The sequence below is a fragment of the Bos indicus x Bos taurus genome, chromosome 9 (assembly GCF_003369695.1).
Source record: "Bos indicus x Bos taurus breed Angus x Brahman F1 hybrid chromosome 9, Bos_hybrid_MaternalHap_v2.0, whole genome shotgun sequence".
Classification (NCBI taxonomy): domain Eukaryota; kingdom Metazoa; phylum Chordata; class Mammalia; order Artiodactyla; family Bovidae; genus Bos; species Bos indicus x Bos taurus.
The window spans coordinates 55,955,177-56,099,355 of NC_040084.1; positions in this window are offsets into that span (position 1 = coordinate 55,955,177).

Below are 144,179 nucleotides of genomic sequence, written 5' to 3' on the forward strand. Positions count from 1 at the left end.
CCATAAGTAAACATGCTTCTAGATGGTTGAAAATGTGCTTTTGTGCCTCTATTGCATATATTTGTGTTTGTGTTCCACACTATAAGTCATTAAAAACTGAGATGAAATATACTGAATGTGGATAAGTGAGCCAGAGAATGTGACTAGTTTATCCTCTGCATATTTCAGTGTTAGTGGACAGAGGAATCTGTATCCTAATTTTAAAATGGGGACACTTGAATAGACATTTTTCCAAGGACACATATTGATGGCCAACAAAGACATAAAAGATGCTGAACATCACTGATCATTAGGGGAATGCAAATCAAACCCACAGTGAGGGTATCACCTCACATCTATTCTATTGGTTGTCAGAAAGACATAAAACAGGAAATATTGGTGAGGATGTGGAGAAAACAAAATCCATTATGCACTGTTGGTGGGTATATAAATGGATATAAACTCTATGGAAAAACGTATGGAGTTTCCTGAAAAAAATTTAAAAATAGAACTACTATAACATCTAACAGTTCTACTTCTTGTTATTTATATGAATAAATCAAAAACACTAATTTGAAAAGGTGTATGTATCTCTATGTTCATTGCAACACTATTTACATGACCCAAAGTATGGAAGCAAACTAAGTATCCAAGAACAGATAAGTGGATAGAGATGTGATATATATATATATATATATATATATATATATATATATATATAAATAGAATATTAGCCATAAAAAAGGATGAAATATTGTCATTTGCTGCAGCATGGGTGGACATAGAGGCTACTATGCTAAGAAATGTCAGACAAGGAAAAGCAAACATCATATTTTTCCATTTATATGTGGAATATAAAACTCAACATAAATGAACAAACAAAACAGAGACAGACTCAAAGATAAAGAGAGCAAACTAGTGGTTGTCAGAGGGTAGATGGGTATAAGGATGAATGGCATAGATGAAATTGTGTATATTCATCGGGTATTCTTGTATACTTTTCAAGTTTTCTTTTTTGTCACTTTATTCATCAAGTTCTTAACTTTTTCTTAATAATTTGAATTATATCTGCAAATGTAGGTATGTGACAATTTGTTATATTCTACTATTCTCAAATTTTAATTTGCATTTAGTTAAATATGCTGGAATACAGGTAATTTTACATTTAAGACACAATCTTTTAAAATTTATTACTTCTGAAGTTACTGCTAAGTTTTAAAAGTACTCACACATTAAAAATTTTGATTAAATTAATTTCTATTCTAGCTTTTAATATTTAAGTTCTTTATATTAAATTATCAGCCAACTATAATTTCAAGTAAGCTACTTAAACATTAAGAATTCAACATTTCAAACATATGATTATCATTCCTTGACCCTTCAGAATTTTAGGGGATTTATTAGCTTATCAAAAGTGATTTTCTAATTCAAACTTGGCTCAGCTTGTGAAATCTAAAGATGATAACCAAATAAAAGGTATTTTTCACAGACACTGAAAAGATATAGAAAACATTTTTGATCAAGGGCCACCTTAAATAAGGGCCTTCTGGGTGGCTCAGTAGATAAAGAATCTTTCTGCAATGCAGGAGACCTGGGTGTGATCCCTGGTTGGGGAAGATCCCCTGGAGAAGGAAATGACAACCTACTCCAGTATCCTTGTCTGAGAAATCCCATGGTCAGTGGAGCCTAGTAGGCTACAGTCCATGGAGTCGCAAAGAGTCAGACACAATTTGGCAACTAAACCACCAGCCACCATCACAGATGGCTCAGTGGTAAAGAATCTGCCTGCCAATGCAGAAGACACAAGAGGCACAGGTTTGATCCCTGGATTGGGATGGTCTCCTGAAGTAGAAAATGGCAGCTCACTCCAGTATTTTTGCCGGAAAATTCCATGGACAGAAGAGCCTGAGTGGCTACAGTCCATGGAATCAGAAAGAGTTGGACAGGACTGAGCTGCTGAGCATGCATGCACCACCTTATATAGTCTAGCTCAGCATAAGAATCCTACCCTTAGATCTGCTTCCATTATTCTCCATAATTTTAGTTTTATTCTCTCCTTTTAATTTTGAATTCACGGATTTTCTCAAAACTCTGAGCCAGTAGTTGCAAGATCATGTTTAGCTTAATGGAAGAAAAGTGAGCAGAGGACAACCTCTGGGTTTTTATAGTCAAGTAGTTTACATATTGTTCAGATTTATTTATGTCTGTGTGTAGTCGCTCAGTCGTGTCTGACTCTTTGTGACCACATGGACTGTAGCACACCAGATTCTTCCATCCATGGAATTCTTTAGGCAAGAATACTGGAGTAGATTGCCATTTCCTTCTCCAAGAGTTATCTATAGTTGATTTATAATCACCTTTTAATGGCAGTTCATATGATTATTTAATAAGGAATCTACTCTTTTGGTGACAAAGAAAGTAAGCTTTAAAACAATTTGGAATTAGCACACTATCAGTCATTAAAAACTGAGATGAAATATAGTGAATGTGGATAAGTGAGCCGGAGAATGTGACTAGTTTACCCCCTACATATTTCAGTGTTAGTGGACAGAGTAATCTATATTTTCTTTTCTGTAATAAGAGAGTCTTACATTTCCTATCGTTGCCAGGAAGTGAATTCTAGCAATAGAATCTTTGTCTTAGTAGGCCAATCATGTCTGATTTTGCCATTGCCCTCATTGCATACACCTGCTAATGGAAATTTAATATACTAAGCAACACACCTCCTTTTTCCGGTTGCTTCCAGTTGGATTGCGTACATTTGCATTGAACTCAGAAGGCTGTCAAATTATGTGCAACAGTTTAGATTGAGCATAGTTTAATCACATCCAGAGATGATTAAAAGAAAATGTTATCATCTATTTCCTTAGTTTGACTTAATTTCTTATTAAGTTGGTACTTTGTCTTACATTTCATTTTTACTCATTTTTACTGAATATTCTATATAACTTTAACATTTTCTACTTAAGAGAATGGAACATTCTTTAGAAATATGTTAATGTGATGGCAATAGGGATGCAGTTACAAGAGCTTTGCAATCATTCTTATTCTTTCTTTAGACTGCACTGTTCGTAACAACCCCTTTGACCTCATAAGATTCAACAAGTTTCCTTCAAGTATGTTTCTTTCCCCCTCTCATTTCCAGAATGCTAAGTTGAGACCATTAACATCTGGCTCAGATGCCCCTGAAGTTCTACAAACATAAATTTTCCCTCAAAGCTAATAGTACAGGTGTAATAACAAAGGCAGTTTTTTAAAAATATATAGAATTTATTGTTTTCTGGTTTTCTCTCCTGACATGATACCATTTTATAAGAGATTATTTTACATGATTTTTTTTTCCAAGTGAGATTCCACTTATGAAGTTGTTTTTAATTGTATGGTTTTCAAAACTAAGATTTGTTTAAGACAGTTTAATTTCCATTAAATTAAGTCCATTAGTAGTTTACCCATATTTTTGAACAGTATTTAGTAATTGCTTTTTTCATGCCATGGACATAAAAATGGAAGTTTATATGAAAAAAGTGTATGATTGAAAATTCATAAAAGAAATTAAACTGTGGTAGAAACAAAACAAAGTCACTCTCAAAAATTAGATATACCTATTCCTGATAATTTGACAAATATTTAAGCAAGAGAAAGAGGGAAAAACATTCTTCCTTTCTCCTTTACACATTGGCTTTTTGCTGAGACTCTTCATCACTTGGCCAGGCCATTTTCACCTCTGCCTTCACTCATTTGCATTGTGTCTAGAGATCACCCAAAGCTTAGAGTTGGTTTCAGATATTTTTTTCTGAGTGCAAATGCATGCATGTGTCTCTATACTCCTTGGTATACAGGGACACTTTTAAATGCCTTAATTCCCCCAAATTTTCTGCCCAGCTCTTCTGAGTAGGCTCTCCAAGCTCTTTGTATCCTCAAGGATGTAATCTTTTGACTCAGGCTGCTGTGGGTTATTCATTTATCTTCCAACTGTGTTTTTGAGAAACACAGTTCGCTCATCTTGAGTAGGTTCTTAGTTAGGCTAAACAAAGACAAGTGCTTTGCATTGTCTTTCAGGTAATGCCCAGACTGGCTGGAAATGAAAAATACAATTGCTTGTAAATAAGGTCTTCTCTATTCCCTTCATATAACTGCAGCACCAGGGTGGGGGTAGAGAAAGGGCAAATCAATCACAGAGCTTCCCCACTCTTTAAGTTGATTTTCCTTGATTCAACATTTGCTAGTTTGCTATAAACCTTTGCCTATTTTTTCCAGAGTTCTTAGAAAGTTGATTCTATCAGTTTTTATTTGATTTTTTAGGCATGTTTCTCAGAGAGACATATAGTTTAGAGCTTCTTACTTCATTTTCACTCATTACTCCCTACTTCTTTATATTCTACATTTTAAGTTGTATGCTAAATATTGTGGATGATCCACTCACTGTGTTGAGCTTTGTTCTGACGAGGAGTTATATTAGTGGAAAATTCTCTTGACCCTGTGTTTGTGTGTTTTTTCCTGTGATGAGTCTATTTTTATTTTTGTCTTTAGTTTTGGGTCATATTCCCTAAAGCGTGGTGATGCCTAAAATGTTGCCTCTCTGAGTCTCACCCAAATGTCTGAGTTACTGTGCTTTTATTCCTACAACTTCTGAGTCTGCTCAGCTGTTTGTTCCAAGCAGTCTCTCCTTATAAGCCTTTGCAGAGTCCTGCTGCACATATTCACAGCCCTGTCTTTGGTAGAGGACTTAGAGAGATTTCCCACATAGGCTTCTGAGTTATTTTCACCTACCTACCGTGAGTCTTGCTCATGTCCAATGTCCCTCCCTGAAAATTCCAGCCATTACAGTCATCAAAAATATATCTGTTCCTCTTTAACTCAGAAAAGAATGTTCTCTCTTTGGACACTATCTCGCTGCATGGTAATCTGAAAGTATTTGCAAGTGGAAACCTATGATAATTGTGGAGCTCATATTTCCCTTCCTTCCAGTATTCCACCTAGTTCTCTTATTTAATTCCTGGAAATAGTTGCTTTATAGATTTTGTCTATTCTTACATGACACACATTCTGTCTTGAAGGGAAGTAAATGTCAAAGACACTCATTTTTTTGTCTTCCAATACAGTAATCTTGTAGGAAATATACAGAAATTTTCATGATGTTATGTGCTCAGATCAATTCACTACAGTTGTTAATGTTTTAAAATTTAAAGCAACCTATGTTATGTATGGGCTTCCCAGGTGGTGATAGTGGTAAAGAATCTGCCTGCCAATGCAGGAGACATTTGAGACTCGGGTTCAATCCCTGGGTCAGAAAGATCCCCTGGAGGAGGGCATGGCGACCCACTCCTGTATTCTGGCCTGGGGAGTCCCATGGACAGAGGAACCTGGCGAGCTATAGTCCATAGGGTCGCAAAGAGTTGAACATGACTGAAGCAACTTAACACATGTGTTATATGTAAAATATATGATGTTAGTAAATGGCCCTTATTCCTTTGATTATTTACTTCTACACTATCATTTTCACTGAAAATCATTAGTAGTGTAGAAAATATCCATGTTACGTTAAAGATCAATAAATAATGTATGCAGTATGAGCCAATATTATTAAAATGTTTGTCTTGGGGTGTATGTGTCTATATTTACATGCATAAAATTTATTCATGTGTACCACCTTTTTGTCATAACAAGTATAATCAGATGAGTTATTTAAACATTTTTAATTCTTCCCTGTTATTTACTATAAAATTAACTGTCTAAATATATAAACTTCTTTCCTTAGCATTTCAGTCAAAGTCTCATTTTGTTTTTTCTTTGCTTCTGATGACTCGCCTAAAAGCAAACTGCATCTCTTCAATAAAATTGGTCAGTTTTACTAGGATATTCAATATTTTCCATTAGTATTTTTGTCACTTATGGCTGAATTATCCCCTAAATCTTGGTCTACAAAAATCCTGCCTATTCTTTAATTACTATTTCAAAGACACTACTTTAATAAACTCAAAACTCTATTTTTTTCCATACCTGCTAAACTTATGAAGTATTTTTGGTTTTTGTTTGCAGCATTTACTACATTCTACCTTGTACTGTAGCTGTTAATCTGCTATGTTTTATTTCTTTGCTACTTTATAAGCTTTATAAGAAAGGAAGCAACGTCTTATTTTTCCCCAAGGTCCTCACAATAGTAGGCCACTGAGTAAATACTGAATGTGTTTTATATCTTTATCTTACATTCTGAACCATTATATCTATGGTCTATTGACCAGTCCTCTTTTTTTGTCTCCCTTACTAATTTGTACCTACTTTTCAACACTCAAGTAAATTATTTTCTTCTTCAAGTATTCTCTAAACACCTAGTAGTGTAATTTTAGTGGTTAATGCCATGCAGTTGCGCTCATCTCACACACTAGCAAAGTAAATCTCAAAATTCTCACAGCCAGGCTTCAACAGTACCTGAACGGTGAAATTCCACACATTCAAGCCAGATTTAGAAAAGGCAGAGGAACCAGAGATCAAATTGCCAACATCCATTGGATCATCAAAAAAGCAAGACAGTTCCAGAAAAAAATCTACTTAATCATTTCCTGTTTGTGTGAAGTTAGAAAAATATAAAGAAAATACTAGCAAGAACTAGCAAGAACTGGAGAAGGCAATGGCACCCCACTCCAGTACTCTTGCCTGGAAAATCCCATGGATGGAGGAGCCTGGTAGGCTGCAGTCCATGGGGTACCTAAGAGTCGGGCACAGCTGAGTGACTTCATTTTCACTTTCCTGCATTGGAGAAGGAAATGGCAACCCACTCCAGTGTTCTTGCCTGGAGAATCCCAGGGATGGGGGAGCCTGGTGGTCTGCTGTCTCTGGGGTCGCACAGAGTCAGACACAACTGAAGGGACTTAGCAGCAGCAGCAGCAGCAGCAAGAACTATCCTTTACTTTCTCTATTTGAAAGTGAAAGTGAAAGTCACTCAGTCCTGTCCTACTCTTTTTGTGGCCCCATGGACTATACAGTCAATGGAATTCTCAAGGTCAGAATACTGGAGTGGGTAGCCTTTCCCTTCTCCAGGGGATCTTTCCAACGTAGGGATTGAACCCAGGTCTCCCACATTGCAGGCAGATTGTTTACCAACTGAGCCTCAAGGGAAGCCCAAGAATACAGTAGTGGGCAGCCTATCCCTTCTCTAGCACTCCAACTTTTAGAATACTATTAACTTTGGATATATATTGTCATAAAAATGGGGGAAGGCAGGGTTATGGATTCTGATTAAAAATAACATTTATTTATGCAAAAATTTTGACATACATATCTATATAATACACCAGCATGAATTTTTTAACTTTTGTGGGTCATTTAGTTTACCTTTCTTTGATTTTTAGCTACATTTCTGCTGTTCATAATATAGACATCTTACTTTTAAAGTTTAACTTTTTATAATATTGAAAATATTCATCAGATAATCATGAGTCTATGATTATCAGTACAATAGATTCTAAAGTGTTTTTTATAGTCGTGCAATAGCATTTACCAACTGATGGAGTCAGTTTTCGTACTTAAAAGTTAACTATGTCAATCTGAGTTATTTTTAGAAAGAAAAAAATTACAATAAAAAGGTTAGATTTTTTTTAAGTTGATTCCAATGTATAATTCTAAAACATTTATCTGCCTGGGTATCTGATATTTAATTGCCTGGACTGACAGCAGCACTGAAGGAGGACCATTTGTCATTGAGATTGAGAACAGAAAGATCCTGAAAAGAAGTCAAAGTGATGTCCCTCATAGGTCTGCCACCATGTCTCCCTACTGTGATCCACCGTATATTTCTTAATAACTGAAATGGCATTGTACCTGCAACTCACCAAGTTAATTATCTTTTCACTCTTATCTAGCCAGGCCAGGAATAGAATAAGAAAATAAATGACAATCTTTGTTGTTAATGATATTTAAGCAAATTTCCTAGATGACAGTTTCTCCTGAAGGAAAGAAATCATATTGAACCTCTGTCACAGGAAGGCTCAGAGGAAAACTCAGATTTGAGTCTCACTTGTGTGCTTGCAAATAATTGCATCCCTTTTCAGCTAGGAGGCTTAAAAGCATGCATATTTCTTTTATACCTCTTTTAACATGATGGTGGTAAATCAACATAAACATTTCTTTATAAACTTTACCAGTTAAGAAATACCTTTAATTGAACAACCCAAAGTGGGAAGATAGGGATCTAATGAGTAAAGGGAAAAAAGGTGCGAGTTGCTCTGAAGAGAAAGTGAGCAAGGGAGAAAGTCCATGAAAAGGAAACTTTTCAGGTGTATCCTCATCAAAATCAATGAGCATTTTTAAGACCTTGATCAGTGAATGCATAACTACGGTTCACTATAAGTTGGCTATAATTGTTAGTTTTATTTTAAGCCTTAAGCTTGTATATTTATTTCTGTATTTTAAAAAGTCAGAAATCATGGGAAATCAATGTCAATGAGAAATTATTTTATTTGGGAATAATAATTATTGTTCTCTTAGAAATATGATTTACGGACCCAATATAGGATGTCTTCCCTTTACAGGGTAATACAAACAGCAGTAATGACCTGTGCTGAAACTGTGCAAAGCAATCTTAATAATCAATGGTAAAAATGAAAATTATTCTGTGACTTTTAAAAATTTTATCAAAATATTAAAATTTATTTTATTGTCAGTTATGTGTATAGGGAAACAAAAAAAGAGTAAAACTAATATTTATTAAATTGTATTTAAAACATTAGTAATATTTTAAATTAGAGGGTTATTTATTTGCAAAAACGATCAAAAGTTTTTTGAAAAATACTTGCTATCTTCATCTTATCATATAACTTTTAATATGGAGTGAAAATCTTTGCCTTGGCACATTGTCACAGTCCTTTCTAAGTCTGAATCATCTCTCGACATTTTATACGCTGCACTTTCAATGTCATGAAATATCTTTGATACTTTGTTTAATGCAAAGTATTTTTGCAGGGCTACTTCCTCTCAAATTTTTTTTTTCTTTTTTATTACAACTATTTTCCTCATTTATTGGCACTCAAAAAAATACAACAGATTTAGTGGAAAACAATACTGTTTTGTTACTTAAACAATGAACACATCTCATAAATAATTTATTATAGGGATTAGAAGAAAAAAAATTAAAGCTTCCTTAGTCTCAAAAGGACAATAGTAAATATTGTATCTGAGAAATTGGAGCATATATCAAGTTGCTATGGAAACAAATACTAGAAAAGTAAATGTGTAAAACAAAAAATTTAAATAAAACAAATGTAAAACATTTTATGCAAATTAATGAAGAAAAAAATTAACACTAAGGAAAATCAAGTCAGTAATTTTGAGAAAAAATCCTGAAGTAAATCTCACAAAAAATGAGACAGAAATAGAGGAAAGAATCAAAAATTATCTGATATAATGATTTGAATGGAAACAAGAGAGACATGAAGACAACTTTCTAGAGCTGATAAAGTCTTAAATATATGGATTGAATACCATATTTTAGAAAAAAAGCCAGACAAATAGTAAACTCAACATCAGAAAAAATTTAGATATAAGAAAATGAGCATAAATTAGGAAAACATATTTTCTCTCATTTAGAAAAGATTCAAATAAAACAAAGTCATAATAAAGCAAAATATGATAGTATTTGCAGTGAAACTGAAACCAACCTGGCCTCAGGTACTCTGCAGCACTCAATGCCAGAAGACAATAAGTAACATTTATATATTCTTGAGGGCAAATATTATGCCATAATTTTTAAGAACTATATTAAATTTCACATTTGAATGTCAAGAAAGAGAATCTCACTTATAAAACTAATACAATCATAAATAATCTATCTGATTTTTTAATTGCTTAAATGTATGATCTAGTGAATCAACAGGTTAAATAAGTCACAAATTCAGAATTGATTATCTGAGGTATGAATAATGAGAAAGTCAACTCCAAAAATCGTTGTCAATTGTGTTGCAATTTGACTGGATCATTTAGCTCTTTGGACATCACTGTGTGCCCGCAATTAGTCGCTCAGTCGTGTCTGACTCCTTGCAACACTGTGGACTGTAGCCTGCCAGGCTCTTCTGTCTCTGGGGTTTCCCAGGCAAGAATACTGGAGTGGGTTGCCATTTCCTCCTCCAGGGGATCTTTCCGATCCAGGAATCCAATCCGGGTCTCCTGCATTGCATGCTTATTCTTTACTCTCTGAGCCACCAGGTAAGCCCTTGGGCAATGTTGCTGCTGCTGCTGGTAAGTCGCTTCAGTCGTGTCCAACTCTGTGCGACCCCATAGATGGCAGCCCACCAGGCTACCCTGACTCTGGGATTCTCCAGGCAAGAACACTGGAGTGGGTTGCCGTTTCCTTCTCTAATGCATGAAAGTGAAAAGTGAAAGTGAAGATGCTCAGTCGTGTCCGACTCTTCACAACCCCATGGACTGCAGCCCACCAGGCTCCTCCATCCATGGGATTTTCCAGGCAAGAGTACTGGAGTAGGGTGCCATTGCCTTCTCCTGGGCAATGTTAGAGTCTAGCAATAGTATAGTGGTATATTTACTCACAGGAGTGCTTGGGCTTTGTTACTCCTATATTTGTGCCTTAACATATGCTATATGACATTGAAGAAAACTATAAAATAATGGTGACAATATGTAATTTGAGTGTGACATAGATAATGCAATTACATAAACAAAAATGAGTGATAGGATAAGTGGTCCCCTTCCCTATATCCCTGTTGTTATATATAGAAGCTGTTGCCCCAGAATGACTCACACTTGAGACTGACCAATACTGTGGACTAGGGCTGGCACAATCTATATGCTCATCTTCTTTTGTTCTAGTCCTTCAACATTGCCTTTTTGCCTCAAGATGTCTCTTAAATATATCCTCTTTGATGAATCTCTGCTGTTGTTTTAGTTGTTCAGTCACCTAGTTGTGGATGACTCTTTGCGACCCCATCGACTGCAGCACACCAGGCTTCCCTGTCCATCACCATCTCTACATACTAATATAAGATCTCTTACTTGGACTTCAGTAGCCAAGCACCTACTCCATCCATCAATTATGGCATGAAAGATCCACATTTCCATTCCATTCAGCCCTAATCTTCATACTGATATAGAGCCTTCCTTTAAGAATTAAAATATGATGGTCTATACTTGCTTACTTCTTCTTCTTTTCTGGCAAACTGTATACTTTATGAAGTATATAAAATACATTCTATTACTTTTCTTCTGATGTATGAGGATTTTTAAGCCATGATCATAGCAGCTTATAAAAGTGTAAATGTATTATTTCATTGTTTCCACTGGTCAAGAATCCAGCTCAACATGGTTCGTTCTCTTTAGGTTTAAAATCAAGGTGACATCAGAATATCCCTTCATCTAGAAGCTCAACCAAGGCCACTTACAAGCTATCTCAGCTTGTTGACAGCATTTATTTCTGTATGATTGCATTGCTGAGGTCTCTGTTTGCTCACTGGCTGTTGGTCAGGCCAAGCCTTCAGCTAGCTCCTAGATGTCACTCTCAAGTCTTTGCGATGTGTATGCTTCTATTGGCCCTCATAATTCCATTCTGTTTTATGTTGCCTGAACTTAAATGCCCCCTCTTGTCAAGAAAGGTCCAGTCCCTTTTGGAGTCCCTTGATTAGGTAAGGCTCATCTTTTTTAAAAACAAACTGAGCAGTATAACATAACATAACCATGAGGGTGATTATTTTTGCTGTTCAGTCACTAAGTCGTGCCTGACTCTGTGACCATATGGACTGTAGCACACTAGGATACTCTGTCCTTCGCTATCTCCTGGAGTTTTCTCAGATTCATGTCCATTGAGTTGATGATGGTATCTAACTATCTCTTCCTCCACTACCCTCCTCCTCTTTTGCCTTCAATCTTTCCCACTTTTCTAATGAGTCAGCTCTTCGCATCAAGTGGTCACAATATTGGAGCTTCAGCTTAAGCAACAGTCCTTCCAGTGAATATTCAGGGTTGATTTCTTTAGGACTAACTGTTTTGATCTCTTTGCAGTCCAAAGGACCCTCAAGAGTCTTCTCCAGCACCACAATTAGAATCAATTCTTTGACAGTCAGCCTTCTTTATGGTCCAACTCTCACATCCGTATGTGATTCCTGGGGGTTATATCCATCATATTTATAGATACCACCACATTCAAAAGAAGGAGATTATACAGGATATATAGATTGTGGGATAAGGATCTTCATGGCCTTTTTAGAATTTTGCCTACCATGAACATACTATTTCTCACCATTTTATTACCAGCAGTCATCATAGTGCCTGGCCTAACGTAAGTTTTTAATACAGATATTTTTACCTCAAATCTCTTTACTGAGTTCCAACTTGTATACCCATCTGCTAGGTTCACTTCTGGGAGATGGTGAAGGACAGGGAAGCCTGGTGTGCTGCAGCCCATAGGGTCACAAAGAACTGGAGACAGCTGAGCAACTGAACAACAACTACTACTTCACTTCTCCATGTGGATGCCTTGTAGTCATGTATCATTATTAGGACCAAATTAGAATGTTTAATTACGTCCCTTACTTCTCAAGTCTTGCACAGGCCAGGACATTGTATTACTATTCAGTTGCTTCTCAAGTCAAAACTTCAGCCTCATTTCTAGTTCCTTCCTTCCATTTCATCTCATATCAATTCATTCACAAATTCTGTAAACTTTATTTCTAAAATTTATGCTAAATCTGACACTTCATTGTTTCCCCCTTGTTGTTATCCTAATCCAATTTATGTTGCTCTCTGAAAACAAGCGATTTCACTGTTTCCATGCTCTACCCCCACACCTCCTTTCCATCTGTTTTCTAGTGAGATCTTTTTAAATGAAGATGCAATCATTTTTTTCCAATCTCATTCTAGTCCTCTTGTCCTATTTTCTTATGATCCAGGCTCTATGGTTTTTATTCTTTCTCTCAGACACCAGGTGTGTTCCTGCTTTAGCAGCTTTTTCCTTCATGATACCTATTTATATGTTTGTCTCCTTTTTGCTGATATTCCAGTTCAAGTGTTTCTTGTGCAGAATCACTTCTCCTGATTTCTTAAACTGAAGTTCTTTACAACTTTGTCATTCTCTATCAAATTACCCATTTAGTTTTCTTTTGATCACTCATTGCTCTCTGAAATAATCTTGGTTATATGCCACAGGACTGGAAAAGGTCATTTTCATTCCCAGTCTCAAAGAAGGGCAATGCCAAAGAATGGTCAGACTTACCATACAGTTTTGCTCATTTCACATGCTAGTAATGTTATGCTCAATATCTATCAAGCTAGGCTTCAGGAGTATATGAACCAGGAACTTCCAGATGCACAAGCTGTGTTTAGAAAAAAAGGAGAGGAACCAGAGAGCAAATTGCCAATGTTCCTTGGATCATAGAGAAAGCAAAGGGATTCCAGAAAAACATCTAGTTCCTTCATTATCTACACTAAAGCCTTTGACTGTGTAGATCACAACAAACTGTGTAGAATGCTTAGAGAGATAAGAACACTAGACCACCTTACCTGTGTCCTGAGAAATCTGTATGCAAGTCAAGAAGAAACAGTGAGAACCAGACATGGAACAACTGACATGTTCCAAATTGAGAAAAAAAGTACAACAAGGCTGTATATTATCACCCTGCTTATTTAACTTACATGCAAAGTATATCATGCAAAATGCTGGGCTGGATGAAGCTGGAATCAAGATTGCCAGGAGAAATATCAATAACTTCAGATATGCAGATGATACCACTTTAATGGCAGAAAGTGAAGAGGAACTAAAGAGCTTTTTGATAAGAGTGAAAGAGGAGAGTGAAAAAGCTGGCTTAAAACTCAACACTAAAAAACTAAGATCATGGCATTCAGCCCCATAACTTCATGGCAAATTGAAGGGAAAAAAGTGGAAGCAGTGGCAGATTTTATTTCTTGGGCTGCAGAATCACTGTGGATGGTGACTGCAGCCATGAAATTAAGACTCTTCTTCCTTGGAAGGAAAACTATGACAAACCTAGAAAGCATATTAAAAAGCAGAGACGCCACTTTGCTCACAAAGGTGTATATTGTCAAAGCTATGGTTTTTCCAGTAGTCATGTATAGATGTGAAAGTTGGACCATAAAGAAGGCTGAGCACCAAAGAATCAATGCTTTCAAATTGTGGTGCTGGAAGAGACTCTTGAGAGTCTCTTGGACTTCAAGAAGTTCAAACCAGTCAGTCCTAAAGGAAATCAATCTTTAATATTCATTGGAAGGACTGATGCTGAAGCTGAAGCTTCAGTACTTTGGCCACCTGATGTGAAGAGCCACTCATTGGAAAGGCCCCTGATGCTGGGAAAGATTGAAAGCAAAAAGAGAAGGGGACTGCAGAGGAAAAGATAGTTAGATTACCATCTCAGTGGACATGAATTTGAGCAAACTCCAGGAGATAGTGAAGGACAGAGGAACCTGGTGTGCTGCAGTCCGTGGAGTCATAGTCAGACAAGACTTAGCAACTGAACAACAATATTTGTATTTATGAGTTGACTTTCTGATTTTAGTTACAACATTGACCTATACATAATAAGTGTGCAATAAAAATAGGTTGAATAAATTGATACTACCATGATAGGACTTTAATAGATTTTAAAGGGCCTTCTGCTTATCATTCTGTATAGGCTTGACCTTTCTAATATTAGACTGCCATATGCCTTAACTAACAATGGAAGAAGGGAAGCACCATCCCTTGGAGAATGCTGTGAAAATACTAACTGGTACAGTGTGCAGTCTGGCTGCATGGTTTCAATAGAATGGACTAATTCCTGAAACAACCTACTCAATTACTAAAAGTAACTGTGTATTAAATTTGAGGGTCAGTTTGGGGACTCATGACAATAATCATTCCTAAAAAGTTCTCCAATATGTAGAATATCCAGGATAAAGCAAATTGCGCCATTTAACATAAACATAAAATGCTATCCTGATATAGGAGAAATGATGTACTTCCGATGCAAAAGTTTTGGGAAAGTGAGTAGCAATTATTAGAGCTGACCACTTTATGCACGTTATTTCATATATAATGTACTATTATTTTTCCTCATTTTGCTGTGGAGAAAACTGAGTTAGAAAAGGGGTAAAGACTTGGCCAAGGTCCTACAACAAGTAATTAGTGGAGCTGGTATTTGAACCCAGGAAGTAAAATCCAGAGCCAGAGCATTCTTAACTATCATATTACACTCAGTGTGGAAACAACAGGAAGTAAACATTTTTTCCTACAGTAGTTCCGTTATTATAATAGCATGCTTAATGGAGAAATGCAATTAAATCAGAATTTCCCAAAATGTGCTTCATAAAACACTAATAACTCTATATAGTCTGTGAGGGGAAAAATATTTTAAAGTAAGATCATTTAAAAAAAAAAGTCCATATAATTGTAATGCTTTTCTCTGGAAATTCTTATCAGTCTTATGAGAGCTCATCTGGTACTGAAGACTCAAAAGTACTGAAAGAGAACATCCCCACATTATTTTTACAAAGGAATGAGTCCCCCCCCCCCATTCTTTTTTTTTTTTTTTTAACTTTATTGATATCCCAAGAGATAAAACACATGTTTGGGAACCTTTTTTAAGATGAATTCTTTGGACGCTCCAAACATTTGGCAGAACTGGCAGCAGAATATCAGAAAAGAGAATGGGGGTGGTTTTGTTGCACTTTCATCTATTAAAGGCTATCAGCATTAGCTGACTGAAAATGCTTAGTCCCCACTTTACTGATAGGCTATTAATGTACAAAGAAACATCTACTTGTGGTGTGCTCGTGTGAAGTCAGTCAGCCACACTTAGGAACACAGATCTCTGTGTGGGTGTGCATATGGGCTGTGAGGAGGGAGAAGCAGGGCAGCTGAGAGGAAAAAAAGAAGCTTAGTTACATACATATTTAAAAGTCAAGAGGATGTGGTGCTTAATTTTTTTTCTTGGATTCATTACATCTCTAATCCCTGACTTTGTTACTTTAATTTTGTTGATTAAAAGATGTTATGCGAGTAGGTGAGCACTGTGGTCTTACTGAACGAGTAGGCAGTAGCTACAGTCCTTTTTTTTTTTTTTTTTTGCAACAAGAGAATTAAAAATGTAATCAGCTTTGAAAAGTGATGGGTAAAAAGAGAGACCATGAATAGATATAGATCTAAATAACTGCCTGACTAGCAGACAGTCATTGCACATCTCTAGAATTTGGATAAATTCTTTTTAAAGTTTAGAGAAGAGTCAGATTAGGAAAGAGATAATTTTTCTGATCATTGCATCCAAAAAGGCTTGACTTATGCATTTTGAAACAGAACACAATGTAAAAGCTGAAAAATAAACCATAAAATACAATGCTGAAAATTTCCATATCACAGCTGCCCAGAGTGCATAACAAGAAGGATATTCGTAATGTCCAGATGTACATAAGTCTATAGGGATGCCTCTTGCCAACAGCAAAATGAAAGGAATGACAATGTCAATCACATCCAATAGACTATGTTAATGTTTTTCAAACAGTTCTTTCACACTCAGAAATAGTACTCATTAATAATGGATAGTACTGTATGAAGGAGAGGGAATGTTGCCTACAAAACTGATGGAATTCATTGTTCATTACTCATCTCCTCTCAACAGTGAACTACATTTCTGCAGGATGATTTTTCTTTTGTCTTTAAAACTATGTCAAAATAGGTTTCAAACCTTTTAAGCTAATTGATCTCTTTCTTTTCTGAACATTTCACATGTGGCACTAATGCATTGCCCGTTCTCACACTTCCCTCTTCATCCCTACCTGTCCCTATTTCACATCACTCCTTTTTAATCATAGTTTTTGACTAGTACAGTTGAAATGTGCAGGAAAGTTCTCAAGTTTCAAAACTGCCTTGAAATCCTGATGGTAAAATCAATATTGAATTTTTTTTTTTTAATTCTACTGTTCCCTTCCTCTGCTTGCTTGTTCAAGCAGCTATCAGTAGGGCCTGTGGATTTGCTGATATATTTGAAGGTTTCCAGATTATATAATCAAATATAAGAACTGAAAAACCACTGATTTCAGAAGGTTACCAGTTCCATGGAGATTAATTTCCTAATATGTCACTTTCTTTTGGGAAGCACCTAATTATCTCTCTTAGACTAAGAAGCCATTTGGAGTTATTTTTGTATAATGACCTCCACTTTTAATATGTTTTAAGCAAATGCTTTTTTGAAATAACTTTGAATATCAGACCAACAGCCTAGTATGTTGTTCACATTAAAAGCTACCTTTTAGCAATATATTGGAAAGCTCATGTATAGAAATATTCACAAGATACAAATTGGAGCTATGCTGCTGCTGCTGCTGCTGCTAAGTCACATCAGTCGTGTCTGACTCTGTGCGACCTCATAGACAGCAGCCCACCACGCTCTCCTGTCCCTGGGATTCCACCAGGCAAGAATACTGGAGTGGGTTGCCATTTCCTTCTCCAATGCATGAAAGTGAAAATTGAAAGTGAAGTCACTCAGTCATGTCCGACTCTTCGCGACCCCATGGACTGCAGCCTACCAGGCACCTCCGCCCATGGGATTTTCCAGGCAAGAGTACTGGAGTGGGGTTCCATTGCCTTCTCCAAATTGGAGCTATAGAAAAATCATACTAAACCCCACTTAATGATAACGCTTTCATATAAAACAGTGCATGTCAGATGAAAATGACAATTTACATTAACATATATAGCAATAAAAATATAAATTCTATCTTTGTTCATAGATCCAACTGCCACTTAGTTGAGAAATTCAAATTTGATTAAGTTCTTCCCACTTCTATAATTTAATTACAAGGGTGATTTCTTGTCAGTTGAGATTCATTTGCCTCAGTTATGTCTTATCAAAGGAAAGAATATTTAATTATCCCATATCCAAATAATAAAGAACACATATGGGGTAGACAAAATAATTATCAAACCTCCCTCCCCTGCCAAGGTTGTCAAAATTCAAATTCATACTACCTGTGACTGTGCTATGTTGCATAACAAAGGGAGATTAAGGATGTAGAGGGAATAAAGGGTGCTAATCACCTGCCCTTAAAATAAAAAAAAAAATATTATCTTGCATTATCTGGTCCAACACAATCACAAGAGCCGTACAAGTGAAAGAGGAAAGCAGGAGAGAAAGTCATGCCTTATAAGAAGGACTTTGCATGCCATTGCTAGCTTTGAAGATGAACGAAGGGGACCAAGAGCCAAGGAATGCAGTGGCTTGTAAAAGCTGAAATAGGCAAAGAAAAGGATTCTCCTCTAGAGCCTCCAGGAAGGAACTGATTTCAGTTACTACCTTGATTTTAGCACAGTGAAAGCTGTGTTGTACTTCTAATACACAGAACTGTAAAATAATAAATTTGTGTTGCTTTAAGTCACTATGTTTGTAGTAATTTGTTATAGAAGTCATATAAAAGTAATATAATATATATGAAATTTAGGGGATAGTCATGTCTGTCTTTGCCTTTCCTTGCTAAGTAGCTCTGATTAGTATTCCTTATATTTATCAAGGTTCATCCAAAGGGACAGAAAAAATACATGATATATGGATATATAGACTATACAAGGATTTGGCTTATCCAGTTGTGGGGGCTGGCTAAACAAGTTCAAAGTTTACAGGGCAGGCAATCAAGAAGGAAGGATTACAAACAGATTGAAATCCCATAAATAAAAGCCAATCCCTGTTGCTCACTAATGGCCCTCTCTTTTTCTCAGGGAAAGTTTGTGTCCTGTTTTAAAGGAGTCACAACTGATTGAGTCAGACATACCCAAGATAAACTATTAAATTAAATTGATTAGGAATTGCATCTGCAAAATCTCTTCAAAGCTACAACTAAAGATGCTTGGTGTTTGATTTGTGTTTGGTTAAAAAGCTGGGAGAAGTTGTGTGTGTGTGTGTGTGTGTGTATGCATTGTTACTTTCTTTCCTCAGACAATTGGAAGAGAGTATCTTTTGAACTGTTCTTTATCCCCTATCCAGACATATACTAGAAAGGGAATTCTTGGGAGCATAGTTTAGCCTAGATAAATTAACACACTAGAAAGTGATTACTGACCCTCAGTTTGGGATGCGTCTTTCCTAATTATTCTGCATCTATCAGTCTCCTTTCAATTTCTGTTCCTAGGAGAATATACAATGTCTTACTACCATGTATATTTTGCTCCATTTAGAATACCAATAATAGAAAGAGTATCATGAATCTGAAGGATAACTAGTGGTCTAGGATAGTGAGGACTTTACTGTGCGTAGTTCTTAATGATAAACAAAAACAGATAATGTTTAACATTTCACTTTGAGTGGGATCTTATATCTTCTTTAAATTTATCCCTTTGAGAGAGTCAATTCCTAGGTGGGTTGATAAGAAGTCCAGGGGCTCCCCCCGAGGAGAGAGGGGTCTGGGGTTCTCAAGCCGGAAGAAGGGACAATGTTTATTTCTCTACATTCCTTAGTCTTAGTCACACAAAACGGTTTTTTTCCTTTAAGCCTGGAACTGATTATTACACAATTCAGTTTAAATTCTGTACTAGGGATTATATAACAACAATGTATCCTGCTTGAGGACAGTTTCTCCTTCCTAAAAACCTTCTGACTAATCCTGATATTTTAGAGTATATATTATGGGAATGGGTCTGGTAGGGTCTTTCTATTGTTAAATTCTAATCCTGTTATCCTAAAATGTAAATTGTGGGAGTGGGTCTGGTTAAATTTTTACAACCTTGAGACACTCTTGAGTTATTGTAATAACTAATTACAAAAGTATATAATTCCCTTGCTAACACTAGCGAGGGGTGCATTCTGCATACCCCTTCTAATGTCTATGTCAGAAGCTTTCTCTGTCCCTTTCATACTTTAATAAAACTCTGCTATACAAAAGCTCTTGAGTGATCAATCCTGGTCCCTGGCCCCGAAGCTAAATCTTTTTCAGAGATCACGAATCTGACACCGTTCACCATAAGCTACCACCTTTCCATGGTTATTGTTTACTGAATGTCTTGCTGCCAAACTGAAAACATTTGTCTGTTTCCCACCTTTGCCCATTCCATTCCCCTAATCCAGGGTGTTGGCTTCAGAATTTCACAGGACTTTCTTCACTGATTCAATCAGATGGGCCCTTTGATCACATCCATGTTGTTCACTCTTTATACCTTCATGCTGCTGCTGCTAAGTCGCTTCAGTCGTGTCTGACTCTGTGCGACCCCATACACGGCAGCCCACCAGACTCCTCCGTCCCTGGGATTCTCCAGGCAAGAACATTGGAGTGGGTTGACATTTCCTTCTCCAAAGCATGAAAGTGAAAAGTAAAAGTGAAGTCATTCAGTCGTGTCCAACTCTTTGCGACCCCTTGGACTGCAGCCTACCAGGCACCTCCGTCCATGGGATTTTCCAGGCAAGAGTACTAGAGTGGGTTGCCATTGCCTTCTCCATTATACCTTCATACTTTGTTCTTATTCCTAGAACCAATTACTATCTTAAATTTCATTATACATTGGCTTACTTCATTATTTTCTGCTCTCCCTGTGCAATTAAATTTCCTTGAAAGTGGGAGCCGTCTCTCTGTAGTTCAACATAGTATGTCTAGCAATCAGAACAGTACTTAGCACTGTCAATAGAATTTGTTTCATTATGAGGTTTAGCTTAAATGAATGTGTAATAAAAAATAATGGAAGAATTCCTGGGCATTTATATATCTTAATATGGAACAGATAACTTAAAATTTTTCAATGAATAAATATGTCACTAATGCTCCTAAGACAACTGAAGGCAGTTTTTTTTTTTTTATATTAAAAAGACAAAGTTCACAATGATTCATGTTTTGTAAAGTCTTTTGTTTTGAAAAGTCTTTTGAGTATAGAATGAGGGTTTATTTGTCGTTGGGATTTTTTCTTTTTTTTTATAGAACAGTCTTTTGGACTCTGGGAATTTTCAATATGCTAAATAATAACTCTGAGATGGACAAATTCATAGACTCAGGTTGGATTGTAGTTCAATCACATCTCAGCTGTGTGGCTGTGGACAAAATTAGGTTTTTATTGTCTTTCAAGTGAGGATAATATTGGATCCACGGATTTTAATGAGGATTTCATGAGGTCCACATAAAGGAAATCCTTAAAAAATGCTATCTACCTATTCAATTCTTACCAGTGATAACATAGATTTTTCCATGGACAATACATATAGTCTTATTTAATAATCAGTATTTGGGGTAGAGCTGCCATGATCAAAAACAAAAATTCTTGCATCTATGCATGCGGGATCATTTTGGTTGTGTCCAACTCTGTGACCCTATGGACTGTGTCCTACCAGGCTTTTCTGTCAGGGGATTCTCCAAGCAAGAATGCTGGAGTGGGTTGACACACCTTTCTAGAGCACTGTGTTTCCTGCTACCCTAGCGGTCAACTCCCCTGAGCAGCTGGTGCTGCCAGGGCCACAGCAACCTATGCAGCTGCACCACCTCCACACCTGGCACTCACTGGGGAAGACCCAAGTCCTCCAGGGCAGCTTCAAGAACAAACCCTAGTGGATGACCCACATGCAGAGGTGGGGATAAAACCACAATTGAAACTCAGGGGCAGTGTGGCTGCCCCAAAACCTTCCCATCAGCTGTATAAGCTGCAGATTAAATCCACATGGTCAGCTAGGCAGACTCTGTGTTAATGGAATATATAAAAAGGCATTGAGCGCTCCCACAAAAGAAAACACACTAGTTCTGGCAGCTACAGACATTGGAGGCAAGAACACACAGGAGGAGGACCAGATTAGAGTCTGAGCTGGCCCCACAACAGGTCCAGAGACTAGCGCAGTATTGGAGGGCATCCTAGGGAGGTGAAGTGGACCGTGACTCCCTGGAAAGGGAAAAGGATGCTGACAGCAGAGACTGAAGAAAAGCATTTATTATTCTTATATTTTGACTTGTTCTGTAGTTTCATTTGGATTTTGTTGTTGTTGCTGTTGTTATTTTTTCCTTTTCTGCCCACCTCTGTTGTAGTTATCGATTTTATTAGCACTATGAAATCTATTTAAGCTTTTGAGTTTTTATTTAAACCACACTTTTTGTTTCTGTTACAAACTTCTGCCTCTATGTTAGCCTTATGTGGTTCTATAGAATTTCCTTTCTCTCTCTCTCTTTTTAATTTTAATTTTTTAAATCTTAAAATGTATTATTATTTTTCTACATTTATTCCTTTATTTGTTTTCCTACTGTTCTTTTCCTCTTGCAATTAATCTTTAACATACAGAAATCTTCTTTACCTCTATTTAACTTTTCACTTCTGTTCTTTCTTTCCTTTCTTTTTCTCACCATATTTGTTAGTTTTGTTTTTATTGCTTTATCCCCCAGTTGGTAACTTGCTTTAGTTTTGTTTTCCAGTTTGTGCTTTAGTTAGTTTTGTTCTTAATTGGTGGATATCATTTTTGGTTTCCTTTGCTCACTGAGTCAATCTATTGTACTTTACTTTTATTGGATGTTTTTGATTTTGCTTATGGGTATATATGTATGTGTGTATATTCCATTATTTTGATTTTTATTTACATGATTTTTAATTGTCATTTGTCTGGGTTTTTTCATTTTTGGGTATTTGTTTTAATCCATTTAATGCCATAACAAACCACCTGTGGAATCTCTGTTCCTGGCCAGAGAACAAGCTCTGAACCTTTGGAGTGAGAGCACTGATTCCAAGACCCTAGACTACCAGAGAACTCCTAACCCTAGAGAGTATCAAATAGTGAGAACTCCCAGGCAACCACTTATATGTAAGACCTGGCATCACCTAACTACCTGTGCCAATCACACTGCGCAATCACAGACCTGTACCAATCATCCTGTGTAGGACGCCTCATCTAAACAACAAACAAGACAAAAATACAAACCCAATCATCAGCAGACAGGATTACCAACTCACTCAGCCTTGCCCATCCAGGGTAGGGGGGGATTTCACCTCCTCCCACCGAATGCAAGCACAAGTGACACTCTACACAAAACTTACACAAACCACTGAATCAACCTTATGAGGGCAATGACCAAAAGAAAGAAAGAATTCAACTTTGAAGCCTGGAAAAAGGAGACCTCAAACACCATATGCCAATAATAATAATAACAATAATGAAAATGAAGAGAAATACTGCACAAAAAAGGAACAAACTAGAGACACAAGAGTCCAAATAAATGAAGAGGAAATAGGCAAAGTACCTGAAGAAGAATTCAGAATAATGATAGTAAAGATGATCCAAAACCTTGAAAATAAAATGAAGAAAATGCAAGATTCAATCAACAAAGACATAGAAGAATTAAAAAATAAACATACAGAGATAAACAACAAAAATACTGAAATTGAAAATACGCTAGAAGGAATCAATAGCAGAATATCTGAAGCAAAAGAACAGATTAGTAGGCTGGAAGATAGAATGGTGGAAATAACTGCTAAAGAGCAGAATAAAGTAAAAAGAATGAAAAGAACTAAATATAGTCTCAGAGATCTCTAGAACAATATTAAATGCACCAACATTAGAATTATAGGGGTCCCAGAAGAAGAAGAGAAAAAGAAAGGCTATGAGAACATTTTTGAAAATTACAGCTAAAAATTTTCCAAACATGGAAAAGAAAATAATCAAGTAAGTCCAAAAGGTGCAGAGTCCCATACAAGATAAACTTAAGGAGAAACATGTCAGGACACATACTAATCAAACTAACAAAGATTAAACACAAAGAAAGAATATTAAAAGGAGCAAGGGAAAAGCAACAAGTAGCATACAAGTAAAATCCCATACATTTAACAACTGATCTTTCAGCTGAAATTCTGCAGGCCAGAAGGGAATGGAAGGATATATTTTAAGTACTGAAATGCCAAAATCTACAACCAAGATTGCTCTAACTGGCAAGGAGCTTATTCAAAATTGATGGAGAAGTCAAAAGCCTTGCAGACAGGCAAAAGTTAAGAGAATTCAGTACCACCAAACCAGCTTGACAACAAATGTTAAAAGTCAAGAAATACAAGAGAAGAAAAAGATCTACAAAAACAAACCCCAAACAATTAAGAAAATGACAATAGGAACATATATATTAATAATTACGTTATATGTAAATGGATTAAGTGCCCCTAGCAAAAGACACAGACTGGCTGAAAGGATACAAAACAAGACCCATATATATGCTGTCTACAAGAAACCCATTTGAGACCTAAAGACACATATAGACTGAAAGTGAGAGGATGGAAACATATATTCCATGCAAATGGAAATCAAAAGAAAGTTGGAGTAGAATTCCCCATATCAGACAAAATAGACCTTAAAATAAAGAACATTACAAGAGAAAAGGAAGGATACTACATAATGATCAAGGGATCAATCCAAGAGGAAGATATAACAATTGTAAATATCTATCCACCCAAAATAGGAGCTCTTCAATACATAAGACAAATAGTAACAGACATAAATGGAGAAACTGACAGGAACACAATCATAGTAGAAGACTTTAACACCCCACTTACACCAATGGACAGATCATCAAAACAGAAAATTAATAAGGAAACAGTCTTAAATGATACATTAGAAGAGATGGAGCTCACTGATATTTTCAGATCATTTTATCCAAATGCAGAAGAATACACCTTCTTCTCAATTGCAGATGGAACATTCACCAGGAAAGACCACATCTTGGGTTACAAATCAAACCTCAGTAAATATAAGAAAATTGAAATCATATCAAGCATCTTTTCTGACCACAACACTATGAGACTAGATATCAATTACAAGAAAAAAACTGTAAAAAACACAAACAAATGAAGAATAAGCAATACATTTCTAAATAATGAACAAGTTACCAAAGAAATCAAAAGAGAAATCAGAAAATTCCTAGAAACAAATGACAATGAAAACATGACAACTCAAAACCTATGGGATGCAGCAAAAGCAGTTCTAACAGCAAAGTTTATAGCAACACAATCCTACCTCAAGAAACAAGAAAAACATTGAGCAGACAACCTAACTTTGCACCTAAAACAACTGGAAAAAGAAGAACAAAAACACTGAAAATTAGCAGAAGGAAAGAAATCATAAAGATCAGAGCAGAAATAAATGAGAAAGAAATGAAAGAAACAATGATAAAGATTAATAAAATTAAAATCTGGTTATTTGAGAAGATAAACAAAATTGACAAACCTTTAGCCAGACTCATCAAGAGAAAGAGTGAAGAATCAAGTCAACAAAATTAGAAATGAAAAAGGAGAGGGTATAACAGACAATGCAAAAACACAAAGGACTATAAGAGAGTATTATGAGCAACTGTATAGCAATAAAATGGATAACCGGGAAGAAATGGACAGATTCTTACAAAAGTTCAATCCTCCAAGACTGAACCAGGAAGAAATAGAAATTATGAACAACCCAGTTACAAGCACTGACATCGAAACTGTGATCAGAAATCTCCCAAAAAACAAAAGCCCAGGACCAGATGGCTTCACAGGTGAATTCTATCAAACATTTAGAGAAGAACTAATGCCTAGCCTTCATGGAAGGAGCATTCCAAACTCATTCTATGAGGCCATCATCACCCTGATACCAAAACCAGACAAAGACAAGAGGAAAAAGAAAACTACAGGCCATATCACTGATCAACATAGATACAAAGAACCTCAACCAAATTCTAGCAAAAAAAATTCAACAACACATCAAAAAGCTCATACACCATGATTGAGTTTGGTTTATTCCAAGAGGCAAGGATTCTTCAGTATATGCAAATAAAACAATGTGATACAGCATATTAATAAATTGAAACACAAAAGCCATATGACAATCTCAGTACAAAATTCAGCACCTATTTATGATTAAAGCTCTTCATAAAATGGACATAGAAGGAACCTACCTCAATATAATAAGGGCCATATATGATAAGCCCATAGGAAACATTATTCTCACTGGTAAAAAACTGAAAACATTCCTCCTAAGATCAGAAACAAGACAATGGTGTCCACTCTCACCATTATTATTCAACATAGTTTTGGAAGTCATAGCTACAGCAATCAGAGAAGAAAAAGAAATAAAAGGAATCCATAAAAAGTAAAGCTCTTACTGTTTGCAGATGACGTGATATAGTACACAGAAAACCCTAAAAATACTATCAAAAAATTACTACAGCTAATCACTGAATTTAGCAAAGTCACAGGAAACAAAATCAATACACAGAAATCACTTGCATCCCTTATACTAACAATGGAAAATCAGAAAGAGAAATTAAGGAATCGATCCCATTTACCATTGCAACAAAAAGAATAAAATATCTAGCAATAAACCTAAGGAGACAAAAGAACTGTATACAGAAAATGATAAACCTGATAAAAGATCAAAGATGATATAAACACATGGAGAGATACGCTATGTTCCTGGGCAGGAAAAATCAATATTGTGAAAATGGCTATACTACCAGATGTAATCTACAGATTCAATGTGATCCCTATCAAATTACCGATGGCATTTTTCACAGAATTAAAACAAAAAATTTTACAATTCATTTGGAAACACAGAAGATCCCATATAGCCAAAACAATCTTGAGAAAGAAGAATGGAGCTGGAGGAATCAACCTTCCTGACTTCAGATCATATTACAAAGATACAGTCATCAAGATAGTATGATGCTGGCACAAAAACATAAATATAGACCAATGGAAAAAGACAGAAAGCCCAGAAATAAACCCATGTAACTATAGGTACCTTATTTTTGACAGAGAAGGCAAGAATATACAATGGGGCTAAGTTAACCTCTTCAATAAGTGGTTCTGGGAAGACTGGACAGTTACATGTAAACGAATGAAGTTAAAACACTTTCTAACCTCCTACACAGAGATAAAGTCAAAAGGCCTAAATGTAAGACTAGAAACTATAAAACTCAGAGGAAAACATAGGCAGAACACTCGAAGACATAAAGCAAGATCCTTTATGACACACCTCCTAGAGTAAAGGAAATAAAAACAAAAATAAACAAGTGGGACCTAGTTAAACTTAAAATCTTTTGCACAGAAAGGGAACTATAAGCAAGGTAAAGAGACAACCCTCAGAATGGGAGAAAATGAAACCAACTGAAACACCTGACAAAGGATTAATTTCCGAATATACAAGCAGCTCATACAACTCAATACCAGGAAAACAAACAATCCAATCAAAAAATGGGCAAAAGACCTAAACAAACATTTTTCCAAATAAGACATACAGGTGGCTAACAAACACATGAAAATATGCTCAACATTGCTCATTATTAGAGAAATGCAAATCAGAACTACAGTGAGATATCACTTCACACTGGTCTGAATGGCCAACATCAAAAAGTCTATAAACAATAAATGCTGGATAGGCTGTGGAGAAAAGGGAGCACTCTTGCACTGTTGGTGGGAATGTAAATTGATACATCCACTCTGGGAGACGGTATGGAGATTCCTTAAAAAACTAGGAATAAAATCACCATATGACCCAGCAATCCCACTCCTAGGCATATGCCCTGAGGAAACCAAAATTGAAAAAGACATGCATACCCCACTATTAATTGAAGCACTATGTACAATGGCTAGAACATGGAAGCAACCTAGATGTCCATCAACAGATGAATGGATAAAGAAGAAAGAAGTTGTGGTACATATACACAATGGAATATTGTTGTGAAGTCGCTCAGTTGTGTCCGACTCTTTGTGACTCCATGGACTGTTGCCCACCAGGCTCCTCCATCCATGGAATCTTCTAGGCAAGAGTACTGGAGTGGGTTGCCATTTCCTTCTCCAAGTGGAATATTACTCAGCCATAAAATGGAATGCATTTGAATCAGTTCTAATGAGATGGATGAACCTAGAACCTATTATGCAGGGTGGAGTAAGTCAGAAAGAGAAAGATAAATATCGTATGCTAATAGATATATTTGGAATCTAGAAAGATGGTACTGATGAATTTATTTGCAAAGAAGCAGTGGAGAAACATACAACACAGACTTAATGGACACTGGGAGAGAAAAGGAGAGGGTGAGATGTATGGGGAGAATAACATGGAAACTTAATTATCATATGTAAACTAGATAGCCTATGGGAATTTGCTGTATGTCTCAGGGAACTCAAACAGGGGCTCTGTATCAACCTAGAGGGGTGCGATGGGGAGGCAGATTCAAGAGGGGAGGCAGGTTCAAGAGGGAGGGGACATATGTACACCTAAGGCTGATTCATATTGATGTTTGACAGAAAACAACAAAATTCTGTAAAGCAATCATCCTTCAATTAAAAAATAAATAAAAATAATAATCAGTATTTAGCACTGACTTTTTTAAAAATAGGAATAACAGCATCCTCTCATTGCATTAAATATTTAGTTTTCAACAATATGCTTTGTTTTATTTTTTACTAAAACATATTTTTATAACACAACCATAAAAACGGTAAATTAAAAGAAATATTAGAAAAAACATGTCACTGCTAAATGACAAGAATATGAAGCTAACTAGATATTCACCCAAAGGCCTTATATGCCATAGTGCTGTGATACTCTAGGGTGACACCTGTTGTTATGGTGTAAGCAATAGCATCCCCTTTCATTCTCAAAGGTCTATTATGAATTTTATTGTTGACCTAATTGAAATAAACAATATGAAGGAGTTGAAGAGAGACTTAACTACAGATATTTCAGAATTTAAAAGAGAGAAAAGAGTCCTTAAAAAACTGGAAATAGAACTGCCTTATGATCCAGCAACCCCACTGCTGGGCATACACACTGAGGAAACCAGAAGGGAAAGAGACACATGTACCCCAATGTTCATCGCAGCACTGTTTATAATAGCCAGGACATGGAAGCAACCTAGATGTCCATCAGCAGATGAATGGATAAGAAAGCTGTGGTACATATACACAATGGAGTATTACTCAGCCATTAAAAAGAATACATTTGAATCCGTTCTAATGAGGTGGATGAAACTGGAGCCTATTATACAGAGTGAAGTAAGCCAGAAGGAAAAACATAAATACAGTATACTAACACATATATATGGAATTTAGAAAGATGGTAACAATAACCCGGTGTACGAGACAGCAAAAGAGACACTGATGTATAGAACAGTCTTATGGACTCTGTGGGAGAGGGAGAGGGTGGGAAGATTTGGGAGAATGGCAATGAAACATGTAAAATATCATGTAGGAAATGAGTTGCCAGTCCAGGTTTGATGCACGATGCTGGATGCTTGGGGCTGGTGCATGGGACGGCCCAGAGGGATGGTATGGGGAGGGAGGAGGGAGGAGGGTTCGGGATGGGGAACACATGTATACCTGTGGTGGATTCATTTTGATATTTGGCAAAACTAATACAATTATGTAAAGTTTAAAAATAAAATAAAATTAGAAAAAAAAAAAAGAAAAAAAAAGAGAAAAAAATATTAAGTGGAAAAAAAAAAAAGAGTATTGTGTACAATTGACTACCTGTGTATTAGAGAACTTAGATGAAACAGATATATTCATTTAAAGACAATGTATTAAAATTGGCAACTATATATATAAAATTCTATAAATGTAAAACATAACTGTATACTTATATATATAATATATAGCATGTACATACACACCTAATATATATAGTATACATATACAATTTGAATAGTACTAAAAGCCTTTAGAGAAGTTGAATGTGTTAAACATCTTCTGACAAATAAAACACACCTGACTTAGATGGTAGCATCAAAGAATAAATAATCCAATTTTAATATATCTCTCATAGAGAGAAAAGTAATCTTAATGAAGCAAATATAATTTTAAAAGCAACATTAGATACTGTGTTCCTGTGTTAGTCACTCAGTCGTGTCCAACTCTTTGTGACCCCACAGACTATAGCCCGCCAGGCTTCTCTGTCCATGGAATTCTCCAGGCAAGAATAAGTGGATTGCCACTCCCTTCTCCAGAGGACTTCCCAACCCAGGTATTGAACCCTGGTCTCCTGCCTCACAGGCAGATTCTTTACCATTTGAGCTACAGGGAAATCTAACATTAGATAAGTATAACATGTTACATAGATAGGTAGATAGATAGATAAGTATAATATGTTTATATATATATATATATATATAAACATTACATAAGTATTACATTACAACAACAAAAGAAGAGAAACTTAAGAAAAACTCTTACTTGAGAACATAGTTACAAAACCCTAAGCAAAATATAGGCAAAGCAAATATAAATGATTTTCTTCATAAAAAAATCAAAGGGATGAACTAATGGACGTATACAACGTGTGTGTGTGTGCATGCACGTGCATGTGCTCAGTCATTCAGTCAAGTCTGACTCTTTGAGATCCCATGGACTGTAGCCCTCCAGTCTCCTCTGTCCATGGAATTTTCTAGGCAAGAATACTGGAGCAGGTTGCCATTTCCTATGCCAGGGGATTTTCCTGACCCAGGGATCAAACCTGAATCTTTTGAGTCTCCTGCATTGACAGGCAGATTCTTTACCATTGTATCACCTGAGAAGCCCATATAACACGTAACTCCTTCCAAATCAATAACTAATTGCTTATCACTAGTGTAAGTCTTACCTTTTTGTCTTTCCATACTGTTAAAAAAGGTAAGACTTTTCATTTCACACAAAGATGAGCACAATAAAGGACAGAAAACACATGGACCTAACAGAAGCTAAAGATATTAACAAGAGGTGGCAAGAACACACAAAAGGACTATATTAAAAAGATCTTCATGACCCAGATATACATGATGGTATGATCACTCACCTAGAGCCAGACATCCTGGAATGCAAAGTCAAGTGGGCCTTAGGAAGCATCAGTATGAACAAACTAGTGGAGGTGATGGAATTCCAGTTGAGCGATTTCAATTTCTAAAAGATGATGCTGTGAAAGTGCTGCACTCAATATGCCAGCAAATTTGGAAAACTCAGCAATGGCCTCAGGCCTGGAAAAGGTCAGTTTTCATTTCAATCCCAAAGAAAGGCAATGCCGAAGAATGCTCAAACTACTGCACAATTGCACTCATCTCACAGGCTAGCAAATAATGCTCAAAATTCTCCAAGCCAGGCTTCAACAGTATGTGAACCATGAACTTCCAGATACTCAAGCTAGATTTAGAAAAGACAGAGGAACCAGAGATAGAACTGCCAACATCTGCTGAATCATCAAAAAAGCAAGAGTTCCAGATAAACATCTACTTCTGCTTTATTGACTATGCCAAAGCCTTTGACTGTGTGGATCACAACAAACTGTGGAAAATTCTGAAAGAGATGGGAATACCAGATCACCTGACCTGTGTTCTGGGAAATCTATTCAGGTCAAGAAACAACAGTTTGAACCGGACATGGAACAACAGACTGGTTCCAAATAGGGAAAGGAATATATCAAGGCTGTATATTGTCACCCTGCTTATTTAACTTATATGCAGAGTACATCATGAGAAACGGTGGACTGAAAGAACCACAAGCTGGAATCAAGATTGCCAGGAGAAATATCAATAACCTCAGATATGCAGATTACAGCACCCTTATGGCAGAAAGAGAAGAAGAACTAAAGAGCTTCTTGATGACTGTGAAATAGGAGAGTGGGAAAAGTTGGCTTAAAACTCAACATTTAGAAAATGAAGATCAATGGCATCTGATCCCATCACCTAGTGGCAAATAGATGGGGAAACAATGGAAACAGTGACAGTCTTTATTTTGGGGGGCTCCCAAAATCACTGCAGATGGTGACTGAAGCCATGAAGTTAAAAGGCTCAGAAGAAAAGCTCGGAAGAAAAGCTATGACCAACCTGGACAGCATATTAAAAAGCAGAGACATTACTTTGCCAGCAAAGGTCCATCCAGTCAAAGCTATGGTTTTTCCAGTAGTCATGTATGGATGTGAGAGTTGGACTATAAAGAAAGCTGAGCACCGAAGAATTGATGCTTTTGACCTGTGGTGTTGGAGAAGACTCTTGAGAATCCCTTGGACTGCAAGGAGATCCAACCAGTCCATCCTGAAGGAAATCAGTCCTGAATATTCATTGGAAGGACTGAAGCTGAAGCTCCAATACTTTGGCCACCTAATGGGAAGAACCCACTCATTGGAAAAGACCTTGATGTTGGGAAAGATTTAAGGCAGTAGGAGAAGGGGACAGTTGGATGGCATCACCGACATGATGGACATGAGTTTGAGTAGGCTCCGGGAGTTGGTGAAGGACAGGGAAGCCTGGTGTGCTGGAATCCCTGCAGTCTCAAAGAGACAGATACTACTGAGAGACTGAACTGAACTGAGGATAAGTCTTTCCTCTTACATAAAATCCACATATTAAATTCTTCACTATAGTGATCTAACTGGATAAACCCATAGACCCATCATATCAGAATTTCCCAAACTTCATTTATATGATGATATTTATTAAATCTTTCTCACTTCCTCTTTTTCCTATCAATACATTAATCAGTTCACCAAGCAAGAACTCTTGAAGTCATCATAAACTATTTTTATCCCTGAACTAAAAGCTTACAGTTGATTACTGAGTCCTGCCAGTTCTGTTGTTGACAGGGCTCCATCTTCGGTGATAATCACCATGTAGAGAACTGCAGCCACCTTTGATGTCATCGTATTCTTACCCATCTTACCCAGTTTCAGTGATACTGCAGATTTATCTCTTTAACATGTGAATCTGATCATTGCTATCTACTTAAAACTTTGTTGTGTTTTTCTATCCACTTCAGTATTAAAATCTAATGTCGACATAATATCTGTGTTTCTGGCCCCTGACTTCTAGATGTTACCATATTCCTATACACTATGCTCTATTAATGCTAAATTGCTTGCAGCACTTACATAACACCTTAGTATGTTTCTTTGCCTTTACAAATATTTCTTCTTTTGCTTGTAACATTTTTTTTTCTTTCTTAAATGGTTGATCCATACTTTCTTCAAAGAAGACAATCACATGAGACATCTACTTTGAGATTCTTCCCACCTACTTTTTACCTTTCTCATGAAACCTCCTCTCCCCCTTTACCATTTCTACTGTACTTATTACACTGTAGTTTAATTTTCATTTTATTTATTTTTTCCTACCTAGACTGAAAATTCCTTGAAAGAAGGATCACGGCTTGATCTCTGTCATAGTGCCTAGCATATGCACTCAGTGAAGCTTTGTTAAAGAAGTGACAAACGAATGTATGGAAGTAGAATGTAAAAGCATAGGTACTAGTATGCATATGTACACTCAAAATTTTGAAAGTGATTCTTTTTGTTTCGACTAAATGTGAGATAATTTTTCCTTGTAGTACCCTTCTTAGTTTATATTTTGAGAAATAATGTGCACATGCAGTTCCTAAGGTGGACAAATCATTAATATAAAGATTCACTGTTGAATGAGTTAAAAATATGTGTTTGGACTTTTTGTGTTCTTTTGGGTTGCTAAAAAACTTTAATACTTATTCAAACACTTGAAACAAAAAGAAACAGTAATCTGTAGAAACTACACCACACTTTGGCATGTGGTATGCATTTGCTGAAGCAGAGGCCTGCCATATGCCATATGTGATGTGCCACCCAACTTTGCCATCATGTCAGTGAATTCATTGTATCCTGCAGCCAAGCCACATGGGTACGACATGCCTTACACTTCAGTATTTCTATAAACATTTTTCCACTTAATTCTGTCACACATGGTATCCATAATCTGTTAGGATGAATTCTGCCCATTTTGTCACCTTTAACATCTGAAAGCTCTTATGAGGGTGCCAATTGATTGTTCTTCTGATTTGACTCAGATGTGAGTCATTCTGGGCAAAATTTTTAAAAGGATTTCCAGTAGTCACTTTTCCATGAAAATTGAAACAAGAATGGGTAATGACACATACAAGAGATCACTTGGACTGTGGTTAATTACATAAGAGATTATTTTTTACTCACATATACATGACCAAATATTTCTTGAACCTCTATGATGTGCCAAGCACTGTGCTATAGGCTGAGGAAGAAAAATAAGAAAAAGTACTAAACCAGGATTCTCCTCCTCAAGAAAGTTGTAGGAAAATGAAAAAATAAAATAAATTATAGTGAAGTTTTTCTTTTATTCAATTCATATTATCTTGTTATTTAAAAGTGATCTTTAAATAAATGTCCACTCACATTTTCTTCTTGCCAATTCAACAAAGGCAAAATACAACCTATAATAGAGCTATTTATTTTTTCAAGACAGAATAACATACAGTAATTTAGAATTGTAGAGAAGAATCAGGAAAATTTTGTGTGCAAATAAAGCAAACAAAAACTGTGTACCCATTTTTGTGCATATATTTTCTATAGAAGTCATTGGGGACTTTGACAAAAAAGACTGCGTGAAAAAATCTACTACCAAGGCTTTATGTATGTTATTTAGAAGAAAAGAGGGTTTTTTAAACCTTTTTTTAAAAAACATTTGTTTTGGTGGTCATATTAAGAAAAAGTACTGTCCTCAAAACAAATATAAAATAAACACTGAAGACATTTGCCTTTTTCAAAGAATATCATAATTAGTAAGGAAATGAGTATAGCCTGAAATAATGGCATAGGCAATTTCTTAAACTAATTTTTAAATTAAGATGGGAATGTGTGTGAGCTAGTTAAAATTTGTGAATAACCATTGCTTATGAATGGAAAAGACTAATTTTCGCAGACCTTGACATTGCATGCCAATCAGAATTGAATTTCTGAACATAGGAACTTTGCTTACTATTCCCTGTATATTTCCATAGGCATTCATTCAATTTTGACTGTCTGACACTTATGAAACTGTGTTAGCATATTTTTATCATAATGAGAATTGCTTTAAAGTTGAAGGTAGATTTTTGGTTTGAATGATTATTTGTCCTATCAAAAATATTAACAAACATGATTATTTAATTTTTTATCAATCATCTAGAGTTATAATGTAATAAAAATATTTGACAATAAGCTGATTCCCATTAATTGGTTCCTAATGGTTAGTTAATCTTATATTAAGAGCATGGCATATAGGCAAAAATTAGAAAAGATGGACCTTCCTGGATTAAAGTGAGAAAGCTATTGAATTCAATAAGACATAAAGTGAAAGTCGTGTCTGACTCTTTGTGACCGCATGGACGATAGAATCCACTGAATTCTCCAGGCCAGAATACTGGAGTGGGTAGCCTTTCTCTTCTTCAGGGGATCTTCCCAACCCAGGGATCGAACCAAAGTCTCCTGTATTGTGGGCAGATTCTTTACCAACTGAGGTATCAGGGAAGCCCATAATGAAATCATAAAAGAAATGTTAGGATTTGAAGGGCATGGTTAATATTTTATATAAAAAGCAAATTGAGAGTTAATGAATTAACATTTGTTGAATTCTTTCAAGTTCTCAATGGTATTATTGACATCATACATTTAACCTGAGTCTCCTTCACACATACTCAGAAATAATTTCACAAGTTAAATAAGGGAAAATTAATAGTATAATTTTTTGAGGAGAAAATATTTATATCCTAGTTTTAATTAATGTAAGACACCTCAGTTCAGTTCAGTTCAGTCGCTTAGTCATGTCTGACTCTTGGTGACCCCATAAATTGCAGCATGCCAGGCCTCCATGTCCATCACCAGCTCCCTGAGTTCACTCAAACTCACGTCCATCAGGTCCGTGATGCCATCCAGCCATCTCATCCTCTGTCATCCCCTTCTTCTCCTGCCCCCAATCCCTCCCAGCATCAGAGTCTTTTCCAATGAGTCAACTCTTTGCATGAGGTGGCCAAAGTATTGGAGTTTCAGCTTCAGCATCAGTCCTTCCAATGAACACCCAGGACTGATCTCCTTTAGAATGGACTGGTTGGATCTCCTTGCAGTCCAAGGGACTCTCAAAAGTCTTCTCCAACACCATAGTTCAAAGGCATCAATTCTTCAGCACTCAGTTTTCTTCACAGTCCAACTCTCACATCCATACGTGACCACTGGAAAAACCATAGCCTTGACTAGACAGACCTTTGTTGGCAGAGTAATGTCTCTGCTTTTGAATACGCTATCTAGGTTGCCTTCAGAGAAGGCAATGGCACTCCACTCCAGTACTCTTGCCTGGAAAATCCCATGGACGGAGGAGCCTGGTAGGCTCCAGTCCATGGGGTCACTAAGAGTTGGGCAGGACTGAGTGACTTCACTTTCACTTTCACTTTCTTTGGTCATAACTTTTCTTCCAAGGAGTAAGCGTCTTTTAATTTCATGGCTGCAATCACCATCTGCAGTGATTTGGGAGCCCAGAAAAACAAAGTCAGCCACTGTTTCCACTGTTTCCCCGTCTGTTTCCTATAAAGTGATGGGACCAGATGCCATGATCTTTGTTTTTTGAATGTTGAGCTTTAAGCCAACTTTTTCACTCTCCACTTTCACTTTCATCAAGAGGCTTTTGAGTTCCTCTTCACTTTCTGCCATAAGGGTGGTGTCATCTGCATATCTAAGGTTATGGATATTTCTCCTGGCAATCTTGATTGCAGCTTGTGCTTCCTCCAGCCCAGCATTTCTCATGATGTACTCTGCATATAAGTTAAATAAGCAGGGTGACAATGTGCAGCTTTGATATACTCCTTTTCCTATTTGGAACCAGTCTGTTGTTCCATGACCAGTTCTAACTGTTGCTTCCTGACCTGCATACAGATTTCTCAAGAGGCAGGTCAGGTGGTCTGGTATCCCCATCTCTTTCAGAATTTTCCACAGTTTATTGTGATCCACACACTCAAAGGCTTTGGCATAGTCAATAAAGCAGAAATAGATGTTTTTCTGGAACTCTCTTGCTTTTTTGATGATCCAATGGATGTTGGCAATTTGATCTCTGGTTCCTCTGCCTTTTCTAAAACCAGCTTGAACATCTGGAAGTTCACGGTTCACGTATTGCTGAAGCCTGGCTTGGAGAATTTTGAGCATTACCTTACTAGCATGTGAGATGAGTGCAATTGTGCGGTAGTTTGAGCATTCTTTGCCATTCTCACTTCCACTGTATAATCATAGGGATTTGAATGAAAAATGACCTTTTCCAGTCCTGTGGCCAGTCCTGTGACTAGATCTATCAGATCTAGTCCCTTAAATCTATTTCTCACTTCCACTGTATAATCATAGGGATTTGAATGAAAAATGACCTTTTCCAGTCCTGTGGCCACTGCTGAGTTTTCCAAATTTGCTGGCATATTGAGTGCAGCACTTTCACAGTATTTCAGGATTTGAAATAGCTCAACTGGAATTCCATAACCTCCACTAGCTTTGTTTGTAGTGATGCTTCCTAAGGCCCACTTGACTTCACATTCCAGGATGTCTGGCTCTAGGTGAGTGATCACACCATCGTGATTATCTTGGTCATGAAGATCTTTTTTGTACAGTTTTTCTATGTATTCTTGCCACCTCTTCTTAATCTTCTGCTTCTGTTAGGTCCATACCATTTCTGCCCTTTATCGAGCCCATCTTTGCATGAAATATTCCCTTGGTATCTCTTAATTTTCTTGAAGAGCTCTCTAGTCTTTCCCATTCTGTTGTTTTCCTCTATTTCTTTGCACTGATCGCTGAGGAAGGCTTTCATATCTCTCCTTGCTATTGTTTGGAACTTTGCATTCAGATGCTTATATTTTTCCTTTTCTCCTTTGCTTTTTGCTTCCCTTATTTTCACAGGTATTTGTAAGGCCTCTCCAGACAGCCATTTTGCTTTTTTGCATTTCTTTTCCATGGGGATGGTCTTGATCCCTGTCTCCTGTACAATGTCACAAACCTCTGTCCATAGTTCATTAGGCACTCTATCTATCAGATCTAGTCCCTTAAATCTATTTCTCACTTCCACTGTATAATCATAAGGGATTTGATTTAGGTCATACCTGAATGGTCTAGTGGTTTTCCCTACTTTCTTCAATTTCAGTCTGAATTTGGCAATAAGGAGTTCATGATCTGAGCCACAGTCAGCTCCTGGTCTTGTTTTTGCTGCCTGTATAGAGCTTCTCCATCTTCGGCTGCAAAGAATATAATCAATCTGATTTTGGTGTTGACCATCTGGTGATGTCCACGTGTAGAGTGTTCTCTGGTGTTGTTGGAAGAGGGTGTTTGCTATGACCAGTGCGTTCTCTTGGCAAAACTTAATAAACATGATATACATGCTTAAAAAATAAAAACAATTGCCCAATGCCATTTTGATAAAACCAAATACCAAATATTCTCTAGACTCTCACAACTCTAGGAAACTTATTTTTAGATGAATATTTATAATAAGATAACTTTTTTAACCAAAACATATAATTTCTACCTGTCCCTGGTACCTCTAGTCAATTTTATGCATAACATAATCAGCACACTAATTGAATTGGCAATAATACAGGAGCAATAGTAAAATTCAGGCAGCTATAGACACAGAAAATATTTCAATCTATTTAATAAAGATAGAAGCAGTAATGGGTTCATAAAGCAATTTGTAATAGCTAGGGCTGTGAAACTGGCTAAATCAAACCTCTGTCACACAGTCTCACCAATGGCCATACTGAGTTTTCATTTCTGTCAAAATGAGCAAGACAAACATTTACAAATTCATTATTGTCTATTACTGTCTTCCTTCAGAAATACTGCTTCAATTTCATATATCTCTATAGATATTTTAGTGATCCCTGAATAAACTGATGTAGTAGAAAGATCACTGGCTTTGGAATTGTGAGACTTGGGTCGTTGACATTAAATATATCTAGGATCTTGGAAAAGTTAGCATCTTGGTATGTTAATTTCCTATTCTGCAACAGGAGAAACTTTGTAGATGACACTTATGATAGTCTATATGTCTAACATTTATAACTATATCAATGATCAGAAAGCACTTTATAGTAGTATTACTATTTATAATTATGTATAATAGCTTTAGATATATGCATGTAGGCAGAGCTGAAACCTAAGCACTGAGAGCCTCATCCTTACTATCCACTGTGCTCACCTTCATAGTTTCTTTCCTTCCTTTGTTCCTTTTCATCTTTCCTTCCAGTTCTGTAGAGTAGAACAAAATGTAGGAATTTAATTTTTTATTTTGGTATATTGGTGTGTGTGTGTGTGTGTGTGTACATGTGTGAGGGAACTGACCATAGACATTTGCATCAGCTTCCCTAGTGATGATGGTGGGAAATTTCAAACACATAAAAATTCCTTCTGAGTTTTCTTTAACGCATGCAGTCTCGGTTTTTTTGTTTCCTATTCTCATGTCACACCTAGATGTTATTTTTTTTCTATTCTTTCCTAAATTTTAAATTAGATACCTCCTGCTGGTTGGGTATAGAATTCATCTGATGTACGGAAAAGGAAAGATTCTGGTGATACTAGGGAACTTAAATGATTAACACTGTAATCATGGTTTCCTGCCTTACCAGAAGTAAAATTATTAAAACTTTGAAGAGGTAACTACTTTTGGATAACTCATCAATGATTTTAAGTTTTGGGGATTAAAAAAAGAACAACAACTCATAGAAAGTGAAAGTGAAGTCGCTCAGTCGTGTCCAACTCTTTGCGACCCCATGGATTATAGTTTACCAGCCTCCTCCGTCCGTAGGATTTTCCAGGCAAGAGTACTAGAGTGGGTTGCCATTTCCTTCTCCAGGGGACCTTCCAGACCCACGGATTGAACCCAGCTCTCCTGTATTGTGGGCAGACGCTTTACCATCTGAGCCACCAGGGAAGTGTAAACATCTCATAGACCTTAGCTGAATTACTTGGGTAAGTATTTGCTCATCCACATTTTTAATATTTTAGACAAAAGATTAAATTTACTTCTTGAAACTGAGAAATCTCTTTTCTGCAAGTATAGCTCTGTTTTGAAAACAGAAAATAAGGAAATGTTATCCTGATGTGTCCTCATATCTTCTCCCTTTTTCCTCCAATGAAACCAGGCTCATCTTTTTTAAGGTAAATATTTACAGACTTATCAAGAATAGCCATTTTCTATATGATCACACTTACCAGAGTTCATAGTTAAATCATCAAAAAGCCAAGAGTTTGTCGTCAAGAGGTTTCAGATGGGTTTCGAGTTGTAGGGCAGTAACCGGCATTTAGAAATCTTTAGTAGACTCCATTCACATAATTAAACTCAAATAAGGATCCATCTATGGTATCATGCATAAATTTCTATTTATTGTAACACATTTTGATGTGAAATTGACTATCAGCAAAATCCTTTTTGGAGAGGTTGATAAGTCAGCAATGAATACTATTGTGGTCCTTATTTATAGCAGACCTTAACAGCATATTAAAAAGCAGAGACATTACTTTGCCAACAAAGGTCCATCTAGTCAAGGTTATGGGTTTTCCAGTGGTCATGTATGGATGTGAGAGTTGGACTGTAAAGAAAGCTGAGCACGGAAGAATTGATGCCTTTGAACTGTGGTGTTGGAGAAGACTCTTGAGAGTGCCTTGGACTGCAAGGAAATCCAACCAGTCCATTCTAAAGGAGATCAGTCCTGGGTGTTCTTTGGAAGGACTGATGCTAAAGCTGGAACTCCAATACTTGGGCCACCTCATGCGAAGAGTTGACTCATTGGAAAAGACCCTGATGCTGGGAGGGATTGGGGGCAGGAGGAGAAGGGGATGACAGAGGATGAGATGGCTGGATGGCATCACTGACTCAATGGACGTGCGTCTGAGTGAACTCCGGGAGTTGGTGATGGACAGGGAGGCCTGGCGTGCTGTGATTCATGGGGTTGCAAAGAGTCAGACACGACTGAGCAACTGAACTGAACTGAACTGAAGGTACTGTGAGTTCGCTTCCAGACCACCACAATAAAGTAAATATCACAATAAAGCTAACCTCACAAACTTAGTTTCCCAGTGCATATAGAAGTTATTTTTACACTATGGCATGACACATTAATTATGCAATAGCATTAAATCTAAAAAAAGTGTGCATACCTTAATTTAGGATAACTGTTATCTGAGACTTTAGCAAACCATAACATTTACACTGATGGTTAGTCTTACCCTGGAGAAGGCAGTGGCACCCCACTCCAGTACTCTTACCTGGAAAATCCCATGGGTGGAGGAGCCTGGTAGGCTGCAGACCATGGGGTCGCGAAAAGTCGAACATGACTGAGCGACTTCACTTTCACTTTTCACTTTCATGCATTGGAGAAGGAAATGGCAACCCACTCCAGTGTTCTTGCCTGGAGAATCCCAGGGACGGGGGAGCCTGGTGGGCTGCCGTGTATGGGGTCACACAGAGTCGGACACGACTGAAGCGACTTAGCAGCAGCAGCAGCAGCAGTCTTACATTAGACACTTCCCAGGTGGTGCAGTGGTAAAGAATCTGCTTGCTGCAGGTGACGGGTTTGATCCCTGGATCAGGAAGATTCTCTGGAGTAGGAGATGGCAATGCACTCCAGTATTCTGGAGTACTCTCCACTCCAGAACCTGACGGGTTACAGTTCATGGAGTCACAGAGTTGAACACAACTGAACATGCACGTACAAGCCTTACCTTAAGGTCAATGTGCTAAGTAACTTCCGTAGTGTCCACCTCTGTACTACCCTGTTGGGCTATAGCCTGCCAGGTTCCTTTGTCCATGGGATTCTCCTAGCAAGGATACTGGAGTGGGTTGCCATTTCCTCCTCCAGGGGATCTTTCCAACCCAGGGATCGAACCTGCGACTCTGTTTCCTGTATTGGCAGGCGGGGTTCTTTACCACTAGCACCACCTGGGAAGTCCAGGTCAGTGCCTGAGGGTTATTCAGGATAATAGTTGCTGAATGTTAGGTTGACTGTGAATTTTTAAAATAAAACAACAATGAAGTCTGCCACATTGATTGAGTCTTTCTTTAGTAAGTAATTTCTCTGTGGCATGCACTGCTGTTTGATGATAGCACTTACCTACAGAGAACTTCTTTCAAAACTGGAGTCAATCCTCTTGAAGCCTGCAGCTGCTTTATCAACTAAGTTTCTGTAATATTCTAAATCTCCCCTTCTTGTCATTTTACCAACCTTCAAAGAATCTTAACCAGAAATATATTCCATCTCAAGAAACCACTTTCTTTGCTCTTCCACAGGTAGCAATTCTTCATCCATTATTGAGAGATAACAGTTGATTTGGTCACATCTTTAGGCTCCATGTCTAATTCTAGTTCTCTTGCTATATTTCTACCACATCTGCAGTTACTTTCTCCATTGAAGCCTTGAACTGAACCCCCTCAAAGTCACCTGTGGGGTTGGAATCAACTTCTTTCAAACTCCTGAGATTGTTGATATTTTGACGTCTTCCCATGAATCATGGGTGTTCTTCATGACTTCTTAGAATGGTGAATCATTTTCAGAAGATTTTAAATTTACTTTTGCCATATCCATCAGAGGAATCATTATCTATAGCAACTATGGCCTTGTGAAATGTATTTCTTTAATAATAAAGCATGAAAGTTGAAATGGCACCTTGATCCATGGGCTGTACAGTGGATGTTGTGTTATTAGTAGCAGGCATGGAAATAGCATTCATCTTGTCTTATAATTCCATCAGAGCTTTTGAGTGACAAGGTTCATTGTCATTGAGCAGTAGCTGTAAGTCTCAACAATGGGCTTAAAATATTCAGTAAACCATGCTATAAACAGATTTGCTGTTATGTAGGCTTTAGTGTTCCATTTATAGAGCACAAGCAGAGTAAATTTAGCATAATTCTTATGGACCCTAGGATTTTCACAATAGTAAATTAGTGCTGACTTCAGCTTCAAGTCACCAGCTGCATTATTCACCCCTTACAAGATCATTTGAAGTTTTAAAGCCAGACATTGACTTCTTTATGGCTATAAAAGTCCTGCTGCTGCTGCTGCTAAGTCGCTTCAGTGGTGTCCGACACTGCGACCCCATAGATGGCAGCCCACCAGGTTCCCCCCTCCCTGGGATTCTCCAGGCAAGAACTCTGTAGTGGGTTGGCATTTCCTTCTCCAATGCGTGAAAGTGAAAAGTGAAAGTGAAGTCGCTCAGTCATGTCCAACTCTTAGCGACCCCATGGTCTGCAGCCTACCAGGCTCCTCCGCCCATGGGATTTTCCAGGCAAGAGTACTGGAGTGGGGTGCCATTGCCTTCTCCATAAAAGCCCTAGGTAGCATCTTTTTTTTTTTTTTTAATTGAGACTGTTTTGTTTACATTGAAAATATGTTGTTTAGTGTAGCCACCTTCATGAATTGTCTTAGCTAGATCTTCTGGATAACTTGGTGCAAGCTTAGCATTTGGCTGCTTCACCTTGTACTTTTATATGTACTTTTGTGTTCTATAGACAGCTTCTTTCCTTAAACCACATGAAACAACCTCTGTTACCTTGCAATTTTTTTTCTGCGTTTTCCTCACCTCTCTCAGCCTTCATAAAATTGAAGAGAGTTGAGGCCTTGCTCTAGATTAGGCTTTGGTTTAAGGGAATGTGGCTGGTTTAATCTATCTAGACTACTAAAATGTTTTTCATATCAGCAATAAATTTGTTTTGCTTTCTTATCATTCAAGCATTTATTGGGGTAGTAACACTTAATTTTCTTTATAATTTTTTTCTTTATAAATAAAAGTAACACCTTTATTTCTTTCAAAATAAGAACTTTCATTTTGCATTTACAACCTGTCTACCTGTTTAACCCAAGGGGCCTAGCTCTTAGCGTATTTTGTGCTTTTGACATGTCTTCCACACTAAGTTAATAATTTTGAGCTTTTGAATTAAGATGAGAGATGCATGACTTTCCCCTTCACTTGATCACTTAGAGGCCACTGAAGGATTATTAAATGTCCTGCTTTCAATATTATTGTATCTCAGGAAATGGAGAGGCTTGTGGAGAGGAAGAAAAAGGGAATGGCCAGTTGGTGGAGAAATCAGAACACACACATTAATCAGTTAAGTTTACTGTCTTATCTGGGTTCAGTTTGTGGTGCCCCAAAACAATTACAATACTAATATCAAAGATCACTGATTACACATTACCATAACAAATATAATAATAATGAAAATTTTTAAATATTGAAAGAATTACTAAAATATGGCAGAGATTCGAAGTGAGTAAATGCAGTTAAAAAAATGGCACTAATAGACTTGATGTAGGCTAGTCACAAAACTTCAATTTATATACAAAAAAAAAATGGTCTGTGAAGAACAATAAAGCAAAATGTAATAAGACAAGTTATGACTGTATACTGTTTTGCCAAATGACATCAAAGAAAAAAAATGAATTAATATTACATAATTCCTTTTATCCCCTAAATTTTGATCAGTCCTTTAAAGTTATGTAGAATCTAGGCTCTCATCACTTGTAAAGGGATACTAAATTAGTTGTGGCTTGCTTATTCTCTAAGTGAACCTTTAAGCTACAGTATAAATAAATGGCATATATAATCATAATATTTTCAAGTTATAGTTTCTATTCATTGCTTTTCTAATCTAAAAATATATTACACACAGGTAGGTAGACCACTCTAACCACTGAAATGCTTTAAAAATAATTATGTATAGAAATTTCCGGATGTGATTTAATGAGTGAGAACATCATTGGGTTTTCAGATTGAGAGACAAAAGCTCATTATTAATTAGCCAAAAACTAGGAATTTGAAAACACAAATGAGTTTATTTTCCCTTGATTCCTTTTATCCTTAACTGAAGCTTGGATACATAGAACTGAATTTATAACAATATTTGGTTCATGATATATGGATATATCCATAACTTTTTTAATGATGAATTTTGATATTTCATTCACATACTTCATAGTATATTCAATCATCATGAACATACTGTCCAACCTCAAAATTAGTTGCACTCTTTATTACTTGCAGGTAAATTCTATAAACCTTCTCTAATTCATCCCTAAGACTTTCCTTTAGAAATAACTATTATTACTGTCATTTTTTCACATATATAATTTATGAAGAAAAAATTATGGTTAGTTTTTACTTGTTTTCAATCTATATAAAAGAAATATGGCACATATTTTCTACTCAGAATTTCTCTTCCATCACAAATATGTTAAAAAGATTTATCATTGTTGAGTATGCCTGCTGTTCATTTATTTTTACTTTTGTATATTATTGAATCAGTATACTTTATTTGGTATACTTTATTTTTTATCTATTTTCAGTCAATGAGAATTTCAATTTTTATGGTTTTCTAGTAATGCATAGATCACTGCCATAAAAAAATCTTATTCATGTTTTCTGTTTTACAGTACCTGAAGTTGTTGTTTTATGAGATTCAACTTTATAAAATATTGCCAAATTGTTTTAGAAAAAAATTATTGAAAACTTTCACTATAAACTTTAAACAATACAAACTGTGTACAGACCCTCAAGCCTTTGATAAGGTCAGCCGATTTAGACTATGCTACTCAAATTTTTTAAACTGGTATCTCTTTTATGTTTTTTTTTTTTTTTTTGCTTAATAATGAAATTGAACATCTCTTAATAAGATTTGAATCATAAATATTGTATACTATTCATTCATGGTTAGTAACTTTCTTCTATTGTCTCACTAGTTTTTTAATATTACATATTATGTATTGCTCTACACATTTTTTGTGAATATGTATTATAAATATCTTTTCTTTAATAGTGTCTTTCTCTTTCTTTAGATGTTTTTTAAGAAATTAATTTTAAATTTAATGATATGTTTATTATTTTCCTTTCTGATTAATTTTGTATTTAAGTATATTTCCAAAGTCAGAGAGATACACACTATATTTTTTTCTACATATTAAAAAAATTCTTTTCATATTCAAATTATTAAGTCAGTTAGTGTTTATTTTTCTGTGTGAGATGAGTTAGAAATTTTTTTAAACTCCATTTGTTGAATAATTTCTTATTTTTCTAGTGATTTTCCATTCAACTGGTATTATTTCTCAAAGTTTTAACTAAATGTGAGTCTGACTGTAGGCTCTCACTGGGCTCCATGATCAATTTAGTCTATCCCTTCACCAGTACTACTCCATCATAGTTATAATATTTTATAGTAACTTATAAGGTAAGTACTTCCTTATTATTGTTGTATGTTAGTAGTTCTTTATGGCACTTTACTTCTCCTTTTATGATTTAGGTTATCCTTTCATTTAAGGAATGAATCCTTAAGGAATTAACAAATCCTTTTCATTTTTCTGGACAATTTATTTTATCTAAATGTTGTTTCTACTTTTATCTTCCACACCTCTTAAATTTTACCTTTTATCTTTCTTTATCCTATTTTCTTCTGAGAGAGTTTCTTAATATGATCAACTGAACTTGATCCTCAGCTAAATTTTGTCTACTGTCCCCGTTAATCTTTTTATTATACTTACATTAGTTATATATTTATATATAATATATAATTATATTTTTAATATATGCAATATATAGTTATATATAATATATGCTGTTGCTGCTGCTGCTAAGTCGCTTCAGTCGTGTCCGTCTCTGTGCGACCCCAGAGATGACAGCCCACCAGGCTCTGCTGTCCCTGGGATTCTCCAGGCAAAAACACTGGAGTGGGTTGCCATTTCCTTCTCCAATACATGAAAGTAAAAAGTGAAAGTGAAGTCGCTCAGTCATGTCTGACTCTAGCGATCCCATGGACTGTAGCCTACCAGGCTCCTCTGTCCAGTGGGGTGCCATTGCCTTCTCTGATATATAATATATAGTTATGTATAATATATATAATATATATACAGTTATATATAAAATATAGTTATATATATAATATAGTTATATAAATATATTAGTTATATAATATATAGTTATACATATAAATATATTAGTTATATGTGATATATAGTTATATATATATTAGTTATATGTAATATATAGTTATATATATATTAGTTATATATAATATATAGTTATATATTTAAATATATAGCTATATATAATATATAGTTATATATTTAAATATATTAGATATATATAATATATAGTTATATATATAATATACATTTTAGTTATATATTTACAACTAATATTTTCACCTGGGTATTTATAAATCAGTTCATTATTCTCTTTGAAATTTGTATTTGCTAACATAACTCATTTTTAAAATTTTAGTCTGAGTATCCTCGCAAAGAGTCGGACACGACTGAGCGACTGATCTGATCTGATCTGATCCTAGTATTTCTGCTTCAGATGTATATAATGTCCAGTCTTTTTTCTTTGGAGGGGAACAATTCTCTAAGTGTTTAGGTTTTCTTTTTATTCCAGGAGTTCTTATTTTCCTGACTCTATCATGTATTCTTGTAATATGTTTTAAGAGATTGAAAGCTAGAAATTAGTTCAAGTGAGGTCAAAGAGGCCATGGAAATAAGTCCATAGGTGGAAAGCTCCAGCCCATAAAACCATTATTAATTGCCTATGTTTCTTATCATTTCCATAAGATCGAGTTTAGGTTGCAGAGAGTCAGACATGACTGAGTGAGTGAACTGACTGATTGACTATGCATACCAATGTATAGGAAGTGAAACTTATTTACTTACAAAAAGATAAATAATATAAAGTGATCAATCATATTTGTGAGAAAGCATCAGTTCAGTTCAGTTCAGTCACTCAGTTGTGTCTGACTCTTTGCAACCCCATGAACCACAGCAGGCCTCCCTGTCCATCACCAACTCCCAGAGTCTACCCAAACCCATGTCCACTGAGTCGGTGATGCCATCCAACCATTTCATCCTCTATCGTCCCCTTCTCCTCCTGACCTCAATCTTTCCCAGCATCAGGGTCTTTTCAAATGAGTCAGCTCTTCGCATCAGGTAGCCAAAGTATTGGATTTTCAGTTTCAACATCAGTCCTTCCACTGAACAGCCAGGACTGATCTCCTTTAGGATGGACCAGTTGGATCTCCTTGCAGTCCAAGGGACTCTCAAGAGTCTTCTCCAACACCACAGTTCAAAGGCATCAATTCTTAGGCACTCAGCTTTCTTTATAGTCCAACTCTCACATCCATACATGACCACTGGAAAAACCATAGCCTTGGCTAGATGGACCTTTGTTGGCGAAGTAATGTCTCTGCTTTTTAATATGCTATCCAGGTTGGTCATAACTTCCCTTCAAAGGAGTAAGTGTCTTTTAATTTTATGGCTGTATTCACCATCTGTAGTGATTTTGGAGCCCAGAAAATAAAGTCAGCCACTGTTTCCCCATCTACTTGACATGAAGTGATGGGACTGGATGCCATGATCTTCATTTTCTGAATGTTGAGCTTTAAGCCAACTTTTTCACTCTCCTCTTTCACTTTCATCAAGAGGCTCTTTAGTTCACTTTCTGCCATGAGGGTGGTGTCATCTGCATATCTGAGGTTATTGATATTTCTCCCGACAATCGTGATTCCAGTTTGTGCTTCCTCCAGCCCAGCATTTCTCATGATGTACTCTGATATAAGTTAAATAAGCAGGATGACAATATACAGCCTTGACAACTCCTTTTCCTATTTGGAACCAGTATGCTGTTCCACGTCCAATTCTAACTGTTGCTTCCTGACCTGCATACAGGTTTCTCAAGAGGCAGGTCAGATGGTATCTGGAGCTTTGGAGAAAAGAAAAAAGAACAAAACAGTATCTGGTCATTTGTATTTTTCAAAAAATTTCAAGATAATTCTGATATGATCTGGATATTAAAAAGTGATTACAGGTTTTTCCATTTAATGGTAATTTTGGTGATTTAGAACTTTATTTTCTATTGACCAATCATGATACAATGTTATTAAGTAATAGTTGCATAATCATAATAGTAAAAGATGTTTATTAGTTTTCACAATCAGTAGTCAGACAAAAAAGAAAAGATAATTACAATTTCAAGTCATAATGGGAACACGATCAACCTAACAATATAAAATAATTACATACAGTTTGGTCTATGTCTTTTGATTGGTGCATTTAATCCATTTACATTTAAGGCAATTATTGATATCTATGATCTTATTACCATTTTCTTAATTGTTATGAGTTCTTTTTCTTTAGGTCTTTTCCTTGTCTTGTTTTGTGTCTAGAGAAGTTCCTTCAGCATTTGTTGTAAAGCTGGTTTGGTGGTGCTGAATTCCCTTAGTTGTTGCTTATTGGAAAAGCTTTTAATTTCTCCATCAAATCTGAATGAGAGTCTTGCTGGGTAGGGTATTCTTGGTTGCAGGTTCTTCCCTTTTGTTACTTTAAATATAGCATGCCATTCCCTTCTGGCTTGTAGTGTTTCTGTGGAGAGAAATCAGCTGATAATCTGGTAGGAGTTCCTTTGTAATGTCATTTTTCCCTTGTTGCTCTTAATATTTTATTTTTGTCTTTAATTTTTGTCAGTTCGATTACTATGTGTCTCATTGTGTTCCTCCTTGGGTTTATCCTGTCTGGTACTTTCTGTGCTTCCTGTACTTGGTTGACTATTTCCTTTCCCATGTTAGGGAAATTTTCAGCTATTATCTCTTCAAATATTTTCTCAGGTCCTTTCTCTCTCTCTTCTCCTTCTGGGATCTCTAAAATGTGAACGTTGGTGCATTTAATGTTGTCCAAGAGGTCTCTTAGGCTGTCTTCATTTCTTTTCATTCTTTTTTCTGTATTCTGTTCTGCAGCAGTGATTTCCACCATTTTGTCCTGCAGGTCATTTATTTGTTCTTCTGCCTCAGTTATTCTGCTATAGATTCCTTCTAGTGTATTGTTCATCTCTGTTTGTTTGTTCTTTAGCTCTTCTAGGTATTTGATAAACATTTATTGCATCTTCTTCTCCATTTTTTCCCCCAGATTCTGGGTCATCTTCACTATCATTATTCAGAATTCTTTTTCTGGAAGGTTGCTTATCTCCATTACATTTAGTTTTTTTTTTTTTTGGGGGGGGGTTGTTTATCTTTCCCCTTCATCTGGGACATTGCTTTCTTCTTTTTCATCCTGATTAACTTTTTGTAATGTGGTTTTTGTTCTAGGCACTGTGGGATTGTGGTTTTTCTTGCTTCTTCTGTCTGCCCTCTGATGGAGGAGGCTAAGGAGCTTGTGTAAGTTCCTGATGGGAGGGACTTGCAATGGATGGCTGGGTCTTAGTCTGGTGGGCAGGGCCTTGCTCAGTAAAGCTTTAATCCAATTACCTACTGGTTTGTGGGGTTACATTCCTTCTCTGTTAGTTATTTGGCCTGAGGTGACCCAGCCCTGTGGTGTATGGGCTCTATGGTAGGGTTAATGGTGATTTCCAAGAAAGCTTATATCAAGGGGGATCTTCCAAGATTGGTGCTGCTAGTGTTCCCATGCTGGTTGTAAGCCCCTGCCAAATACCAAAGATAAATCGGAAAGAACTAATGTATTTGAAAATTAAGAAATATACTTAGAAAGAGTTAATATTATACAATAAAATGCTTATTAAATATTTATTCAGGCCTCCTTGTTGGCTCAGACAGTAAGGAATCTGTCAGCAATGCAGAAGACCTGGATTTAATCCCTAGCATATGATGTTAAATTTTGAAATTTGTTATTTTATTTTATAGAATACAACTCTGGATTTTGTACTTTAAAGTTAAATAATATATTCATTAGGTCTGCATCAACATTGCCTTATTCTGTACACTTTTAAATTCTCATTTCCATTAGTTGGAATCATTCTCAGGAAGTTTTCTGATTCGTGTAACATGTCCATTGCCTGGAACCAGGCTTTTCCTCCTAACCTCTCAACAACCCATTAACTTATTTAGCATTTATGTTCTTTAGCTATTTAGTTCGCTGTTCAAAAAAACTTAAAAAAAATAAATTGAAGTATAACTTAGTACAGAAAAGTGTGTAAGCTTAGATATACCTCTATGTGTGCAGATCAGTGTATAGTGAGTACAGACTATATAACCATCACCTGGCCAAGAATTGGAACATGGACAGCATCGTGAAGCCCTTAATAGCTCCTATGGGTCAAAGGAGCAATCAAGGTGGATATTAGGAGATACTGATCATAATACAAATCAAATTTTGCATAATGAACTTAAACACTATGATTAAAAGACAAACAATCTTGGACATAGCCTGGAAACTCATCAGTGGGATATTATCTAAAATTTTGAGCCATAACCTTGTACGGTAACCTTGCATGGTATTTAAAGAAGCTTAAATAGGCATTAAGGAACTGCAGTCAATAAATTCAAATATAAAATTATTTTAGTAGCTTAGAAGTGAGGCTTTTATATACAGATAGAGAGACACAGTGAAAGATGGAAAGGAGATGGTCTCAAAAGATGTAAAGAAATTGTTAACTGTAATATGTCAATTACTTGGCTGATGGTGAAGGAGTGAAAAGGTAGCATTACGACTTTGTTCCTGAGTGGCAGCGACATTTGAGAGAAATAAAGAAGCAGAAAAATGAGTTTAGATAGATGGACATTAACTACTTACTTTGTCTCAACCTCTTGGTTATAATAATTTATTTTTGTCATTAAAACAACAAAATAGATTTGTGTCTGATAATAAATTAGCATCATATAGAAATCTTTAAAAAATATTTTTTAAAAGTGGTTTGGTCTTTCTGTACAAAGAAGAAAGTCTGCAGTACACACTGAGTGACTGTATTTAGATCATCCACCCTCAACCCAATTAGAATGTACAGTGTAATAGTTTACACAAATATCAGAAATGTTTAAACTCAAAACCACTTATGACAATTGACTGAGGTAATTCTTAAACTGGAATCACATTCACATTTACTACGTATATTTCTTTGGTTACTTACCAACTGGAATGCAATCCTGAGAAAAAGTGAGTGGCAGTTTTCAGAGAGGCTTTAAATATATATGGTCCACAGGAGTTGTTAGAGGAGCAGTCTTCTAATTTGTATCTCTCTGTAGTTGCTATTTGAGATGTGAAAATGATAGGGTCATTTTTGTAGATCTTAATACCCTGGAAACTTCTCTCTGTACTTGGAAAAGCATCAGACGATTACATTAGGAGACAACTTAGGGAGAACAGTTTCAGGCCTGTTATTTGTATGCTGCTTCTGAACAGGATCAGGTTTTGCTACTTTTGAAAATAAGGGTCAATTGATACATTGATGGAATGTGCTTGGTCTTCTGACTGTTTAAGATCACTTTCTTCTACTTCACATGAGACTTCTGTTTGGCACTAACATTGATTTAATTATTTGGATACCCCTCTCCTTTTTTTTTCCTTAATTAGTTGTTGTTGTTGTTCAGTCACCAAGTCTTATTGGACTCTTCATGCCGTATAGACTGCAGCATGCCAGGCTTCCCTGTCCTTCACCATCTCCCAGAGTTTGCCCAAGTTCATGTCCATTGAATCAGTGATGCCATCCAACTATCTCATTCTCTGTTGCCCCTTCTCCTTCTGCCTTCACTCTTTCCCAGCATCAGGGTCTTTTCCAATGAGTTGGGTCTTCCCATCAGGTAGCCAAAGTATTGGAGCTTCAGCATCAGTCCTTCCAATGAATATTCAGGGTTGATTTTCTTTAAGATTGAATAGTTTGATCTTCTTGCTCTCCAAAGGACTCTCAAGAGTCTTCTCCAGCACCACAGTTCTTCGGCACTCAGCCTTCTTTATTGTCCAGCTGTCACATCTGTACATGACTACTGGAAAGGCCATAGTCTTGACTATGTGGACCTTTGTCAGCAAAGTTATTTATTTGCTTTTTAACACACTGTCTAGATCTGTCATAGCTTTTCTTCCAAGAAGCAATCAGCTTCTAGTTTCATGTCTGTAGTCACCATCTGCAGTGATTGTAGAGCACAAGAAGAGGAAATCTGTCACTGCATTCACCTTTGCCCCTTCTACTTGTAACCTTGTTTTCTAATTTTGTTTTTCAAATTCTACAACTTCCATTTCAGTATCATGTGTGTACAAAGATCTTATGTGTGAGAAAAATGTGGCTTGGGTACATAGGATAGAGGAGTTGATGGTTAAATTGTCAATCTTGCAACTCTGATACTTTTTCTTCAAAATAGGAAATTGTTTTATTTTGAATAAATTCAGTTAAGTTAATAAGGAATTTAAATATAAATATATTGATTAAAATTATTTTAAGTTAAAAATTTATGAAAATGTACCTAAATTGCTTTGAGTGACTAGAGTTTTTATTTCCATGAAAGTATACAAAGCAATTCTTCTAAAAATTGATAATGTTGATATAACATAATATATAATATATAATTGGTATAAATGTATTATCTTTAGTTATAAATAATAGGAAAGATTATAGATCTTGGTCTGCATTATCACAGAGTTCAAATTAATAATTTTAATTCACGAGTTCTTGCTGTGTAATTCTTTAAAAAATAAAGTTTGAATTTTGAGGAACTTCATTTTATACAGTAACCAGTGGGTAATTGTATACTCTGATTTTCTCACAGAGTACTTTAATACACGCAGCCCTGTAGAAGACACTCTCAAAATCAGTGAGGTCACCACACATGAAGGTGTGTTTCTGCTGTTGAATCAGTCAGAAGGTAAGAACTCTATCAAGCAAGTCACCAGGGGCTGTGTAACAAGTTTTCCAAGCTGCCACTTTCTCTGTCCGTGTTACAAATGTATCTGACACTAACTGTGACTCTTATAACTTAGCATTCATTTCTTCTGATACTTTGACACTAAAGTGAAACATGGCAGCCTGAGACAAAGAGATTTGGTGTTCTCATCATGAATCACCCCATATGGGCTACTGATAAACACTGCAACGAATCATGGATAGCTGGCAAGGTCCTCTGCCCTAATTTGTTTTTTAAATTTTCATTCAGGCAGTGTAACTTCATTACAACCCTGCAAGCAAGACCCCAGGCATTTTTTGAGGCAGATTTATAGCCAAGTAAGGCAACCATTTCAGACTACAGAGAAATCCCTTTATTTGCACTGTATTTGAACTTTTCTTCTTAGTTGGGGAAAGTTGATTTCATATAATATTACTCTTTTCATTTTTAAAGACAGTTGTTTTGTTTTTTTTTTCCCCATATGTCTGATTGAGGGAAATTACAGCTGGATGTGAAGAAGCAACCAGCATTCATTATCATCTCTAGTTAAAGTTTCATTGCAAATCAATGTATAAAAACTCTCTTTAATATCTTTTACTGTTATTCTTTTACACAATTTCCCTTTCCCTGTTAAAAGGTAAAAAGAGTTCAGCAGATTGACTCCAGGTGAGGATATGCATTCTGACAAAAGGCTGGAAGTAAGATGGAGAAAGAACGTATCATGTCAGACACCTTCAGTTATACTGTTGATAAACCAAATCTTGTCGAGTACTAGACAGATACTTTCCCACCACACTGCCTCTCCTGTTCAAACTACAGCATTTTAACCCAGCAGATCAACTTTTAACACTGACAGAAATGTTGCCTACTTAATATTGCTTGGAGAGTAAACAGTCCAACCGGACTGTTAAGAAACTTTGACACATATAGACAATTTATAAAAACTTATATTTGACACAGTGAAAACAATTCGACTGAAAGATTTTGAGCAAGAGCATATTGGAAAGAAAACCTGTTTCCTAGGAAAGGATAACTGAGGAGCCCTTTAAAAAGCCTGTGGTTTATTTGTTAGTGGTAATCAAAAAATCTTACCCCTTCTTTTCCATTGAATTTTTGTTAATGATAAAGAATGTCTAGGTTACTTTAAAAAAAGAATTAATTTTTATGCCATACTGATGTCAAATTTTTATAGAAATTATATTATGCTTTGATTTAGAACAATAATTCTATTTTGAAACATTAATTTGATTTACTCTAAAGCTGAAATATAGTTGTTTAAAAAGATAAACTAAGAACAAGGCCTGCTGCTGCTGCTGCTGCTAAGTTATGCTGGACATAACTTCAGTTGTGTCCAACTCTGTGCGACCCCATAAACGGCAGCCCACCAAACTCCCCTGTCCCTGGGATTCTCCAGGCAAGAACACTGGAGTGGGTTGCCATTTCCTTATCCAAAGCAGGAAAGTGAAAAGTGAAAGAAGTTGCTCAGTCGTGTCCAACTCTTAGCGACCACATGGACTGCAGCCTACCAGGCTCCTCTGCCCATGGGATTTTCCAGGCAAGAGTACTGAAGTGGGTTGCCATTGCCTTCTCCAGAACAAGGCCTACCTAGGAGTAAATGCAATCATATATAAAAGTAATTAAAACTTCACTGAAAGTTTCTTAATATTCAGATGTTTGTTTTGAAATCATTTAGAGTTGAATCTAGATAAATAATCTAGATTCTAAATAAATAATCTAAATAAATAATCCAAATAAATCTATTTAGTCTCATGTGTTTCTCATTCCCTTGAGGAAAAGACTTTCTCTGAATTGAACCTGGAGTTCAGTTTCAGGCTACAAGTGAAAGTGAAAGTGAAGTCGCTCAGTTGTGTCCGACCCTCAGTGACCCCATGGACTGCAGCCTACCAGGCTCCTCCATCCATGGGATTTTCCAGGCAAGAGTACTGGAGTGGGGTGCCATTGCCTTCTCCGCAGGCTACAAGAGTGAGTCTAAATATAATGCAGAAAACTGCTTATTATAACTTCAGTGAATGTTTCATTCATATACCTCTCAAAAGCTTTCAACAGGGTGATTAATAAATATTTAATTCTCAAATTGTAGCTCAGCAATTCTGGGTGGCATCAGGAGACATGCTAATGGCAGTTAGGCGGGCAGCATCTGCCCTGCAGGCCCTCAGCCTGACATACCCAGGAGTGGTGAACTTTGATTATTTTTAGAATTATTTTTTATATTAATACAATAAATCCAAACCATATCAGTTTGAGATGTTGGCAACATGTTTTTATATTCCCAGCAGTGAGGGGCATTGTGTTCTCTCACATATACAGGACAAATAAAAATATTAAATTAGAAAATTTAATAGAATAGAAATAGAATAGAAATCAATATTTTTGTTAACTCTATTTGAGCAAAATCATTTTTTTTTCTTTCCAGTAAAAATTATGACTACAGCATTGTTACTTTTGGGTTATTATACATACTTATTGTAATAACTATGCCTTTGAAGCCTATTCATTAGAATTCTGAATATCCTGTTAAAACGTTTAAACTAATGTTTCTGTTAAAATTAGAAATAAGACATATTAATAAATAATAGAGTTGATTTCTAGACAGCAATAAAAAGCTAGATCACATTAAGAAAAATGACACAATTTTGTTTTACTTTATAGTAGAATACGCACATGTTTTCTTTCTGCCTTTTTTTTTCCCCCTGTTCAGTAAAGGGTAGTGCAGTAATCTGAAGGTGCTCTGCTTTCTTCTAAAGGGTAAATCTATTTATTTCCTTATTTGATAGCATGGAGTATAGCAAAATGCTTCAGATAAAACACAACCCTTACAATTGTTTGAATTTTAACTGGCTACTGTGTTTAGATTTTCAATTTTCCTTCCTTTCTCCCTGCCAGTTTTGAAGAGTGTTCATATGCCTCACAATATGCTGAGCCGAAGATGATCAGCCAAGTCTTGGCTTCTTTGAGAGCTTAAACCCTTTAAACTCAGTGCTCTTTCCAGCTGGCAGGTCAGCAGCACTGAGCAGACACTGCAGGTTTCTGCTTAGTTAAGTTTCCACAAATGCGCCTCTGCTTATTCTTAGTGAGAAAGGGGAAAGAGTATCTGCCCCGTGCACAATTCTATCCATCTTCCTTTTCCTAGCTCACTGTGTCTAATCTGTTTGGCATTGCAAGATTTTTATTTTCCTTTTCTCAAGTTTTTGACTGACAGATATTATTAAAAACAAACAAACAAACCATACGATGTTAATGTTTTTAATTCCTGAAAGCATATATTTATTTTCATTAAGTCTGCAAAAGTTTCACTCATTTTTCCATATTACATTAATAGACATGTTTGGCAAAATAATGCTCTCTCAATTTACTCTTCAGATGTTAGCTTTTATAGAGAGATTAAGATTACAAAAAGCAATATAGACTTTCTTTGATCTCATTCCATTCTTCAGACATTTATTACTTAACCCTTTAACTGTTGTTCAAATACTGACAGTTTTTCTTGGGTTACAAAGTGACTCAAACCAGCTAAACAAAGTTTCAATGTCTGCTTGTTCTGGGCATTTTCTTTACCTCATTACTAAAAACTTAACACAAAAATAAATGGATTTAGGATAGCCTTAAATCATGAATGTAACTTGTGAATGAAAAAAATTCAGAATGAGTGAAGTCAGCTTAAATATATTAGAATTAAAACGCAACATTGCATTGCTACATGTTCTTGATCTTTATATCTATCTGCACATGAAATGGAGAAGGAAATGGCAAGCCAGTATTCTTGCCTGGAAAATCACATGGACAGAGGAGCCTGATGACCTACAGTCCATAGGGTCACAAAGAGTCAGACAGGACTGAAGCAACTTCACACACACACATGAAATTACTGGTTTACACTGGTTTTGGTTTGATTGTTTTATTTTTCTATGGTAGAATTCTGTAAATAGTTGAACTCAGAGAGCAATGCAATAATGCCATTTATTATGTACTGTTAGTTTAGTTGTAGTCTAAATAATAATTACTACTGATTTTGATCTTATATGTTAAAATAGCCCGTACCAATGACTTTATTTTAAACTGATTATTCTGAACTTTAAATACCTCCTTCAATTGTCATTTATTTTCTTTTTTTAATTTTTAGCAGAGATATCATATTTTACACTTGTTTTTCTAAAGTTTAAGGGAAAACCAAATCATTTCCTCGACTTCTTACCTATACATTCTAGCCATCTGATTTATATCATTTGTCCTACATATCTTATGTTCTTAATTAATTAGGGATTTCTGACCCAGGCATTTTAAAATGTCTTTGAAAAAGAAAATGGTCTACTTGTATGAAATTACTCTATAATTCAAATTTTATTTAGTAGTATGGCAAAATGTTAGGAGTTGGAGGAAGGTAGAAACAATGGAATGCTATTGCTGAGATGGAAAACTAGGTTTATAGTTCTTAAAAACTTCTGTTTAAAGCAATATGTAATAATGATAAGGATGAAATGTTTAATGTGTTGTCTTTTAAAGTATGAGAAATTATCAAAATCTATTTTGGCCTAATCTATCAAAATTAAAATTGTTGCTTGATATCCACTCTTCATTTTTGTTTCTGCTAAATCCCAAAATCATAATGTAGAAAATATTTTATTTTTGACAATTCCAACAAGAAACCAATACCTGAGAATCTGAAATACAAAACTCAGGTGCTAGAAAGTCAGTCCCCAAGATTTTGTAAAAAAGTGACTTTGAGCAAAAATTTTATAGATAACCCAACCTAGTTATCACTTAGACTGAAGGAAATAAACACATGGCACACTCAGAAGGGTTGATTCAAGAGATTAATATTGGGATTTTTTTTTGTTACAAAGCTGTTGGTATGGTTAAAAAAAAAAATAAGGGATGGTAAAGCACCCTATACTTTTAGCAGAGGGCTGCCTGACCCTTAGAGAGAAGATCTGCACCATAGCCAACTCATAGCCAAACAGTGAGGGATCTGGCCTTATAAATATCTTAACTTGGATTTTTTTTTTTTTTATATTAACCACTAACACACTGCTAGTAATTCCCACTGACCAACCCAACTGGAAGCCTTGGAGCAAGAGATTCTAACTGATGTTGTTTGGGAAAAAGAGCAAAGTAGAAGAGTAGAGAACAGATCTGAGTAAGCAGAGCAGAAGTAAGAAAATAATGTTTGGTACAACTAACAAACTGAAATGTACACAGTATTGAAGTCATTGGCTAAATGATACATTTCAGGTAAAGGGATAGTATACTTAATATAGAACAGTATATATCCTAAATCATCCATCTCCACTGACAATGAAAAGTGACTCATTCCCATTTCACCAAATCATCAGAAAATATTATTTCATTATATATTATGAATGAGTTTCACATTTGTTTACAGAAAGGAGGTGATGCCTTTTTAATTAGAAAAGTCTAATACTATAAAACTCTGCTGCTGCTGCTGCTGCTGCTAAGTCGCTTCAGTCGTGTCCAACTCTGTGCGACCCCATAGACAGCAGCCTACCAGGCTCCCCCATCCCTGGGATTCTCCAGGCAAGAACACTGGAGTGGGTTGCCATTTCCTTCTCCAATGCATGAAAGTGAAAAAAAAAAGTGAAGTTGCTCAGTCGTGTCCAACTCCTAGCAACCCCATGGACTGCAGCCCACCAGGCCCCTCTGTCCATGGGATTTTCCAGGCAAGAGTATTGGAGTGGGGTGCCATCAGTCAAATGTTTACTATACAGGAGAATAACATCATTTTTCTGATGTGTGTGAGTATGTATTATTTGTTCAGTCATGTCTGACTCTTTATGACCCCATGGACTATAGTCTGCCAGGATCCTCTGTCCATGGAATTCTCCAGGCAAAAATACTGATGTCAGTATCCATTCCCTTCTCCAGGGGATTTTCCTGACTTAGGGATGGAACCCCAGTTGGTCTCATGAATTGCAGGCAGAGCCCCATTCTGATAGCCTATACAAAGCAAATGGTAATTTGTTAGTAAAGAGTAACTAGTTTGTGACTTTAGAATATATGTTGTGCAGATGCATGAAAAAGAATAAGTTGATGAGACATAGAAATAAAGGGAAAAAAGGGGGAAAACCATTTGGTTGCCAATATTCTGTTCAATTCAGTCTCAATACTTTTAGTATTAAGACTTTTAGACCATTGATCAAGGTACCATGTTTTTCTCCTTCCCCATTTTTTTATTTTTTTTTTGGTCTGGGGTTATGTGCATTATTTAATAAAATCATGCTTTTTATAGTCTTACAGAGAACACATACAAATAAAACCACTTATGGATACACATATACACACATGTGGGCACACAAGTGCTTTGAAGAGGAAGATGCATACTATGATGTTCACGAAGTCTAAATTTAATTTCAAGTGGAATAAAAGATTTGGAGTGAATACTGAAGACAAAATTGTATAGTGATTGAAGCCAGTACAGCCAAAAATTACAGAGTAGAAAGCAGCACTCTTTATCATGGATAGGAAGTAGAAATACAGTTAAGGATGAAAATGAAATTTCATTTTACTCTACATGTTAAATTTGTGAAGAGGGATAGTTATTACTCAAAGAGTAACTGCCACTGCTTGCTGGTGATTAAAATAAGCTTCCTTGTGCTATCTCTTCACATAAATGGTTATTGCCTCTCAAATTTACCAGGAGTATTCTAATCCAGAACCTAAACCTGTTGATGATATGCAATAAATTTTCACAATAAAAAATAAGGAACAAAAATAAGGAACCAAGTCATATAACTTAAGATGTACTGGTCTTAAATTCTGCTCTTATAGAGTTTAGTTCAGATAGGTTTATCTTGGCTTTTCTGGGGGTATGTGTGTGTATTGTGTGTGTGTGTGTGTGTCATTAGAAAACAACCAAGGCTTGTGTTTCATCAAGGGAAAACTGAATATCATTTAACCAATTGTCTTGTAATGTGATCTTTTAAGTCATTCAGTTCAGTTCAGTTCAGTTCAGTTGCTCAGTCGTGTCTGACTCTTTGCGACCCCATGCATCGCAGCACACCAGGCCTCCCTGTCCATCACCAACTCCCGGAGTTCACTCAGACTCACGTCCATCGAGTCAGTGATGCCATCCAGCCATCTCATCCTCTGTTGTCCCCTTCTCCTCCTGCCCCCAACCCCTCCCAGCATCAGAGTCTTTTCCAATGAGTCAGGTAGTTTTAAAATTCTTTCTTGCATTTGTAGAAAAACACAGGAACCAAGAGACCCAGCAGGCCTGTTTGAGTCATGCCAACACTTAATCCCGTTGGTTGCATTTTGTGTTCTTTTATGCAAACAGGTCACCAGAAAAAAAAAAAAAGGCAGTATCCCATCTAAAAACATTCTGGAAAAGTCAGTGTATGTTTGTGCTGAATGACAAATCAGGAAGGCTACCTAAATAATGTTTTTGTTCCCTGTTGATTATTGCTCAGGTTGTATATTAATACAGATTTTCTATAATTTGCTTAGCCTACTGGTTTCAGCCAATTTTCTAAACAGTCTATAATAGAGATTGAGAAAGACGACAGATTCAAAGTTCATTTTAAAGAATTATCAGCTAATCTTTCACTTATCTAAAATCCCTTTTTGAAATATCAGAGAGTACAATGGGTTCAGTAATTAGAACACTTGCATTCCTATTTTTGTCAAATGCAGAATACATTTGTCAGATCAAAATACATTTAATCAATTTATTGCATCTTCTTTTCAGATATGCCTTTAGAGGCTTTTTTTTTTTCTGATGATTTACTTTTTTTCATGAGAGGAGTTAAACTACTGTCAGGAATATTTTTAACAAAGCCATGAACATGGTAGCAGTGACAAGAAGCATATTTAAATACTGCCAGTTGTGAAACACAGGCCTAAGCATCTTAGACGGAATTTCTCATTAATTCTTACAGTGGCTTCTTTTGACCAAATTTTTAGTTTTGTCAAATGTTAATGGTCCACAGTGTGGTCTACAGAAGATACTATAAGAATTATTGGTGTTGTCATTGCTACCATAGTTGTAAGGAGAAACTATTTTTGTCTCAGTCTTACATAAGAACAAAAATATCTGGATCTTGGACTCTGCTACTTATTGAAGAGGAAACAACCCTTAATGAATAATCTTGCACAAGAGCCTAAAAAGTGAGAGAAAGTTAAATTGGCAGGCTTGAGTGTTTGCAAAGTAAATTAATCATGGACATTACAGAGCCTGTATAAACAAACCAAGGAGAGATATGTTAACTTCCTCTTCTGTATTAAATGGTAATAAAGGAAGTTTATTCCATAATTTAGAATTTTAGTATTTCATTCCTGTAAAATTAAAAGGGAAGATCTTCTGTATGTCTAGCAACATGTGTTTAATGTTTATTCCCTTACAGTGATACTCTTTAAGAAAAGTAAATAATTATATGTCATTCAAACCTGGGTAAATACTGTCATGTTATTATTAATAGTATGCCATAAATGATATAAAAATAAAGACATCTTTAAAATATTCATAGAAGAAGGATGACCCTTCTATTTTTTTAAATTTATTTATACTTGGTCTTTGTCAGAAAGTACTAGATTTTTACAGTGTTTTATTAAGATAATTTAAAAAACATACAAATCATGAAGTAGAATGAATTTATTATTTTATGCACTATTTGTAAAAAAAAATGAAATATTTATTTGTGTCCCAAATGCGAAGAATAACACACACACACACACAGATATACAGGCTTCCCAGGTGGTGCTAGTCGTAAAGAAACTGCCATATATATGAAATTACTTTCCTTAGATTCTTCTAGGGACTGATTACAATATCACAAATATAATAAATGCACAGTTTGAAGAAATTAACATAGATTTTGTTGTGTGCATGGTATGTATAAATAGCATCAAAGAACAAAGCAATCGTGCTTAAAAACTAAAGGAGGGATATCAACAGATATTAACAGAGAGAATATCATAGCTCTCATCTTGTTGGTCAGTGACCTCACATCTAACTGTAAAATTCTCTTTTTATTTAGCCCCTGAGTCTGTGTGATTGCTGTAGGTCACATCTCTCTTTCTAAAAAGAGAATTTAGGAACCATTGATAATTTACACTTCTGACTGATCTTTAGGTGAATGAACATATGGCAAAGAATACCTTAAGGACAGACTTTGAAAAAGTCTTAAGTGTGTAAACTTGGTGCATTAGTACTTCAGGCAACTTAACTGTCCTCTAAAGATCTATAAATCATGAAAATATATATTTGATAATAAAATATATTATTTTACAAAGCATATGTATTATAAATTTATATTCTGTATTTCAAATACCTAATTTTTTGATTTTACCTCAGCTAATCATAAAACTCACTCTCTTTCTAAATTGTAGTTTACATGATTGAGATATAGAATAAGAAAACTGTTCCATATTGGCACATTCCATATTACTTAATGGAAACAATTTAGAGTACTGAACTGAGGAAAAAAAATAAATTAACATTTGTTGTTCAGTTACTAAGTCATTCCCAGACCTTTGTGACCCCATGAACTGTAGCGTTCCAGGCTTCCCTGTCCTTCACTATCTCCCAGAGTTGGCTCAAACTTATGCCCATGGAGTAAGAGATGCCACACAACCATCTGATCCTCAGTCACCTGGTTCTCCTCTCACCCTCAATCTTTCCCAGCATCAGGTCTTTTCCAATGAATCGATTTCATCACATTAGGTGGCCAAAGTATTGGAGCTTCACCATCAGTCCTTCCAGTGAATATTCAGGGTTGATTTCTTTTAGTATCAACTGGTTTGATCTCCTTGCTGTCCAAGAGGCTCTCAAGAGTCTTCTTCAGCACCAGTTTTAAAGCATCAATTATTCAACACTCAGTCTTCTTTATGGTCCAAATCTCACATCCATACTGGAAAAACCATAGCTTTGACTATATGGACCTTTGTCAGCAAAGTGATGTCTCTGCTTTTGAATGTGCTGTCTAGGTTTGTCATAGCTTTTCTTCCAAAGAGCAAGCATCTTTTAATTTTGTGTCTGCATTCATGGCCCACAGTGGTTTTGGAGCCCAAGTAATTAAAATCTGTCACTGTTTCCACTTTTCCCCATCTATTTGCACATCTATTACACATAACTTTTGTATGTGTATGCTTATGGATGTGTATTGCTTATGTATGTGACACTTACTCTAGTCTTGGTACTTCAATTAACTTACTGTGCAACCTTGATTTCTGAGCCTGTATCTCTTATGATAAATAAGATAATTGAACTAGGTGAAGTATTTACAAATGGGTATTTTGTGAATGTAGTAGGAATGGATACTATAATGTCATTTTCAGTCTATTAGTATTATCATTCCTAGGATCAAGTCCAGCACTTGAACTTTTGATGTATTAAAAATATTTTATTATAAGACAGGTTGACCTATAATGATAGTTTTCCAGTGAAGCTCAGAAAAATAAAAGCTGATATTATGCAATATATTTTGAGTTATTTTTCTCTCTAGAGAAGCACCAGCAAAGGAGACCAAATAGATCTGTGGTAAACTCCAGTTAAATATCAGTTCAGTTCAGTTCTATCACTCAGTTGCATCTGACTTTTTGTGACCCCATAGACTCCAGCACGCCAGGCCTCTCTGTTCATCACCAACTCCTGGAGTATATTCAAACTCTTGTCCATTGAGTCAGTGATGCCATACAACCATCACTGTTTCCACTGTTTCCTCATCTATTTTCCATGAAGTAATGGGGCCAGATGTCATGATCTTAGTTTTCTGAATGTTGAGTTTTAAGCCAACTTTTTCACTCTCCTCTTTTACTTTCATCAAGAGGCTCTTTAGTTCTTCTTCACTTTCTGCCATTAGTGTGATGTCATCTGCATGTCTGAGGTTATTGATATTTCTCTGGGCAATCTTGATTCCAGCTTGTGCTTCATCCAGTCCAGCATTTCTCGTGATGTACTCTGCATATAAGTTAAATAAACAGGGTGACAATATACAGACTTGACGTACTCCTTTCCCAATTTGGAACCAGTCTGTTGTTCCATGTCCAGTTCTAACTGTTGCTTCTTGACCTGCATACAGATTTCTCAGGAGGCAGGTCAGGGGTCTGCTATTCCCACCTCTTTAAGAATTTTCCACAGTTTGTGATCCACACAGTCAAAGGCTTTGGTGTAGTCAATAAAGCAAAAGTAGATGTTTTTCTGAAACTCTCTTTTTTTTTGATGATCCAGAGAATGTTGGCAATTTGATCTCTAATTCCTCTACCTTTTCTAAATCCAGCTTGAACATCTGAAAGTTCATGGTTCACATACTGTTGAAACCTGGCTTGGAGAATTTGGAGTATTACTTTGTTGCATGTGAGATGAGTACAATTGTGCAGTACTTTGAGCATTCTTTGGCATTGCCTTTCTTTGGGATTGGAATGAAAACTGACCTTTTCCAGTCCTGTGACCACTGCTGAGTTTTTAAAATTTGCTGGCATATTGAGTGCAGCACTTTCACAACATCATCTTTAGAATTTGAAATAGCTCAACTGGAATTCCATCACCTCCACTAGCTTTGTGTGTAGTGATGCTTCCCAAGGCCTTCTTGACTTCGTATTCCAGGATTTTGGCCCTACGTGAGTGATCACACCATTGTGATTATCTGGGTTGTCAAGATCTATTTTGTACAGTTCTTCTGTGTATTCTTGCCACCTTTTCTTAATGTCTTCTGCTTCTATGTTAGGTCCATACCATTTCTGTCCAGTTAAATATAGGTGTTTTTACATTTTTAGTTTTTATGAAGGAAATAGCAGTGTCCACAAAGAAGGTTAAGTGAACACTGACCTTAAGACTAGGTATATGTATTTGAAATTTTCAAAGATAAAGCATCAGTATAATTATCTCCTAGATCTTCAAAAATTTTAATCATGAGAATAATGGCTGAATCTGCTAGTTTTATCAATAATTTGATGTAAGGATATTCTTATTTCAGCCTAATTTTTGGTTTTCTAATTGGTTTAATCCCATAGCTATAGATCTGAGGTACAAAAAATTTGACTTCAATAAGGATTTTTTAACTTTTACCAAATGCCCTAGTTAACAATTCCAAAAACTTGCCTCATCAACAGCTTTATACCTTTAGCCATGCTCCCGCACTTCAATTGTGACCTCAACCAGAATGTAATAGAATGTGTTAGATTTTTTATAACCATAACAGTATTGTTTTTTCTCTACCTTTGTTAACAAATATTAACAAAATTTAATTTTCCCATTTCTGTATCACTTCATTTGATCATCCCTCCTTTCTACGTGATAACCACAGCACTTGTTAGTTTTCCAAATAAGGCCCTTATGATATTATTATAGACGTTGTGATTTGCAGTTCGGTGCTCCTTCAGGACTGAAAGATACAGTCCCTGCTGTAAGTGCTTCCAGGTGGTAGCCCACTTAGGATATAGTCCTCAGCTGGAGAGAATCATTTCACTCTTGGTCTTGTCCTTCAAATGCCTATCACTGGTGAATGCATGAGCATATGGGCTTAACCCCTTGACCATAAAGTGAATGCTTCAGAGGAGTTCTCCCCAACTCTATTTCACTTGGGCACACCAGACGCTTTTAAGACTAAATTGCAATGCAACGTTTCCTCTGGTCCATTTATTCTTTCTTTCCTTTTTCAGGCACTGATCTTGCATCTTAGTCTCCATTAGAATCTGCCTCCCAGGGATCCAACATGAAAAAATATCAATCTTTGGACATTTTTTTGGTTTTACACATATGGTCTTCCTGTAAACAAGAATGAATTTATTTGCTAGAAATAATTGGAAATAAAATACAGTATGCTCTGTCATAGATTTTAGAGTACAGGAATCAAGCACATTATTTTTCCAATAAAAGATAGTTAATATTCATTGTTTAGCATTCATTATAATTTGTCTGTACCTTTTAACTATTTTAAATTGGATAACAATTCCCTTTCAGCTGGGATACAAACATGACAGTAGACAAATTATTTGCCAAGCTTTTCCTCTGGGCCATAGGAGAAGAATTACATTAACAAGAAACAGATTATTGATTTCAAGTACTTTTTTCTTTATTCTTTTAAAATTATTTTTAAAGGATTTGATCTCATATTTCAAAGGTCTTTTCCATCTTTCCCTCTCTGTATGGTACTCAATTGTTCTCAATATCTTTAACTTTTTTTATTTTCTAATTATCCTGACCTTTTTTCTTGCCACTGGCGGAAAACAAATATTGAGATATTAGAAAAAAATTAATAAGATGTAAGCTGGTTTTAGCAAAATTGAGTATTAAACTCTAAGTAAGTTTAGTTCATGGAGTTAGGAAAGAGTTTTAACATAAGGTTGACATACTACACTTGAGATCTGTTAAAATGCATTATAATAGGAAAGACAAAAAGAGAACTGAGATAGAAAGACACTAATTGTCTAATTAAATGTGCTTCATGGTTCTGAGTAGATATGCCATTATATCTATTAGGTCTTACACACAAAGTCCAAAACTTCTTTGCATGACTGGCTAAGTTGAAGGTTCTCCATTAATCACCAGCTGTGTGCTTATCTTTTATTTATTTCTCTTAATTTAAACAAAAAAAGGAAAATTAAGTAGTTATCTTCTACAGTGTTGTGGGATAAGCTAGCATGCTTATCTGGCCTAATTTATTTAAAAATTGTCAAGTTCAATGTTTTGGTTTAGTAACATGCTGCTGCTGCTGCTAAGTCGCTTCAGTTTCGTCCGACTCTGTGCGACCCCGTAGACGGAAGCCCACCAGGCTCCCCTGTCCCTGGGATTCTCCAGGCAAGAACACTGGAGTGGGTTGCCATTTCCTTCTCCAGTTCATGAAAGTGAAAAGTGAAAGTGAAGTCGCTCAGTCGTGTCCGACTCTTAGCGACCCCATGGACTGTAGCCCACCAGGCTCCTCCATCCATTGGATTTTCCAGGCAAGAGTACTGGAGTGGGGTGCCATTGCCTTCTCTGAGTATAGTAACATATGAACTATCCAATAAACAGATGCACACATTCAGTTTAGTTGAATAGAAAGTAAACAATAAGTCTTAAATTAAAAAAAAAAATTACTTAAGATAAACTCACAGGAATTATTTTAAGAAAACTTCCAGATAACATGCATGGTTTCATTTGATGAATTCCAACAGAGCATGGTACCCCAAACCCAAAAGTGCTGTTTGAAGCAGCTTCTGCACCTATTGCTGGTCTGAAGCAACAAATTCTGGCACTAGAATGGGGTAGGTAGAACAATACCTCAGGTAGATACTTATCTTAAGAAATAGGTGGAAAACCTCATACAGAAGGCAACCAATAGCACATCTCTGTCAGCAGTATATGCCACCCCTTTACCATAATAAAAAGAGCAGGTTGATAGGGAATATAATCATATGGCTATCAGATTTAACAAATAATAATAAAGCACATCCAGTTCAAAATAATAAGCAATGAATAATATCTTAGTATAATTGTGTATCAAATATTGCATCCTGTATTTTATGACACTTCTATATAAGCTTCCAAAAACAGGTTTTAAGAATATATTCAAAGAAAAGAAAGCAGAGAACACTTTATGTATTTCAAACAGAGGGAATTTAATACCGAGAACTGGTTGCACAGATGTTGGAAGGCCTAAGAGAGCAAAAGGGAATAACTTGGTACTCAAGACATTAGAAACTGCATGAAAAAGCCGTGATCTGCACTGCTGAGGGATAAGAGGGAGGGGCTTATTTCCCTGGAGCCCACAATGAAGAGGAGAGGCTTCTTGGCTAGAAGAGACCCCACTAATGGTGCTGCAACAGAGGAGGTACTTAGAAGGAACCCCAGAAAAAAAATGTCAGTGTGGACACCAAGACCACCGGGAAGGATCAAAATTCTCAGACTGCTGATGGCAGGAAAGAAGCTCTTTGGAGAATCGCTGGACTAATGCTGACGTCAGTGCCTCACCAACCATTCATTGGCAGAGTCCAACCAGAAACCAACTGGCCAGGAACTCTGAGGAATATAGGTTTCCACACCCTAAAATACAGAAAGGAATCCAAAAAAGTGTGAATAGGGGCTGAGAGCAATCCTCAATCAAAGAATATTTTTAAAAAATCTGTACAGAAGAATAAGATTCAGAAAAAAAAAATTGAGAAAGAAAAACAGTGTTTCAAAATGAGCAAGCTAAAGAATTAATAGTTATGAAGTTGTTCCACAAGTGACTTGAAGTCATGATACCATCTTGTCTTAGAACTCTCAATGATGTGATATTTCTTTGCCTCTAAATTTCTGAATAAGAGAAAAACAAGAGGAAAGTCAGAGCCATAGGAAAAGTGAATATACATTCAAATTTGTGAGAGTCTTGATTATGCCTGTTGTTCTGATGTAATTATTAAGCATATCCATTTTGCTCTCAGAAGTATGTGATCATCAAAATATTAGATTAATATAATCTGAATTTCAAATGTCTAGGTCATTTTGCTGCCAAAAATAATACCCTCATCTGAAACTGCCTATCTAAAGGCCTTTGCTGAGGAGAATCAGATAAAGAACTTTACTATACACAACACTAGTCTTTTTTTGGACCAGTTTGAGTATCTGATCCACATGTGGATTATAGGCAGTGATCAGTGACCCTGAAAAAGAGCTCTACCCATTAGGCATTTCATCAGTGAACTAAGCCAAGCAATCTGAACAGGAGTTATGAAGGGAATTGGTAAGAAGAAAACAGATACAAGAAAAGAATCTATAAAAAGATAACTTACAGGATTTGAAGTAGTAGCATAAGCTTAGAATTGTCACAGATTCTGGTTGACTCTGCTTCTAGTCCATGTGAATCCTTTTAACAAAATCTATATTTCTCTAACATCATCTCAGATACCTATAATCATCTGCAGATGATGAACCCAAAAGTTCTTACCAACACAGCAAATCACAAATCTTTCTCTTCCTGTTGTCCTGAAGCATCATAGTCCTCCCTTCTTTTCCCCTTAGTTGATTTATTTTCCAGGTGACTTCTCATTTTTAATGCAGATGGACTCTTCTGTGTACCCATGAAGGCCCTTCTGTCTCTTGGTCTACTGAAATATTTATCCCTAAGTATTATGTTCGGAGAAGGAAATGGCAACCCACTCCAGTGTTCTTGCCTGGAGAATCCCAGGGACGGGGAAGCCTGGTGGACTGCCGTCTATGGCGTCGCACAGAGTCAGACACGACTGAAGCGACTTAGCAGCAGCAAGTATTATGTTCCCCATATATGATTTATTAGGTGAATTCTTCAGGTAATTTGGACATTTTTTTTCTGCACTATACTCTAAGGTCTAAAGCATGCAGACAATGTATTTTCTCCATGTCCAACAAAGAACAGTAAACAATAAAAACTATAGACGAAAAATTATCCAGCTGTTCAGAAAAGGAAAGATAGCATTTCCTGGAATCAAGACTTGGTTTTAAGTTCTAGATTTTCTACTTACCACTGCATTGTACCTTTAGATATTTTAAACATTCTTTGCTTTGTATTCCCCATCTGTACAATAGTTATTACAATAGTTTCAATCTTCCTTGGCTGGTTGTGAGAATTAAATGAGATTACATATAATTATACAGTTATTTAAAACATGCAGTATTTCTTTCCTTTCATCAAAATGAAAACAACATTGCAGTCTAAAACTCAGTTATTCACTATACTCAGTGAATACCTTCTAAGTCTATTTCAGCAAGAACACTAAAAACTTTGGATTGAAATCAGTTTATACTATATTCTTCACTTACCTGAATCCTTAAATACAGAATATAGATCAAAATTCAACCTAGTTTTGGTGGCTCATTTGCCAATACAAGTCATTATTGTACTAGTTTGAATTTGGTGATTGCTCAATGCTTGGCTTTTCAGCTCTGTCAGCAGGAAGTAAGAGTATCTTTAAAAGCTACCAAGGAGACATTCCTCTGTCCATGGAATTCTCCAGGCAGGAATACTGGAGTGGGTAACCATCACCAGGTAGCACTAGTGATAAAGAACCCACCTGCCAATGCTGAAGACATAAGAGAAGAAGGTTCTTCCCTGGTCAGGAAGATCCCCTGGAGTACATGGCAACCCAGTCCAATATTCTTGCCTGGACAGAGGCAAGAATGGACAGAGGAGCCTGGCAGGCTATGGTCCACAGGGTCACAAAGAATTGGACACGAATGAAGCAACTTGACAAGCACATGCACACTCATGCAAGAAGACACACATCACACTTTGTTTTAAATTAATGATTGGTTTCACTGAGCCTGTCTTTCCCTTCTTTAATCACTAAAGAAGCAGCCACCAACATTCCTAGTCAATTACAATTTATTCACTGTTTCTAAAAGGTTAGAGACATTGCTTACGACAGTGCATCCTCTATTGTACTCTATACCTGTATCCATTCTTTTTCATTGCAGGTTAAAGTAGCAGTAGTCACACTTTCAAGGTCTATCAATAATACTCTGCTTACCACTAGTGATAGGGTTTCCATTGCCTGCTGACCAGCAGCTGGTTCAACTACAGAATTCCATCCTCCATATGTGCTTCTTAGAACCACTCCTGGTAACAAGCTTTTTAGGTAATATTTCCTAGAAGCAGAGCCTAAGACAAGAATTTGGGCATAAATGATGCATTGAAGGAGTGATCTTCAGTAAAACTTGTAAGGGAGCAGGGGAAGCAGATAGAGAACGGAAATGAGATGGGCAAAGATGTGTCCTCAAAGCAGACATTCTAGGCCTGGAATTGATAGAAATTTCTAAGGCACAGATCTCTACAAGAGTTGCATCCCCTGGAGCTAAGTGATCAGCCTGCATTGCTTTTCAGCTGCTCCCAGAACACAGGTAAAGGTGTAGGATGTATAACTTTCTGGGCAAGGGTTCTGCGACTAACAGAGAAGTATTCTCCAGGGAAAAGGGGCAGTTCTGGAGGTGTCTGCACTGGCCATTGAAGGAAAATCTGAGTTGCAGCACAAACAGGGTCCACTACAGGCAGATCATTAGCTTCATGCAATTTACAGATGAGAAAGCTCAGATGTCAGTAACAGAGAGCTTCGCTAACCTGCGCCAAGCCTCACATCTTGGAGCTCACATTGAAGCCAAGCTTCTCTCACCAGAATGCCTGCTCTTAACCAACCTTGCACATTGTCTCACACAGGGAAATAAGGAGACTCACATGGATTGAGGAGAAAAGTAAAGAGTGGAAAAAACGAGGACCAATTCAGGGTAACAGTATGACTGGACTTTATTCTCAAAAGGGAAATGTCAGTGAGAGAAATCAAGGAAGTAAGAAATAGAATCATGCTTAAAATAATTTTACTTCAGTCCTGTTTAAGTTATATTAATATCTCTGTAGAATAAGAAGGAACAAGGAGGAAAAAAACCTAAAGAAAAAATGATGAAAGAAAAAAGACACAAAAGAGAGGAGAAATTTGACATAAGCCTACTGAAAAATATATCTTGATTCCAACTATGAAAAAAAAAAAAACATATCTATATATACACATTTTAAAAACAGAATCACAGCATAGCTATTTTGAAAGGGCACAAGGGAGGGGCATAGGCCCACCAATATAGCACAAGAATTATTTAATTTCTGGTTTTCTCCATCAATAGAATCTAAAAATTCAAAAAAGTTTTTAATTCTTTCAAAAGTTATTTTAAAAATTAATACAAGGCATTTCAGTGTACTTTATACATTGCAACTTTATTTATAAAGTTGGTTAAATAGTGTCTAAATAGTTATTAGAGCTAACTTTAGTATCTGTATTTTCTTTCTAAAAAGAATATGTGAAAAATATTTAATATTTCCAAGTCTAGATACTAAAAAAGTTTTGAAGATATTATCCTTTGTCCCCATATATGTGGTCATCAGCACTCTTTTTATAATCCCTTAGCATTCTTAATCAAACCTTCAGAAGCTTAAATTATTATTGAGCAATTTATTTAGCATTATGGCTTAATTCATGATTCTAAAATGAATATACTATCAACTTCTAGGAGTAAAATCACAAGTAACATCATAATCATCTAGGCCAAATAGAGCTTGAGCAATTTAAAATACCCAGGATTTGAAAGAATTAATAGATAAGAGGATAGATTCATTATGTGGTCAAGAGGTCATTTCATAAAAATATTTTAAATTAAAAAATTAAAAAACCTTTTGGTTTTAAGACTGAGGATGAAATGGATTGGCAAGAATTAAAGAAAAAGCCTGAAAATTATGCACCTTATTGAAGGACTAATTAAAATTATCTTGAATGCATTGAAAGCTTTTCACTTGGAAATTTTTGTCTCTGGATAAAAGGTTCTTTTATTGTTTTCTAAAGGAAAATATGCTCAAAAACCTAAATAATCTCTCTCTCTGAGAGAAACTTCAGATAAAATGTGGTATAAAGTTCAGTTTATATCTCATTCATGTCCTTCTTATGCTAGTCCTGAACAGTGCATGCAGCCCAAAGGGCTATGAGTGTTTGACACCAAAGGCCACCAGCAGCATCATTCTAAGAATTGCCTTGGGTCTGTGATAAGTATTTCATGCAGAAATACCTGAAGACTACACCTTTGGTCTATGATTGGAGAATGATTTAGGAATCACAGAAGTCCTATTCCTTTGCCTCAAGTTAGGATTACTGATCCTGTAGATTTCCGCATAGGATCAGATAGTGCCCAGACTTGAGCCAAGATGCTTTCCTTCATTTCCCTACAGGATTCACTTCAGGACACTTCTTCAATAAACCACCTGCATAAAGGTTTTGCTCTCTCTGTTTCTCTGATATCAGTCAATGATGCAGTGGGTCTCAAAGTTTAGTCTGTCCCAGAATCACTAGGAGGGCTTGCAAAAACATAGATTGCTGAGGCAGTAAGTCTGGAGCAGAACCTAAGAATCTGCATTTCTCAGAGTTCTCAAATGCTGCTGCTACTCTGTGGCTTCAGTAGATGGGAGAGCATAACAGAATTTGGAAAGGCAAAATTCCAGACTTTATAGATTAAGTTTAAAATATCCAAAAAAAAAAAAAGAGGTTAACCTGGATTTCTATACATGAGCAGGATCAAGGTTCTTGATGTGATTATTGCTCAATGGCCTCAGTGTAAGATGTGGCAGAGAGACTGTGAAGGAGAAGGGAGAGGTGAAAGTGCACTTGCAGGAATGCAGAGCTCTGAGGCATTTATAGATGGAAGCCTCTAGGCTTTCATAAATTAACACCTAACACTAAGGGCTCTTTTCATTACTTCCATCAAAGAAAACTTCAAGGTCAGAGCCAGGAAGTCTTAATTTTGACTATGTAGACACTCTCTTGACAACTGTTGATAGAGATCTGTAAGTTGGGAAGAGTCTCCACTGTATTATTTAATCCTTTTCATATACAGTTATTACAAATATCTCCTCCCAGTCTACCACCTAGCTTAGAAGTTAATGCATCTCCATTTTTATAAAGAAATCTTTAATTTTGATGTGTATAATGCATCATATTTTTCCTTCAGTTCAGTTCAGTCAGTTCAGTCGCTCAGTCATGTCTGACTCTTTGCAACCTCATGAATTGCAGCACACCAGGCCTCCCTGTCCATCACCAACTCCCAGAGTTCTCTCAAACTCACATCCATCAAGTCTGTGATGCCATCTAGCCATCTCATCCTCTGTCGTCCCCTTCTTCTCCTGCCCCCAATCCCTCCCAGCATCAGAGTCTTTTCCAGTGAGTCAACTCTTTGCATGAGGTGGACAAAGTACTGGAGTTTCAGCTTTAGCATCATTCCTTTCAAAGAACACCCAGGACTGATCTCCTTTAGAATGGACTGGTTGGGTCTCCTTGCAGTCCAAGGGACTCTCAAGAGTCTTCTCCAACACCACAGTTCAAAAGCATCAATTCTTCGGCGCTCAGCCTTCTTCACAGTCCAACTCTCACATCCATACATGACCACTGGAAAAACCATAGCCTTGACTAGATGGACCTTTGTTGGCAAAGTAATGTCTCTGCTTTTGAATATGCTATCTAGGTTGGTCATAACTTTCCTTCCAAGGAGTAAGCATCTTTTAATTTCATGGCTGCAGTCACCATCTGCAGTGATTTTGGAGCCTAAAAAAATAAAGTCTGACACTGTTTACACTGTTTCCCCATCTATTTCCCATGAAGTGATGGGACCGGATGCCATGATCTTCATTTTCTGAATGTTGAGCTTTAAGCCAACTTTTTCACTCTCCTCTTTTCACTTTTAGAGGCTTTTTAGTTCCTCATCGCTTTCTGCCATAAGGGTGGTGTCATCTGCTTATTGAGGTTATTGATATTTCTCCTGTCAATCTTGATTCCAGCTTGTGCTTCTTCCAGCCCAGCATTTCTCATGATGTACTCTGCATATAAGTTAAATAAGCAGGGTGACAGTATACATCCTTGATGTACTCCTTTTCCTATTTGGAACCAGTCTATTGTTCCGTGTCCAGTTCTAACTGTTGCTTCCTGACCTGCATACAGGTTTCTCAAGAGGCAGGTCAGGTGGTCTGGTATTCCCATCTCTTTCAGAATTTTCCACAGTTTATTGTGATCCACACAGTCAAAGGCTTTGGCATAGTCAATAAAGCAGAAATAGATGTATGCCAAAGGTCACAAATATATTTTAATGCCTTTGTTTTCCTTACGGTTTTACACATTTTGGTCTTTTATTCATCTGAAGATTATTTAAACGCCATTAGAGACAGGAAAATAATTTTATTTAGATCTGCTGACAAGCTGATTATCATAAACCATTTGCTCATTAGTCTCTTCTTACTGACTTGTGATGACAATTATATCATTTCCAAGTACTGAAATAATCTTTTTCTGAGATATCTATCTTTTGCATTAAACAATAAAAATATTTCTGCATCAATTCCACACTTGAATTTCTGTACTTCATAAAATATGGCTCAGCATCTGGTAGCATCAATTCACTTTCTTTAGTTTATTTTTCAAAATATTTGTAACTAGTTATAAAAAAAAAAAGCTTTGTTTTATCTTGCATGTGAATTTTTGATTAATTTTTCTTGTCCACAGAGTCCTTTTATTCTCCTGTAAGCCAGAGTGATCTTTATAGAAATAAAGAGACCAAAAGAATTAAATTGGGGTGACAATTGGAACCACAAAATGGAATACAGCCAGGAGATGTTAGAATTTTGCCAGCAACCAAAATAAATTAGTTTGCATCCAAAAGAGCAGCCTATAGGAACCATAAAGTTGAGATATGGACTAAATTGGAATGAAAGTAATAGATGACCCCTAGAATCCAGAGAGGGCTTCCCTTGTGGCTCAGCTGGTAAAGAATCCATGTGCAATGCAGGAGACCTGGGTTTGATCCCTGGGTTCGATCCCTGGGTTGGGAGATCCCTTGGAGAAGGGAAAGGATACTCACTCCACTATTCTGGCCTAGAGCATTCCATGGACTATACAGTACTTGGAGTCACAGAGTCATCCCCAGTAAGACGGTAGGCACTGAAGGAGTTATGAGGAGATACCCCACATCCAAAGGCAAAGGAAAAGCCCCAGCAAGATGGTAGGAGGGGGGTATTAGCGTTTGGAATCAAACCCCATTCTCACCAGAGATGCTCAGAGGGCTCAAACAAACCTTGTGTGCACCAGGACCCAGGGACCCCACAGAGACTGAGACAAAACTGTGTTTGAGCATCTCCTGTGGAGGTAGCCTTGGAGTTCTGGCTACCAGGTCAGCCTTGGACTGCCACAGGGACAGGGGCTCTGGGTGAACCAGACTTGGGTATGGCATAAGCCCTCTCGGAAGAAGTCACCATTAACCCCACCATAGAGCTTCCAGAACTTAACAGGACTAGGAAATAGTCTCTTGGAGGGCACAACAGAATCTTGTGCATCAGGACCCAGGAGAAAGGAGCAGTGACCCCACAGGAGACTGTCCCAGACTTGTCTGTGGGTGTCTGGGAGTCACCAGCAGAGGCATGGGTCAGTGGTGGCTGTAGGGTTGGAGGCACTGACTGTAGCAGTACATGCATGGGATTTTTTTTAGGGAGGTCACCATTATCTTCATTACCTTCACCATAGTTTGAAAGTGAAAGAGAAGTCGCTCAGTCGTGTCCGACTCTTTGCCACCCCATAGACTCTAGCCTATCAGGCTCCTCCATCCATGGGATTTTCCAGGCAAGAGTGCTGGAGTTGATTGACATTTCCTTCTCCAAGGGATCTTCCTGACCCAGGAATCGAACCCAGGTCTCCTGCATTGCAGGCAGACAATTTACCATCCGAGCTACCAGAGAAGCCCCACCCCAGGTAAATAGCAGAGAGGGAACACAGCTCCACCCATCAACAGAAAATTGTATTAAAGATTTACTGATCATGGCTACATCCATCAGAGCAAGACCCAAGCAAGTGGGGAAAGTTTCCCCCTCAGTCAGTCTCTCCCATCAGGAAGTTTCCATAAGCCTCTTATCCTTCTCCATCAGAGGGCAGACAGAATGAAAACCACAATCACAGAAAATTAACCAATCTGATCACATGGACCACAGCCTTGTCTAACTAACTATGAGCCATGCTTGTAGGGCCACCCAACGGACGGGTCATGGTAAGGAGTTCTGACAAAAGGTGGTCCGCTGGAGAAAGGAATGGCAAACCACTTCCATATTCTTGCCTTGAGAACCCCATGAACAGTATGCAAAGGCAAAAGATAGGACACTGAAAGATGAACTCCCCAGGTTGGTAGGTGCCCAATATGCTACTGGAGATCAGTGGAGAAATAACTCCAGAAAGAATGAACAGATAGAGTCAAGGCAAAAACAACGCCCGGTTGTGGATGTGACTGGTGATGGAAGCAAGGTCCAATGCTTTAAGAGCAATATTGCATAGGAACCTAAAATATTAGTTCCATGAATCAAGGTAAACTGGAAAGATCAAACAGGAGGCAGGAAGAGTGAACGTCAACGTTTTAGGAATCAGAGAACTAAAATGAACTGGAATGGGTGAATTTAACTCAGAGGACCATTATATCTACTACTGTGGGTAAGAATCTCTTAGAAGAAATGGAATAGCCATCGTAGTCAACAAAAGAGTCCAAAATGCAGTACTTGGATGCAGTCTTAAAAATAACAGAATGATCTCTGTTCAAATGAACAGAGGCATTTCCAAGGCATTTCCAAGGCAAACCATTCAATATCACAGTAATACAAGTCTAGGCCCCAACCAGTAATGCTGAAGAAGCTGAAGTTGAACAGCTCTATGAAGACATACAAGACCTTCTAGAACTAATACCCACAAAAGGTGTCTTTTTCATTACAGGGGAATGGAATGCAAAAGTAGGAAGTCAAGAAACACCTGGAGTGTTTGCCTTGACTCCAAGGCAAATTTGGCCTTGGAGTACAGAATGAAGCAGGCAAAAGTTAATAGAGTTTTGCCAAGATAAAGCATGGGTCATAGCAAACATTCTTTTTCAAAAACACAAGAGAAGATTTTACACATGGACATCACAGATGGCCAAAACTGAAATCAGATTGATTATATTCTTTGTAGCCAAAGATAGAGAAGCTCTATACAGTAGCAAAAACAAGACCAGGAGCTGACTGTGGCTCAGATCATGAACTTCTTATTGCCAAATTCAGAGTTAAATTGAAGAAAGTAGGGAAAACCATTAGACCATTCAGGTATGACCTAAATCAAATCCCTAACGATAAAACAGTGGAAATGAGAAGTAGATTTAAGGGACCAGATCTGATAGACAGAGTACTGAGGAACTATGGATGGATGTTCACAACATTGTACACAAGAGAGGTAGCAAGACCATCCCCCCAAAAAAAGAAATGCAAAAAAACAAAATAGCTGTCTGAGGAGGCCTTACAAATAGCTGTGAAAAGAAGAGAAGCAAAGGAGAAATGGAAAGATATGCCCATTTGAATGCAGAGTTCCAAAGAAGAGCAAGGAGAGAAAAAAAAGCTTCCCTCAGTGATCAGTGATCAGCAAAAAAATAGAGGAAAACAATAGAATGGAAAAGACTAGAGATCTCTTCAAGAAAATTAGAGATATCTGGGGTACATTTCATGCAAAGATAGGCTCAATAAAGGACAGAAATGGTGTGGACTTAACAAAATAGGAAGATATTAAGAAGGGATGGCAAGAATACAGAGAAGAACTTAAACCAGATAATCAGGATGATGTGATCACTCACTTAGAGCCAGACATTCTGGAATGTGAAGTCAAGTGGGCCTTAGGAAGCATCACTATGAACAAAGTTAGAGGAGGTGATGGAATTCCAGTTAAGCTATTTCAAATCCTAAAAGATGATGCTGTGAGAGTGCTGCACTCAATATGCCAGCAAATTTGGAAAACTCAGCAGTGGCCACAGGACTGGAAAAGGTCAATTTTCATTCCAATCCCAAAGAAAGGCAATGCAAAGAATGCTCATATTACCAAACAATTGTATTCATCTCACACGCTAGTGAAGTAATGCTCAAAATTCTCCAAACCAGGCTTCAACGGTATGTGAATTGCGAGCTGGATGAAGCACAAGCTGGAATCAAGAGAGCCAGGAGAAATATAAATAATCTCAGATATGCAAATGACACTACCCTTGTGGCGAAAAGTGAAGAACTAAAGAGCCTCTTGATGAAAGTGAAAGATGAGAGTGAAAAGTTAACTTAAAGCTCAACATTCAGAAAACAATGAGCATGGCATCCAGTCCCATTAGTTCAGTTGCTCAGTCGGGTCTGACTCTTTGTGACCCCATGAATTGCAGCAAACCAGGCCTCCTTGTCCATCAACAACTCCCAGAGTTCATTCAAACTCATGTCCATTGAGTCAGTGATGCCATCTAGCCATCTCATCCTCTGTCGTCCCCTTCTCCTCCTGTCCCCAAGCCCTCCCAGCATCAGGGTCTTTTCCAATGAGTCAACTCTTCGCATGAGGTGGCCAAAATACTGGAGTTTCAGCTTTAGCATCATTCCTTCCAAAGAACACCCAGGACTGATCTCCTTTAGAATGAACTGGTTGGGTCTCCTTGCAGTCCAAGGGACTCTCAAGAGTCTTCTCCAACACCACAGTTCAAAAGCATCAATTCTTCAGCACTCAGCTTTCTTCACAGTCCAACTCTCTCACCCATACATGACTACTGGAAAAACCATAGCCTTGACTAGATGGACCTTGTTTGGCAAAGTAATGTCTCTGCTTTTGAATATGCTATCTAGGTGGGTCATAACTTTCCTTCCAAGGAGTAAGGGTCTTTTAATTTCATGGCTACAATCACCATCTGCAGTGATTTTGAAGCCCCAAAAAATAAAGTCTGACACTGTTTCTACTGTTTCCCCATCTATTTCCTATGAAATGATGGGACCGGATGCCATGATCTTAGTTTTCTGAATGTTGAGCTTTAAGCCAACTTTTTCACTCTCCTCTTTTCACTTTCATCAACAGGCTCTTTAGTTCCTCTTCACTTTCTGCCATAAGGGTGGTGTCATCTGCATATCTGAGGTTATTGATATTTCTCCCAGCAATCTTGATTCCAGCTTGTGCTTCTTCCAGCCCAGGGTTTCTCATGATATACTCTGCATATAAGTTAAATAAGCAGGGTGACAATATACAGCCTTGACGAACTCCTTTTCCTATTTGGAACCAATCTGTTGTTCCATGACCAGTTCTAACTGTTGCTTCCTGACCTGCATATAGGTTTCTCAAGAGGCAGGTCAGGTGGTCTGGTATTCCCATCTCTTATAGAATTTTCCACAGTTTATTGTGATCCACACAGTCAAAGGCTTTGGCATAGTCAATAAAGAAGAAATAGATGTTTTTCTGGAACTCTTTTGCTTTTTCAATGACCCAGCGCATGTTGGCAATTTGATCCCTGGTTCCTCTGCCTTTTCTAACACCAGCTTGAACATCTGGAAGTTCATGATTCACATATTGCTGAAGCCTGGCTTGGAGAATTTTGAGCACTACTTTACTAGTGTGTGTGATGGTGCAATTGTGCGGTAGTTTGAGTATTCTTTGGCGTTGCCTTTCTTTGGGATTGGAATGAAAACTGACCTTTTCCAGTCCTGTGGCCACTGCTGAGTGTTCCAAATGTGCTGGCATATCGAGTGCAGCACTTTCACAGCATCATCTTTTAGGATTTGAAATTGCTCAACTGGAATTCCATCACCTCCACTAGCTTTGTTCATAGTGATGCTTTCTACGGCCCACTTGACTTCACATTCCAGAATGTCTGGCTCTAGGTCAGTGATCACACCACCGTGATTATCTGGGTCATGAAGATATTTTTTGTACAGTTCTGTGTATTCTTGCCACCTCTTCTTAATATCTTCTGCTTCTGTTAGGTCCATATGATTTCTGTCCTTTATCCAGCCCATCTTTGCATAAAATGTTCCATTTGTTTCTCTAATTTTCTTGAAGAGATCTCTAGTCTTTCCCATTCTGTTGTTTTCCTCTATTTTCAGTCCCAATTCTTCTTGTCAATTAGATGGGGAAAACAGAGGCAGGCTTTTTTTGGGGGTGGGGGGGTGCTCCAAAATCACTGCAGATGATGACTGCAGCCATAAAATTAAACGATGCTTACTTCTTAGAAGAAAAGCTATGACCAACCTCAGCATATTAAAAAGCTGAGACATTACTTTGCTAACAAAGGTCCATCTAGTCAATGTTATGGTTTCTTCAGTAGTCATGTATGGATGTAAATGTTGGACTATAAAGAAAGCTGAGGGCCAAAGAATTGATGCTTTTGAACTGTGGCATTGGAGAAAACTCTTGAGAGTCTCTTGGACTGCAAGGAGATCCAACCAGTCCATCCTAAAGGAAATCAGTCCTGAATATTCATTGGAAGGGGTGATGTTGAAGCTGAAACGCCAATACTTTGGTCTTCTGATGTGAAGAGCTGTCTCATTTGAAAAGACACTGATGCTGGGAAAGATTGAAGGTGGGAGGAGAACAGGATGCCAGAGGATAAGAAGGTTGGATGGCATCATTGACATAATGGGCATGAGTTTTAGTAAACTCCGGGAGTTGCTGATGGACAGGGAAGCCTGGTGTGCTGCAGTCCACGGGGTTGCAGAGTGTTGGAAACAACTGAGTGACTGAACTGAACTGAGGCAATTAGATCTATAGGACTGAGAAAGATCTGAGAATACAGAGAAACAAGAGAGTCACCATCAGTATACATGAGTGGTGTGTTCATTTTTCTTTTGGAAGGACTAATTTGACTTCTGCACCCACTAACTAGTCTTGTTCAGCTTCTTTCTTTTGCTGACCGTACTTGTATTTTGTTTTGTTTTTTTCTCTTAAAGTTCTTGAATCTTATCTGCAGTACTGTACCCTAATTTTAATCAACATATTATTTCAAATTCTTTGTACAGCAGGATACAAAATAAGAAGATTTAGGATTAAAAGATAAAGAGAATGAATATCTAATTTATTGAGAGAATTTTTAAATTTCCTAAATAACAAAACTACAACTGAATAACTAGAGAGATTTTAAATAACTGAATAACTAGATCTGGCAAGGACCAGATTTTCTTTGAGAACCAGCAGTAGCTTGTTTGAAGATGAGACCACAATAACCAGGTTTATAAATTATCACCCAAATTAATCTAAAAAATAGAAGCCACAACAGAACATTATGAATATTAATAAAGTGTTTGGAGGATCAATGTGAAACTTCTAGTCTATGAATCTAAACATATACACAACCAGGTATAAAAGGTGCCAAACAGAGGATTTCACTAAGGCCCCATGCTCCACAGATACAACTTAAGGGAAGCATCAGTGTTTCTGTGAGAGAAGGACTTAGATTTTCAATATTTACCATTGATATACCTAGGACCTGAAGAAACAAATTTGTTTCTTCTGAAGAACTACTATTGGAAACTCCAGAAACCAAGATCTTCTGCAGTGGATGGTTCCTCTGATGACTTCTTGAGCTTAAAAAATTGTAAAAATTCTTGATGCTGTAGCTCATGCATGTAAGCACCAGAAGCATCCACAAAGGAAACAAACTATATTTCATCAAAGAAGCGGCTGGAAGATTTGAATATCTCATTCAGTTACTGCCTATTCTCCAGTAATTGGAAATAATGGCCTGAAAATACATAATTCTACAACAAAGGCCAAAGGATACCACCAGAAGCTGAAGAAAGCAAGGACCAGATTTTCTTTGGGAGCCAGCAGAAGGAACAAGATTCCCTTGCCAATACCTTGATTTTGGCTCAGTGATACCAATTTCAGATTTTTGTCATGTAGAACTATAAAACAAAAAATTTCTGTTGTTTTAACTACCTATTTTGTGATAAACTGATATAGCAACTACAGAAAATTAATACAGGGTCCACCTGAATAATTCAGGATAATCTCCAGTCTCAAAGTCCTAAACGTATTTTTCCCCATATAAGTAATATTTATCCTTTTTCTATGTAGATTACTATTCATGGGTCCCAGGAATTATGATGTGAATGTCTTTTGGTATACAATTTTTTAGGCTACTACAGTAATTAAAATTATGTTTTGGAAATTGTCTCACATTTGTTATTGGGACTGTCCTTGTCTGGTTATGATATCAAGGTTTTAATAACTTCCTGAAATTCTGAAATTTACTAATAATTACCTTGTCTATGAATAGGTTTATTAATTTACTAGTAATCTGGAAAGAAACAACAAATTTGCAAATTTTACAATTAAATTTCACTTTAGCCCTATCCAACTGAAAAAAAAAAAAAAAAATAGGCAATTTAATAATACCAAAGCAGTCAAGAATTTGAGGGAGTGAAAATCTTAATGGACTATTGATGAAGTGAAAATTACTGTGTGTGTGCATGTTAAGTCACTTCAATGATGTCTAATTTTTTGCTACCCCATGGACTGTGGCCTGCCAGGCTCCTCTGTCCATGGGATTCTCCAGGCAAGAATATTGGAGTGGGTATTTATTACCTACTCCAGGGTATCTTCCTGACCCAGGGATCAAACCTTCGTCTCTTGCACGTCTTACACTAGCAAGAGGATTCTTTACCACTAGCACCACCTGGAAAGTCTCTATAAATTACTACAGTTATTTTTAAAACAACCGGGCAACTCTTATAAAATTAAATATGTAAATAATTTTGACACATCACTTTCATTTATTGCATAGTGCTGTAGAGATACTTATGTTCAAGGAGTCAGACTCAAGTGTATTTATTACAGTATTATTTTTGTAATGCAGACTTGGAGGCAGCAGGGTTGTCCACATAGTGAAATAAATGATGAAAATATTTTACATGCATTCCAAATATATCTACTAAATATAAAAATAAAACTTTGAATATATATATATATATATATATATATATATACACACACACACACAGACATGTATAGGTGATATAATGTTAAAATAGAAATTAAAGACTTATTGAGATTTGCATCATATGGCCATGTAAGGAAGCAGAGAAGGAAAAGGTATGGAATGTGAACTCACAGATATTATAGGGTACTCTATTAGTCAGGGTTCTCCAGAGAAACAAAAGCAATAGTATATCTATCTATCCATCTATCTATCTTTCTATCTCCTTATCTATCTATCTATCTCTATCATCTATTAAAAATTATTATAAAGAATTGGGTCACTTAATTATGGAAGATGAGACATCTTAAGAAGTGTAGTTAGCAAGCTGGAAATTCTGAAGCATCATTAGCTCCAGTTTAGTTTAAGCCCAAAGCATTATAAGACTAATATTCCAGCTCAAATACAGTCAGGGAGAGAGATTTTTTTTTTTTTAACTCAGCTTTTTTATTCCATTCAGGCCATCCACTCATTGTGTGAGATCCATTCACATTGGGGAGAAAAAATAAAAATCTTTTTTTACTCAGTCTATCAACCTAAATGTTAATCTCATTCAGAAAAGCCCTCATAGATACATCCAGAAATAATGTTTAACCAAATATCTGGGCATCCTTTGGCCCAGTCAAGTTGACAAATAAAATTAACCATCACAGGAAAAACATTTTAGAAAAATAAAATGAAGTGGTATGAGATAGTGCTATGTATGTATAGCGATAGAATGCAAACATGCTGTAAAAACAAAAACCAAACAAACAAAAAAAACCCAGATATATGGGGAAATAAAAAGAGGGATGCATGTGATATGTTTCTTCCAAAGTTTAGTAGAGCAGGGATTCAGAGAAAAAAGTGAAGCCAGTAATATTATATAACTTGCCACTTAATAGTGGGAAGCATATTCAACCCCATCTTGATTATCTATTAGTGAATTTTATGGGACTTGTGTACCATATTTTTCCTTCTAGTAATAATTTACGAGATATAGCCCAATGGAACTTATCTAAGAACTGCCAACTGAAGAAAGATGAATGTTATTTTATAGAATGATCAATCCTTGCTTTTTTATTCTTTTTATCATGATTAGAAATGTTGCAGTGCAGTCTAATGAATACTTTCCCCCCCAAATAATTAATTATTCCTCTGTACTCCAGTCTTATACTCTTTCTTTTTCCCCCTGTATACTTGTAGTAAGACATATGGGCAACGCATTTTCTATTTTTACAGTAAAATTAAAATTGCTCTTTCTTCACCTCACCCAAAATTAGATGGTATATTTGAGGGGAAGAGGGACAGTACTGTGATTTTTTTTTTTCCCCTAATAAGTCATCTCTACTTCCAAGATCACCCTAGGATAAAAAGTGCCAGCATAACTTTGTTCTCTTTAGCCGCTTCCTAGGAAAGATGTTATATTTTGTGAAATTTTACAGGCTCTTATATGGTATTTTCTTGGCCTGGTAATTTGCATTAATGGATATTCAAGAAACCAATTTATACAGCTCACTGATGTAAGTTATAACAAAGTCTGGAGACATATGAGGACACATTTTCAGTAGGCTTTTGAAAATGTGCTGACACATTTTAGGAGTGCATCTGTTTTGCTTGCAAAAACTCACATTTATGTGTGCAACATGAGAAACTGAATGCACAAACAGGTGGTTTTAAATGGTTTTAAATACTCAAGCAGAATTTAAATGGAGACACTCACAACCTTATTGGAGCCTATTGAAAATTCTTCCAAATTTCACATTGAATCCAGTGGCAAATGTCTTGGTATTTCTGATATTTGTGGCTTTATTCTTTCATTTGAAATAGCTCTAATAAGAAGACTTATAGATAGCTTTCTGACTTTATAAATGATTCACTATGTGAAATTGATTAAACTGTAAATCTTTATACTTTCGTGTGGTATATACTAACTAAAAATAATACATCAGTCTCGGGGGGAAATGGTATATATGTAGAAAACTATAAATAATTTATAAAATTATATATTATAAATGCAAAATTAGGTCTTTACATACCCAGGTGAATACTAAATGCACACCTATGATAGCTTATGGTGAATAATGCTGGATTCATGATCTCTGAAGAAGAAGATTTATTAAGATCAGGGACCAGGCTTGATCACTCAGAACTTTTGTGTGGCAGAAGTTTTATAACAGTGAAAAGGATAGAGAAATCTTCTGACATAGACAGCAGAAGGAAGAAGGAGAATGCCTCCACCCTAGCTAGTCTTATCAAGACCTTATATACTTTTATCCCACCCACTCCTACAACATACATCTTAAATTAACAGGATTAGAACCAACAATAGAAAGGTCTTACCAGATCCACTCCCACCTAAGATAACAGGATTAGTCAGAAGGCACTTGTTAAGAAGGAGAAATATGTCCTTGAGCAAGATACATTGTTGTTATATAATCATTAGTACAGAGTTTAAGGAAAAACATACCCTTGAGCAACATGAGTTTTGTTTTATAATCATTAGGTCTGGGCTCAAAGAAAATAAAGTCTTATGCACTAAGACAAAGGAATGTAGAAAAAAAAGTTTGTCCCTTTCTCCTCCTAGAGAGCCCTGAACCCCTTCCTCCTTGTGGGCCCTGGACTCCTTATCAACCTACCTAAGAATTAACTCTCTCACATACACACATATATATATATCAAACACTTAAGATTCTACAGTGAATCATATATTCTGCTAACCAACAGAAATTAAAAAAAAAAACAAAACTAATAATAGCTCCTGCATCAAGGGATTTTAGCCTCTTATAAAGAAAGTTATTCAAATAGATATTTTGAGAATTTCAAGTAAAGTGATTTAAGTATGTAGAGTAAACCAGGAGTCACAAACAAGAATATCATTTTAGAGAAAAGAGGGCAGTCAAGAAGTCGAGATGGGATTTCCTGGTTGTCCAGCAGTTAGGACACCATGCTCTCACTGGGGAGGGCCCAGGGTCAATCCCTGGTCAGGGAGTTAAAATTCCTCAAGCTATGCAGCATGGCCAAAAAGAAGTCAAACTGAGTTTGAACTGAATTTTAAAATACATATATGTGTGTGCATATATCTACACATATTACAAATGAGAAGAAATGGCGTTCATACAGAAGGAAAATTGTAAATGAAGGCAACATTAGCATGAAAGGAAGGACTGTATCTGAGATTGGTTGTTCAGCTCCAATTTGCAATTTTGGAGTTCTCACAGGAGAAGATGCACATCCTTCTATTCCACCATCTTGGCTTCAGGATATCCTTTTCATCATAGGAAACTGGAATATGCTCAAAATTCATCCTGCTCAAAATTCTCCAAGCAAGTCTTCAAGAGTACTTGAACCAAGAACTTCCAGATGCTCAAGCTGGATTTAGAAAAGGCAGAGGAACCAGAAATCAAATTGCCAACATCTCTTGGATCATAGAAAAATCAAGATAACCCCAGAAATGCATCTATTTCTTCTTTATTAACTACACCAAAGCCTTTGACCATGTGGATCACAACAAACTGTGGAAAATTCTTGAAGAGATAGGAATACCAGGCCACCTTACCTGCCTCCTGAGAAACCTGTATGCAAGTCAAGAAGCAACAGTTAGAACTGGACATGGAACAATGGACTGGTTCCTAATTGGGAAAGGAGTATTATTATTTAACTTATATGCAGAGTACATCATGTGAAATGCCAGGTTGGATGAAGCCCAAGCTGGAATCAAGATTGCCAGGAGAAATATAAATAACCTCAGATGTTCAGATGACACCACCCTTATGGCAGAAAGTGAAGAGGAACTGAAGAGCCTCTTGATGAAAGTGAAAGAGAAGAGTGAAAAAGCTGGCTTAAAAATCAACATTTAAAAAACTAAGATCATAGCATCCGGTCCCATCACTTCATGACAAATAGATGGGGAAACAGTGGAAACAGTGACAGACTTTATTTTCTTGGGCTCCAAAATCCCTGCAGATGGTGACTGCAGCCAAGAAATTAAAATAATCTTGCTCCTTGGAAGAAAAGTTATGACCAACCTGGACAACATATTAAAAAGCAGAGACATTACTTTGCCAACAAAATCTGTCTATTCAAAGCTATGGTGGTTTTTCCAGTGGTCATGTATGGATGTGAGAGTTGGACCATAAAGAAAGCTGCTGCTGCTGCTGCGTCGCTTCAGTTGTGTCCAACTCTGTGCGACCCCATAGATGGCAGCCCATCAGGCTCCCCCATCCCTGGGGTTCTCCAGGCAAGAACACTGGAGTGGGTTGCCATTTCCTTCTCCAATGCATGAAAGTGAAAAGTGAAAGTGAAGTCGCTCAATCTGTCCAACTCTTAGCAACCCCATGGACTGCAGCCTACCAGGCTCCTCGGTCCATGGGATTTTCCAGGCAAAAGTACTGGAGTGGGGTGCCATTGCCTTCTCTGCAAGAAAGCTGAGGGCTGAAGAATTGATGCTTTTGAACTGTGGCATTGGAGAAGACTCTTGAGAGTCCTTTGGACTGCAAGGAGATCCAACCAGTCAATCCAAAAGGAAATCAGTCCTGAATATTCATTGGAAGGACTGCTGCTGAAGCTGAAACTCCAATACTTTGGCCCTGATCTAAAGAACTGACTCATTGGAAAAGACCCCTGATGCTGGGAAAGATTGAAGGCAAGAGGAGAAGGGGATGACAGAGGATGAGATGGCTGGATGGCATCACCCACTGGATGGACATAGTTTGAACAAGCTCTGGGAGCTGGTTGATGGACAGGGAAGCCTGGTGTGATACAGTCCCTTGGATCGCAAAGAGTTGGACACAACTGAGCTACTGAACTGAACTGAGGCAATTAGATCTATGGCATTGGAGCTTAGATAACCTAAAACTATAATCATCATGACTTTTAGAACAGAAAAATATATCAGAATCACTTAGTTTGTTTTTCCCACTTACAGAGAACATGACCCCAATCCAAAACTGCTGACCTAGATTTGTTGGAGAGAGACACAAATCTCCCTTTTGAAAATGTCCTTCTGTGTTTCAATACACACTTTAAATTTAGATCCCCTTATCTGAATGATGGTTGAAGTCACTTGTATATAACATGCTTCCAAAAGGAAGTACTGCACCTGGGTGTTGCCAGATTAAGGTAATGGCAAATAAATAGGATTACTGAAGAGAAGAGGGAAGATTTAGAGGTAAGAAGAAAATTAGGATAAAAACTGATATATGCTGATTTCAAGATATTTTAAAATATATTCCAGTGCTACAAAGCTCAAATTAAAGAACTGAGTCTACATTGAATTGAAGAATTAGAAGTCCACTAAAAATTTTCCCCATCTATAAACTGGAAAAATCACTGCAGATGGTGACTGCAGCCATGAAATTAAAAGACACTTACTCCTTGGAAGAAAAGTTATGACCAACCTAGATAGCATATTAAATAGCAGAGACATTACTTTGCCAACAAAGGTCCATCTAGTCAAGGCTATGGGTTTTCCAGTGGTCATGTATGGATGTCAGAGTTGGACTGTGAAGAAAGCTGAGTGCCGAAGAATTGATGCTTTTGAACTGTGGTGTTGGAGAAGACTCCTGAGAGTCCCTTGGACTGCAAGGAGATCCAGCCAGTCCATTCTAAAGGAGATCAGCCCTGGGTGTTCCTTGGAAGGAATGATGCTAAAGCTGAAACTCCAGTACTTTGGCCACCTCATGCAAAGAGTTGATTTATTGGAAAAGACTCTGATGCTGGGAGGGATTGGGGGCAGGAGGAAAGGGGGACGAAAGAGGATGAGATAGCTGAATGGCATCACGGACTCGATGGATGTGAGTTTGAGTGAACTCTGGGAGTTGGTGATGGACAGGGAGGCCTGGCGTGCTGCAATTCATGGGGTCGCAAAGAGTTGGACATGACTGAGGGACTGAAATGAACTGAACTGAAAAATTTTCCCAGTTCTGATTCCATGAATTAACATTCAAAGTGGAACAAATAGATGTACTTAACTTGGGCAGAAAGGGAAATGTGTGGGGGGCAGGTGGAAGGGAGTAGGGTGGGAGGGGACCAGGATCAAGGGAAAATTCCTAAATATGAATGAATCTTCAGCATGTTTGTAGCCTTTGGGATTTAATCAGCAGACAGAGCTAAAAATAAAAAAGAAAACCAATTGATGCAGTAAGGTTTAACAAAAGTGTTTGAGGAAAAATGGTTAAAAAAGTTCTACCATGAAATAAAGTCTGTGCAGATATTCACTGAGACTATATTATTTGGCTCTGTAGATGGTAGTATGTCCCAAAACCTGTTAGATGGCATCCCCGCCTTCTATGTAATTATGAATGTTAACACTGATTCTGACCAGAAAATAAAGGATGCATGCAGTCTGATGTCTAATTTAAGTGATAAAGTTATGCCTTGACTAGATTATAGATGTGGTTTGATGAGAAATGTCCCAGGTGTCCAGAAGTCAGATACAGATACAGACTATTGTGAATATAAGTTTACACCTCTTTTTGAAATATCTTCATTTTGTTCAAGTCAAATACTAGCATGCATACATATATGTGTGTGTATATATATATATATATATATATATATCTTTTTTTTTTTTTTTGAAAAAGAGTGCTATTTCTCATGGCACCTGCCATTTGGTAGATCTGATTAGCATAATATCATTTGGATGCATTCATATATTCATGGCACAGCAGACTGAACAAAGAGAAGTGTTTGAATTGCTTTTCATTGAAAATTTTCTATCAGTGTGAATGTCAGAGTGAATGAATCTTTACAAACCATATTAGCAGTTAGACCAACTAGAAGTAAAGTAAATCAAGTGGCATATACCCTAGCTTAATATAAAAGAAATACTATTTATTTCTGAATGAGTGTTTTATGCTAATTTATACTGAAAGGTGGAAAATCAAAAATCCTGTTTTATTTCTGAGAGGACTTCTTCACAGATGAAATATAAGAATGTATCTACTTTCAAAATTTTGTGGTTATTTTACATTTCATGTACATATGTCTTGCCTCCCCATCTAAGTTGTAAAATCTGTGATGGCAAGGAGTATGTTTTTGAAAGTAGGTGTCTGACTGAGAGCTCTCTGAGGACTCTTAGTCATTGTTGTATCTGTTTACTAATTACTTTAGCTGGTGCATAGACCTCTATGCTGCATCCAGAAAGAACATGAACAAATGGCATAATTAATACCAGAGTGGGTTGCCATTCCCTTCTCCAGGGGATAAAACCTGGGTCTTCTGTATTGCAGACAGATTCTTTACCATCTGAGCCATCAAAGAAGCCCTAATTTATAAATATATTGACATAATTGTTGCTAATTTAAACACTATTTCCTAATGTACCCTCCATTTTGGCATTAATGTTGCCATGGAGAAAAAGTAAAGAATTACAGCAACCTGAGAGGCATTGTGTATTTGGGGACTTCTATGTTTCTTTTCTTTTTTCTTTTTTTTTTAATAAAGACAGAACAGTGTAAAATAAATAAATAAAGCACTGACATGACATTTGTATCTTCTTAACCAAGCAGAGTGACAACTTAGAACCATAAAGGTAAATGAACATATTGTGAAAACTGATATTTTCTCTTTCATATCTTAGTTTGAGTCTTTGTAAAAGTTCTTAGATTCTATGGAAACCTGGGAATTGTCTTCTCTTTAGTTTGTGTCTGGGAAACATCACAGCTGTTCATTAACATATGAATTTAGTAGAGTTTCAAAATTCGCCAATCATTGTTATCTCTGAGCATATTCTTTGTTGTGAAGGGAAGTGAGTCGTTATTTTATTTATCTAAAGATTGTACTGTGTGTCAGTAAGATAAGCAAAGTGTCAGAAATAATCATACCAAATGCTGTCTACCACAATAGCATCCAATTATGCTTTACGTGTCTTTCATGGAGAAAAGAAGTGAAAGAATTTTTAAATTATTTATCATGACTTGATGAGCTGAACACTTTAATGAAAGTTGCTTAAACTCTTGAGTAAGATTATCTCTAATAGAGATACTAATAAGATATATTTCAGATCTGTTATATGTCACAGCACATAGATTCCAGGAAAATTCCTAAAAGGTAGAAAAGTTTTCTTGAGCTTTCAAAGTCTAAAGAGTTCACATTAATTTGGGTGAAACAAGATATAAATAAATATAAATATCAAACAGCTAACATTTGTGTGGATTTTCATATCTTAGAAGTTAAGAAATGGGCCTCCTTAATGAAAATGTCAACAACTCTCAGAGGAAGCACCTCTGTGCTTGCCTCTTCCTTCCTTTCCAGTTGCCTCTTATTTTGTTGTTGTTGTTTTTCCTTCTACCACTACTATAGATAGTCTAATTTAAGTTCAGGGATGGTTATAGGAATACGTTCTGGTAAGCATAACAGAACTAAACAGACCTGTCACCTAAAGATATGTTTATTGATAGATCCAAAGCCAAACAAAACATCAGCATTTTTGTTTTTTCCATTCTCTTTCATGGGGAAGTTCCATTATGCCAAGGCAAATGCAGTCTCTTAGAAAAGTAAGTGTAACAGAGAGTTAAAGGAATGTAAGTGAGAAGGGAGTAAAATACCTATTTTAATACAAAATTTTTATTTCAAAAAGATATCACTAGAGGGAAAAGGAAAATGATGAAAGGAATTTATTTCCCATTAAATACATTTATACATTCAGTGTGTACTTCCTCTGGCAATCTGAAATATATGGCTCTCTTTTAGCTTTTAGTTTATAATTCATTAACCTCATTCTAACAGTATAAAGCCTGTGAATAGTCCGGTCTGAACATATCACACCCCTCAAAGCCCACTACAGTCATCATTTCCTGCAGAATAAAAAGCAAATTCATTAGTCTGAATTCATTAGCCTAAAATTTCATATGTTCTCACTTGCATTTCTAGTAGGACCTTCATGCCACATGTTCACCTAGATATGATTACTCTCCACAACTGGTAGGTTGAGCCACAGGATACATTTTCAAGAATGTTGCAGTCTAGTTCTTAAACATTTTTAGCTTGACATAAGCCACAGTGGGGGTAATTTATACCATGAAAATCAACGAATACAACAAATGTTTGTTTGTTTCTTTTCATTCATGTTGTTAAATTGGAAGTCCCAGTTATTAAACATTTGGTAACATACCCCTGCTCAATTCTTCAAACACCTATGTGCTCTTCTGGCTATTTGCCTGTGGTGTTCTGTTCTGTCTCTGGATGCTGCCTTTCTGTCTTTGCATCTGCGTGTGTCCATCGTTTTCCAAGACCTCACTTAATTTTCTATTTCTGGCTTGTATTTTCTTTTCTTGACAAATGTTTTCTGAGTTTTGGATTGCTGTGCATCTGTGTCAATGCAGCCCAAGTTCCATGCTGTCATCAATCCTTCCTAATACATGAGTGCTAACATTTGGATCACGAAGACTTACCCTTCTTCTGTGATAGTTCAAAATGCAGCAATTAAACTAATTAGATTTATCGAGGCACTTTTACTACTCTTCTGTTCTTATTTGCTAATGCCTAAACATGTGTGTGTGGTAAGTCACTTCAGTAGTGTCCGACTCTTCGTGACCCTATGGTCTACAGCCCACCAGCCTCCTCTGTTCTTGGGATTCTCCATGCAGGAATACTGGAAAGGGTTGCCTTTTCCTTCTCCAGGGATCAAACCCACATCTCTTATGGCTCCTGCATTTGCAAGTGGGTTCTTTACCACCAGCACCACCTGGGAAGCCCCCTGAATATGTGTAGGCTAGAGCAAACTATAAAAATTCTGATCTAGTGAGAACACATCTTCTCTAAGTATGAACCTATGTCTCGTCTTCCAGATTCTTTTTATAAAGTTCACTGTGTTGATGTGGTGGGAGGAATTTACTCAGGTAAATAATTTCTGGTTTGAATGCTACCAGGAAGACACTTCTGTTCTCTCCTTAGCACTAAATCATTTGGTTTAGAGCTACCTCCTGTTGACTTCTAGGAAAGCTACTTAGTAGCAGAAGGGGGATATTGAGAGACAAGCTTAGATTGTTTTCTTTTAAAGGTTAAATTTACATATTCACCATCACATAAACTTAAATAACAAACAGATAAATATATTTCTTAACTTATATTTTGAGGGTCTAAATTTAATTGATAAAAAATTAATTCACTTTTTAATTTTTTTCCTCTTATTTGTGTACTCTGTACTTGGGACTGGAGACATAGCAAGGGTATAAGAAAGTCCCTGTGCTCATATGGACTCCATTATGATGCATGAGAGAGACAGTAGTCAAGTGAAAAAACATGTAAACAGAGTGATAAGTGCTGTTAAGAAAAATATAGCAGGATAAGAGGATTAAGGACACTCAGTAATTAGATACAGAGTAATTCCTTTCAAAAAGTAATCTTCATAATAACCTATTCTTTAACATCCTGTGTAACATGCAGTTTCAATCTGTTAACACCATTTTGCTAAAGCCTCCTACAAATGTATCAGTATGCTTTGCTAGCCTACATACCTGCCACTTACCAGTGTTGCCAGAATTGTTTGCATGTACTCTAACATCTAATCTGATATTCAATATTTAAGTATTATTATTTCTGTTTTGAGGATTTGAAAAGTATTTTTTAATGTTTACTCAGTCAGTCAGTCAGTTCAGTTGCTCAGTAGTATCCGACTGTGACCCTATGAATCGCAGCATGCCAAGCCTCCCTGTCCATCACCAACTCCCGGAGTTCACCCAAATTCATGTGCATCAAGTCGGTGATGCCATCCAGCCACCTCATCGTCTGTCGTCCCCTTCTCCTCCTGCCCTCAATCTTTCCCAGCATCAGGGTCTTTTCAACTGAGTCTACTCTTCACATGGGGTGGCCAAAGTGTTGTAGTTTCAGCCTCAGCACGAGTCCTTCCAATGAACACCCAGGACTGGTCTCCTTTAGGATGGACTGGTTAGATCTTCTTGCAGTCCAAGGGACTCTCAAGAGTCTTCTCCAACACCACACTTCAAAAACATCAATTCTTCGGCGCTCAGCTTTCTTCACAGTCCAACTCTCACATCCATACATGACTACTGGAAAAACCATAGCTTGACTAGACAGACCTTTGTTGGCAAAGTAATGTTTCTGCTTTTGAATATGTTATCTAGGTTGGTCATAACTTTCCTTCCAAGGAGTGTCTTTTAATTTCATGGCTGCAATCACCATCTGCAGTGATTTTGGAGCCCCCCAAAATAAAGTCTGACACTGTTTCCACTGTTTCCCCATCTATTTTCCATGAAGTGATGGGGCCAGATGCCATTATCTTAGTTTTCTGAATGTTGAGCTTTAAGCCAACTTTTTTACTCTCCTCTTTCATTTTCATCAACAGGCTTTTTAGTTCCTCTTCACTTTCTGCTATAATGGTGGTGTCATTTGCATATTTGAGGTTATAGATATTTCTCCGGGCAATCTTGATTCCAGCTTGTGCTTCCTCCAGCCCAGCGTTTCTCATGATGTACTCTGCATGTAAGTTAAATAAGCAGGGTGACAATATACAGCCTTGATGTACTCCTTTTTCTATTTGGAACCAGTCTATTGTTTCATGTCCAGTTCTAACTGTTGCTTCCTGACCTGCATACAGGTTTCTCAAGAGGCAGATCAGGTGGTCTGGTATCCCATCTCTTTCAGAATTTTCCACAGTTTATTGTGATCCACACAGTCAAAAGCTTTGGCATAGTCAATAAAGCAAAAGTAGATGTTTTTCTGGAACTCTCTTGCTTTTTCCATGATCCAGTGGATGTTGACAATTTGATCTCTGGTTTCTCTGCCTTTTCTAAAACCAGCTTGAACATCTGGAAGTTCACAGTTCACGTATTGCTGAAGCCTGGCTTGAACAATTTTAAGGTTATTTATTAATCAAATTACTGAACCACCATTCAAAATTAATTTAATTCTGTATATTATTATGTTCTATATCCAGCTAGTGAATTTCATCAAATTTAGAAAGAAAATTTGTAGTTGCTCAGTTGTTTCCTACTCTTTGTGACCCCATGAACTGTAGTCCACCAGACTTCTCTGTCCATGGAATTCTCCAGTCAGGAATACTAGAATGGGTTGCCATTCCCTTCTCTAGGGGATCTTCCAGACCCAAAGAAGGGTCCAATTTAAAACACACAGATTGCAAATGTGGTGATCAACTAAATATCCAAGGTATGTGGTAGGATAACATTTTAATGTATTTATTGATGTGCATTTTTCCTCAGAGACTTCCTTGGTTGCTTAGACGGTAAAGTGTCTGCTTACAATGTGGGAGACCTGGGTTCAATCCCTGGGTTGGCAAGACCTCCTGGAGAAGAAGATGACAACCCACTCCAGTATTCTTCCCTGAAAAATCCCATTGATGTAGGAGCCTGGTGGGCTACAGTCCAAGGGGTCGATTTTTCCTCATTTGTATTTCTTTAAACCTATGACCTTCCCTTGTTCCCTCAGGTAAATCATAAGTCTCTGTCTTCTTAAGGAGATTTTCTTATGGCTAAATACAGTTAAAATAAGTTTGTTATTTTTGATATTCAAAATTCAAGGTCTGGGTATATAGTATTAAGATGGTTTTACACTCTTCCCAACTGAATAATCCCAGAAAGTTTTAAAGTTCTATCTAGTATCAGAGATGAAAGTGAAAGAAGAAAGTGAAAAAGTTGGCTTAAAGCTCAACATTCAGAAAACTAAGATCATGGCATCTGGTTCCATCACTTCATGGGAAATAGTTGGGGAAACGGTGGAAATAGTTGGCTGACTTTATTTTTCTGGGCTCCCAAATCACTGCAGATGGTGACTCCAGCCATGAAATTAGAAGACGTTTACTCTTTGGAAGAAAAGTTATGACCAACCTAGACAGCATATTACAAAGCAGAGACATTCTTTGTCAACAAAGGTCCATCTAGTCAAGGCTATGGTTATTCCAGTGATCATGTACGGATGTGAGAGTTGGACTATAAAGAAAACTGAGCACTGAAGAATTGATACTTTTGAACTATGGTGTTGGAGAAGACTCTTAAGAGTTCCTTGGACTGCAAGGAGATCCAACCAATCCATCCTAAAGGAGATCAGTCCTGGGTGTTCATTGGAAGGACTGATGTTGAAATTGAAACTCCAGTACTTTGGCTACCTGATGCAAAGAACTCACTCATTTGAAAAGACCTTGATGCTGGGAAAGATTGAGGGCAGGAGAAGGGGACGACAGAGGATGAGATGGTTGGATGGCATCACCGACTCGATAGACATAAATTTCCGTGAACTCCGGGAGTTGGCGATGGATAGGGAGGCCTGGCGTGCTGCGGTTCATGGGTTCACAAAGAACCGGACGCGACTGAGTGACTGAACTGAACTGAATATCAGAGGGGCCTTATATCCTATTCCTAGCTAAAATCTGAAGGTGCAGCAACTGCTTAACTCCCCCATGTCATGAAATGGCTGTGGACTAGACAGCCACTGCCATTTTGATTTTATCTGCCACTTTGATTCCATGTACACTGGAGTGCATTATTAAAAAGATGGTCAAGATGCTCAGTTCAGTTCAGTCGCTCAGTTGTGTCCGACTCTTTGCAACCCCATGAATCTCAGCATGCCAGGCCTCCCTGTCCATCACCAACTCCTGGAGTCTATTCAAACTCATGTCCATTGAGTTGGTGATGCCACCCAGCCATCTCATCCTCTGTCGTCCCCTTCTCCTCCTGCCCCCAATCCCTCCCAGCATCAGTGTCAAGCAACCTGAAATAGTTCCAAGCAACCTTCAGTGTGGTCCAAAGTGGTTGAAAGAGATCTGAACCAAGAAAGAGTTTGCATTCAGGAGCAAGGAACAACACATAAGCAACCCTGAAGACTAGGTGGGGACAAAGATATGTTATGAATACCAGCATATAGAGATGACACAGTTCAAGGAAAAGTCATTCTACCTGATGCCTTGGTATTGGGCTTCACCCTGCAGGTTTACCAGCCCTGTACTTGCCCAGTGTAGGGACAGAATAAAGAGCCCAGAATTACCACAAGTGATATCAATGAGTTAGTGGCTAGGGAGATCTTACATGTCTGAAGCAAGGCCCTGGTGTGACACCCACCATGCAGCAGATGGAGGCAGGATGTGGTAGCAGTCTTCACTACTGTGGGAGGGTGAAGTTACCACTTGTAGGGGGACCGGACATCAGATTGCCCCATCAGTTAACAGAGAAACAAGCAAAAGGCCACACCCCTCATCACCTCTTTGATAAGCTATCTTGGTGAAGAAATTCTTATTTTGAGATTAGAGCAGTCTTCTAGCTGGGGCCTGGGACAAGTATGTAAAAAGGTCAGTCTCTTGAGTAAAGTGTAGGTGAAGCAGGCCCTGGTTCAGCAGGGATGTATGTATGTGAAAGTCGTTCAGTCATGTCTGACTCTTTGCTTCCCCATGGACTGTAGCCCAACAGGCAACTCCATCCGTGGGATTTTCCAGGCAAGATACTGGAATGGATTGCCATTTCCTTCTCCAGGGGATCTTCCTGACCCAAGGATAGAACCCAGGTCTCCCGCATTGCAGGCAGACTCTTTACCATCTGAACCACCCAAGGGATACAGATAGCAAGAAAACAGCCATCTTGGGTGGCCTGATCACGAACTTGGGGTTGCAAAGACTATCTGGATATAGATACCTCTCAATGAAAATGGTTGGGAGTGTGAGTGCTGGCGGTATTCTGGACAGACCTGCGGTAAAACTGGACAGAACCAGTTTTTAGACACCTGATGGAATGAAGCTATGAAAGAGGACACTGAGTTTCATTTGTGAAGTGTAATGTCACATTTCTTGCCAATTTAGTTTGAACAAAGATTGTAGCCATTTGCAGAAGGAATGTAATCTTAGAATTAAAATATTCTAAATTATTTGAGAGGTAGAAACCACTCTCGACATTAAAAGATAGGGTCTCATAACAATATCCTATAGCAGAAAATAAAACATTTTATTATTGGTAAATGTGATAAGTAAAAAAGAAAAGAAAAAAAGAAAAAGAGTAGTATCTCCAGCTTTTGGATTGTAGAACCTGATGGGAATCCCAAGATACTGTTTCTCTAAAACTTGGGAAAGGGAACAGTGTCAAGTATAAAAATCAAATGCTAGACTTGAATTGTCTTAGTTTTATGTAGGATATAACACAGGGGATTTAGAAGTGGACAAAAAAAAGAAAATTGTAAAAAAAAAAAATTGCTGACCAGTGTCTGTATATAAATATTATCAGGGGTGCCAATTGCTAAAAAATTAATGAAAAAAATATCATCATCCAAAGTTATTCAGTTTTAGTGGCATTTATGTATTTCCTGTTTTACTAATTGATTGAGTGTATTTGTCATTTTCTTAAATAATAAAAGATAACAAAGCAATACTCTGTGCATTCGTGCTCATCACATACTTCTCTTTCTTCTTCCCTAGTTATAAACTGTTATATCTGATCATTGGCATTAGACAGAATTGGGTCCTAGAAAACAAAATGCTTATTTAAATAAGATAATTTAGCCATTTATTCCTAAAGTTTAATGTTCTAAAAAAATGGTAATTATAAGCGCAAATTTCAGAGACCTTTTTTGTGTGATAAGTTAAAGTTGTATAATTTGATTTGAAACAATTTTGTCATGTGTGTTCCTTTTTACATGAAAAAAAAAAAAGAGTGTCGCTGTCTTTTAGTCTTCAATTTCCAATGTTGTTTTTAAGAGTGGCAATCCCGTGCAAAATGTAAGTCTCAAGCTACACTGCAAGAATCTATTTTTATAGAAGGAAATATCCTTCTGTGTGATCCTCAAATGAAAAGCTGTCATCCATCTTCTGAATAGGCTTTATCCCTCCTTCAATGGCTAGTTTTTGAAACTGCTGATGACTAGAAGCAATTCTTTATAACTCCCTAAATAAAGACATCAGTCTATCAGCAAAAAACAGTACATGAGCTGGAAGGGGCAGCTGTCTCCAAGGGGGTGGGGGATGGGGAAGAAGAGCACTTACCAGCTTAGTTAAAAGCTGCTCAGTGTTATTATTGAGTGTGTGTCAATGTGATGTGTCCTTAAAATTTAAAATGCTGCTTCAAGACAAAGTTTTTTCTTCTTTTTTCTTAATTTATGCTATATTAACCTAAGTATATAAATTCTTCTGTACAAAAGATTCATACCCTACCATCAAAGGTAATTAGAGTCGAAAAGGAAACTTCAAAGCCAGAATGAGAACTGAATCTTAAAGTGATCAGTTCATTTTAGGATTAATGAAAAAGCATTATTCAGAATTTCTTAGAGAAAAGCAAAGGTGAAGCAAAAAAGTCTATAGTGCCTCATCCATATATCTCACCCTCTCGTACCCTGATATCGCCTCTTTATTGTACTCTTTATGTGAAACAGGATATATTATAATTAGAATCATTGAAAAGGTACAGTGTGATATGCTATGCAAAAGTGATTGGATAGAGTTAGAATTTATCATTCATGTAGCTTATATATTTTCTTTATAGAATAACCTCATTTTTCCCACTGCTTATTGGAAAGATTTAAGGATCTTTTTCTTCCCTATATTTTGAAAAATCATAAAAATGTCCCTTGGTATAGATCCTTTAAAAATCTGTTTTTGCTGGGCACTTTAGTTTAGCTTGTATAATATGTAAACTCATGTTCTCTAGTCCTAGGATATGTCTTAAAATTATTTCATTGAAGATTTCTTCTCTTCCATTTTTCTCTTTCTCTCTGTTGGCTTGTTAGATGAGTCTCCTAGTATTCCATTCATTTTTTTCCCCACCATTTAGTCTCTCTCTGTATTTCTGTTTCTCTCCCTTCTGTCTGTCTGTCTCTCTTTCTCTCTGCCTCTCTCTCTCTCTCTCTCACACACACACACACACACAATCTTTTCTGTTAACCCTGGTTATGAAATGAAGTATTTAGTAAGATATTTGTTAGCATGGTCCTTTTCCCTTACTCTTCCCCTTACTTTTTGTGGTAGGCTATAGATAAATGGAGAGAGAGAAATTTTAAGCTGAAAACTCAGGTTTCTCCATTAAATGATTTTATTTTATCATTCTCTGATAAGTTGTTTATTTCTTGAGCTCATATTAATTTATCAGAACTCCTAATCAAATGCTGTAAATTTGTTGACTTTACTTGTGAATTTCCTATGACATTCTCTTTTTGTTCTCTTTTTCCAGATAGTTTTCATGACTTATTTTAAAAATTATTTTGAATTTTTAGTTTCTTCTTTTATATTTTTAACTTTCAGAAGAGCTTTCTGCTGTTCTCCGACTACATGCCTTTTTTTCTGTTATAACTTGCTTTTATTTCATACTGTAAGATCACTTTGTGAACTGTGTGTCAATTCCACCTTCTTTATTATTTCTATTGTCTACTTGTTGATTTTGCTTTTTGTTGTTTGACTTGATTTGTTTATATTGTTCTCTGATTTTCATTCTAGATAATGCAATGTCTATTCTGTTAATATTTGAGAATAAATCACCAAAAGCTAATGATAAGGTCTGTGTATAGGTACATGTATCAGAGGACTTTTAAACTGTCCCTTTTAGTGTGGTATAACTGTTTGGAGGTCTTCCCTGGTGGCTCAGTGGTAAAAAATCTGCCTGCAATACTGGAGACATGGGTTCAATCCCTGGGTCGGGAAGATCTCCTGAAGAAGAAAATGGCAACCTGCCTCAGTATTCTTGCCTAGGAAGTCCAATGGAGAGAGGAGCCTGGCAGGCTACAGTCATGGGTTTGCAAAAAAGGCTGATATGAGTTAGTAACTAAAAAACAAAACAGCAACACTAACTGTTGGTGGGGGTGGGGAGGAAATGATCTTTTCATTGTATAAGGAGAATTAACACATATAAATATCGGGTATGGCTTTTTTCTTGGTACATTTATTTTCTCCATATATGAATACTCCTTTTTGCTGGCCAGTGTTCTAACCTATCTACCAGAGTTCTGTAAACACAGTAAGGAAAGTGAATCAGAGGAGGGAATAGATTTCACCCTTCAATTTGTACTGTAGCCATTATTTGCCAGGCAGTATATGTGTTTGTATTTACATATCTATATATTTAAATATATGATACATATGAAGAATACCAACCTGAAGCATGTGAATATGAAATACTTGAATCTAGAACAGTGTGGTCATTTTCTAAAGTTATGCTTTCCTTACACAATGTGACTACATCTTTTTTGCCAGCTGGAGAGGAAGTATAATAACCATTCTGAAAAATTGCTGGCCTTCTAGAAGTATTTCCACTACATGACTGTGCATTAGAATCAACTGGAGGGTGTTCATTTACTATTTACTAATATTTGACTATTCTCCAAACCATGTCTATTAAGTCAGAAAGAAGCTCTGAGATCCCTTATTATAATTTTTATTTTATACATTATTCTGATGCAGCTGAACCAGTGAGAAGCATATTGTAATAAATAGCTAATAATAAAGCCCTTATAAAAATAAATTATCAGATATATCACAGCAGTAAGAAAATGATACATTAGAAAAATTTCCTTCTTCCAAATTCTAATTCTTTGCACTGGAATTCTTCTAGGAAGTGTTTATTTATGTGCCAAAAAACCAGAGTGAAAAAGGAGTAAAAAATACAAAGTTTATTTCTCTCCAGTGAAGAGCTCTGAAAAGCATCATAGTGGAGAATTGTCAGGCTGAGTTTATCAACTCAGGCATTGGTCAGTGTCATCAAAGTAATGAAAAAAGAGGATTTGCAACCTCAGTCATTGACCCCATGACCAGGCAATCTAAATTATTGTTCATAGAGTATCAGGAAAACATGCATGTATATTTTAAGTTAGTAGTCAATAACTAAAGTCAATAGACAAGTATTTTTCTAACTTGCTTAATCCTTAATATCACTTGGTATATTTGTTAAAAGTATTTCTGAGCCAAGTAAAATTCACTACACCTCAGAATTTAGACTCTAAGTAATGTTAATGAATATATGTATTTTTAGCAAATGCTTCCTGATTTTTTTCTTTACAGGTTTTCCTATTAAATGGTAGTGATACAGAATCCTGTTATTTCACTGTATCATTATTTTCATCATACAGAATTCTATTGCTTCCTGTTGACCAATCATGATAAGGTCTTCCCTGGTAGCTCAGCTGGTAAAGAATCCACCTACAATGCAGGAGACCCTGGTTTGAGTACTGGGTTGAGAAGATCAACCTGGAGAAGAGCTAGGCTACCCACTCTTAATATTTAGGGCTTCCCTGATGGCTCAGACAGTAAAGAATTCACCTGCAATATGGGAGACCTGACTTTGAGCCCTGGATTGGGAAGATCCCCTGGAGGAGGGTATGGCAACCCACTCCAGCATTCTTGCTTGGAGAATCGCTATGGACAGAGGAGCCTGGTGAGCTACATTTCATGGGGTCGCAAAGAGTTGGACATGAATGAGCAAATAAGCACACAATCATGATAAAAGTATTGTATTAAGCAAAAATTACAGTAGCAAAAGACATTTATCAGTTTTCACGATCAATAGGCAGACAAAAAAAAAGACCATTACAATGCAAGCCCATCATGGAAACATGATTAACCTAACAATACAAAATAATTATATACAATTTGTGTGGTTAAATAGAGTGATGTGGTAAATGGAAGTGCATATATGCACATATTTTCATCTCTTCATCCAGTAGTCTTTTGGCTCATGCATTTAATCCATTTACGTTTAAGGTAATTATCAATATGTATGTTCCTATTACCATTTTCTTAATTGTTTTTATATAGGTCTTTTCCTTCTCTTGTGTTTCCTGCTTAGAGAAGTTCTTTAGCATTTTCTGTAAAGCTGGTTGGGTGGTGCTGAATTTTCTTAACTTTAGCTTGTCTGAAAAGCTTTTGATTTCTCCATCAAATCTGAACAAGAGTCTTGCTGGGTAAAATATTCTTGGTTGTAGGTTCTTCTGTTTCATCTTTAAATATATAATGCCTTTCCCTTCTGACTTTAGAGTTTCTGTAGAAAAATCAGTCTATAACCTTATGGAAGTTTCCTTGAACTTTATTTGTCATTTTTCCCTTATTGCTTTTATTATTTAACTTTGTCTTTAATTTTTGTCAGTTTGATTACTATGTGCCTCAGTGTGTTCTTCCTTGGGTTTATCCTGATTGAAACTCTCTGTGCTTCCTGGACTTGGTTGGCTATTTCCTTTCCCATGTTAAGGAATTTTTCTACTATTATCTCTTCAATATTTTCTCAGATCTTTTCTCTCTCTCTCATCTTCTTCTGGGACCCCTATATTGTTAATGTTGATGTGTTTAATATCCCAGAGGTCTCTTAGGCTGTCTTTTTTTTTTTTTTTTTCATTCCTTTTTTTTTTTTTCTATAATCTGTTCTATGGCAGTGATTTCCACCATTCTGTCTTCCTGGTCATTTATCTGTTCTTCTGCCTCCGTTATTCTGCTACTGATTCCTTCTAGTGTATTGTTCATCTCTGTTTGTTCTTTAGTTCTTCTAGGTCTTTGATAAACAGAGACCATCTTTGTTCTTCCATCTTCACTGTTTTCCTGAGATCTTGGATCATCTTCACTATCATTTTTCTAAATTGTTTTTCTAGAAGGTTACTTATTTCTACTTCATTTAATTGTTTTTTTTCTGGGGTTTTATCTCATCTCTTCATCTGGGATATAACTCTGATTTTTCATCATGATTAACTTTCTGTAATGTGGTTTTTGTTCTAGCCACATGTGGGATTGTGATTCTTCTTGCTTCTTCTGGCTGGGCCCTTCCACGACTGTTGCTGCCAGTGCCCCCGTCCCTGCAGTGAGCCACAGCAGACTCGCCCAGTAGATATGGGATTTGTTTTTATTGCAGTTATATCCCTCCTACCATCTCATCGCAGCTTCGTTTTTGTCTTTGGACATAAGGCATCTTTTCTTGGTGGGTTCCAGCGCCCTCCTGTGGATGATTGTTCAACAGCTAGTTGCACTTGTGGTGCTCTTGCAGGAGGAGATGAGCACATGTCTTTCTATTCTGCCATCTTGAGCTAGATGCCTGCCTATGACTTTTAACAGTAGGTGTATTTGGATAACCATGTGCTAGATACTCAACTTCAGAATATCAGGGAATTGTGGTTCTTTTTTTCTTTTTAATTTTGGGGTTTTCTTTCCATACTGCCTGACACAGATGAACTCCATGCATAATTATGAGTTAGTAACTTTTTGCACAGTAGTGTAAATTGCCTACTAATGGATAAGTTTGTATTTAAATATAAACCAGTTACATTTATTGTCTAACTGAAATATTTGGAATTAACCTTCTCTTAATTATCATTTTATGCATTAAATTTAGACTTTATTGTTGCTTTAATTATTTTTCTCCAAGTCTTTCATTCTGTGGATTGAGTATAATTCTTCTTAACTACATTACTTTTCCCTCATGATGTGGAAGTTTTACATCTAAATTGTATTGCATTCAAATTTAAGTTTAAAAAAGAACTGCAACATAAATATCTATATCTGTTTCTCTAATTATGAGCATTGAAATTGTATTCTGTTTTAAAATACCTTGTAGGATAAAACTAGAAAATTAATATCTTTTGTCTTACTAATTTCCTAAATTAAATGCCCCAAGAATGAGTAGATTTTAATCACAAGTATTATTTTTATTATTTCTCTTTGTGACAGGCATTTTTCTTATTTTAGTTTTACCTCCATTGAGAATATCTTATACAAGGAATTATCACTTGTTATTCTTTCCACCTGATAAAGCCATAGGAATAGTTCTCTGAACAACTAGTGCTTATACCTAACTGATCCATAATGGAATCTATGTGTAATTCGGAAAGAGTTTTTAGTTCTTTGCTCATTTAGAAGATGGAAAACAAACAGTATATTCTCTCTGTAGCTGTTCTAACTCCATATTTATTTTGTTGACCATTTATTCTTCAAATATATTGTTGTTATGTGATTAAATAAATTTAAGTGATTGCAAACATAACCTGGACTGGACTGGTAAAATGGAATTAGAAGTTTTCGTGTTCGTATGGACAATAGTATGCACTAATTTGGAGAAGAGGATGGCACCCTACTGCAGTACTCTTGCCTGGAAAATCCCATGGATGTAAGAGCCTGGTAGGCAGAAGTCCATGGGGTCGTGAAGAGTCGGACACAACTGAGCGACTTCACTTTCAATTTTCACTTTCATGCGTTGGAGAAGGAAATGGCAACCCACTACAGTGTTCTTGCCTGGAGAATCCCAGGGATGGAGGAGCCTGGTGGGCTGCCATCTATGGGGTCACACAGAGTCAGACACGAGTGAAGAGACTTAGCAGCAGCAGAAGCATGCAACAATTTATATATGTCGGGAAGACAGAGGATTCAAAGAAGAATCAATAAGTTTCAAGTTTGCCAACTTGTACTCTCTTTTCTAAAAGAAAGTCAGAATCCAACAGTTTCAGCTAAATATGATTTGCTCCACATTGTACAGAGAGTGAAATCCTTATGACTCTGACTTCTGACTTCTTTGACTGTGAGAACAGTCTTAGAATACAGGATTATTTTATACGAAATCAAGTTCCCACCAAATTTGCCTTCTCTTTGCTGACAACTGATCTCATTTTCTCAGTGACTGCTTTTCCTGTTTTCTGATTTGAATGTTTCACTTCTTCCTGTCTATTTAACAGTGCTCATTTTAAAAAGTTTAGCTAAAATTCTGGGTCCTTGCAAATGCCTTCTATGAATACATAATTTGTGGGTGATCTTATTCTTCTCTAACTCTGATGACTTGTGTCCAAACAAGAATTTAACTCATTTTTAATTAAAAACATTATTGAGGTACATATAGATTCACATATAGTTATAATAAATAATAGAGAAAGAACACACCAAGAATTGTATTGATAACAGACCACTGATCTTATTCAAAGTTCCTTAATTTTACTTGTATTCATTTGTGTGTGTGTTTGTGTGTATGTGTCTTGATATTGCTTGTCTCTGATGTTGCTTACTACTTATACATCATCTTTCTCTCTACATATAGGTGATAGCACTTGGGACCAAGGGTTATGCTATATTTTTTATTAGGTGACTGACACTGCATTCAAACACATTACTTTATAGACAGAATTCACGTAACCAATGATATTGATTGGTTCATTGATCAGGTAAATGGGCTGAGTATTTTCCTTCATTTCTCTATTTGATTGAGCTTTGGAGATAGAAGCCACTATTATTCTTGGACAGTGATCTTCAGCTATATACACTATAAAGCTATAAAAATCACCAAGGATATTTTGAATAATATCTTTTCTCAAATTGGAATTCCTTGCTTAGTAGATGTGGGGTTGGTTCTGGGGAAATGTGGTTCTCTAGGTTTGTCTGATGAGAGTCTGGCTTTAACGTAGAGCCCTAAGCCATCCGATTTTATACCAAAATACTCTTTAGAGACTGAAAAACCAGAAGGAAATCCTAGTGTGCTTATTTCTAAGATGTGATAAAGGTGAGCGCAGTTCAGTTCATTTCAGTTGCTCAGTCGTGTCCATCTCTTTGTGACCCCATAGACTGCAGCACGCCAGGCCCCCCTGTCCCATCACCAACTCCTGGAGTTTACTCTAACTCATGTCCATTGAATCAGTGATGCCATCCAACCATCTCATCCTCTGTCATCCCCTTCTCCTCCATCCTTCAAACTTTCCCAGCATCAGGGTCTTTTCCAATAAGCCAGTTCTTCGCATCAGTTGGCCAAAGTATGTATCAGCTTCAACATCCGTCCTTCCAATGAATATTCAGGAATGATTTCTTTTAGGGTGGACTGGTTGGATCTCCTCATAGTCCAAGGGACTCTCAAGAGTCTTCTCCAACACCACAGTTCAAAAGCATCAATTCTTTGGCCCTCAGCTTTCTTTATAGTCCAACTCTCACATCCATACATGACTACTGGAAAAACCATAGGTTTGACTAGACAGATCTTTGTTGGCAAAGTAGTCTCTGCTTTTTGATATGCTATCTAGGTTGGTCTCAGCTTTTTTTCCAAGGAGCAAGCGTCTTTTAATTTCATGGCTGCAGTTACCATCTGCAGTGATTTTGGAGCCCCAAAAAATAAAGTCTGCCAGTTTCCACTGTTAAAGGTAGGATGGTATAAATGAACTGTGTGACACATGAAAGGTTACAGTATTACAGAAGTTTTTCAGTATCTTGAGTTTATCACAGTATCTTGAGTATATTCACTAATCTCTAAAAGAACATACCATGTCTGCAAAAATTTGAAACGTGTGCTAATTTATACATGCTATGTGATTTTCCTTTGGTTTATTTTATTCTCCTTCATTGCACTGGTACAAAGAACATCATGTTCCTACAAACAGAGATTATGAAATCTAAATTTAAAAATTAAAAGTAGAATTTTTGTAAGCATATTAAAGAACTTACTAAATCTCAAGCTTAAACTATGTATTGATAAGAAATAAATTACTGAAAATGATTTAAAAAACTGGGTTATTTTTGGCATACAAATAAAAATATCATCAACATATGTTTAGCACTCTTTGTAGCCTACAGATAGCCTTAATTATTATGGTATTTTGCATTTACAAATATTAAATTATTTTGACATTATTAACAACCATTTATGCAGGTAAAGATAAAGATGTAAAGCAGAACAAAAAATAAGTATTTGAAACATATTAATTATATTTTAATTATTATTATATCAGTATATAAAGCATACACTATGTGATATCATTCAATTTAGTATATAACTATACATTGTTGTATGAAAGCATACACTATATGTGCTATATATATTTATAGCTATTACATTCTTTTCTATTGCCATTTTATTTTATTTTTGAAACTTTAAACTTTTTATTTTGTATTGGGGTATAGACCTTAGGTATGACCTAAATCAAATCCCTTATGATTATACTGTGGAAGTGAGAAATAGATTGAAGGGCCTAGATCTGATAGATAGAGTGCCTGATGAACTATGGAATGAGGTTCGTGACATTGTACAGGAGACAGGGATCAAGACCATTCCCATGGAAAAGAAATGCAAAAAAGCAAAATGGCTGTGTGGGGAGGCCTTACAAATAGCTGTGAAAAGAAGAGAAGTGAAAAGCAAAGGAGAAAAGGAAAGATATAAACATCTGAATGCAAAGTTCCAAAGAATAGCAAGAAGAGGTAAGAAAGCCTTCTTCAGCGATCAATGCAAAGAAATGGAGGAAAACAACAGAATAGGAAAGACCAGGGATCTCTTTAAGAAAATCAGAGATACCAAAGGAACATTTCATGCAAAGATGAGCTTGATAAAGGACAGAAATGGTATGGACCTAACAGAAGCAGAAGATATTAAGAAGAGGTGATAAGAATACACAGAAGAACTGTACAAAAAAGATCTTCACGACCCAGATAATCATGATGGTGTGATCACTGACCCAGAGCCAGACATCTTGGAATGTGAAGTCAAGTGGGCCTTAGAAAGCATCACTACGAACAAAGCTAGTGGAGGTGATGGAATTCCAGTTGAGCTATTCCAAATCCTGAAAGATGATGCTGTGAAAGTGCTGCACTCAATATGCCACCAAATTTGGATAACTCAGCAGTGGCCACAGGACTGGAAACGGTCAGTTTTCATTCCAATCCCAAAGAAAGGCAATGCCAAAGAATGCTCAAACTACCGCACAATTGCATTCATCTCATACGTTAGTAAAGTAATGCTCAAAATTCTCCAAGCCAGGCTTCAGCAATATGTGAACTGTGAACTTCCTGATGTTCAAGCTGGTTTTAGAAAAGGCAGAGGAACCAGAGACCAAATTGCCAACATCCGTTGGATCATAGAAAAAGCAACAGAGTTCCAGAAAAACATCTATTTCTTCTTTATTGACTATGCCAAAGCCTTTGACTGTGTGGATCACAATAAACTGTGGAAAATTCTGAAAGAGAAGGGAATACCAGACCACCTGATCTGCCTCTTGAGAAATTTGTATGCAGGTCAGGAAGCAACAGTTAGAACTGGACATGGAACAACAGACTGGTTCCAAATAGGAAAAGGAGTTCGTCAAGGCTGTATATTGTCACCCTGTTTATTTAAGTTATATGCAGAGTACATCATGAGAAATGCTGGACTGGAAGAAACACAAACTGGAATCAAGATTGCCAGGAGAAATATCAATAACCTCAGATATGCAGATGACACCACCCTTTTGGCAGAAAGTGAAGAGGAACTCAAAACCCTCTTGATGAAAGTGAAAGTGGAGAGTGAAAAAGTTGGCTTAAAGCTCAACATTCAGAAAACGAAGATCATGGCATCCGGTCCCATCACTTCATGGGAAATAGATGGGGAAACAGTGGAAACAGTGTCAGACTTTATTTTGGGGGGCTCCAAAATCACTTCAGATGGTGACTGCAGCCATGAAATTAAAAGATGCTTACTCCTTGGAAGGAAAGTTATGACCAACCTAGATAGCATATTCAAAAGCAGAGACATTACTTTGCCAACAAAGGCTCATCTAGTCAAGGCTATGGTTTTTCCAGTGGTCATGTATGGATGTGAGAGTTGGACTGTGAAGAAGGCTGAGCGCCAAAGAATTGATGCTTTTGAACTGTGGTGTTGGAGAAGACTCTTGAGAGTCCCTTGGACTGCAAGAAGATCCAACCAGTCCATTTTGAAGGAGATCAGCCCTGAGATTTCTTTCGAGGGAATGATGCTAAAGCTGAAACTCCAGTACTTTGGCCACCTCATGCAAAGAGTTGACTCATTGGAAAAGACTCTGATGCTAGGAGGGATTGGGGGCAAGAGGAGAAGGGGACAACAGAGGATGAGATGGCTGGGTGGCATCACTGACTCGATGGACGTGAGTCTGAGTGAACTCCGGGAGTTGGTGATGGACAGGGAGGCCTGGCGTGCTGCGATTCATGGGGTCACAAAGAGTCGGACACGACTAAGCGACTGATCTGTTCTGATAGACCTTGATATTGATATATATTGAGGGCAGAAGGAGAAGGGAGCAACAGAGCATCCTTCTGATTGGATGGCATCTGGTTTCATGGTTGAATACCATCATCGAGTCAACGGACGTGAGTTTGAGCAAACTCTGGGAGACAGTGAAAGACAGGGAAGCCTGGCATGCTGGAGTCCACGTGGTCACAAAGAGTCAGACATGAGTGAGTGACTGAACATCAGCGACATAGCCAATTACCAATATTGTGGTAGTTTGAGGTGAACAACAAAGGGACTCAGTCATACATATACGTGTATCCAACTCCCCCAAACTCTCCTCCAACCAGGCTGCCACAAGACATTGAGCAGAGTACCATGTGCTCTACGGTAGATCTTTGTTGATTATCCATATTAAATATAGCAGTATGTACATGACCTACCAAAGTTCATAATTATTCTTTCTCCCTTGCAACCATAAGTTCATTTTCTAAGTCTGTGAGTCTACTTACCTATATATGTTTTGTAGGTAAGTTCATTTATATCATTTCTTTATAGATTTCACATATAAGGGATGTCATTCGATATTTCTCCTTCCATGTCTGACATACTTCCCTCAGTATGATGCTGTCTAGGTCCATCCATATTGCCACAAATGGCATTATTTCGTTCTTTCTAATTTCTAAATAATATTGCATTGTATACATGTGCCACTTCTTTATCTATTCCTCTGTCAATGGGCATTTAGGTTGCTTCTGTGTCTTGGGTATTATAAACAGGGTATTATAAACAGGCTGCAATGAACATTGGGGTGCATGTATCCTTTTGGATCGTGTTTTTCTTCAAGTATACACTGAGGAGATTATTTTAATATAGCCTGCTTAGAAGTATTATATAAAAGATATCTAAACTAGGTACAGTAATTATCCTTATAAGGATAATGATTAATATATGTAATTATAGTAATACCTGATTCTGTAAGATGGAAAATTTGAAATCTTTGCTAAAGGGTTCCCTAGATCAAATTTGAAAAATCCGTAATAGAAATAAAAAAGACTGTAAGACTTATTAAGGGACTTTTAACTGAAATTTGATATATAATTACATATATTTAATTTATTCTAGAAATTCAAGAACAAAGAGTAGTAGAATATAAACATATGAATCATTTACCTATATAAAATTTTAATGCTATTTTATTTAATTGAGAAATGAAAACATATTTTTTTTTTCAATATTGCTGAAACAAGACTCTAAGCAGGTCAACAGAAGGATTAGTTTTGGTGTGGGGAGAAAAGAAATACTTCCTTTGAATTGCTTGAGTAAAGTAAAAATAAGACATCTAGCTCTCTGAAATGATAACCTTTTGTGAATATAGAATGTAATATTATCTGCGTGTAACAATTAAATAATTGAGTAAAATATTATTGGATTGGCCAAAAAGTTCATTTGGGTTTTCCTGTACCATCTTATCAAAAAGCCCAAATGAAGTTTTTGGCCAACCCAGTTGTATGGAATCATGATAAATTAATAAGTTGCCTATAAATATACAAAGCACAGTATAAGGAAAATAAACTATTTGTCAGTTTACAAAATAATCACTTTTGAACATTTATCACATAGAAAATTATTGATATGATTATATTTCAGATTTTATATATAAAAATAATAAAAAAGAATCAAAAAGGTAGGGATATATTTTTATGGAAAGTTAATTTTAAAGGATTATTTTAATAAATATGAATAGTTTACTTTTATTATATAAATTAGCAAGTAGTACAAACAATAGAAATAAAATTACAAATGATAAATAACATCTATTAATAAAATGGGTTACTAAAGCCAGTAATCAGTATATAAAAATTCAAGCAGTTTTGAGGTACTATTTAAAAACTGTTGGATTACCCCCAACACTAATTAACAGATATTTCATACCTGTAGACCACTGAATTTGATAAAATAGTTTATTCGTTGTTTGAAACAATATACCAAAATATTTTCAATTATTGTGTTCATATTGATTAAGCATGCAACTCTATGGAACTTATCTCAGAGAAATAAATAATTTTTTCAAGAGATAAAATGTCTGTTGCATGAATTAATTTGCTTCATAAATAAATAAAAACAACCTAAATATTCTAAAACTGTTGAAAAACTAGATTGTATTGCTTTGAACTCATGGTATAATGGACAGTAATTAAAATTAAAATCATAAAGCCAAGTCTAAAGCATGAAAACATGTATTAGATAACATGAAAAATAATCACAAGACAAAATTGGAAATATGATTATAAAAAGTTAAGTAATATACCCTCACATATGCACATATTAGTTTTCATTTTATGTTGTGGGCTTACATTTTTACCCTTTTTACAAACTTATTAAAATCATATCACTGTAAAAAATAATGTATTGTTATTACATTTTTACCATCAAGGGGAAAAAAGTGCTATTTCAGAAAACTGAACAAAAACAAAATCTTTCAATAAAGCAGGTACATAACGTAGTTAAATTTGCTTAAAATTGTTAGAAAGCCTACATCATACTAAAATTTAAAAAGAAAGATAACAGGTGTTAACTTTATTTCTTGGCTGCATGATTTCATAAGATAATCTTTTTATACAATAAATTAATGTCATAAAAGATGTAGACTGCAGATGTATTGTTGATTAAGTACAATAAATGTCAAACAGAATGGAAATAGTTAGCAAAGGAAATCGTTGTGTATACAAAAATCATGCATGTATAATTTCCACACACATAGTTAAAATAAAAAAAACAACAAATCAGTGAAGAGCAAACTCTAATGTATAACATTTACTCTGTAGTGGAATAATGTACAGAAAATATCTGTTCTGAAAGAAAAACATTTTTAAATTTTAATGTCATTGCAAGCATTAGACTTAAAAGATAAGAGAATGCTTTTTAATGAATGTGAAGTAATATTTCAAGGGAACACTGTTCTCTAATAGAAAGTTACTATTCATAGAAACTAATTATAAGAGGATTTCACTAATTTTAAAGGTGTCTGACCAAGGTGAAAAATTAACAATGAATCATATTGCCATTGGCTGATCATCTGGTGATGTGCCAGCGCTTCATCAAGTGTGTGCCTAAGAACTCATGGAATTTACTGACCCACTTGCCACAGATGCATTCACCACAAGATTGCTGGGTGTGTGCTTGCAGAATATCAAACTATTAAATGGCATATTTAAAAGTCTTAAATTTCAGTGAAATTTTTTTCTTTTTCACTAAGATATTCATAATTCTTTAAGGTGACAAGTAATTACTCAGTGATTAAGTGACAGGCTAATTAGCTAATGCTGCATTTGTACTTTCATAATTCAAAGGAAATGTAAATGAATCAGTCATTAATAAAAATAAATTTTGATTGGATTGGTTTCCTTGAGATTAAAAATGTTTTTTTCCAAAATTTTTCATCAATAGAGAATATAAAAATTTTGACCATTTAAGTTTTCTAGTATTTATCCAGATACTTGATGTGAAGATCTAATTGACTTCATATCTTCATAGCTTAGGTGAGATTTGGTAATGTTTTGGCAAAATGTACTACTGATGAGTCAATATGGGAAAAAAATAACAAAACATTTCTAAAACATACTTCATTTTTTGAAGTTAAGAAATCTAAGTTTCTATATTGGTACTATATCTTTTTCAGAAAAATCATTGTATATTTTTAAAAAGGCTCCAAACAAGCACAAGGTTTTCCACTTCAAAACAGAAAAATCCTAAAGTAGCACTTTTCCATAATATACAAAAAAATTGATTAGTGTAAAATAAATGGGATTTCTACAGGGAACAATCCACATATATCAAAAAACAAGAGAAACATTTTTTTATGTTTATATTTAAATTTTGACAAGCTTATTACATTTCATTTAACATCATTTCCTAAACGATGTTTGATAAATGATGTATATGCTTTAAGTAATATTTTTTTCCAAGTTTTTTTCATTAAAGATATTTTCTATATGGCTACCTTTTTTGAGAGAGAAAGATTCTTGTTTGAAGGATAAGAATGATACCTTAAACCTCCAGTATTTGTAAAAGAACATTGTCATATTTTTATTTGCCAGAGGTTTTCCAATTGTGTGTGTGTGTGTGTGTTTATTTTTTCCTGTTTAATTATAGCTTTATTATACAGCATTCTTGGTGTTTGTACCAATAGGCTATATCTATATGTTTTAATTATGGTAAAATATAAATAACCTAAGATTTACCATTTTAATAATTCTTAAATGTACAATTCAGTGACATTATGTACATTCACATTGTTGTACAACCATCATCACTATTTCCAGAACTTTCTCATTATCCTAAACAGAAACTCTGTGCCCATTAAGCAGTGACTCCCCTTTCCTTTTCCCCTTACCCCCTGCCAATCTCTATTCTACTTTGTCTCTGCTTCTTTTGTGTGTGTGTTTTCTAACAAAGGAGAACAAAATCTCAATCAGCACACTTGGTGTGCTGTCTGTTATTTTTAGCCAGATTTATATAGGTATATATGCTTCTTTTTCTACTAAGAGAAAACAGTAACCTGGTATAGTCAAAAGAAAATTCATGGATAGGATCTACTGAGGCTACTTTTTACAGCAGTTCAATACCACAGGTTGATTAACTTGTTATGCATATATTATACTTATTTAATTTACATTTAAGAGTGTTTTCCAAATTAGCTCTCAAGATAGAATTTCCTTTTACTGATGTTTTTTTTCATAGCTCTTTGCAATCTCTAAAAATCATTCTGTCTTCTTATATTCTGCTTGTGAGATTATTTCCAATGTACCTCCTGGGAAATATTTTCTTTGAAATTGGCAGCACTTAATGAAAAATATATACATATTCATAATTAAAAGGAAGATACTGAAAAATATTGCTTGTATATAATCACTCTGAGCAGAAGAATTATTTTGAACATGAAAGAAATCATTAACTGTAAATAATCCAGGGATCAAAGATCTGAGGAGGAGAGAAAGAAAAGTGGGCTAGAGGGCAGACTCTCCACCTTGTGTGGGCTGAATGAAGGGCTATCTGAAACACAAGCTCAGAGAAGAAAAAGAAGCACAGTTATGCCAACACCAAAACTTCCTTCAGGATAGGTCAGGAAGCATTAAAAGAAGCTCCATGAGGCATTATTAGTAGTGGAAAGGAGAATGATTTTTGATTAACTGATTTTTGCTTTAACATACTAATGTTGAAGTTTTCTCTAATTATGGCTAACATTTTAATGAAGGAAAATAAATATATGGTTTCGGAAATTCACTTTTCTTCACTAAGACTCTCTCTTGAGTTAAAAAAAAAAGATCTTTTTCTTTTAAATACATTTTTGGTCATACAAATTACATTGCAGATTTAGGATTTTTGAAACATCATTAGGCTCAAAAATGTCACCTATCCATACTATAACTGTGTGCACTTAAAATTGGGCTCAATTTATGAAAGTTAGCATTGCACACGGATTTTTCTCTATATGATGTACTTTTGGGCATACATATGTATATTATGGGTTATATATTGTACACATATATATTAGAATTTTATCAAAAAGCACCTAATTGTTAAGACATTTCTCTATTTTGAGAAATGCCATTGTGTCAGTTAGGGATATATTTATTTCTGGACACAAGTTTAAAACTTTCTGAAGTTAGCAACACTATATTAAAGTTTTTGTATCACTCAGTTTTTATAACCTTTAGAAATATGCAATTAGAAAAATGAAAGGATGAACAATTTGAAAGATAATAGAAAGCTAGATAATTCTTTTTTTAAGTTAGTTATTGTCTTTTAAGTTGACAATATTTAGGATAAAGACTATGATGAATAATGAAATACGGGAACGTATGTTTTTCAGAGTAGTAGCGAGAATGAGATATATTGAAATAAGTTAAACTATTTTCTTTTGTCTTTTGCACAACCAGTTGAAATATTGAGAACCTATAAATTAAAAATATGACACATGATAGCAAAGTTAACTAGGTTTTGAAGAATCAAGAATATGTCCTCAAAATTATTTGATTTAGATGGTACTTAAGAGCTACATTGAGAGATAAATATAGGAATAAAAGTGCATAGCTACCTAGAACTTCCAAAACAAACTAGATGCATTCATAAAGTCTCATCACACAAATGGTTTTGATGTTATGGGCAAGAACCCAGATCTAGTCCACTGATTTATTTAGTTCTCAACCATTTTTGTTATGCATTTGTTCCTGTGAAGAAGTAGAAAGAGCATTGTGTTTGAAGTAAGAAAAAGATATTTAATTCTAACTTTGCTGTTTATTAGCATTCTGACTTTGAGCCATTTAAAGAACTAATTTGAACTGCGGATTGATCACACTGCCAAGAATGAGAATAATAATGCATAACCACAAGTTTATTGTGATAATTAAATTAAGTCATACATAAAATTACAGTGATGAGTAATTATCAAGTGCTCAATCATGGAATGTTTTTATTCTCTTTTACTTCCAAGACTCAGAAAAATATTTGAGTACCTAGGTCTAAAGATGGACTGACCTGGGAATAAGTTAAAGTCAGAGGATTTTCCCAATTTTAAATGAATTTTAGTTATTTTTTGGCCTGTGATGGATTCATAACCACAAAAGTGGGGCTTGAAAGTGAACTCTTGTCTATTTCCAATGGTTGTGAATTGCCCCCCAAAGTTGTATAATGTGGACATTAGTACTATTTATATTCATCTCTCACTGATAAAATCAGTAGTACATTATAGCAAAATGACTTCTAGTTAGAATATAGTCTTTATTTTTTTCCAGTATATAATTTTTGTAGTTTTTGTGATGCTTTGCCTTTGAACATTGATTGCAAGCAAAATGTTTCATCCATAGTAAAAATTGAGGCCTGAGATTTATCTATTATACTTAGACTGGATTATCATCATCATTGAATAAATTTTTAGAGCTATGGGATATTAAAACTTTAGTTTGGGTAACCATTTTGCAATATCTGTCCTCCAATCTTGACAAGTTTACTTCAAATCCTAAATAAAATAAATGCAGAGGCAGAATAGACCCAGTAATAACAGGAGTCATTTCTGTCTCTATCGTGTATATCCAGATTCAGTACTGTGCTAAGGCTGTACCAGAAGAAGTAAGAAAAATTAGTCTTAAATAATTTAAATGTTAAGGAAGAAAAATATACATATAAACTCTATATTGTATGTATAACATCTTTCAAACAGGGTGTTATTATTGTAGTATATTTGGAAGTTGATATAAACTTTACTGCTTGTTCTAAAAGGTAAGAGATTTAAATTTTCTTCTAAAAACAAAATTGATTGATAAGAAAGAGAAGAATACCACTGCTTGCTTGAGATATCAAACTGATATTATTTTCATTTTCATAAGAGCAATGCAATATTTTACCTAGTATTCTTCAAAGTATAATTTACAAATATATTCACTTTAGTAATATAACCATAACTTTTTAGTGTATTGTATACTTTCTTTTTGAATACTTTCCCCATATTTGTTGATTGTTCAGTTACTGATCTGAGACAAATACAAATACAAATATTCCTTTATATTTTATTAAATGCAAACTTACATCTGAAATGTATTCTACCCTCCTTCAACAAATGTGTTCCATTCAGAAACTAACATTATCAAGATGTTATTGGCATACCATAGTTTGTAGTTAGAATAAACATTTAACTGAGTCTTTAGCCATTACCATAATTCTCTGTGTTATTATTTTTCAGTAGCATAGAATAGAAACTCAGTAGCAAAAGGGTACTTTTTTTTATTTCTGATTAAATTTATCACTGACATGAAACAAAAATTTTGTATGGTTTCTTATATAAATTGTACTATTTTACAGAAGGTTTTTGTATTTCACAAAATGAAGTGAAGTAGCAATACTTTTTAAGTGGCATATTATTCATTTTGAGATATTGTGTCATTTTCTCTCAAGAATAACTTTAGGGGGCACTGTGCTGCCAGTAGAGAACTCTTCCCCACACAGCACATCATATTGTTTTCTTTCTTTGCATATGAAAATATCTAATTTTTTTTTAAGAAATCATGCCAAAAATATTAAACTTTCTTAAATTTGTGTTTTTCAACACAACACTGCCTAGAAAAACAATTTTGAAAGTTGTCAGAGAACACTGAATATTAATTGCAAGCAAAATGTTGCATTCCTGAAAAAAAAGTTACTTTCAATAGTTACTTGGAGCTAAAGTTTGCTATCTCCAATTTCTGTGGTTTAGGAAACAAACCGTCCCAAACAATACACACAGGAAAAAGCAGAAAAAAAATCATCTCACCTGAGAGCAAAAAGGGTGTTGTAAAATTGTTTTTAGTAATGATTATCTGTACCATAACTGGAAAAAAAAAATTGTGCTAGTTGTCTGTAGAAAACAGTCTCTAGCAAGAACCAAAATTCAAGATGTAGAGAATTTTTTTTAACAAACTTTAGTTAACAGGAAAGCCAAGATAAAAAGAGAAATAACAGTGACAACAATAAAAATAAAATAGTACCAGTACATAATCGTTTGGTATTTTCAATCGCTTAGCCCTATAAACTTCTCCTCCATCCCCACTTTCATCACTCATCTCTGACATCTGTATTATATTCTGAAACCAAAGCAAATCTTTTGTCATATGGAGAGATCAAAGCAAAGACTTTTGAAGAAATAATGCATCCTGTTAACAGAAACTTTTTCCCTTTGCTTGCATCTTTCAGATTGTCTGATTGTAATAAATTAATTCAGTTGCTTCTGATAGAGCTACCTGGATGCTTTCTGTAGTCTACATCCAAATTATACAACATTACCTAACATAGTTATATATTTTTCTTTTAGATATTTCAGGACCAATTAAAATGTTTGTCCTTCATATTAGAAATGTATTTAATATCTCTTCTTCCTACATTTTCAGCTGATATTTGAAGTTAATGCCTATGACACATGAATGGATATCGTAGTAAAGATGCAGAGTTGATTGATTTAGAAGAGAAAATATCTTTTTTATTATATTTTTTCACATATCTTAATTCCCCAGGAAATATATGCTTAGATATGATGGTCACATGAAAAGGAAAGCAAATGAGTCTGAAGAAATCACAAATATTGAAATAGAAGTATATTAAACAACAGTGAGGAATTTTTTTAAATGTTGATTTCGGGGAAACAGATGAACACTTGTGCTACTGGCAAAAAAGAGTTTAGTATATGTAGTACATCTTTTCACAACGAGTGGTGATTTGACATCTAGTATATTTCAACTGTTACCTTATTGTTCTACTCTTTTTTAAAGCCTGTTAACTCTGTGTTGGTGTGATAGTACAAAGAGTAGAAATAGGCAAATAATATGCATTTAACAAATATTTAGCTATCATCACATACATAAGACATATGAGAGTGAATATCTAACAGTTTTGTTAAGAAAAAAGTGAACAGATCTAAGAAAAATTGTAGCTGGGCTTCTTTACTAGAATAGAAATGGTGAATAAATTAAAGATTTTAGTCAGTTCCTGATTATATCTTTAATTAAATGCTAAAAATTTATGCAAGTAGCTATCTTTACTTAATTTTAAGCCTACATTTTTTTGAATCATTGGTACATCAAGTGAATTGCTTTCTTTTTTCAATTCTGTATTAATGCAATTATGGGGAAAATTATTTCCTATAACAATATTTAAGAACATGTGAGGCTCTCAAAATGCATTGTTTTTGAATGTCAAATGAGTTTAGAGTTTCAGAATAGTTTTTTTCTAGCTAGCTGTATTTCCAAGCATTCTTATTCTCTTAGGGCTTAAATCAGTGGGGAGAATTAAGAGTAGAAGAAAGAATATCAGATAATCCTAGATTTTATATCTTTATCAGTGCTCATAGGAAGAATTTTAAGAGATTAGCAACAGGCTAAGTGGATTTCTTACTTCCTCCTGTGAAATTTAATAATATTCTTTATCTCCTGTTTATGACTTTGATGAAGTTCAACAAAATTCATAAAAGAATTCCTTGAAACTCTTTGCCATTTCCTTTCCACATAGGTATGCTCTTCATGAAAAATGTAACATGATTTTTTTTTTCATGAACTTCCGTAAAATAAAACTAGTGGTTAAGCATATAGAATGATGGCTACAGTATAGATTTTGTGATCTTCAGTGGAAATTGTTAATATTTTAGAAATCACAGTCATAATTTTGCTCTGCTTTTCACTTTCTGCTATTCACTTTATCAGTGGAATATCTGATAATGTCTCATAACTTTAGAGGCAAACACTACTAAGGAGTTTCTATATCACAGAGTACATGTATATTCTCTAGAATATGGTTTCATTTCATAGTAAACAATATACTATACAATCTTTTTTGAATATCTTTTTGACCCTCCAGGTTTTAAATAAGCATTTTCCCCCCATATTAAAGTTTATAGTTTTATTTTTTTAAACTGGAGAACTATAATATTTTCTATAAGTTTTTATTATTTTTAAAAAATTAAACTATAAAGAATATACTTATCTACTTATTTGGATATGTTTTTTTTCAAGGATTAGATTTTCTTTTGATAATTATACATTCAGTTAGTGTAAAGAATAAAATTGTCATATAATATTCACATATACATGAATGCATACATCAGTAAAATACAATATTGATATATGAATTAGCTTAATTTAATACTTTGTAACCTTGAGTAAGAAAAGTATTCAATATCAAAATATTTTTATGAAGACTGTATGGAAATTCTAAAATTTACTTACAGAGTTAATTGAAAACATTTTGCTCATCTATATTTATTAAGAGCATTTCCCAAAATATACTTAGATTTGTGGCAATCCAGAAACATTTTAAGAGCGAAGTAGAATGGCTATTTGTGGATTTGGAAGGATATTTTTATGTATAGAAAAAACAATCATCCCTGCTAAGAATATCTGTAGAAAAATCCTTTTTGAACTAAATTTTGTTAGTTTTTTTTTTTGAATTGTTTATACACAAGTAATCAAATAACAGCCAAAGTCTCCTCCAGTACATTTTATTTGCTTTTTTTTCTAATATGCTAATTTTTAGCTCTTGTTGGTGTCATCTATTCAGAGTGTACTTTGGAACCAAAAACATCAGAGTCTCCTGGGATCTTGCTAGAAATAAAAACCATTAGGCTTGTTTCAGACCTTCAGAATCTGCATTTTTAAGAATCCCTAGATTATCTCTATGCTTCATTTTTAGAAGCACTAGTAAAGGATAATGAAGTCTTGGAATAAAATTTAGAAGTGATAACCAGAAAAGGCCAGGATAGAATGAAGGAACCCAGTAAAATGTTACTAACCCTTACCTTTTTTTATTTTTTTCTCTTGGGTCATCTGGCTTTATTTATGTTCAGTGCCAGTATACTGTCTTTTCTCTTAAGGTTCTCCTCGTTTATCTCCAGAATCTCCAACCCCTGTTATAATCAAAAGTATAATGTATAAATATGAAATTCTCAGTAAGAAGTCATTACACAATGAAGAGTATTTAAAGAATGGACAAATCACCCCTTAGACTTTAAAACACACAAAAAAGGCAGTGGCTGCTTATTTGGTGGCTTCTTTAAAGAGCACTAATGGAGCCACCTTCCTCCTGCAATGCCTCTGACAGCCACCCATAGTGTTAAACTTGAGTACCTCATTTGAGTTTTTCTGGTTTTTTAATTGAGCTATAATCATAAGGATGCCCTGCTTCATGGGAAAGAAAGCTGTGACTTTTTTATGGCTTTTTCTCCTTCACTGGGAAATTTGAATTTATCATAAAAACTAACCAGGAATTTAAAAAAAGAAAGAAAAAATGGTTGAGCTGCTGTACTTGAATAAAGAGAAACTAATGCTTCGGAGGAAATGAGAACTTTGTTTATCTTTTTTTTTTCTACACCATAATATGTATGAAGAAATACATGAATAAACACATATAGTTCCTAGAATTTATGTTTTAAATATTATCTTTTTTCCCTTGAGTGCCCTTTTATTATATAACATTGAGTGTATTGTTTTAAGTATAAGATGGCAATTATAACAAGAACAAATTTTAAATTATTTTATTATATTCTTACTTCAGATCCATATGCTATCTCTGTGTCAACTATTTAACTCTGTCTTCGCTGCAGGAAAAGAACTATGGACAATATGAAAATAAATGGGCATGACTCTCTTTGAATAAAACTTTATTTACAAAATGAAACAGAAAGTTTGATTTGGCCCATGCTAATGCCCTTTCTATTTTTATTTACAAATAAAAATTGTAAAGTAAATAAGCTTATTCAAAGTTCTGAATTAGTACTTTCCTATGCAAAACAGGCTTAAAAAGAAAATAATATATATTTGTCCAACTTTCAGGAAAAATACTCATTATTCCTAGTTTCTTCAGTGGTGGTGGTGGTTTAGACGCTAAGTCGTGTCCAACTTTTGTGCCCCGTTGACTATAGCCCTCCAGGGTTTTCTGTCCATGGGATTCTCCAGGCAAGAATACTGGAGCGGGTTGACATTTCCATCTCCAGGGAATCTTCCCAAACCAGGAATTGAACCCCGGTGTCCTGAACTGCAGGCAAACTCTACCAACTGAGCTACAATGGGAAGCTGCTGTTTTTTTCAGGCTAGCATTTAAATAAAACTAGATAATTTTCAAGCCTCCCATAACCTGGATTGTGCAGCTTAGACTTAAGTGTCTCATGAGTTTAAATAAGGCAATATTTACAACTTTTCATTCCGTGGGCAATTTCATTTTATTTGGTTCAGATGGAAGGGGATTTGATTGGGAGGTTGTTGGGCTTGACATGCACTCTTATACCAACTAGTTCTAAAGAAAGACTATTGAAAGAGACTTCCTACATATCTCTGGAATAATATTTTCACTTTAATTTTTGTCTTTCCTCTCAGCAATTTGTAAAATATTAACTATTTTTAGCTCTTTCAGACTAGATTTCTTTGCATACATATTAGGTATTTGTTGGTTACAATGTTAGATTACAATGTTTCTGCGGTCTGTACTGGTATATTTAACAAATCTCACATTCTCTAAGATATACCAAAAAGAAAAGCCAAATATATACATATATATATATATATATATATGTATGCATACACACACACACACACACACACACACACACTCTGAACATTTCAGGAAATCGTATTTCATTCCAGAAAGAATCTTCAATCTCTTTTGGGGGCAAGGGATGTATCCCAATGTAAAGTATGTTTTTAGTAGTAGTAGTACTAGACTATTTTAACTTTCAATTTTAATTCTGTTATTTTAATTAGTACATAACATTTTGAGGAAAGGCAAGGGTTACTGATATGAATGAATTACAGTTATATGATTTTCCTTGCAGATTAATATGATTTAAAGTTAAATCTGAAATCTAATGGAAATCTACATCATAATCTACCATTTCTATCATTATTTTTATTAACATCAGTATTTGTATACTTGGTTAACTCTAAAATGGTAATGAATAAAAGCATGCTCATTCTCCAGATCTACTTAGATACTGAGATACACAAACAAAAATTACTGCTAAGACACAATGTCTTTCACATAGAAACAGATAAGAAGGAGAAAAAAAAATGCTCCCATAGTCAGTTATATTGAATTAATCCACCTAAAGCTCCTACATTTCAAAAGAATTTCTATGCATTTAGAAAGCCTTTAACAACATTTCTGGCTTCCTTGGAGGTTCTAAAGAGCTATGTGGTAGCAATAAAAAGCTCTTTACCACAGGGATTCCTACAATTAAGAAAAGCAGAGATTGTAAAAGTTTGCTAGTTTTGAAATATTAGCTTGCCTCCTACTTAAATCCAAACAAAAGCACACTATGGCTCTAGGTCAGCCCAATACAGACAAAACCTGAACTCTGATTTGCCCCATACAAGGAACTATAATGGAGTGGAAGCAGCAGCTACTTAATATATGAGTTAAAATTGCCCGTGACTGAAGTGAGCACATCAATCAAAAGTTTTGGCATGTAGTGAGCCAGACAAACCAGTGTGGTGAGCCTGAGGGCAGGAAAAGCCTCTGTTTTGTATTCAACAGTTTTCAAATTACCATGACATCCCTTTGCATACACCACCCGACTTCCAGCAGGTGGATTTTTGAGGCATTGTGCTTGGAGCACAAAGATGGATCAACTAAGAGCATTTGAGATAGCTTCCTGTTTTATGTTCTGACAACTTGGGTTACATAAAGCCTTCCAGATTCTTAGCATTTTTAAGTGTTGGGGAAGGAATAAATACAGACATCCAAGAACAGAAAATTCAGCAATTAGAGATAAAATAGAAACATCTGTCCAAACTGATTTATGTTTTAAATAAAAATTGTACATTCACTTGAACCATCTCAACATAAGTGCAATTTGTTAGTTTAAATGATTTCATTCAAAGTCCTATTGTATCTAGTTGTCTATCAATTTTAATTAGTTTTTAAATATCTTGAAAACTGAAAAAGAGCCTTTCTATTTATCTAAATAGGAATTTTGTACAAGCATGTCCAGGAGGAAAGTGCAATACACAGTTATTGCAGGATACCTCCCATCTTTCACACATGAGTTCTGTTATTAATCTCGGAGTGAATTCTGCCCACAGCTCTATATAACTACTTTCCACTAAATCTCTGAGAAGCAATGATGGAAAATCTAAGAGCAAAATTTGCTTCAATAAGAATATAGATGTGCAGAAATACAATCAAATAATTGTACTCACTTTCTAACTCACTTTTTCTCTATGACATAATATAAACATATAAGGTATTCTGTTTTTTCAAATACCATACCCATTGTTGATTTTATTATTTGTATAAAATAACTCAGTTTTGAGTTAGTAGTAATAATATTTTAAAATATTATTACTACTTAAACATTTAAGATATTATAATTGCAGAGTAATAAAGAGACTCATGTCAAACTATAAAGCAAACAAAATAACCTGATAGACACAAAATATATGCTATAAAATATTTTAGTTACAGACTCAGAAAGAAACTGAATTAGTGAATAAAAATGGTAAGAAGTGCTATGTTAATGCTATAAGACTGGCAAGTAAATGAGTTATTAACTTCAATAATTGTGAAGGGACCTTGGATAAAAGAAAAGTCAAAGAAATAAAAACATTTTTGTTTGGTCATTTTACCCACTGATTTGACTAGTTGAGGCAACTATGAAGTTAACATCTAAATGTTATAATATCTTTGTTTCTGTGGTCAAGTGATAATTTTCTTCTATAACATCTTTTTCCTTGTCTTTTAATTATTAAATATAATTTGAAATATGCATGTTCATAACAGGGGCAGAATGAATATAATTTATTTTAATAAGAGAGATAAAATAAATTTTTAAAGATATATTTAAAAGTACTTTGGTTGTATTCATTGTGTAATCACTCTACCATACCATACTTCATATATGGAATGATGGAATAGCTAGTTATTTCCTATAACATAATGCAAAGTACACCAAGTACCTAGCATAATAATTCTTACATTTCTAAAAGTATGTTATCCCAACAACATGAATTTTATGGTTTGACTTAAATATATACAAAAGATACAATTATAATACAAACACATTTTCCTTGAAAAAATTAACATTATCATGAAAAACTGAAGTTTTGCAAACCTTACAGCAGAGCAAAAAATGCAGTATATCCAAGAGAATGTTGACACAAATGTCCCAGCAAATGGTACAAAAATATTCATAGCCCCATTGTCTGTATGGCAAAACACTGAGGATATGGTAAATTTTCACTTTCAGGATAATACATTAATAAATTATAGTATGTTTACAAAGTAGAATATTACACAATAGTGAAAATGAACCACAGCTTCAAGCAATAACATGAATGAAGCTTGGAAGCATATTACTGACTTAAAAAAAAAAAGTAAGTTTAAGGAATCAATATTCAATAAAGTACAACTAAATATATATTACTTAGGGAGAAAACTAAAAAGAAAATAGAAATGAAGTTTAAACACAGGTGTCAGAATTTTGGGAGACAATAGAGGTGAAGAACATACAGGAAGATATAAATTATTGGCAATATTACAGTTCTTTAGTTAAATAAATAGCATAAAATATGGCCTGGCAAAGGACAATTGATAATAGTGTTTAAGAACCAGAAATTATGATCAGGCTATCTTGTGTACTTTAAATCCTCAATAAGAGGGAATAACAATGACTGCATGTATTAGTAAGCTTGGGCTGCCGTAAAAAAATTCCACAGACCTTAAACAACAGATATTTATGTTCTCAAGATTCTAGAGGCTTAGAAGTCCATGATAAAAGAGTCAGCAAATTCTATTTGTAGCAGATCTGTCTTCTTTCTGTGTCATCAAATGATGTCTTCTCTGTGTGAGCAGAGAAGCCCTCAGATGTCTCTTTCTCTCTTTATAAAGACACCCGTACTGTCTGATTAGGACACGAACTTTCTGACTCATGTAACATTATTTACCTACCTAACACTTCTATTCTAAATACAGTAACTTTGGAGTTTGGGGCATCAACAGTTAAATTTTGGGGAAACAATTCAATCCATAATTCTACACAATGGTGATACTATAATATTACATTCAAATGTATTTTTATAAATAAAATAAGAACCAAATATACTATAAGTATAAAATATATTCAACACTTAAATAGAAGCACATTATATTTATAACAAAATGCAACATTTTATATATTTAGAAGTGCTTTCTGAAATTAAAAAAAAATCAGCTTTATTCCAGTTTCTAAAGAAAATACCCAGTATGCAAGAGGAATGATGATTTGGGAATATTGGAAAATAATGTGATTTTTCAAAACTAAACATATACAATTATATATCTAAGTAATGGTGCTTTCAGTTAGGTTACTGTGCTTAATGATGCATGCTCTAAAAAAAAAGTCTTGATTTGAAAAATATAGGAAATTCAAACATAGCAAAGACTTGTAAATAAGAACATAGCTATGCTAAGAGCCTCACTTTGAAATCAAAACAAAAATCAGTATTATACTAAAGTTCTGTCTTGGCTTCATTATTTAACTGATTTTCCTTGGAAAGTAATTTGAGGGAAATTGTTGAATGATAATGTAAGTTCTCTTTGTTTGGATGAAACAAAGCTTCATACTTTGTAAATACAACTGATACATAAAAATACTCACTCAATCAGGTCTTTCTTCTATGACAAAGAGTAGTATGAAGTCAATGCTTCTATTTGTATTCAAATGTACCTATTTTGCAGTATTGAAAAATCTCCAAATGATGTATAAAATTATATTTTCATAAAATTTTACAAATTTAAAAATTTGATGCCTTTGTGATCCTATGTGTTTATCAGAATAAAATTACAATTAAATTCTACAGAATTAAGATACTGTATTATTATTTTAAAATCTATTTATCATCAGCAAAAGCTGTTTAGAAAATTTACATAGGATATTTTTGTCTTCACTTTGAGTTTCTTATTTAGGCTCCAGATGTACTTTAGCTAGGCTCCACACATATATTTTTACAGACCAGTGAACACGTATACTCATCTCTGAAATTTACAGCTTATCAATCTAGTCATCTTTCTTCTATTTCTTTTTTAATTATACCTTTAAAAACTTAAATGACTATGGATGACTATTTGGCTATTCTTATAACCTTGTAATTCTGAGTCACGGTGTAGGACTCTGCTCTGACTGTTCTTCTGCTACTCCCTTTTATAGCATTACATATGCAAATATGGAGGGAAAAAACAAAAGTTATACATTTAGAGGATTGTTAATTTGTTTGTTTTTAAAATCATTTCCCTGTATTTACTTGGTGCATCTATTTCATGGAAGTCTTAGTGAGGTCAGTGAGGATTCAAAGTGTGAGAATATTTGGATCCATGCTAGTTTATGCTGGGCTGCTCTAGATTGGTATCCACAGAAGCCTGCTGAAGGACTGGTAGGAGCAGCAACAAAAACTCATTACTGATGGAGCTCCAGTCCAGAGCACGGCAAGACCTGGGCCGCATGCTGTATCATGCCAATGTTTGCGCATGTGAGACTTCCAAAATGGGGGGGAGAGATAAATGCAGGGGATGACAATGACTGAATGAATAATCAAGACTGAAAGAACCCACAAGGCGAACAATATGTTTGCAAGGTGAAAGCCAGGTTGAGAATAGCCTTGACATTTTATTAATAAAATTAATCAGGCTACTTCACCTACAATTTTCTTGACCAGGTTTCTCAAAATTATACAGTGAAGCTCTGTGAACATTCTTATTGCATATAATTGCATTCCAAGATGCTAAGGTCAAACCTAAACTTTTCAGAAGCACAGTGGTTCCATTAGTAGCTGCTTTATGTAGTCGCTCCCAGGAAGAAATCTTTATGAGGTTTTCGTTCACTGTCCTGTAACTCATTCATCTGATTTAACAGTAATGACCTCTGCTGAGAGTGACTTCCTCTCACAGGAAGACACCTGGAGACACAGGTGTTCCTCTGTGACAGAACTGTGAGAAGTGGTGACTTTTAATAACAGCTTTAACTGGTTCAAATTAAGAAGTAGACACAATTTGCCTTTACTGCTCCACCAACTCACTTTGTTGTGAGATTTTGCATCTTTTAGACTTTACCCTGCCTTTTGTCCTAAGTAATTAATGTGTGCTTAGTCGTTCAGTCATGTCCAACTCTTTGTGACCCCGTGGACTGTAGCCCACCAGGCTCCTCTGTCCATGGTTGTTGTATAATCCACACTAAGGAAGAGATTCTTTTAGGTGTATTTTAGCTATGGAATCAAGAATCGAAGAAAGAGACATGTGGTGTTTCAGACATCATGTCAAGGAGTGCTTACGTAGCCACCTCTCAGGTTACCCCGTGAAGGCTGATACTATTCTGCTTTCAAATAACACCAACTCTTTTCTAAGGATGGTTAGAGCCCTCTAAGATAGCCTCTTACCAACTATGGAAACCATTTAGCTACCATCTAGACAGTTGTTCAAACACAAAGCTCCTTGATTCTTTAAGCAAGTAGTTTCACTAACCGAAGGCTCTACCAGAGTTTGTTTGTTTAACATAGCTGAAATCTAGTTCTTGTTATTTTTCACCTCTCTGTCCTCCCCTGCCATATTTGAATCATAGGCTAAGCTTATCTATCCTTTCTGTAGTCAAATACATTGATTTCTTTGAAGCAGAAAAGCTTAATAGTGCATGGAAAGCATTTTGGTCTGGTCAGAAATACTTCTTTTACCAAATGGAATAATGACAATAATCTCAAAAGTGACTCGAATGAGTATACATTTTATTCTAAGGACTTTACATATATTAATCCATTTAATTCTCACAAAATTCCTGTGAGTTAAATATTATTATTTACTATAATTTCCATTTATCGTGTGAGGGAATTTAGACACAGAGTGATGAAGATATCTGCTTAAGGTATAGAGCTACTTAGAGGGGAAGCGAGATATTATTAAAAATTCTTCCAAATTAAAGCATACTTTGAAACAAAACCAATAATCTCATGTATCAAATGTAAAAGACAATAACAGTTGATTATTCTGCCACACTTGATGATTTTTTTGGTGAGTGGGGTGTTACAGGTCCTACTGAGTATAAGCAGGCCTAAGTTAGATAACAAGCTAGCATAGTAAAAAAAAGGAAACATTTTATTAAAGAATGAGATTAAAGGAGAAGAAAATATTTAAATAACATGTCTTTGGTAGTTCTGAAAAACATTTGTATTAATCAATTGTAATCAAGGAAGCATACAGTAAAAAATGTACGTGAACAAGGCTTCAGAAAGCAACCTTCATATTTTGTTCTGATAAGCTAATGTGCAGGTAAAAGCATGGTTGATTTTTAAATACAGTTCTTACACAGTTTGGTCCCTTATATATAACACTCAAGCAAATGTTAAGTTCATGTACTATTCCTTCATATTTGCCTAGTCTCCTAATTGTTTGAGTAGATAGTAAAAGCCCAAGGTTTAAATGATTTCATAACCTAAATATATTAATCTTTCAAATATGTTAGAAAACTAATAAAGCAAAATAAAGATAAAAGTGTTGTTTATCAAATAAGCATGCTGTTTTCTACATATGAGATTATTTTAGAAATTGACAATTTTTAACCCACTATCAATAAATATTGATTTTTCTCATAGTGAGTATACATCATACTAATCCATTCAGACTCTTCTTGAGTCTCAGCAATAATCAAAAACAAATATTGTCAGTGCATAATAGTAGTCATAATAAATGGGTAATAGACCCAGAAAAATTAAATTCCTAGCTTTAGCTTCAATATTGTCATGCTAACTTGCTAAAACTATGATTGTAAAATATAAACATTATGAAAATGCGCTGTTTATTCACTGTTAACACTTCTATTTAACATTTCTTATGTATCTGCTACATTATAGATATAGATTCCTATTCCACTATAATAGAAAGATAGATTGGTAGATAAATAGATAATTCAGTGAATGCTTAAAACTCCTTGATATTTATAATATATAAATGTTTTAATACATAAAAAGGATACTATGAGTAAAACAAATTGGTTAAGGTATTCTAAAACAATTTTTATGCTCAAATCCTTATTTTGAATGTTTGACTCATAGCTATCAATAGTCATGTTTTCCACACAATGGTTCCCTCTTTGTTATCAAAGGTATTTCCTAACAGAGTATTCCTTTATTGTCTTGAGGATTTTATTCCAAATCTTTGGCACCTGTTCTGCAGTTTAATGTGCCTGTGAAGGCAAAGGCAGCCATGTCACAGCTGCTGCCATCAACATCCTGATTTAGAATGTCAGAATATGAAAAAGTAGACATCTAGTGGTGAAGTGTCCTGGAAAAGCTTATTATATTCAGAAAAGCTTTTGCTGCATATGTTATGATTATATAGCAACTTTAAATAAACACATTTCAGCAAATATTTAAATCAATGTATATGTTTTAGAGTAGGTTTACATGTGTTATGGATATAAATTTGATTTGATTTTAGTATTTCTAATATCCATCTCTTAATTTCTATTTACCACTGGTCTAATATAGGCATTTTAAGTTGTTCATGATCAGATTACTTTTTATTTTGTATCCATCTATTAATAAACATTGCCATTAAAAGTTAAGAGATTAATCTCTAAACATTCAATTATTTAAAGAGCATTAACTTATAAAATTGAAGGAAATTTATAAAATTGAGGGGCAGGTCTGCAATTTTGATTTCTACTTGGTACATTTAACAAAGATGGGCTAATCCAGTAACCACAATTTATCAAAGCAAATTCTCTCACTTTTTAGTGGGAAAAACTTAAAAGAGCATGCTTTCTTATACTTTCCTTTAATTATGAAGTGCCACAAAATACACTGTATTACTCTGCCATTAACCTGAGGTCAATAGTTAGAAATATGATATAGAGTATTATTGGTAAGGACATAAACAAAGGATGTGGGAATAAGTTTCATAAGACTCCCTCAATTATTTAAAGCCTTACTTCCGAAATATATGCATATTTAACTATGTGTGTGACTGCTAAGTTGCTTCAGTCATGTCTGACACTCTAAGACCCTATGGAGGAGCCCACCAAGCTCCTCTGCCCATGGGATTCTTCAGGCAAGAATATTGGAGTGGCTTACGATGCCCTTCTCCATGGGATCTTCCTACCCAGAAATCAAACCCACTTTTCTTATGTGACTCACATTGGCAGACGGATGGGTTTTTTACCAGTAGCGCCACGTGGGAAGCCCATATTCAACTGTAGCTAAGCATTTGCTCCTTAAGGCTGAGATTGATCAAAAGACTAGATAGATGGATACATGATAGGTAACAAACAGGTAAAATTCTTCAGGGTTTTGTTTAGACAGGTAACACGATGTCATACATTATTGAAATAACTGGCATAAAGGCTTTAAAAAAAATGCCAAATGTGTAAGAGGTACTATTCACTGTAACCTAGCAGAATGATGTTTAAAATATAAAAATAACAACAGCAAGAACAGCAGCATGATAAATATTTTCAAAGACAACACATAAAAATAAAAGACTGCAGGATATATAACAAATAGTTGAGTATTTTTGGATTATAAAATAGTGGATTAGGAATTTTCCTATTTAATATTGTATCTTGATATTACAATACATTTTTGCAATGTGCTGCCTTTTCTTTAAGAACTCAATGCATGAGGATACAGTACTTATACATTCTAAAAATTTCACCCACAGAAAATATTATTAGTATTATCTGAGTATTGAGTTTTAATGTATTTTTAAGTATTTTAATAAAAATTATACACATTTTGAATACATTCTATGTAGCTTGTTTCCAAGTGGAAAATTTATGAACTCTTCAACAGAATTTTGGTACAAATTCTTTTTAGATGACAACCAGTTTAGAAAATAAGACAAATGGATGCTTTGAATAAACATACCAGATCATTTTATTCATTACTTCTCCTTAGTCTCCTTAAAGAACTGTAATTGATTCCCTCTCAATATTTTACTCATCATGAGAGTAAATCTAATATTTTTAAAAGTATATATGTTTGAGTAATATATATATTTATTTTCCTGTATGGCTCACATAATTAAAAAGATTTATCATTTTAGATCTCTAAAAATATTTTTTTTAATTCACATACCATAAAAAAATTGCCAATATTTTTCAGGAAAAGCCCCAGTTGAATACTTAAATTGTTATTTCAAATGTTATGGGAAATAATAGTAATATTAATTTCAAAGTTTCATATACTAAAATAAATCATATATTTAGGTCAGTATATCTTTCTAAGCATCTAGGTAGCTTTTGCTAACTAAACTATGAATTACATATGATGAGTTATTTCTGGCTTTGTTAAATTAAGTACCGTGACAAAATGTTTAACTTGTGTACTTATATTACAGAAATGTAAGTAAACAGGAAATTAAATATAAAATGAGCAAACACTAATTATTAATCTTGATAATAGATGCCCAAAGATCCAGCTAAACACTGTATGAACAGTTTCCAACAGCTTTATCAAAACCAAAGGGAGGTCACAAATCGAGAAAGATTATAGCTGAGGTGGAAAAAAAATCAGGCTCTAACACCCGATGCCAGTTTCATTAAAGTAAAAGCTCTTGAAATATTGAGAAATCTGCTGATAAAAATACTCAAATCTACCAAATAATTGGGTCAAAAAACAGTGTCCATAGGATATGCAGACTGTGGGTAAGTGAGGTGGGAAATGTACTCAGATATGTTGGGAGACAGTGTGATTCGAAATATGAAAGGAAATGAAAAATCAAACGAAACAGACTAAGCCTCTACTCTCCTTTCTTTCAAAAGGAAGCCTGGCATGACAGAGTTTATTTCACTTTTGGCCAAGGAAATTGTCCCTTTAAGCTATGGGAATGAATTGTCTCTTTTTAACCGCCTTTTCTCCCTGCAGTACATAATCACTGTCTGTCACACTTTGATGTCATAATCATCCGCTGAAGCTTCACCGTTAAAGAGTAAATCTGCTTAACTCACAAAAAAAGGAGGAAAATTGCACAGAGGCACTTGCTTCCCTTGCCTCAATGGCAGCCCATTTGAATTACAGAAGTGCAGTATTATGTCACTTTGGTATTACGGGTGCCATTTCAAAAGGCAAAAGCCTATTTTTAAAACTATATCTTAATCAGTTCAAATAGAAACAGCAACTATTTGCTGTTAAATGAACATAGTGCTTGTGTGAAAGTGTGTAGGTAGGGGTGTGCGTGTGTGTGTCTGTATGTGAGCGCCCATGTGTGCATGCGTGAGCAGCATGAAAAAAGCATTAAACAGCTGAGGAATGTTAGTGTATCTGCAAGCTGCCACTTACCAAAGGCGAGGAACTCGTAACTTTGCATCTAAGCTTCCTTATGTGAAGAAATATTTTATATGACTTATTCAATCCTAAGGGATATTTCACAATTTATCCTCTTCACATCACATGAAAGAATAATTCAATTAACCTTGTAAAATAAATTGGAAATTTTATCAATGATTATTTTTATGAGGAACCAATGTTATTTTTTAATCTGATGTTTATTAAAAATAAAAACTTGAATATTTATTTATTCTTTATACTGCTTAAACTGGAAATTGAATAATTTGTGTTTACAAAGAATCTGTGGTATAGTTATGATCGGAACAATATCAGTATCAATAAAGACAATTTTTTTTTTCGTTTTTTGTTATTCACTACCACTCTGCAGCTGAATGTCATGTTAAAAAGTTCACAATTTTAAGAAAAAAACTGGGTTTTCACACAGATGGTCCATATTGTCTCTTCTGCAAGCATTTTTCAGTTATAGTCCTTTTCTTTGAGTTATTTTCTCCAATAAGAATGAAAAGAAACTTAAAGATAAAAATTCCACTTTATCACTTTCATGTCAGTAACATTTTGTTGCATCATGATGACTATGTATTTATTAAAGAAATCCCACAGAAAATTTTATCAGTCTACTCTGTGTATAAAATACTATAAGTTTACCCTATTTGGACAGGGCATTTGAACCTCTGCATAAGTTGTTCCCTGCTGCTGCTTGTGCTCTTACCCATTTAATAATAATAAAGAACTCCTCAAAAAAGACATGCCCTTTCAAAGATTATTTTAAATCAACTTCCACAGTAAAATACTAAAAATTTACTAATTGTTTTATATTGTGAGATTTTTATAAAAGCAGTCAATTGAATGCTGCATTGGCTGCTCAATGTTTATTTCGTATGAAATGAAATCCTAGGTTAATTTTCAGTCCTTTAGAAAGGTGATGAAGTCCTTTCAATGTAAATTTTCTTGAATTAATGAATTTTAGTACTGTGATTTCTCTTACCATACCATCTCTAGCTGTCATTTCTTTGCATACAATGTAAGAATATATTTTGATCCTTAGTCTTCAAATTTCCTCAGTTTTATGACTTAAACTTGGTTAGGACACTCACCTTAATATGGTAAATATAGGTGATTGCTTTACATTGTCTTTATTATGGAAATATTTATATTTATCATTCAATAGCAAAACAATCCAAACAAAACACTAAAATATAAAATATTCTCTAACCATCTTTATATCTGTCATAATACAGTCAAATTCATTGAATGCATTTCAACCTAACTGTTCCTTTGTTCATGAAATCTATGATCTTGGGGTTTCTAATTACAACTTTTAAATTACAAATTTAGGCGATTCTTTCAGAAACAAGAAAGCTGCAGTAAGAAAATGAGATCTTTCTTATCATAAAATGAGGACAAATTGCTTTCATAACTTGAACAATGGAAGCAGTATGAGCTTTCCTGGACATAATTTATCAGGTTTTGCTTTTTCTTGCATGTGATACCATGATAAATTTTGAAAGTTTGCTGATGGATAAATCTTTTAAAAAGGAACCTTTAAATCATAAGTGTATAGAGGTCCAACTCTATTGTAAGACTGTCCACTCTTTCTTCATACCAAAAGGATATACTATTCACTAACAGGAGAAAGGCTTGCCACAACAAATAGTGTGAATCACTGTTCACCTAGGGCTTGTGCAGCTGTACAGGCAGAGTCTCCATAAATCAGGACCCGTGGGACTTTCTTCCTCTCCTTTGTCTCCACTCCTTTGGGGGAGTATACAATCAGAGTGGCAAAACAGCCTACACTGTATCTAAAAGTCACTAGTTTTGAATTCTGTACCATGTCCCTCATCTCTCAGCTCAACCTGGCTCATGAAGACAGGGTTTGTACATATTTAGTTAAAAGCGAATTTTTTTTTTTTTACATTTTTTTTCTTTTTTTTTTTTTTCTAATTTTATTTTATTTTTAAACTTTACATAATTGTATTAGTTTTGCCAAATATCAAAATGAATCCGCCACAGGTATACATGTGTTCCCCATCTTGTAATGAAGTCAAATTTGGAAATTAATATTGACACCAGTGTAATTCCCTTAAATAAAATTCATGTAAATGTTTAGCAATTTAAAAGCCACAATGCTCTTAATATGGGACTACTAGTTAGTACTAGTTTTTCAGTGGACTGACACTTGAGATGGAAAAAAATCATGGTAAATAGAGTCTATCTATCAGTGTTTATATCTATCTGCTATATTTATGTAGAAAATAATGCAGTTAATAGAGGTGTAAAGCCTCTGTTTACAAGAATGTGTGTGTGTGTGTGTGTGTGTGTGTGTGTGTGTGTATGGATTTGAAAGCCAATCAGAGGAGTGATGATTACATGAAGGCTCTAACATTGTTAACCATTGTTGACAGGGAATTATTTTCTAGAATAAGTTGCAACTTGCAAGCAGGAAAGTAGTGATCTTAAATGTCATATCAAGCATTTTGCCACTGAAATTCATGATGAGATAAGTGACATGACTGTTCCTGAACTTTAGAGAGACACATCTGGAGGCAGTTTGGATAATGGCTTGAGAAATTAATAAGGAGGATGCAGGGAAACTAGCAAGAAAATAAAAGCAGACATTCAGATTTGTAATTGTGAAGACCTGAGTTAGGAATTCTGCAGTAAAAATGAGGTGAAATCAGCAAAATTGAGGACATTTTGTAGGATGCATTGAATACATTTAAGGACCAGTTAAAAGTCAGTTGTGCTTAGGAGGGGAGGATTATTTTTGTTTCTTGGTTGATTAGTTTGTTTTCCCCAAATTCAAGGATTTTGGATATAGAAAACATAAATTGTACTGAGTTCTTACTTTAAGCTTTCTGGCTTGGAAAACTTGGAGGAGAGTGATGGTGACTAAGACATAGGTAAAGGAGGAAGAGTTGTGTTAGAAAAAAAAAACCAAGAAAATAGTTTTAGAAATGTGAATCAGTTATTGCATTCGGTAACATAGAGTTAGCAATAAAAAATGTCTAACATTTAGTTTATATTATTTTGTTTTTCGCATCTTGTTTCTTCATAGTGCTGATGTCAACCTACTCACCAGCCAGTGGAGGCACCTGCCCTTCTCTCTGGTAACACCATATTACTACCATGCTGATCCCAATCCCACAAGGCAATTTCATTCTCTAAATGATTATTTACAGACTTCCGAATATTTGTATTTTTCTGTACGGTGAAATTCTGTTCATTCTCTGAATCCCTGATCAAGTGTCCTCTTTGAAATAGTCTCTTTCCACTCCCTTCACCTCCATTTCACGGTCCTGACTCACACTGCTGCCATAGCACTAACTCTTCTTGTGTTGAAAGGAAGGGTTTTTCAATCTTTTTCTCCATTGCTGCTCCAAAGATGGGTAGATAGTGAGGATTTTAAGAATAGAGGCTGTATCTTACTTGCATCTCTGATACGCAGTATCCATGAGAAGATCTTAGTAACTGTCCATTACATTGAATTAAGTAAATGAAATATGCCACCTGTTAGCGAAAAACATTGCAGAGAAATTAAAAATTCAAATTAAATAAGCTATCTTCACATGAAAACCATATATCATCAGACATTTCCCTGTGCATTGAAATATAACTATTTCCCTCAAGGATTCTTCTCCCTTATATCATTCCCACTGGAATTCCAGAGATTTCTCCAAGATTTCCCTACTATTTTGAAGGCTTTATGTGGAGGGCCTTATGTTTTCATGTTCAACTCTGGATCTGTATCTTTTCTTTAGTGATTTAAGTCCTTATCTCACATAATCTCCTGTATGTTCCCTGTATTTCAAATGGTTTGGAGATGGGCATACAACTGGACTCTAGTTGAGTTTCACAAAAAACATCTCCGTCATCACATATATGTATATACATGTGGTGAACTTTAGAAAGGAGGTGTGAGGCTCAAATAGGGTACTAATTTTATAGATAGAAGGTACTTCAGTCTAATATTTGACATTACACATAGTTTTCCTAAAACTATCGTTTATCATTTCTCAGTGATTTTTTTGTTTTTTTTTGTCATTTCCTGACACATTGTTTCTGGCTTCATATGCTCACCTTATTGACTCCCTGATGGCTTTCTCTTTCTGTTCCATTACCTCCCTTCACATTCTTCTACCTTAGTTACTCAAAGTGATCCAGCTGTAACCAGCACTACATTAATCTCTCTGCCCACCCTTTCCTGCTCAAATTCACTCAAGAAGTGATAGTTAGAGATGTCAGGGTTTTCTCTCTCTATGATATCTGTATATCAAAATTATATCTTCTTTAGTAAAAATGGAAGTGAAATGAATTTGTTGCAAAATTAGCCTAAAAATTTGTTTCCTTTGTATAGTAAAATTACAAGAACAGTAAGTCTTCCTGTATCTTACAGTAATGCAGCTTACAGTTTATAGTCTTATATTCTCTGAGAATTAATCTCAGTATCTATTTTCTTCTTTAGTATCTCCTTGGCTTTTTTCTACAGGGTATTCATAGAACAAGTTTTTATTTCTACTCTCAAAACCCTGAATATAGGAAGAAAATGATTCACTATTTTTATTAACCTTGAAGATTATCTTGTATTCCTCCTGTTGCCATTATACATTCACTTTCAACTAAGTTTAAATATCTTTTTGCCTTGATCTTACACTTATCTTCAATATAGAATTAGGAAGACAAACTATTATCATTTTGATTTCCTTTGGCATTATCCTATCCTTAATCTGATTCCCAATGTTTACTTTTTGTTTAGGTAATTTTGAATTAAAAAAAATTGCAATTAAAGTTTTGCAATTCAGTATTTTATGCAATATAAAATGACCTAGACTTTATATCCTAAGCCATCAGGAAAACTTTCCACTGAGAATCATTACGCTACTTCAAAACCAGAAATTATCTTGAGTTTTCTGTGTTCTATCAGTCATGGTTTTTTTTAATCATTATTAGATCAATATCATCTTTTTGTCTGTTAGACATGTGGTTCACAGCCATACCACTTCTTATACAACATACCACATATTCCAAATCCTGTTTCTTCCCTTACATCTCTAAAACATCATCCAAAACAAATAGTGCTTTCTTCTTTTAAAAACATGTTTTGTCCTGTCCCTGGAGGCGGATACTGTCTCTCACATGGTGGGTCTGAAATGTTTTGAGAACAAATGCTATATGAGAAATAATCTTCAGGACACAAAGCTGCAGGGGGCACATAATTTATTACTAGAATGTGTTTCTGGACCTGGCTGTTCCTCTACCTCTTTCATCCTTGACCCTGGATGGCAGTTGGGCAATGCCTGTGTTTAAGGGATCTATGTGCTTTTATGTTCAGTACAATGGTTCAGTGTCTTAAAGTACTGCCAGGTGTTTTTATTAGTTACTTAAGATACTCTTGTTAATAACTAAGATACTGCTGTCAATAATAAAGGAAAAAATATTGAACAAATCAATGGCTACCAATACAATCATGAAGGAATATCAAACGAAAAATATGAAGTGTATCACTTGTGTTATCAAGCTAGAATGTTTTGAAAAGAGTTCAGCTTAGAAACCTTCATATTTCCACAGGGAGAACCTGACATTTTTCAAAGAGGAGGCATTAAATGAATACCTATTGGAATGATTCTTAAAGTTAGAGACATAGAAAAAGTTTAATATCTTGGAGAGAGTAAAAAAGAGACTATGGCAAAAAATTGTTTAGGGCATCATTAATTCTGCTGCTTTTCCCTTGAAGGCACATGATAGGATTATGCCTCCTCACCCTCCTGTAGTTAGCTGTGGCCATATCACTTACTCTGGCCAGTGAAATCTAAGTGGAAGTAACACAAGTCACTTCCAGATAATAGCTTTCACAGCCCATCTGCAATTTGCCATATGCTCTTTTTCCTTCTGGTGTGGTGATGAACATTTGAGATACTCACTGCTTTCCTATCCTAGGCCTCCAAAGACTTCATTTAGTGAAAAGCCTTGATGCCACATAAAGTCATGCAGAGTAAGTGAGAAACCATTTTACATGGTTGGGGTTTGCTGGTTAGTTGTTACTGCACCATATCCTAGCCCACATGTTTGGCATGTTTGTTTTTCCAACAACTTTGTACAGGGCTTTGGATCCAAAATGTTTTAACTTTTTACTTTATATAGATTTTCAAAACAAAACAAAAAAACTTTCCCCAAACCTTGGTGATGGCACATGTTTAAAAAAACTAAAAAGCAATAAAGTTAAAACTTTCATTATCATTCCATTCACCAATGGACAACATCATAAGGAATCTCCATTTTGAGCAGGAAAGTTTTTTTCTTGTTATAAATTATAAAAGTTGGGGGTAAAAAATCTTCTCTTTCATTTGAAGACTTATTATATGGCTTAATAAAAATATTCCAACAAAGCTCATGACAAATATTCATAACGTATAGAACTGAACAAAAACATGAAAGCTGAGGAAGTAAAAATTTCTTACTATTTTGAAAAATTGCCACCGGAAATGCTTTATCAGCAACTATAATGTTTATTAAAGAAGAATCCAAGTGAAACATTTCTTACAGGATGATAATTTTTATATAATTATCTACTTAGAATTTTGAAATTGAATTATGAAACATTATCTAGAATTGACAATTTAGATATAAAATTGTTTTCTAGGCTTAAGACATTGATATTTGAATTAAAAAATGAAAAATATGTTTCAAAATAAAAATTATCTTCAAGGGCAAATAGTCATCCCCTATTTACTTTTAGAAAATATATTTCAAGTATAATTAAACAGATTATATTTGTTTATGCAAAGGAACTTTCAAATTTTAGAGAATTTTTTAAATAGGTGTTGACCAAGTTTAGATATAAAACACTGAGCCAAGTGTGATGAAGTATATAAAATTATAGAACATGAAATACAACATCAGTATACTTACTATAAAAAAAATGGTATTGTAGAAATATAAATATCAAAAAAAATAAAGATAGAATGCTATAAGAATTTGAAGAAAAAGAAAGAAAAACATTGTTAGCACATATTGTCTTTCCTCAAAGTGATAAATATCTGGACACACTTAGGACAACTGCTGCTGCTGCTGCTAAGTCGCTTCAGTCGTGTCTGACTCTGTGCGACCCCAGAGACGGCAGCCCACCAGGCTCCCCCGTCCCTGGGATTCTCCAGGCAAGAACACTGGAGTGGGTTGCCATTTCCTTCTCCAATGCAGGAAAGTGAAAAGTGAAAGTGAAGTCGTTCAGTCGTGTCCAACTCTTAGCAACCCCATGAACTGCAGCCTACCAGGCTCCCGTTATTCAAAACCAGAAGTCTTTGTGAACTGAACTATTGATAAATAGGTGAGGATTTCTCAAATCCTTTCATACAAAGGAACCAGATCTAAGCTACTTTAGCAGATCTTTTCAAAATTAATGGAATAAAGTAATAATGAAAAACATGAAAGTTAGTAAGCATCAAAAATATTAAAAACACCTAGTCTCTTTTTTAATTGCCTCTTCACTCACATTAAATTTTGTGTGATTACTGAGAAATAAGTGAATTTATAACTAACTTTTTCTAGCTATAGTTAATTTGCAGAATTAGGGCAATCCATCCCACAATATGCAACCAAATAAGCTATACAATTTGGAATAAGATAACAGGAAAGAAAGTTATGACCAACCTAGATAGCATATTCAAAAGCAGAGACGTTACTTTACCAACAAAGGTCTGTCTAGTCAAGGCTATGGTTTTTCCAGTAGTCATGTATGGATGTGAGGGTTGGACTGTGAAGAAAGCTGAGCGCCAAAGAATTAATGCTTTTGAACTGTGGTGTTGGAGAAGACTCTTGAGAGTCCCTTGGACTGCAAGGAGATCCAACCAGTTCATTCTAAAGGAGATCAGTCCTGGGTGTTCTTTGGAAGGAACGATGCTAAAGCTGAAACTCTAGTACTTTGGACACCTCATGCGAAGAGTTGACTCATTGGAAAAGACTCTGATGCTGGGAGGGATTGGGGGCAGGAGGACAAGGGGACAACAGAGGATGAGATGGCTGGATGGCATCACTGACTCGATGGACGTGAGTTTGAGTGAACTCCAGGAGTTCGTGATGGACAGGGAGGCCTGGTGTGTTGCGGTTCATGGGGTTGCAGAGAGTGAGACACAATTGAGCGACTGAACTGAACTGAACTGAACAGGTGTTTGCCTCATAGCTTAGTTGGTAAAGAATCTTTCTGCCATATAGGAGACCTGGGTTCGATTTATGGGTTGGTAAGATGCCTTGGAGAAGAAATGGCAACACACTCCAGTATTCTTGCCTGGAAAATCCCATAAACAGAGGAGCCTGGCAGGCGGCCAGGCAGAGAAGCCATGGGGTCACAAGAGTCCAACACGACTTAGCAACTAAACCAGCACTAATAATCAACTATCATCTGGTATCTAAGTTCACTTGAAAGTTGAAATCACTGTTGAATATCCATTTGCATACATGAAAATAGCAATAACAGAATCCTGAACTTGTGTAATTACTTGAAATGTAGTTATTTTTGCATTCTAAAAAACCATCCATACTGCCTTAAAGAGCATATTTAAATCAAAGAAACTAAAACCAAAAGAATATGATTTTATAGGAGAAGTAGATTAAACCCCAAGCCACTGTACACATTTTAGTGTTTTCTTTCCTTTTGTTTTAATAGTGATTTTTGCATAACAGCTTTTTAAGGTAATTATTAAAATTAAAGTTATCCCTATTTCTGTATGAGTTCCTTCCATAAATGTATTCAAGAGAATTATTCTTAAAGGCAGAATATACTTTAAGATTGAAAAACATTTGACTGCTAAAGAAAGGTCTTTCATCTCAGTAAAGCAAAGATAAAATATTATTTCTTGGATTTCTTCATGTCTGTATGTTTAAAGGGCTCAAACATAATGTGATGATGGAGAAAAATGTTCTTTGGCTACACAACCTCATTGAAGTTGGCTTGATGCTTTGTAGGCAAAGGTGTGCTGTTAATAATAGTATTGAAATACATCTACCAAACATCCTGGAAGACTGCTGCATTTCCTTTTGAGAAGGTGGAAGAAAATCTGGGTATCAACCTAAACTTGCATTTGCTAGAGTTTGGGTAGTATCCTAGCAAGTAAGAAATCACTCTATCTGTAGGAACCCTGTTATAAAAAACTATTCAGTCTTATTTCAATAGTTTTTCTTGGTAATATGAAGGATGAATTAAGTAGATCACAAAAGACTTTTACTACTCTGAATTACCTGTTTCACCTTGGAAAGCCACACAAAATGAACCTCTTGAGCCTTTTCAAAATGACCTTTTTTTCCCCCCTCAGCAATGATTTATCTTTCCCCTCGAAAATCCGTTTTACAAAAGGGAGTATGATTAAAGGAAGCCAACCAGCACAAACACTTGCTGAAGATCCTGCTTATCTGGAACTCACTTGACAATGTATGTTTTTGGGGTTGGGAATGCTGCAGGTTCAAGGGATAATTCTGCCTTTCAGGCACTTCAATTTATTTCATGCCTGAGCACTGTCATTGTACGCAGACAAGATGAAACGCATCGTTGTGTAAAGAAATTGAAATGGAATCCTACTTGACCCAGCAGGATGGGGCATTATGTTTGACTCAGTAGTGATTCCTGGGATAATATCTAATTCCAGGAGGAAAATTTCTTGATATGGCCACCTGCTGTGAATGGCTTTGTCCAGGGATCACAAGTTGTTCTGGGTGACTAGGCTCAGGACATGCCTAGAAGAATGCAGCTCGTCTCCTGCTGGCATTTAGATCTCTTCATTTTCTCCATGCTTTCTATTCAACAGGAGCAACTGCATGGAATGGGGGAGGGGGAAGTTGGAGGATATGAAGCACTGCACACACTCCAGCAGCAGTGAGAGTCAAGGCCCGCTTGACCCGAATTTCTTATTTATTTAATTTTTTAGAGAACCATCATTATTTCTTCACAGGGCACTTTTTAATTTTTACACTTCTCAGGCCAGCCCCCTTGCATGTCTTTCTCTGTTCAGTGTGTGTGAAGTATTT